The sequence below is a fragment of the Ipomoea nil genome, unplaced genomic scaffold (genome assembly GCF_001879475.1).
Source record: "Ipomoea nil cultivar Tokyo-kokei standard unplaced genomic scaffold, Asagao_1.1 scaffold3043, whole genome shotgun sequence".
NCBI classification, from domain to species: domain Eukaryota; kingdom Viridiplantae; phylum Streptophyta; class Magnoliopsida; order Solanales; family Convolvulaceae; genus Ipomoea; species Ipomoea nil.
The window spans coordinates 1,755,588-1,899,766 of record NW_017619471.1 but is presented as its reverse complement, the minus strand read 5'-3'; the positions used below and the strand labels follow the sequence as shown (position 1 = coordinate 1,899,766).

Genomic DNA, 144,179 nt, shown 5'->3' with positions numbered 1-144,179 from the left:
GACCACACCTAACAACATGGTCACATGTGATCACCCATATATATATATATATATATATATATATATATATATATATATATATATATATATATATATATATATATATATATATAGAGAGAGAGAGAGAGAGAGAGAGAGAGAGAAAGAGAGAGAGAGAGAGAGTGAGTTAGGATAATATGAGAACACCTCTTTAGATGAGAACGTAAGAACAAATCCTATGCATTCAATATTTGATTTCAATGGTTTTGATCAATTTTAAAAGTGGTGCTAGTTTTTAATTGTAGAAGGGTGTATATGTAATTTGTAGTGTTTTCTTATTTATTATTATTGGAAGTTCCATATATTCTCCCTTCCCCATGCTTCTAATATTATTTACTTTCCCTAAATGTTTTTTCTATTTCTCTTACCAACGCAGACACCGTTTTATCTCCCTCTCTATTCGCTCACTGGTTCGCGTGGTGGTCGGTGCCGTCTCTCTGCTGTCGGTTTCTCCCCTCCAGTCACTCACGGTGTTCGAGGGCGTGTAGGGTTTTCGCACAAGGTGGTCGGCGTCGGTTGCTTTCCGGAGGTCTCTCGTGAGTTGCGGCTCCTAGGGTTTATCAGGTTCGCAGCTTGGTTTTAGATTATTTTCGGCATTCAATCGCATTGTTTGTGGGATTTAGCTATGGAGGATTCTCGTGCCAGATGTTCCAAGCGTAGGACGCCATGTTCACGCACTGAAAAATGTATTTTTTTTTTTGTTTGTATTTATGGTGGGTTAGGATTTGAATGACGTATAATTTCTTTTTTGTTTTTTCTAAATGACGTATAAAGAAGTGGTCAGGCTGGGGATTATTGTTAGATGACTGCTATTGTTTCTGTTAAGAATCTTTTTTTTTTTTTAATGAAAATAGAGCTATGAAATATGTTTGTAAATTGTGTGCATATATACAAGCAATGGGGTGTTTGCGTTCAATTTACTAGAGTAATATGCGTTGTTTTGCTTCTTTTTTTTTTTTTTCCAAATATGTATTCGTACTTTATTCTGTGTTTTTTTCCTTTTTTTTTTTTTTTGAAAAATTGTTGTAGTAATATTTATAGCAACATGTGATTACGGTTTTAGTTACTCTTGTCTTTTCAATTTTTTTTTTTTTTTGTAAGCGTTTGCATGCAAGAAATGAGGTGTGTACAATCAGATTAATAGAGTAACATGCATTCTTTTGCTTGGTTTTCACATTAATTCCATCTATGTAAAAGAACGATGATTTCAGTTCACTACTTTCATTGGTTACTTTATTTTCAGGTTTATGTATGTCTTATTTAACTACTGTTGTAGACGGTATGCGTACCAGCTATGAGGTGTTTGCATTCAGTTTACTAGAGTAATATGTCTTGTTTTGCTTGTTGGCCAAATATGCATTCTCACTTTAATTTTTTTTTTTTTTTTTTGTCGTTTTTCTTGTTTTTTGTAATATTTTTTTCTTAAAAAAATGTTTTAGTAATACTATCCAAACATGTCATTAGGATTGTGCAATTCCCCTTTTTTTGTGAGTACAGTAATCTATTTATAAAAAAAAAAAAAAAAAAAAAAAAAAAAAAAAAAAAAAAGATAGATTAAAAATATTATAACATGTCAATATGATTGTGCAACATATGAGGTGTGTGCATTTTGGATTATGCGTTATTTAATGTCTCTAGTTTGTGCCGTCAGCATTAATGTTGATAATGTGTGCACTTATACTGTTATGTTTGTGCGTGTAGGTTCCAAATCTAGGAATGTCGGTCAGAGTAAGACTCGCGAAATTGACTCTTCGAATGATGAAGATTTCGTTTCTCCCCCACCGGTGGGACGTGTGCATTCTTCCACACAGATACAAGGCCCGGGAGATGAAGTGGGTGGTAATGAAGTCCGCTTGTTCCCTAAGATTAGCACTCGTGCATCAGCTTTTAAGTTGGTGGTTCCGATGAAGAAGTATAACGCTCGGCAAAGAAGGGTCGTGGGGGAGTTGGGCTTAGACCAACTCTTCCATTTGTTCCCACTCTAGCTTAATTTCATTACATTTTACGTTTAGACTATTTTTTTTTTTTTTTTTTTTGGAATAACGATTGTCTGGTGTTGAATATTAGTGCTCAGTATCTTTACTTGTTTGCCCTTTTCCACTTACCTCTTATAATATTTAGGGTCTTCTCGTACCTTACATTTTATTCATCAATTTTTAGGAATTAAACGTTTGCACTAACTCCGGCTGTTTGCACATACATAATCATCCGCTTTATGGTTACACACGATTCATAGATCCATCGACTAGTTATTCTTATTTCATTTAACTCGTATTACAGCTTACCTTTGCATTACGCATGCACACGCTAGGTAACGCTTGCAATCACGTTACTTTGACGCCACTTTGTGCATTGAATCTTTGCACACACACCATTTAAGACGTACGCACACACTTTGGCTAGTCCTTCACATTGTTATACCCTCCCTTTATTGCATTCATCTAAACTACCATGTCCATTGCCTTCATCTAAACTATCACGTATGGACGACCATCTTTTCTTGAAGGACGTATGCGCACGCATCACTATCTGTTTGCACACATATTTTTTTGCACACGCATCACTATCTGCAGCTCCAACTGTTTGTCCATACCTAATCATACGATTTATGGTTGCACACTTTTCATATATCTCATCCACTAGTTATTTTTATTTAATTTATATACGGTATTACAACTTGCCTTTGTTATCCAGCTAGTACTTTGTGTTTCCAGGGTAGATTTCCATGTCACATGTTTCGATGTCATTGTTGTATTCAGTCTCACCTGCTACATATCACAACCAATTCTTTTCGTTAGACTCCAATTGAAATGAAATCCAAAACCGAATAAAAACTCATATTTATTCAATAGCCACGATTGCACCAGTGTGCAAATCATTCTCCATTCATACCCCCATCTCAACGTCCCTCTTCATACCATTTATATAATATTGGTTATCTATTCCGATTGCACACGTCATCAAATAGCACATACCATTACCCAAACACACGATCATCATTCTCCAATCATTATATTTCCACACAACTAGTTCTCCCTTGGTTTTTAGGGTTATACCATAGTCCATAACTTTTCGGTTGCACACGTCCTAGCATCACGTCACACACACCACCACCCACCCGCACATCATGCAACAATTCAACTATTTATATAATACTGGTTTTCCTTTTTTTTTTTTTACCATCACCCTAAACCATTACTAATTGGTTGCACACGTCCTATCATCACATAGCACACACTATCATCAAACACACAGGCCATCTTTTCCAATAATTCTATTTCCACACTACTAGTCCTCCTTTATTTTTAGGGTTATACCCTAGCCCATATACCTCCGGTTGCACACATGGACATCATGCAACAATTATACTATTTATATATAACTAGTTCTCCTTCTTTCTTTCTTTTTTTTTTTTTTTTTTTTTTTGTCTTACAACCTAAACCATTACTAACTGGTTGCACACGTCTTATCATCACTTAGCACACACCATCACCAAACACACGGCAATCATACAAAAGTAATACTATTTATACACTACTAGTTCTCCTTTGTTTTTACGATTATACCATATACCATCACCCTCTGGTTGCACATGTCTTTTTATCACGTAGCGCGCACACACACACACACACACACACACACACACACACACACACACACACACACACACACACATATATATATATATATATATATATATATATATATATATATATATGCGTATTCAAATGAGGACAAGTATATTATAGAGGACTATGAGGACAGATGTAGTGTGTGTCATTAGCCGGTATGTCGTGTGCATGGCCGAATATAGTCGTGTGCATGGCCGAATATAGTCGTGTGCCACAATTTGTATCTCGCGTGCTAAATTTGTTAATTTATAGAGCCTGAGTTCGAAACCTGATGTTTACATTATTCTTGTGTGCCATTATGTATTAAGTTGTGTGCCTGTTATTAATTTGTTGTGTGCCCATTATTTGTCCTCACAATCCTCTATATATTGTTGTCCTCATTTGAACTCAACTATATATATATATATATATATATATATATATATATATATATATATATATATATATATATATATATATATATATATATATATATATATATATATATATATATATATATATATATATATATTATGTTCCCATTCTTAGTAATTTCTTATTTTTGTCATTTTATATTTTTCGCTATTATTTAACTTCTATAATTCTCAATTTTTTATTATGTGCTGCATTATTCCGCTATATTCCTAACAAGTTAACTTGACAATTTGATAATTTTAATTTTCTATTCCAACAAGAAAAATACTCATTGATTGATATATTGGGAACGAGTTTAGGGCAAACCATCCCGAGCCAACCTCTAAGGTTTGCCGCACGGCCAACCCTAGCGGTGTCAGCCTCGGGCGCCCAATGATGGCTTTGTGGGCGGCCTCGAGGCTGAGCTTAGCGCTCGGCTCGAGCGGCTAAGGCCGAGCTCCGTGCTCTACCTCGAGAGAAGAGAAGATCAAAGGAAGTAAGAGAAATCTATTTGGATTATGATGTTTGAGTGAGGACAACCTTGCTATTTATAGGGGTAGGAAATCCAAGACATGTGCTGCAAGGAAGCTGAAATAGAGCATCAAGGGCACCTAGTAGTATGCCACCCCATGCCGGATGACTAGCCAAGAGCGGGCAGCTATGCCATTGCTTGGGGATCGTAGTTCACTAACCTGTACTACTCATCGCAACCCAATGAAGTTGGACGACTAAGTGACCTGGGTGGCGGGGGTGGGGTGCTTAGTCACCCTACCCCCTTCCTAATCTTTGCACCATTTGTCCTTCTATCAAAATTAAGCGCTTATCACTACGCGAAAAGCTATAGCTAGTAGTGAACTCACAACTTTATTTCCTTATACTTGCATAACAGTTAGCGTCATGTTTCGATAGCAGGACACTAGACTCCACCCTTCAGGCCTCCATCCAACAATTGTTATGATACCAATTGTTAGGATCAAGCAATTATCACTACACCAAAAGTTATAACTAATAGCAAAAACACAACTTTATTTCCTTATACTTATGTAACAATCAGTGTAACGTTTCGATAGCAGTGTTGAACTCGACCCTCCGAGCCTCCATCCAACACCCCGAACTTTGTTATTCTTCCCCCATCCAAATCTTTGCACCTTCCACCACCCCCACCCACCAAAACTTTGTTATATATTCTTTCAATTTCCCCCACTTCTTATCTTTGCGCCTTCCGCCCTTGAACTTCCTACCTTTGTGTTTGGTACACCATTTCCCAACCTTTTGCAATCTAAACCCAAAATTCTCCAACCAAACATTATAATATATTACTGGAATCTCAACAAAACAAATAGTGTACAATTTCTCAAGAATATGTAATAGAGAATTGAATATGTCAAGGTAATTTAACATAACCTAGAGTAATATAAAATTCCTTGAACAAAACGCTCCTTAAGTGTATTACAAGGATTACAAAATTTACAATCTATGCAAATCTAACACAATTATTCTCGTGGGGCTCAATTTTTTTTTTAATAAAGTTAAATTGTACTTTAATTTTATAATTATAATATGTTATTATATTATACGGAGTATTATATTTTGAGTAAATTAGAGTTGCAAAGGTGTGGAGAAAATTGTGATAAATTGCAAATATGTTAATATGACAATAAGAGTAAGAGTATTTCGATTCAAAACCTCTCCCCTTTTTTTTTTTCCCAACATTCTTCACATAAAATATCATTTAAATTTTTCATCGCATTCAAGATAGTTCAAGATAAAAATGTTCAAGTCTGAGCTTCGAGAGAGTCCATGTTAAGGCATCTAAGTCAAAGTTTGTCGCACTCAAGATACTTTGTTATGAAATTTAGTCCCATGAAACCAAAATTCAACAGAAGGCTCTTTCTTATGTCAAAGTAACATCAAGTATTTAATAATTTAAGGATTTCTGATGATTATCAACTTCTGCAATTCCAATAATTTGATGATAAACCAAATTCCAAACAGTATAGCACAGTATGTAAAAACATGTAATGACAATCATCTTGTCAAGTACTGTAGTTTAATTTGTTTACCCTTTGAAGGGAGATGATACAAGTAGAAGCAACATTTCTCATGCAATCTTTCTCAAGCAAATCATGTTCAGTTCAAAACTACTTGGCATGAGTAAAATTGCTCCATGTCAATCAAGGCTTTTTGGCTCAAGTTAAACCTCTTTTATGTCCAAATTCAAGCCAAGCCTGTTTATTTCATGCAACTTTCAAATTTTTTTTGTCAGACCACGAGGTGTCCTGAGCAAACCTTAACTGTAGGAACCTTTAAGCCCGTACCATACTCAGACTAATTCAATTGAATAAACAAATGTAAAAAAGTTAGACATAGATAAAGACTGCCAAACCAGTGAATTTCCTTGGCTATATGCTTGAATATGAATGACCATCCTGCAGTGGCTGAACCGGCACTGCATATGGCGAATTCCAATCAGCATCAAAGATCTCCTGGAGCTGTGAAACAATGGCGGTACTGTACGTCCCAAAGCTGACGCCTGAATCCGCATAGAAGTAATCCCATAGTAGATTACTCGTTCCTATGTGGGCACGTACATCACTAACTGCGTATTTGCCATGATTTACTCGGGTGTAGCCAGGGTACTTGTTGCCGGTGACAGTGCCGCCATTGCTGATTGCAGGTCCAGTGAGGTTGAATCCAGGAACCATGTAATATTTGATCTCAACTTTACCAGTACAGTTGTTTTTCGCCGAGGAAGAACATAGGCTGTTCGAGTAAAGCAAGGACTTGAGATACTGGTCCGTGTTGTTGATGTTGTGCGCCCAGTATGCAACCAGTAATTTAACGTTTGCATGCTTGGAGAATACAACCTGCACTTCAGAAAGGCTGAATTTCGAACCTCATCATAATAAAAGCCATAGGAGATGGAAACTCCAAATCAATGTATTGTAATTTGTAAATGTGACAATTAAGCAAATAAATCATAAATTACCTCTGAAATAGCGGTTGAAAGTGAAGGCCAGTAGACTGGTTGTTTCGTGTAACCAGACTGACCAAGCCAGTCCATGGTACTAATTCTAACAGTTGCACCATTACCTACAGATTTTATTGTATCCACCCAAGCCTGTTCATCTGTCTGGCATTTGCCAAATAAGAGCTGCCATGAAGAAACATAAGAGTAAATGAACAACCTAGGCGTTAAGTGTTAACTCTATGAGTTTCATAATGATCAGTGTTGTAAAAATCAACCTAGGCGCTAGGCGTCCCTAGGCCGAGGGGATTTCACCCCTAGGAGCCTTTTAGTTAGCCGGCCGACTAGGTGCCCAACTTGGCCAAGTCGGCACCTAACTCGGCCGAGTGTTTTTTTTTTTTTTTTTAGGGTTTAGGGCGGCTACACTTTATTATTATTATTTTACTTGGCTGTCTAGGCGGCGCCTAGGCGCTACTGGGCACCCCGGCTGCCCCCGACTAGCGCCTAGCACCTTCTGCAACCTTGATACTACTGATTAGTTTACAGCAAATATGATTGATAACTCCATTACATACATAGTAAAAAATTACCATGGCAAATACAGAACTTTACAAGGGGCATAATGCGTCCAGGCATTAGCTATTAGCATAATTAATTTAAGAACCTAAAATTCCAACAAGATTGCAATAAGAGTCAGCAGTTATGGTCTGCATTTAGTCAAACAAGTTTAGAACAAATGCAATAAAAAATATAGCCAATGCATGGAATGAAAGTAAAGTGCTCTCCTTTAATGAGTGCATGGATGATGAATAAAGGAGATTTAGGAAAAGAAATGTTCCAGAAGATTAGAGGTATAACTGTATAAGGTATTACTATAATACTATCAGCCCAATTGGTATACAGTGATGCATGAACACCAGATCACATAGTTATATGGGGCCTCGATCAACATTATTCACAAGTATGATGAACGTTTACTTCAAAATCAATGAACATAACAATAATGAGCATTTGATGTTAAGGCTGTGTTTGGAAACCTGGAAAATGATTTCTCCAGTGTTTGGATGCAATTGAAAAATCCAGTCAAAATAGAAAACATTTTCCGTTGACTAGGGAAAATGTACTCATTTGGGCGGAAGTCATTTTCCGCCACACACCAAGACATTGTTTCCGCCGGTTTCTGGCAGAAACCATACTTATGGTTTCCGCCAGAAACCATAGTTGTTTTGGTTTCCTCCGGAAACTAGTTTTTTTTTTTTTTTTGATAAATAATATTATTATAAATATTTGTATATTGTATATACTAAATAAAATATTTAAAATGTTTAATTATACAATTCTACTCATTTTCCAAAAAATAACCAAACACACCAAAACAATTTTCCAGAATGCAACACACTGGAAATGAAAAGGTTTTCTGGCAGAAAACCTTTTCCAGAAGTCATTTTTCTGCTTTTCAAACGGACTCTTAAGATTAAAATATTACATCATAAACATTCATACAAAGGCTCTCACCATCCATGGTAAGCTGGGTGCACATAACTAGCCACTAAAACTAACCTCTGGTGGAGCAAAGGAAAGATAGCTGTGCTCAGGTTGCAAAACTGAAGAATTACATCCAGGTGTCTCGATCGGTATGTGAAACATATAAGGGTCCGAGAGCTCGGGATAGCCAGATACATGAGCAACATCCACATATTTAGGAAGAGGTGACCTGTCATAACACAATCAACTGTTAATAACACCTTAATTCCTAGGCCTGAAGCAACACAGAGTTTTCTGGCAGCTAAATTTGCTTGATAAACAACCACGGAAAAATGTATGTTAAAAATGCACATGAAAACCATATTCTTCAATTTGTTTATGAGTTTAACATTTCTGGTTAGCATACTTGCATCTTTCCTTAGGATGTAGAAAGTGTGACCAACAAGGAACCAGACGATTAATCTGCCACTGCTGATCCCAAATGAACTTGGTATAATCTGAAGCGTTGAGATGAGCAAGTTTCCACAGGTTGTTATAGTAGACCTCAACCTTCTTTGCTATTTTTGAGCAACCAACAAGATACACGCCTAATTCCTTTACCTAAACAAATCATGAATTAAATTGATTTAACCACAAACCATCAAGCCGAAAAGAGAAAAATATCAAGTGTTTCCTTTTCCAAGAAAATTTCGTTATATTACATCATAGGAAATGTGTATTCAATAGCTTGAATTCTTTAGAGATGGGTCTTAAGAGTGGAAGATGATGAAAGTTTTCTCCTTTTTCGGTGGGGTTTCCTTAAAAGAAAACAAAATATTATAAGAAAACCTCTTAGACATCACACTCCATTCTGCAAGAAGTCAAATATATTATTTAAATTAATAATCCCTAGTTCGTTAGTTGCTCTCGTTGGATGAACTACACTTAGCAAAAGTATACCTAGCAAGATTAGAAAACTAGTAATAAAACCTGAGTGAGAGATTTCCAGTCATTGTTTGCCGATCCAATATAAACATCTCGGCGATCTGATATCCAAACTTTAGCATGGACTATGCCAGACTCCCACCAATCACTAAGCAGCAAGGTGACATTCTTTACATTTGGCCTTCCCGAAGCAAGGGCAGATGGTTCTTTAGTGTAATCAGGAAATACCCCCGAGTGCTGTAAAAATCTGAGCTAACACAAATACCAAAAAAAATCAGATATTATCAAATTCTGCATTAAATTTCAAGCTTTGTTTTTAATGGCACATGAGAAGCTTTCAGCTAGAAACAGGTATTATCTCATCGCTAGGAGGACACTGAACAATTGAGGTTTCATGTGTAACATACATGTTCACATGACGGCTAGAAAACACAAATTAGAGAGCTAGTCAAGTTGCTTCTAAATCAACTTTCTGTTAGTAAACAAGTTTTCTAAACAGAAAACAGATAATGAAAACTGAAAAATTAGAAAACAGAAAACAGAGAACAGTTTTCTGTTAGTAAACGGACCCATAGTTTTCTACCTGATTGCAATGTTGCGATTAGCAGCATCTTCTAATGCTCGGTAAACATTCAACCCATCATTAGCACCAAATCTCTGCATGTCATCCTTTGAGTATCCGTAATCACCAGAGAGAGGATTGGAAGGGCTGGCTATCAATTGCCAATATTGGGCAATTATATCAAGACTCTTTGAAGAATTTCCCGCTAACCACTGAAGCACATCAGCTGATAAACATTTCCAGATAAAATTATTTGCATTAAATAAGGAACACAAACCCATAAGCATTTCAGCAGAGAGAGGAGTTGACTATGACATGCAATTGAAAATCTCTACTTTTAATTTTTAAGAGTAACATAATAAAGGACTGATAAGAATCTGATTTTCCAACAACCATTTTTACAAAAACGAAGCTTTCTAACAAGTTATATATGAATTTAGATTGCAAACAACACATAGGAAGTTCAAAGTCACGGTTTAAGCTGAGCAATTGAAGATCAAAAGTCCAAAGATATGGTTGGTGCCTTACAGAGTTACAGGTTTACAGCACATAAAGGCATAAAGCTTAAGATAGCCAAAGTTAAAGACACAACTATTCCTGTTTGGTAAAAGCTTACTTAATCAGAAATCAACTCTCTATGTGTTTGGCAAAGATTATGAAATAATGAGGGAATAACACTTTTAGATTACTTTAGCTAATAACTCAAAAGTAACTTGGACTTGGTTATTCATCTTCCACAATCCATAATCATAAGCTCTACCAATTGAAATTGAATCAATATGCATAAAGAAACTCCTACACTCTGAAAAGTGAAAATAGTCCCTAAAACGCTCTAATGTCTGCATTGCAACTTGCAAGCATCATTATATAAACACATCATAGTTTGTCATCAATCAAAGAGAGCTAAAGATCAAGATAAAATCACAAAATGGCCCAATAACGGTATTCATTCACAAAATAAAATGTTTAATAGCTCAATCTTAACTTTACTACAATATATATATATAAATATCACTATACATATACATACACCGGGGCGCCCTTAAGTAAGCAAGGGAGTTACCGGAGGATAGAACGCCGGCGACGCGAGGGAGAAGCGGCATGTCGGTCGGAATGGATTGAACCAGCCAAGCTTTGCATTGCTCGCCCTTGTGCTTCTTGAAATTCGTCTCTGATGAAAAGTGGGAATGAGAATGAACTGTCACTGCTATTGCGCAGACAAGAACGAAGAGTGTGAGAAAAAGAGCTGAGATTTTCATTTTCATGGCTGACTCATTGGAAGCAGCGTCCCCATAGAAAGGGAGGATTTTTATTGTCAAAATCGTATATTGTGTTGACCAATTTCCTTATTTTGCGCCATTGCGGACTGCGGAGTATATGTTGTGATAATCTCACTTCAGCCCCTGACTGGTGTTAGTATTACACTCAAACCCTATGTGGCTATGTGATAAGTTTTACCACTGAGAAAATTACACTTTTAGTCTTGTGATTATAAAGGTCTTTTTAATTTTAGTACTTAATTTTAAAAATTAATAATTTAGTCCTGTAATTATATAATTTTTAACACATTTGGTCCTCCGGTCAAATTACCCACCAAATGTCGCATTAATTATTGGAATAAGGGTCAAATAGGCCATCGAACTGCACAAGATAATGCAATTAGGCCACTGAACTTAAAAAGTCAACAATCAGGTCCCTAAACTAACCAATTTCAAACAAATCTTTCAATTTGTAGGTTTTCAACAGGTTAACAGGTCATCCTCCCAAATTAATTATTTTTTAAAAAATAAAATTTAAAAATTAATTATTTAAGTAATTAAAAAAAAAAAAAAAACGGCCGGAGACGAAGATTTCTTCGTCTCCGGCCAGTTTCTTCGTCTCCACGGCCGGAGACGACGATTTCTTCGTCTCCGGCCATGGAGACGAAGAGTTTCTTCGTCTCCAGCCATGGGGATGAAGAAACCTTCTTCGTCCCCATGGCCGGAGACGAAGAAACTCTTCGTCTCCGACCGTGGAGACGAAGAAACAGGCCGGAGACGAAGAAGTTTCTTCGTCTCCGGCCGTTTCTGTTTTTTTTTTTTTTTTAATAATTAATTTTTAAATTTTATTTTTTTAAAAATAATTAATTTGGTTGTTGACCTGTTAGAAACCTTCAAATTGGATGAATTGTTAGGAATTGGTTAGTTTAGGGACTCAATTGTTGATTTTTTGGGTTCAGTTGCCTAATTGTATTATTAGGTGCAGTTCGATGGCCTATTTGACCCTTATTCCTTAATTATTTAATCATGAGGACAAATTGATCATTTCAAGCCATTTCTTCTTCTTCCTCTCTCTCACGAACATCACGACCGTCGTCAACCAAGCTTGGGTCTTTGAGAATTTCTGCAACAATGGCTTCCCCCCTCTCTCTCTCTTTCCACCCTTATGAGAAGAACAAGAGCTTCAATCTCCAAGAGTTGAACAAAACCTTCAACTCAAAACAATGATACTGCAATTTCTCTTCATTTCCATGCTTGTAATCTCCATTTTTTTCCCGGCAGAATCCGCCAGCAAGTCTTCACACCCTACATGTCTCCAACAATTCCTTGAAGGGCTATGTCCCGGCGTGACTTTGGTCTAATCCCACCCTGCTTGAAATTAACCTGTCCCAGAATAAGCTCAGCGGTGCCATTGGAGTCCTAAAACCAGTGTTTGTAGTTCATCGATCGCCGTCAGCTGTTTGGAAGGTTAATGTTTCTTTGAACAGGTTTAAGAATCTGGAAAATTATGTTCACCAATCCCCGTCGCCTGTTAGACGTTTCTTATATGTTGTTCTTCTTCATTGGGAAAAAGCTGCACAAGTTTAGCTAGTCCCAAATGGATGCGTTAAGATGTTACAGGTTTAAGAATCTGGAAAATTCTGTTCACCCATCGTCGTCGTCGGTTGGACGTTTCGTATATGTTGTTCTTTTTCATTTAGATAGGGAAAATTAGCTAGTCTCAAATGGCTACGTTAGATGTTGTTCTTCTTCGATCATTTTAAATGGCTGCACAAGTTCAACACGACTTTGGAAGAGAAAACATAGCATGACTAAATTGTTAGTTTTTAAAGTCAAGTACTGAAATTAACAAGACCTCTATAGTCATAGGACCAAAAGTGTAATTTTTTCTTTTACAATATAGAAAATTCATATATACTTAGAGTTAATACCTCTTACACTGCGGTTCGAAGATAAGAACTCTCAGGTCAGGGGCCACAGCTATACCGCTCGATCATAAAGCATTTGGCAGGTAAATTTTACATTATTACAACATATTTTCATTTTTTTTATTGGATATTATTAGTTGTTGAACATTTCTTATTGTTATGTACTTGATTATGCTTTGTTATTGGATATTATTTTCATTGGTTGACATTAGTTGTTATTGTTTTTATGTTATTATTGTAGCAACATGAATAAGGGAAAGGGAATTATCACCTCTAGGCAATTTCGATGGACAAAGCCAATGGAGGAATATTTTTAAAGATATTAGCTGAAGAGGCTAAGAATCCCAATAATCCAAGTAATAATTTTAAAGTCTCTTCATTCAACCGTGATGCATATGCCATTTCTGAACAATTTAATGTTGGATGTGAACACAAACATGTGAAGAATCACTTGAGAACTGTGAAGAACACATAGATGATGATTTGCAAGCTGAAGGAAATGAGTGGCCTTGGATGGGATGATAATTTGAAGATGATTACATGTGATTCACCCGCGTATATGGAGCTTATCTCGGTAATATTTTATTATCATAATTCTAATGTTATTTTTTTTACTATTGCATAAATCTAATATTTTTTTAAAGAAAAGATCTCACTACAAAAAAAAAAATAATAATTGTGAATCGTGACGGAAAAATGCAATATTTCGTCGCGAATCACATTTTGCGACGGATTTTATTCCGTCGTCTATCACTTTGTTGTATTTTGATAGATGGCGGAATAATTCCGTTGCAAATTTTGGCAACGGGATTCGCGACGAAATACTTCCGTCGCCAAATGGTAATGGAGTTACTCCGTCGCCCATTTCGCAATGGAACTGTTCGCGTCGCAAATCAGTTGCCATTTCTGAACCGAATATTCCATCGCCATATTATCTTTTCCGTCGCCCATTTTGCAACGAAAATGTTTTCCGTCATAATTCCGTCGCATCGTTTGCAACAAATATTCCGTCGCAAATCTTATATCCCGTCGCGATTTTGTCGCGTTTTTGAATTATTTTAAAATAAAATTATGATTTTAAACAGTAATGAATATCTTTAAAGTATTAATATAAAAAATACTATTAATTTTAAAATAAAAGATAACATAATTCTAAATTAACTTCAAGTAATAATACATTACCAATCCACATTTCATACATAATATAATCGTCAATTCAATTCTAAACAACATAATAATACATTATCAATCCACACTTAATACATAATAATACTCAATTCAAGTCTAAACAACATTAACAAACAACCATTAAAATCAATTGATTTGAGATGGAGTGATGATGAAGTACCTGCTCTCTCGCCATCAATAACATCAAGTTGTTGTTGCATAAAGAGAATAGTAGCCTTCAAACTCTGAATTTCATGTTGTACATTTGCAGAAGTAGAAGTAGCATTGTCGGGTGGTCGCGATGTTGGTGTCATATTGCCAAAAGTGTTATCATTAGTTGGACCATGAAACAACCATATGAACCAAGTCCATAAACTCTTCTTTTCTTGTCGTGTCCACCAACCACGTTATAGTATAATTGATTATCACCCACCTGCTCCCTATTTTCTGCCAACATCTCACGTTGCGATTCAACTTGTTCCTAAAATATGTAAGAAATTTAGTACAAAATATATGTAAAGACATATATTTTAAAAACTTAAAATAAATTAAACTTACATGAATTTGTTTGGCTTTTTCAGCTACGAATGTTTGCCCATCGTGTTGTTTGGTATGTGTATGCTTGAACAGTTCATAATTCGATGGACAATGACCCAATTTCCCTTGCTACAAATTATATTTAACAAACAAAAGCAATTATTAAAGTAAGAAAAAATTCTGCAGAGTTTCCTTTGTATATAATACTATCTCCCTGTTCAATATATAATACAAGTCAATTATAGTCTCCAACATAAATCAATAAACATAATAAAACACAATCACAATCAACAGAAAGCATAAAAGTTGGGGTCAGGTAAGTTGCAACCCCTATAGCATGTTAGGAAGTAATAGTAGAAATCAGTGGAATACCATTATTAGAAGGATATCAAACAAATAAAGACAAAATGTAGACATGGTCAACTAATAGCCCATTTGCTTCCCTATAAACATATTGAACCAGCCAGAAACCTCCAATCTCATGATATACAACTCACGTCCCTCTAAATCCAAGTATATTATATGAAAATATGAAAGACTGCTTGAGACTGCTTCAATTTATGATTATGAAGTGTGTAGTCTACAGAAGATTTTTCTAATTCAAGCTGTAGAGCTTCTTTGATTGCACTGTTTGACACTACTTGCATTCATAAACATGAATCCTATAATCTGCAGAAGGCTTTTCTCATTCCTTAAGTAGTTAAGTATTGAACAAGAGTGCTAGTTACAAGTCATACATCAAATTTTTCATTTCCAATCACCTCTGTGGAAACATAAATTTAAAGTATTCTGCATAATCCATACTAACTTCAATGCTGAGTTTAATTTGCTGCATTCTTTTTGTCTCCAAATTGATGAAACTCTAGTAAGGCAATTGCACAATACTTTGACAGATGAAATTAACTCCAAAAAAAAAAAGCAATTACAGACCACATAATACAAAACACATAATACTTATAACTTAAACAATTCAAATGAACTTACAAGTTGAGCTGCAACTTTTACGTGAGGTGTTGACCCTGTGGTATGGGTAGATTGAGCAACTCCAGTTAAAAATCCTCCATGCCTATTTCTCTTAGCCAATTCTGTTTTCTTCTTGCCCTTCTCAGAATTCCAAACATCATTCCATTTTGTCCATATTTCTGGTGGGATATAGGAAGGTCTTGGCTTTTTCCTTATTCTGCTTATGTAATCAGCATATCTTCTGGGATCAAAATTTTGTTGTAGCTGTGTTGCAAGTTCTAACTCGAAATTTTGTTGTGGCTGGGATCAAGTTCTTTCAACATCTCTTCATATAAACTGTAAATTTATATAACACTATTATAAACTCACGAATGATTCAACTATCATTAATTAATTGATTGATGTGGAACTTAATGTAAGGTTGCACTTCCTCACAATTAAGCAATATATAAGTATGTGCTGCCAAATACTCTGCATCGGTTAGTCTTCTTGTCTTACATCTTCCATATAAGCGACTAGGATATTTAAATATGGACAGATTTTCTTCGTTTTCCTCATAAACTCCTCCATCATCATTTTGAGGTACATTTCGACTACGTGTATAAACGTGCGGCTCGAAATAATGAGAACAAAATATAGAGGCTTCACGCACTAAGTATGCATTGAAAATTGACCCTTCCACTTTAGCCTTGTTTATTACATCTTTTTTCAACTCATGGAGCAATCTAAAGTGAAAAAAGAATAAAACTTATTCAAATATTAGATACGATTACATCTAACATCATTAATATTTTAAAGAAAAAGTAACTATAGAAGTTATCTTTCAAACCCATACATCTAACGATATTGAACAGACCCAGCAATCTTAGCCTCATATGACAAATGTATTAGCAAATGCTCCATTGAGTCAAAAAATCCCGGAACAAATATGTTCTCCAATTTACAGAGAATTACTGAGATTTCATCTACTAATCATATCATTTCTTCAACTTTAATGACTCTTGCAGTTAAGCTTTTAAAGAAAATGATTAATTCAGTTATTGCTTCCCAAACCTTGGTTGGCAACATCTCGCGAAATGCAATTGGCATTAACCTTTGCATGAAAACATGGCAATCATGACTTTTCATTCCAAATAGCCTGTATTTGCACATATCTGCACACCTTCCCATATTTGACGCATAACCATCCTGGAATTCATAATTTTCACTCATTCACATAGCACTTGTTTCTGCTTATTGTCTAATGAATAACAAGCTTTTGGATATTTACTTGTGGCAATGTTTTTTTCTAACTCTTTTCTGTTACAAAAGAGTTTTACATCTTCTATTGCTTTCACACTGTCTTTTGTTTTACCTTGAATGTTCATTACTGTATTGAAACATTCTCAAAAACATTTTACTCGATGTTCATGACATCAAGATTATGTCGAATGAGACTTGATTCCCAATATGGTAAATTCCCAAAAAATACTTCATTTTCTCCATCCACAACTACGACTGCATTATTTGTTTCACCTCTTCTTTTAATATTCCAAATTCTTTGATTTCCCTTAAAATTTCTATGACATTCTTAATCGGTGGAGGATGACCCATTTCCACATGATTTTTCGTGAATCATCTTTTGTTCAAGCGAAATGGATGATTAAGTGGAAGGAATATCCTATGATTGTCAAACCATGATATTTTTCCACCATTTAGAAGTCGAAATGCTTGTGGATGTTCCCTACGATACTGGCATGCTAATTTTCCTGTTGTTCCCCAACCTGATAACATAACATACGCTGGGAAATCACTAATTGTCCACATCAAAACAGCTCTCATTTGAAAATTTTGTTGCAAAGACACATCATAAGTTAGCATACCTTCTTCCCATAATTGTTTCAATTCAGCAATAACAGGTTGTAGGAAAACATCCCGTTTGTTCTTAGGGTTGTTGGGTCCAGGCACTATTGTAATCAGAAACATATAAGGCTCTTTCATACACATAGATGGAGGCAAATTATATGGTGTAATGATGATAGGCCAACAAGAATATTGTAGTCCTGACTCGCAATATTCGACTTATATACTTATAATAGATAGAAGTAAGAGAAACAACTCTTAAACCTAGATAACAGTAAACAATATTTGGCATATAAGGGTGGTGCATGGAAATGTTGTTGATGAATTTAGCTTTAAACAAAGAATTAAGGATGAAATATAATTCAGTGTTTATTCAGGATGAAATCTAACTCACGGTTTGGACTTTGGAGTTGATAGTTCTGAGGTTTTCGACACGCGCAACCTCTTCACAGTGGATACAAATACACTGCAAACAACATGTTAAGATCCTTGAGAATTCAAAACAAACATCATTATTCTTGGATTATTAAGAGTAGACTTAAAAAAAAAAAAAAAAAAAAAAAAAAAAAAAAAAAAAAAAAAAAAACAGGATAGAAATATTCTGTCTAGGCAGGCATGCCTTTACACATTTAGGATCTGAAATCAGAATAATGCAGAGAATAAAGTAAATAAAAGAGCATTAGATCAGTACTGCCATTGGACATCCTTATAATAGATAGAAGTAAGAGAAACAACTCTTAAACCTAGATAACAGTAAACAATATTTGGCATATAAGGCTGGTGCATGGAAATGTTTTTGATGAATTTAGCTTTAAACAAGAATTAAGGAATGAAATATAATTCAATACATATATAAATTAATCCAGGTAGCTTTATTAAGTATTTAAGTATTGAACAAGAGTGCTAGTTACAAGTCACACATCACATTTTTCATTTCCAAACACCTCTCTGGAAATAGAAATTTAAAGTATTATGCATAATTCAGACTAACTTCAATGCTGAGTTTGCTGCATTCTTTTTTATAAAGATACACATGCAAATACCTCATCGGCTCATCAAGTCATCATATTGAATTCTCAAGAAGTAAATCAACTACACTCAATTCAGCCTTTATCTCAACTCTCAAACAGTATAATCTAATTAAATTGACAACAGATTCTCAATATATACTCCTAATAAAGGTCCAAAAGTCAGACTCCCCTTACCTTAGAGAAAGGCTTCAAAAACTCCAAACATAAAAAAGTGGCAGAACCCTTTGGCAAATATCTTGAGTTCAGGAGGGTTCAACAAATTAGTCAAAGCCAGAGAAATTAGGGTTCAATACACTAGCTATTCATAAGAAATTAGGGTTCAAATTTAACAATTCATCAGGAGGGTTCAACAAATTAAAGAATTACCTGATTTCTGCGAGGAGGAGGCGACGACGAATGATTTTTGTTGCACCATCCGTCGTCGGAGACAGCTGCACGGCGACGGTGATGGCAGTGTTAAACTCTGAGTGGTCAGCGACTGCTTGCAGCGAGCGCTGTGGAAGATGGGAGAAGACACCTAGTGTAGGAGAGTGTTGTGGAGGATGGGAGTCTGAGTTCACTTAGCGTATGTAGGGTTATAATTTTTATTTATTTTAATTTTAATTTGGTATTCAAAACATCATCGTTTAAGGAAAAAAATAAAATAAACTTTAACAAAAATATTGTGACGGAATAAAATTTGGTCGCCTTTTCAGTCGCCATTTTTAGTCTATACACAAAAACTTAATCATTTTAACGACGAAATTGAGACAGTCGCCAATTCGCGACAGAACAAAAATTGGTCACCTTTTCCGTGGCGACATGGATGACGTAAATTAGTTCGGTGGCAAATTTGGTCGTGAATATTTTGCCGCTAAAGTTTCGCGGGCTTTATTTATCTTTGCGCCAAGATTCGCGAAGGAATTTAATTCCGTTGCCTTTTCCATCATCATTTTGCAACGGAATGTATTCGGTCGCAATTTTGGTCGCTAAATGGCGACGGAATATAGTCCGTCGCGATTCCTTTATGTTGTTTCGAACATGTAATTGTGGTTTCAAGTTTTCATATTGTGACAATGGTTTTAGTATTGGAAAGATAGATTGAGAGCAAATGCATTATGATTAAATACAACCAAAATTTATGTTACATGAAATTTGAAATAAAAATTGTTATATTCTACACAAAACAAAAAAATATATATATATTTTTGGGTATATAACAATTAAAATGTTGAAGTATAAAATTCCGTTCATTTTAGAAATTGAACCAAACACAAAAAAAGACATTTTCCATTGTGCAGCCAAACACAGAAAAAGAAACAGTTTTCAGGAAAATGACTTATTTTCCAGAAAACATTTTTCATTAGTCATTTTCCTACTTTTCAAACGGACACTTACTCTTGTTCTTTTTTGAAAATCTCTGTGTTGTAAAAATCGACCAAAAAGGCAGGCGCTCCTAGGTCGAGGGAAAAAGGGGAGTAGACAGTCGCAAGTCGGCCGAGTCGGCCAACTCGGCTCCAAATTCGATCGAGTCGGGTGCAATTTTTTTAAAATTGGGTTTCAACTCAAAACGACGTCGTTTTGTGCGGAAAATATTTTTACAAAAAATTAGACAAACGCACCGTAAAGAAGCGCAGATGGTCTGTCCTCCACCATATGCTATATTGAAATATTTTGTTTTACTATTTTGGTTTTTTTTTTTTATAATTTTTTTTTACCACAATCAAGCCATTGAAATGGTTTGATTGCTTTTTTTTTTTTGTTATTTAATTTTTAAAAATTTTATATGAAATTTAATTTTTAAAATTTAAAATTTAATTAATGGTTGGTATATATAGTATTTAAAATTTGATTTTGAATTTTTATTTTGATATTTATATTTATTTTTCTATTTAAAATTAAAATTATAATGATAAAGTTAATTTTTTTTAATTATAGTAAAGTTAATAAAATAATGTTAAAGATCTTGTGGTGAAATGATATAGTTATAATTCTTTCAAATTGGAGGTCAACAGTTTAAACTCTTGTGGGGGTATTGGCTCTTTATGTTTGCATTTTTTTTTTCAATAAATATGAATTATAACTGATTTATTTACATTTATGATTTCTTTGGGATATGGTATATGATGTAATAAAAAGCATTTAACATTTAGGGGATTTTAATGTTTATATATCTAAAAAAAAAATATTATACGTCTTGTGTAATATTTTAAATAACTTGATATTAATTCCTTTAAGTCCTAATTTTATTGGTTTTTAAATATTATTGTGCAACGCACGAGTGTGATACTAGTTGAATCTAATAATATTATTCCAAATATAACTTAATATTCTTAATTATAACTGAATCTTATAATACAACTATTTTTATTAACACTTCCAAATCATTGGGTCTAGCAATTTGTGGTTGATTCAGAAGTAGTATGACGGGTGATAACTAGGGCTGTTAACAAACCGAACATAAATGAACGGAGGTTATTCGTGTTCGTTTGTTAAGAATTTTGAAGTGTTCGTATTCGTTTGTTAAGGTTTTTGAAAATCCTATTTGTGTTCGTTTGTTAAGCATTCATTAGTATTTGTTTGTTAACATTCGCGAACACGTTCACGAATGTGTTCGTTAACATTAACAAACACGTTCACAAACATGTTCGTTAACAAGCACGTTCACGAAAGGGACGGAGCCAAAGGGGGGGCAGGGGGGCGGCTGCCCCCGCCCCCACCCCATATATAGTCTTTGTATGTATATATGTATATATGGTACAAGTTTTAGTATTAGTATATAAAAACTATAAAATGTTTTTAGGGAGTGAGTTAGATTAGATGGTAAAGCACATATTTGGTAATAGTGATAGTGAAGTCTAGGGTTCAAATCTTGGCATTGATATAGTTTTACAATTCTTTTTACTCATTGCCCTATGACTTCAACATAGTCACGTTTTTAATAGCTTTTTTAAACACACACACGCACACATATATATACCATTCTTTTATATTAATAATGAGATGTGTAATTTATAATGTGTTTTCTATTCAAATTATTTTATCAAATTAATTATGTTTCATATTTTGTTATGAATATTTTTATAAAGTTTCGATGTGTTTTATTTTTTGTCCATGTCCTACAATATTTACAACTATATTTCTTAAGTAATTTATTTATTTATTTTTATATTATCTCTTTTGTTTTAATGCTTCGCCTTTATTGAAAAAATTTTCTGGATCTGTCTGACGTCTGTACTGTTTCGCCTATGGATGGCAATGGGTCGGGTGTGGGTCGGGGAGGGCTACATCCATCTCCCGACCCACCTTATATTTTCTCCACACACCCCCACCTCCAATCCGCATCGGGTGAACTTTTTCAGAACCCACCCCCACCCCCACTGGGTGCGGGTGCCCACTACGGGTACTCACCACTTATCATCATATTATGTTTTTTAAAAAATAATATTTAAATTATTTACACATAATAAAAAATAAAATCCATTAGTGATACTAAAAACATAAATAATGAAAATATTTAAATATATAACAACTAAATTGTTAATTTTTAAAAATAAACTTAGTAGTTTTGATATAAAAAATAGTAAAAAGATACACGAAGTTATATAAACTTTTATAAACAACTACATATATACTAGTACTTATTTTAGTATATATATATATATATATATATATACACATGGTGGGTCGGGTGGGATTCTAGGCGGATCTTGTACATAGAACCCGAATCCAACCCGACCCACCGCGGGTTTGCTTTTTTAAAACCCACCCCCGACCCACCACCCACCATCACCCAAAAAAACCCGATCCATGCGGGGTGGATTCGGGTAGATATCCACGGGTCGGATTGAAATTGCCATCCCTAATTTTGTCCCCCCTCAACCGAATTTCTGGCTCCGTCCCTGTTCACGAACATGCTGGTTTACGTTCATGAACACGTTCGTGAACTTTTAATAACCAAACACCTGCACATGTTCATGATCACAATTCATTCGTGAACAACAAATAATCTACGTTCAAGAAATAATCAACGTTCATAATCACAATATAATATATATATATATATATATATATATATATATATATATATATATATATATATATATATATGTTTATGAACATGTTCGTGAACATTATTAAACGAACACAAAACGAGCTTGTTTACGAACATTATTAAACTAACACAAACAAGCTTGTTCACGAACATTATTAAATGAAGACAAACGAGTTTGTTCACGATCTCTTAGCAAACGAGCATACAACTGTTCAAACTCTGTTCGTTTATCAACCGAGCTCTAAATTTTGTTTGTTAATGGTCCGTTTACCTTAACAAACGAACATAAACGAATGCTTACCGAATACGAACACGAGTAGTTTATCAAAAGCTCTGTTCGCTAACACCACTAGTGTCTAGTGATAACACATGCATAAATTATACCACCCTTCACCACGTTATTATTGATTATTTTATGGTTGCCTTATCTATTTATGTGCTTAAATGATCAAATTGCTTTATATTTTTACTTTGAAAGGTTTTGATCCATTTAAATTTTTATATTTTCACTTCGAAAGGTTTTGATGGATTTAAATTTTTATATTTTCAATTTGAAAGGTTTTGATGCATTAAACAACATGTTTAGACCAATTAGTAGATAGATGAGTCTAAATTTGATGATGAAATGAGTAAACGATGCAAATGGGAAGAGTAAACGATGCAAATGGGATGAAATTTCAACCTACAATAACCTTCCTCGTGAAATGCAACAATGATGTCATCAAATCACAATGTACTTGGTCTCGTGAAATGCAACAATGATGTCATTAAATCACAATGTGCTTGACATGCATAAAAGATAATTCAAAAGTTAAAAATGTCAAGTAGAGAGTCCATTGAAATTGCAACCAATACGAGGATTTAAATAATACCGCGTATCACTCATATTATTTTACCACAAAATATATATAGTTACATCTTTCCAACAAAATGAAATTACAACATGCTAGAAATTTAAGCATCACCAAAAACAATATAATTAGAAGCTAGCCTATTAACGTGCAGTTTCAACTAATTAATTAAATGCATGAATCTATTGATATCGATTAAAATATATAATAAAGAATAATTTTTCCAGCCTAATCAAATACATGAGCTTGTGACTATTGTGGAACTAGCACAACAATTCTGAAGCGGAGCTGGAATCCAAATGACGTGTATCCCCTTCTTTTTGTAGAGAAGCTTGAATCTTACAAGCAAAATTTGAGTGTTCGTTCAAAGAAGGCAACCATTTGTTGAAGAATGTTACACCATCTATGTCGGCATTAAACAAAGCACTGATGGGAGTGACAGTTATCTATAATAAACAAATAAGCGATATGTTAATCATAAGACCCCAACAAATTAAATAGCAATAGAAACATAAATATCAAATAAACAAACATTACTTACATATCCTTCTTGAAGAGAAGAATAATCGGTTCCATGTGTATCTACTTGTTTTGCTCTAACCTGTTAGAATGAAAGGAAACAATTTAGACGATATGTTATGAAAACTGAAGAAAAGTAACGATATAGTGAAAAAAAGAAAGCTAATTAAGGGAAAGTGATCTCACTTCTCTAGTGAATAGAAACTGATCCCCCTGAGTGCTAACAACACTTTGTTGTGCAGTTTGTGTTGGAGTCATGTCCATAGTCATAGTTGATAACATCTTCCCTCCTTCTGCTTCACAATTAACTTGCTTCCACCCAGTTCTGATGAAACTTTTGCCTTGCTTAGTGAGGCGATAACCCTTGTGGTTCACAACATCGGTTGGCACAGTAACATTGAGAAAACAATTAAGGGGATAAGTTTGATTCTTGATATCACCCAATATAGCAGTAATGATGGGTATGAAAGCCTGAGCAGCTAGTGTGAAATCATCAAGATTGCTCTTTCCATGAACCCAGTCATATGATAGAGAGACAGAGGGGACGCCATTGACGAAAGCTTCTCGGGCAGCAGCAACGGTTCCAGAGTAGACAATGTGATAGCCACAGTTGCTGCCCATATTTATACCGCTTATCACCAAATCAGGGACTGAAGAAAACAGAGCTTTTGAGATACCCAGGGAGGCACAATCTGCTGGTGTTCCGGCAACTGCAAACGCGGTGGCTCCGGCAATGTCGTGAACTCTTTTGGCCTGAATTGCGTGACGCCAGGTAATGCTGTGACTAACAGCCGATTTCTCGGAGTCGGGAGCGCAAACGAGAACGTTGAAGCGATTAGTGGAGACGAGGACGCTAACCAGAGTTCTCAACCCAGGAGCGTCCACTCCGTCGTCGTTGGTCACCATCACAGTGGGCAAATTGTGCGTGTAGTAAACGCCGCCGTTGCTTTCCATCGCAATTCGCACCTGGGGATGGAAACGATCTATCTTCAAAGAGCGGGAGTGGGATCGGAGTTGTTGCGTATGTGGACGAAGCAAATTAAAGAGCGGAAATTGAATGGTGGGGCTAATGGCCGCAGCATCAGCCCCGTATTTATCGGCATCATTAGCTGCAGTCTGGGCATCCCTGGTCCTCCTGGTACGCGGAAGAAATTTGTTTCCGGTGGGCGGCTGACCGGAAGAGAAGAATAAAAAATACTTCGTAGAAAGTGAAATGATGGGTATCATACACACGTGAGAATTTGATAAGATGCTGGTCACTGGTCAGAGTGGGGGTATATATATATATATATATATATATATATATATATATATATAATTATAATACCGCTATCAAAGACATTATCTTAAATGATAAAATTGTTTTTTTTTTTTTGGTTAGTATTACGAATTCAATTGCAATATAGTAGTATCTGTTCATATATATTTTTCTAACCTACTAAAAAATACTAAGGCTATCCTTATCCCAAAAATTTCTCTCACTTTCTAAATGTATCCCACTTTCACATCATCAAATTTACAAATTATCTACTATTTATTTTACATCCCTACAATATTCTCTGACTTTCTAAAATGGTCTCACTTTCATATTATATTATAAACATAATAATAAAATAATATAACAAATAAGTAAAGTACACAAATAAAAAAATTAAAAAAGAAAAGGTACACAAAGGCTGCCATGCGGCAGCCTTTGTAAGTGTTAGCAAGCTTTCTAAATAAAAGGCTTGCTAGACACATGACATGAGTTGTTAATAAAAATAATAATTTTTTTTTTGCCACCTCATCTTGCAAGTGGAATCATTTCTAGGATGGGGTTAGCCTAAGAGTCAATGTCTCTGCTAATGGTTGGAACCTACCTTCCATTTAGAAAAATTACAGAGATTTCATTGAGCTACAATGATATCTACAATGACATATTTATTTATATAATTGGATATTATTAATTAGTAATTACTTATTATTATGTAACATGGAATATAGTCCATATATTAGCCTAAATAATGATAAACTATACATAATTGATAACATAAAATGAGCAGGCATTCGACGTGACATAAATCTTCAAGCATCCCTCCTATGAAGATTTTCAATTATACAAACTAAGACAGTGGGGGTATGAGAAGTAAAATTGAACTTTTTTTTGCCGGCGCTGATGGTTGCAATTATGAATCAAGAAAGTTGAAGAGCTATCTGCTGAAGAAGCATGTTCTTTTGAGTTGCACTGATCACGCCTTTACATTCGGCATCCACCAAAACCTCTGTCATGATAGCTGCTGCATGTCCTCTTCGCCCGTCCAACCGTGATGTCCTCCTCAACATAAACACCTACACACCCAACATTGGAATATTACTTTCACCTAAGTGGTCAATCTCAAAAATAAACATTTTGGAAAATTGATTCACAATCATCTTAAATTCAGCCAGCAGCACCTAATACCTGTTTGTGGTGTGTGATCTCTAAGCATCCTGGTTGCTGTATAAATGGTTCCCCATCAATTTGGACTGGGAAAGGACTGGAGATGTGTATCCTTATTGTTCCACCTTGGGCCAGTCTCCTTGCTTGGGAAAGCCCAACCTGGAAATTTAGAAGCATGAGTGTTTCAGATAGTATAGAGGATAATTTTTACTGTATTATTTAAGTAAATTATAACATGGCAGAAGTGCACTTGGTAAAGGCATCTCTAGTGAATATATATTTAACAGAAAAGGCAGACTTTTGGTTATGGAGATGTTAAGCACGTGTCACAGGATTTGAATACTCTAATTCTAGGGTTTTAAAAATAAAAGAATAAAAAATAAATAAAAAAAGAATAATACTGTTAAGATATTTAATTTACAAATATATATATATATATATATATATATATATATATATATATATATATATATATATATATATATATATATATATATATATATATATATATAGACTACTGAATAGTAATGGTTTAACAGACCAATACTTTCCATTAACTCAGCCTCAATTTGAGTTTGAGGTAGAGATTGAACTTTAAATCAATAAGGCATGAAATAAATAAAAGAGTATATATAATTGGCAATCACAAGGAATGGCTATAGAAGTACAAGTTAAAGAGGAAGCACGGAGGAAACTACAAACCTGAAGTTTGCCAAGGTGCCATGCTCCAGAAACACAAACAACTTCAAGCATTTTATCATGCATAGATTGATGCTCAAAGTCATCATCATGCTCTAAATCATTTTGCCAGAGATCAACTCCACCCATATAGCTACCAATATTGAGTACAATCAAGCCCAAGACAATTTATATCGTGGACCAGGATTCACATAGCATTATGGATTATAGATTGAAACAATGAGATACATAATTTATATTCATAAGGTACAAAATTTCATAATACAAATTACAACACAAGATACAAAGCATAGTATTATGGACCCAGGCCAGCTGAATTGAAATGACGAGGTACAAAATTCATGCTCGTAAGATACAAAATTTTATAACACAAAACACATACACATGTTATATATTTATTTATTTTTTAAATATGATTTAGGTGCATAATTTGTGTTCATAACACAAAACACATAAATTCATAACATAAGACACAAACCCATGCAAAAAGTTTACGATGACTTACTGGGATATTAAAGATAGCCGTTGCATCGCGCACATTAAAAGTATCTTTTACACAATCCTCATCCCATCTCAATCCATGCTCATTTAGAAGGGAAGAAACAGACGATGCATTTATCGAAACATGCAAATCAGTTGTCACGTAGGGATTGTCTACACACGGCAACCACAGATCAATGCCTATCAAAGTACTATTGCCATCACCAATACTCCTATAGCATCTCGATTTCATTGCATTCATAGCTTCCAGAATTCCCCGCCATACGAAAGAAAGATTACTCCCGAATTGAAGGTTGTTAGGAATATAGCGGAATAATGCGGAAGCGACGAATCAAAAATTGAGAATTATAGAAGTTGAGTAATAGGGGAAAATATAAATGACACAAAGAAATAGGAATATGGAGAATATATATATTATATATTATCACTCAAAAAGGATTAAAGAAATTAATATAATATATATATGTATGCTACGTGAAGTAGCTAAAAGGAAAAGATAATGAATGAATTGGTGCGTTAATTACAAAGCTAACAAGCTATTTATACATAGAGAAAGAAAGAGATAAATGCGGCATTTAGGATGCAAGGCACCACTTCCGGCGGAGACGTGCAATGAGAAGGCTACTATGCATGCGACGTGGACGGACAACCGTACGTGGTGCATCATGGTGAGTGGAATGGATTTTGAGCCACAGAATTGAATTATTTTCTAACAATCTCCACCTTGGATCAAATCTATTGTGGAAATTAATAACTGGAACAGCCCGACTAAACTCAAGCACTACTTGAACTTAGCAACAGGAAGAGTCTCGGAATAGCAGGATGGAACACCATCAACCTCCTGTGTGACTGAAAGAGCATAAGCAACCAAGTTGGTTTCATCATCACTAGCATACCTAGCAGGTTTCTTAATTGTCCTCCTAGGACGATCCATAGCAATGGAATACTCTCGTTGTGGCTCGACGAGAGGTGCAGTGCTAGTAGATGCATCATCTTTAGTATTACCATCATCAGTAGTAACACTATCAATAGGCCTGAATTCAAACTCCACCTTCTCACCAATACTTTGCGTCTCACCTGTACTGGGAACTTTTCCAGAAGAAAGTAGTGAATTTTCGTCAAAAGTGATATCTGGACTCAGAATGACTTTCCGAGAATCAGGAGACCATAGACGATACCCTTTTGACTCAGAGGCATAACCAAGGAAAATGCATTTGACAGCTCTCGGGTTTAATTTACCCGTACTGGAATGAGCATAAGCAGGACATCCAAAAACTCTTAAGATAGAGTAGTCAACAGGATTACCTGACCAAACTTCCTCTGGAATTTTGAAATCAAGGGATGAATGTGGAGATCTATTTACCAAATAGCATGCAGTAGAAACGGCATCGGCCCAAAAATCACGCCGTTTCCATAACCCAGCATTAGAGAGCATACAACGAGCTCTTTCCAATAGAGTCATGTTCAAACGTTCGGCAACACCATTCTGCTGGGGTTTACCAGGCAAGGTCTTGTGCCTGGCGATTCCATTTGCCGCACAGAAGTCATTGAAATCTGACTCACAGAACTCCAAGCCATTGTCTGTCCTGAGCTTCTTTACTTTTTTACCTGTCTGAGTCTCAACAAGTATTTTCCACGTCTTGAAAATAGAAAATGCCTGATTTTTATGTTTCAGGAAATAGACCCAGACTTTACGAGAAAAGTCATCAATAATAGACATAAAATATCTACAGCCTCCCATAGACTGGAATTTAGTCGGTCCCCATAAATCGGAATGTATATATTCCAATACATCTTTGGTACGGTGTGTAGCAGTAGAGAAACTAACCCTCTTTTGTTTCCCAAAAATACAATGCTCACAAAATTGTAATTTACCCGTACCTGAACCACCAAGGAGGTCTTTCTTGCTCAGGATATGCATGCCTTTCTCACTCATATGCCCCAGACGCATATGCCATAACTGAGTGAGATTCGCATCAGACACCGATGAGGATACCGCTACTGAACCTGTCACAGTACTGCCATGCAAGACGTACACGCTTCCAGAACGAGAAGCTTTCATGAGAACAACAGAGCCTTTTATGACCTTCAAAACTCCACCTTCTGCTATGTACTTGTACCCCAGAGATTCCAAGGTTCCCAACGATATCAGATTGCGTTTCAAATCAGGAATATACCGCACATTGGTAAGAGTCCTGATAACGTTATCACAAGTTTTAATCTGAACACTTCCAATTCCACTAACCTTGCATTGGGTATCATTACCCAACAAGACAACTCCACCATCAACCGGTTCCAGAGAAATGAACCAATCTTTGTGGGGACACATGTGGAATGTACAACCAGAGTCCAAAATCCACTCGGTTTCATTCCGTTTCTCACCGGAGCTAACAGATAACAACACATCACCATCTGAATCACTTTCAACAACACTAGCTTCAGCGGACTTCTTTTCTCTCTCTTGCTTGTTTTTCAGCTTGAAGCATTCAGTCACATCATGACCATGCTTCTTGCAGTACTTACAGGATTTGTTGGACTTGGATCTAGATTTTTTATTGCTACTCTCTGTTTCAAGTGAATGACCCCTTACAGTCAAGCCTTCACCTTTGTCCTCAGACTTAATTTCAAAGTCAAACTTTTCTTTGGACAATAGGTTTGACTTAACATTGTCGAAAGTAAGGGTATCACTACTATTACCATACAGCATAATTTCTTTGAAATGCTTGTATGATTTAGGGAGAGAAACAAGCAATAAAACAGCACGATCCTCATCGTCAATTATGACATCAATATTTTCCAAGTCCAATAAAATAGAATTGAATTCATCTAAGTGAGACTTAATAAAAGTACCTTCCGTCATACGGATTGTGTACAGACGCTCCTTCAGGCGCAGCGTGTTCGCCAGAGTTTTGGCCATGTAAAGCGTATCCAACTTGGACCATAAATCTGACGCAGTCGTCTCACTTACTACCTCACGTAGAACCTCTTTAGACAGGCACAAAAGAATGGTTGAACGTGCCTTGTCATCCAAATCTTCCCAAGCTTCATTTGTCATTGTAGCTGGTTTCTTCTTCTTACCAGCTAGAGCTTTCTTCAAACCGTTCTGGGTTAGAACGGCTTCCATCTGAACCTTCCAGATAGAAAAACTAATTTTCCCGTCGAACTTCTCGATATCGAACTTGGTAACAGTCGACATCTTTGAAAATAACTCTCAATTAAACCTGGCTCTGATACCACTTGTTAGGAATATAGCGGAATAATGCGGAAGCGACGAATCAAAAATTGAGAATTATAGAAGTTGAGTAATAGGGGAAAATATAAATGACACAAAGAAATAGGAATATGGAGAATATATATATTATATATTATCACTCAAAGATGATTAAAGAAATTAATATAATATATATATGTATGCTACGTGAAGTAGCTAAAAGGAAAAGATAATGAATGAATTGGTGCGTTAATTACAAAGCTAACAAGCTATTTATACATAGAGAAAGAAAGAGATAAATGCGGCATTTAGGATGCAAGGCACCACTTCCGGCGGAGACGTGCAATGAGAAGGCTACTATGCATGCGACGTGGACGGACAACAGTACGTGGTGCATCATGGTGAGTGGAATGGATTTTGAGCCACAGAATTGAATTATTTTCTAACAAAGGTGGCCTCAAATAAGGAGCACTTAGGATAGTAACGGCTTTTATACACCTTCGCAACAAGTGATTCAGGTCTCGTAAGTAAGCGCCACACCTGTTTGCTTAAGAGAGACAAATTCATCCCTTGAATGCGTCTGAACCCTAAACCTCCCTTTTCCTTTGGTAAACACATTCCGTTCCAAGATTTCCATCTTAAACCCCTTCCTTCAGTAGCAGAACCGGACCACAAATACCTGTTTAGAACTGACTCAATATCGTTACATATAACCCCACAGCCAGAAAGAAAACCATCATGGCATAACACGTCATCGCTTGGAGTACATTCTTTAAGAACACCTCACGCCCAGCCCGAAGACTTGATTTTTATGTATGTCTTTGTAGTTGACTAGTTGGTTATGTTGGATCCTAATACTTGGTTATATTGGATCCTAAGACTTTATCATGGACTTTAATTTTCAAGACTTAGATTTTGTTGATTCCTTTATGTGGTTTCTAACATGTAATTGTGGTTTCAAGTTTTCATATTGTGACAATGGTTTTAGTACTGGAAAGATAGATTGAGAGCAAAGGCATTATGATTAAATACAACCAAAATTTATGTTGCATGGAATTTGAAATAAAAATTGTTATATTCTACGCAAAACAATAAAAATATATTTTTGAGTATATAACAATTAAAATGTTGAAGTATAAAATTCTATTCATTTTAGAAAATGAACCAAACACAAAAGAAAAAAAAAAAACAGTTTTTCGATGTGCAGCCAAACACAGGAAGGAAAGGAAAATGTTCTTTGGAAAATGAGTCATTTTGCAGAAAACATTTTCCAGAAGTGATTTTCCTACTTTCTAAACGGATCCTTACTCTTGTTCTTTTGTGAAAATTTCAGTGTTGTAAAAATCGACCAAAAAACAGGCGCTCCTAGGCCAAGGGAAAGAGGGGAGTAGGCGGTCGCTAGTCGGCCGATCGTCTAGGCGGCCAAGTCGGCCAACTCGACTCCAAATTCGGTTGAGTTGGCTGCAATTTTTTTAAATTGGGTTTCAGCTCAAAACGACATCGTATTGTGCGAAAAATATTTTTACAAAAAATTAGACACGCACCGTAAAGAAACGCAGATGGTCTGTCATCCCCTCCCCCCACCCCACCCCACCCCACCCCACCCTGCTATATTGAAATGTTTTGTTTTACTATTTTGGTTTTTTTTTTTTTTTTAAACCACAATCAAGCCATTTCAATGGCTTGACTACTACTTTTTTTTTTGTTATTTTATTTTTAAAATTTTTATATGAAAATTAATTTTTAAAATTTTAAATTTAATTAATGGTTGGTATATATAGTATTTTGATATTTATATTTATTTTTTTTATTTAAAATTAAAATTATAATGATAAAGTTAAAATTATTAATTATAGTAAAATTAAAAAAATAATGTCAAAGATCTTGGGGTGATCATGATGCGATATAGTTGCGGCTCTCTCAAATGGGAAGTCATAAGTTCAAACCATAGTGGGGGCATTGGCTCTTTACGTTTGCATTTTTTTTTTCAATAAATATGAATTATAACTAATTTATTTACATTTATAATTTTCTTTTGGGCATGGTATATAATGTAATAAAAAGTATTTAACATTTAGGGGATTTTAATGTTTATATATCCAAAAAAAAAATATTATACATCTTGTGTAATATTTTAAATAACTTGATAATAATTGCTTAAGTTCTAATTTTATTGATTTTTAAATATTGCGGGCTGTGCAAACACACGAGTGTCATACTAGTTGAATCTAATAACATAACTTAATATTCATAATTATAACTGAATCTTATAATACAACTATTTTTATTAACACTTCCAAATCATTGGGTCTAGCAATTTGTGGATGATTCAAAAGTAGTATGACTGGTGATTACACATGCATAAATTACACCACCCTTCACCACGTTATTATTGATTATTTTATGGTTGCCTTATCTATTTATGTGCTTAAATGATCAATTTATATATATATATATATATATATATATATATATATATATATATATATATATATATATTTACTTTGAAAGGTAATGATGCATTTAAATTTTATATTTTCACTTAGAAAGGTTTTGATGGATTTAAATTTTTATATTTTCACTTTGAAAGGTTTTGATGGATTTAAATTTTTATATTTTCACTTTGAAAGGTTTTGATGCATTAAACATGTTTAGACCAATTAGTAGATAGATGAGTCTAAATTTGATGATGAAATGAGTAAACGATGCAAATGTGGGATAATAGAATAGAAAGTTTTAAAGTTATTAGTATGTGACTAGATGTAAAATGGGATGGGATTTCAACCTCCAACCGTCCTTGTGAAATGTAACAATGATGTAAAATGGGATGGGATTTCAACCTCCAACTGTCCTTGTGAAATGTAACAATGATGTAAAATGGGATGGGATTTCAACCTCTAATTTTTGTACTAGTGAAACCACGATGTGCTTGGCATGCAAATAAAAGATAATTCAAAAGTTAAAAATGTAAGTAGCTAGAGGGTCCATTGAAATTGCAACCAATAGGAGGATTTAAATCATACCGTGTATCACTCATATTATTTTACCACAAAATATATATAGTTACATCTTTCCAACAAAATGAAATTACAACATGCTACAAATTTAATCATCACCAAGACCAATATAATTAGAAGCTAATGTATTAACATGCAGTTCCAACTAATTAATTAAATGTATGAATCTATTGATACCGATTAAAATATATATTAAAGAATAATTTTTCCAGCCTAATCAAATACATGAGCTTGTGACTATTGTGGAACTAGCACAACAATTCTGAAGCGGTGCTGGAATCCAAATGATGTGTCTCCCCTTCTTTTTGTAGAGAAGCTTGAAGCTTACAAGCAAAATTTGAGTGTTCGTCCAAAGAAGGCAACCATTTGTTGAAGAATGTTACACCATCTATGTCGACATTGAACAAAGCACTGATGGGAGTGACAGTTATCTATAATAAACAAATAAGCAATATGTTAATCATAAGACCCCAACAAATTAAATAGCAATAGAAACATAAAAATATCAAATAAACAAACATTACTTACATATCCTTCTTGAAGAGAAGAATAATCGGTTCCATGTTTATCTACTTGCTTTGCTCTAACCTGTTATAATGAAAGGAAACAATTTAGACGATATGTTATGAAAACACAAGAAAAGTAACGATATAGTGAAAAAAAAAAAAGAAAGGTAATTAAGGGAAAGTGATCTCACTTCTCTAGTGAATAGAAACTGATCCTCCTGAGTGCTAACAACACTTTGTTGTGCAGTTTGTGTTGGAGTCATGTCCATAGTCATAGTTGATAACATCTTCCCTCCTTCTGCTTCACAAGTAACTTGCTTCCATCCGGTTCTGATGAAACTTTTGCCTTGCTTAGTGAGGCGATAACCCTTGTGGTTCACAACATCGGTTGGCACAGTAACATTGAGAAAACAATTAAGGGGATAAGTTTGATTCTTGATATCACCCAATATAGCAGTAATGATGGGTATGAAAGCCTGAACAGCTAGTGTGAAATCATCAAGATTGCTCTTTCCATGAACCCAGTCATATGATAGAGAGACAGAGGGGACGCCATTGACGAAAGCCTCTCGAGCAGCCGCAACGGTTCCGGAGTAGACAATGTGATAGCCACAGTTGCTGCCCATATTAATACCGCTTATCACCAAATCAGGGACTGAAGAAAACAGAGCTTTTGAGATACCCAGGGAGGCACAATCTGCTGGTGTTCCGGCAACTGCAAACGCGGTGGCTCCGGCAATGTCGTGAACTCTTTTGGCCTGAATTGCGTGACGCCAGGTAATGCTGTGACTAACCGCGGATTTCTCGGACTCGGGAGCGCAAACGAGAACGTTGAAGCGATTAGTGGAGACGAGGACGCTAACCAGAGCTCTCAACCCAGGAGCGTCCACTCCGTCGTCATTGGTCACCATCACTGTGGGCAGATTGTGGGAGTAGTAAACGCCGCCGTTGTTCTCCATCACTGGACAGATTATATATATTATGGATGGAAGTGGGACTTGTTGGGTAGGCGGAAATTGGATAGTGGTGCTAATGGCCGCAGCTTCAGCCCTGTATTTATAGGCGTCATTAGCTGCAGTCTGGGCATTCTGGTCCTGGTAGGCGGAAGAAATTCGTATCCGGTGGGCGGTTGACCGGAAGAGGAGAATAAAAAGTAGTCCGTAGAAAGTGAAATGGTTGTCATCACATTGACATGTGAGAATTTGATAAGGTGGTGGCCACTGGTCAGAGTGGGGATTCTTCTTCTATATATATATATATATATATATATATATATATATATATATATATATATATATATTATGTTGCTGTCAAAGACGTTATCTTAATTGACAATTTTTTTTTTTGGGTATTATTAATTCTATTATAATGTAATATCTGTTAATATAAAGTTGTCACTTGTCATTGAACTAGAAATTACTTGGCATAATTATAATAATACTTTTCTTCAACTAGATCTAGATTGAAGTACAAAGTCATTGTCTTTGAAATCTTCCATTTAAAAGGGCTATAACTTAAATGCGTCAGTGAGCTATAAGCTACTTTAGCATAAATGCATAAGACACATGGCATAGCAATATGGAGTCATCTGAATTGAAAAGACGAGGTACATAAAGAATTCATACTCGTAAGATACAAAATTTCATAACACAAGACACATACACATTGCATGTTATATATTTACTTATTTTTCAAATATGATTTAAGTACATAATTTGTGTTCATAGACACAGAATTTCGCAACACAAGACACAGACATTTATAACATAAGATACAATTACTATTTGTTTCAGGTACAGAATTGCATAATGCAATACACAAAAAGTCATAACACAAAACACAAACACATAAACCAGGGTCCAAAGTGTTGTGTGAACCCTGGTTCATGGTATAACGATTGGATGGTTAGTTTTTGTAAATGATATCATGGACAAGATCCATATTGCATAAGTTGAAAATAATTTAGTTTTTGTAAATTATATCATGGACAAGATCCATCTTGTGATATGATTCCACATCGACTTCACAAGAGATTGTGGAGTGGTACTTAATTAGTTGAGGCTAAACCTCCACTCATGAGCTAACTTTTGTGTTGGAGTTAGGGTCTTGGCTTGAGTACCGTATCATTTGGTGCTCTTGTTGAGAGGTCGGAGTGTGGTGGGAAAGGGCTACCCGGTGCTTGATAAGGTTCAAAGGGAACCGAGAAGAGTCCGGAGTGAAAGCTATCTACAGTGAAGCCGTCCACTCATCCGGTGCCGGAAGCGGAGGGGGTGACCTAGAAAATCGCGACGACTTCTCAAGGGGTAGGCAATGATACGATATCACATTGGCCCGGTGCTTGATAAGGTTCAAAGGTAACCGAGAAAAGTCTGGAGTGAAAGCTATCCAAAGTGAAGCCGCTCGAAGGGGGTGACCTAGAAAATCGCAACGACTTCTCAAGGGGTGGGCAATGATACGATCCCACATTGGCTTCACAAGAGATTGTGGAGTGGTACTTAAGTTGGGGCCAATCCTCCACTCATGAGCTAGCTTTTGTGGTGGAGTTAGGATCTTGGTTTGAGTACCGTATCATCTTTCATAACTTGAAAATAATTTAATAAAAAAATATAAAAAAAAATAGGGATGCATTGGGTTCATATTAGACTAGGACTATATTATTCGTGTTAGACTAGGACTCTATCTAGTATCTATATATTCGCTCTCTGTACTCTCAGACATTATGATTGAATATAACACTTTTACATACATTCTTATCTGGTATCAGCTTCTAGGTTTTCTCTATTGGAAGGTCTAGGTCTCCCTGATGATGGCTCTGTTCGATCTTCTGAACGGACTGTTACCGAGACTTCCCCTATGCCCACCAGGAATAACCTTTCATCGGCTCATCACTTTGTTTCCTTGAAACTGACCTCCCGTAATTATCTTTTTTGGCGGACGCAGATGCTACCGTTTCTAGAAGTTCAAGGTCTTCTCGGCTTCATCGATGGTAGTATACCGTACCCGGTCACAGCGTCGGTCGCTGCCGCAGACGCCGTTGCCTCAACTGTTGACAGTCTAGCGGCGGCGGGCGACCTCGTGGCTCGGCAAGTGGCTTGGAGGAGGCAAGACAAGGCTATCTTATCCCTCTTAATTTCGTCTCTTTCGGAGGAGACGATGCGGTTCGCCGTTGGTCGTTCTACTTCACGGCAACTCTGGCTCACCATCGAACAATCTCTCGCATCTTCCTCGCGTTCTCGGGCGTTGCGGTTATTCAGTGAGTTGCTAGCCCTTCGGCAGGGTGATTCCTCCATCGCAGATTATATTGGTCGTGCACAGCTGTTGATTGATGATTTAGTTCTTGCCGGTCGCGATGTTACGTTAGACGATCAGAACTTATACGTCTTTCGTGGCTTGCGGTCTAAGTTTCGTCCACATATGGCAACCCTGGCTCGGGTTGCTGCAGTCCCGCTTGCAGAGGTGGGGGATTTCTTGGTGTCGCATGAGTGGATTTGTGCTGATGACGGAGTCGGGGTGTACCGCCGGTTTCGATGGCCGCTGGCCGAGGTGGTGCGGCCCCTAGTCACGGTGGCCGTGGCAACATGACACAGCAGCGAGGTTGCGGTCGAGGCTCAGGCGGCGACAGACGTGGTTGTGGTCACGGGCGTGGCTCGGGCACGGGTCCTTGGTGGTAAATCTACAACAAACAAGGACACGAGGCTCTCTCGTGTTGGCATCGTTTCTCATCCCCCCCCCCCCCCCCTCCCGGCTCCTCAGGTGAATGTGGCTGTCTCTGGTGAGAATAGTGACCACAGCGATCCTCATGAGTAGTTCCCGGACACTGGTGCTACGAATCATGCTACCCCTGATTTATCATTGATGACTTCCGCGACAAGTTGTGATGGCCCGGAAACTCTGCGAGTCGACAGTGGTACATGTTTGCCTATTGTTAATGTTGGTTCCGCTTCGTTAGCCACTGATTCTAGGTCGTTTAAGTTGCATGATATTTTGCATGTCCCTGGTCTCTCTTCTTCTTTATTATCTGTTCAGCGTTTTGCGAAAGACAATAATGTTTTCTTTGAGTTTCACCCTCTTTGTTTCTATGTGAAAGACATTTTGACCAAGAAGGTTCTTTTTAAGGGACATGCGTTTGGAGGTCTCTACACATGGCATGCGTCTTCTGCCTCCCCTGATGCGTTTGTTGCTGTGCGATCCTCTTACGTTTGCCACATGCGGTTGGGGCATCCTCATTCTCGAGTCTTGCGTTAGATTCTAGCGTCTTCATTTGTTAGTACATTTAATTATAGTGATATTTCCAATGTATGTTCCTCTTGTCAATTGGAAAAATCTTCTCGTTTTCCTTTATCTCGTGTTGAAACTACTAATACGCATCCTTTGGAATTAGTATATTCAGATATTTGGGGCCCTGCGCCATTACTTTCTGCGACTGGCTTTAAATATTTTGTGTTGTTTGTGGATGATTACACTCGTTATATGTGGTATTATCCAATGCGTGCAAAGTTTGATTTGTATGCTATATTTGATAAGTTTCAGTCACTTGTTGAACGTTCTTTTTCTCGCAAGATTATTTCTTTAAGTCTGATTTAGGGGGAGAATATAAAAAGCTTGGTTCCACTCTTGCTTCGCTGGGTATTCATCACAGGCAATCCTGTGCGTATACTCACGAGCAGAATGGTCGAGTGGAACGCAGACATCGTCATGTTGTTGAAATAGGGCTGTCTTTAATGGCTCAAGCATCTGTCCCGTCTCGTTTTTGGGACTATGCTTTTGAAACTGTTGTGTATCTAATTAATAAAATGCCTACTCGTGTTCTGTCTGATGAGTCTCCTCATTTTTGTTTGCATCGATCTCCCCCGTCCTACTCTTACTTGCGAGTATTTGGTTGTTTGTGCTTTCCTGTCCTTCGTCCATATAATCGCAATAAACTCCAGTTTCGTTCGTCTCTCTGTGTGTTTCTAGGTTGTCCTCTGTCTTATCGTGGCTACCGCTGTTTGGATACTAACACTAACAAGGTTTTTATCTGTCGCCACGTGCGATTCGATGAGACTGTGTTTCCCTTTGTTTCTCCTGTTGCCTCGCAGGTTGCTAGACCATGTTCCGAACCTTGGTCTGCTGCACCGGTTGTGACGTGCCGAGGTAGTGGTGTCTCGGCCACAGCTATTGATGGCACTCGGCAGTCGGATGAGCCCGTGTCGGCTTCTGGCGATGGTGACGATAATGGTCCCGAGCAGTCCGTATCGAGTGAGCGGACTATCACGGACCAGCTGCGCGGCAGGCCGCGCGGACGCCATCGGCGAGCCACTCCTCCTCCTCGGTCGCATGCTATGAACACTCGTAGCTCGGGTCCGCATCAACATGTCGCCTTAACCACTATTTCTACCATAGCACCTGAGCCTACCTGTTACTCTCAGGCGGTTAAGTTTCCTGAGTGGCGTGATGCAATGGACGCAGAGTTCAATGCCTTGGTCCATAATCATACGCGTCGTCTTGTTCCGTTTCAACCAGGTATGAATGTTGTTGGTTGCAAGTGGATTTTCAGAACCAAACGGAAGGTCGATGGTTCAATAGAACGTCACAAAGCTAGGTTGGTAGCCAATGGTTTTTAATCAGGTTGCTGGAGAGGATTTTTTTGAGACCTTTAGTCTTGTGGTTAAGCCCACTACGGTACGCCTTCTCTTATCTTTAGCCGTATCTCTTGGGTGGACTATTCGCCAGTTGGAAATTCACAATGCTTTTTTAAATGGCGAGCTAATTGAGACTGTATACATGCGACAACCACCTAATTATGAGGATAAGTCGTTAACTGATCATGTGTGCTTGCTTAAAAAAACTCTATACGGGCTCAAACAGGCTCCGCGTGTTTGGTTCACAAGGTTACATGATTTTCTTGTCTCTGTGGGCTTCTCGCCTTCAAATACGGATGTGTCTCTCTTTATCTATTCTCGTGATAATATTCATCTTTATTTCTTGGTGTATGTTGATGACATTTTGATTATGGGTTCTGACTCAGATCGTGTTACTGCTCTTATTGATAAATTAGCCCTTGAGTTTAAAGTTCGTGATATGGGTGTGCCTTCTTTCTTTTTGGGTATTGAAACTGTCCCGTTATCTGGTGGTATGCTTTTATCACAACAACGGTACATGAAGGATATTCTCAAACGTGCTGGCATGGTGGACTGCAAGCCAGTAGTCACGCCCGTCTCTTCTGCGAAAATCACCGACGAAGTTGTCGTTCCCTATGCTGATCCTACACAGTACAGGAGTCTTGCAGGTGCTCTCCAGTATCTTACGGTAACTCGTCCTGATTTATCTTATGCTGTTAATCTCTTGTGTCAACACATGCATGCTCCCACTACTACGGACTGGGCCTCTCTAAAAAGAGTCATGCGATATGTCAAGGGCACCCTGAATCTCGGTCTGCGTATTTCTCGGTCTACATCTATGGATATTCACGCCTATGCTGATTCATATTGGAATGATCGCATGTCTACTAGTGGCTTTGCTGTGTTCTTGGGCAATAATCTTATATCTTGGGTTTGTCGGAAGTAACGGACTGTGGCACGTTCCTCAATTGAAGCAGAATACAAGGGACTAACTGATGTATCTGCAGAAATTACATGGCTTGTTTCCCTGTTACATGAAATCGGCATCCCTCCTGCGTCTCCTCCTCGACTATGGTGTGATAATTTGGGAGCTACTTACTTATGTGCCAATCCAGTGTTTCATGCCTGCACGAAGCACATTGAGATTGACTATCATTTTGTCCGCGATAAAGTAGCTAAAAAGGAGTTAGAGGTGCACTTTATTTCAACCAAAGATCAACTAGCGGATATCTTTACAAAGTCTCTTTCGTCTTTGCGTTTTAATTCTCTCCGTGACAAGCTCAATGTTTTGGCTATCCAACCTTGTGCTTGAGGGGAAGTATTAGGACAATATTATTCATATTAGACTAGGACTATATTATTCGTGTTAGACTAGGACTCTATCTAGTATCTATATATTTGCTCTCTGTACTCTCAGACATTATGATTGAATACAACACTTTTACATACATTCTCATCGCTACATGCATTCTGATTTAAGATATAATTATTATTTTTTTGAAAGATTTAAGATATAATTATTGTTAATTAGTTTTATAAAGTACTTATTTGGTAACTGATTTTTAACCAAAAAGAAAAAGTTAATAAATAGGAAAATATAGCATTTTTTTCTCCTGAGTTATATACTTATAGCACTTTTTTTCCCTGAATTATTCAAATGGTTTTTTTTTTTCCTGAAATATTAAATGAACATATTTACCTTTAAAATAAATATTTAAAATAAATATTTCATTTATTTTTCTTCTCCAACAAATTATTACCATAATTTGGTTCAAACCAAACAGACACTATAACAACCGAACCAAAATATTCCAATTACAATTTAGAATCGAAACCCGATATTTAGAGTTTATTAAAATTGCGAACCGGAACGGCCGGTTCATGTTCCGAACTAAAAAATAAAATACATTTATTGTTGAATTTAGACTATTTTAAAATAAAAAATAAAATTTTAAAATAAAGACGATTCAAAATCGCGAACCGGATCCGGAATAAGCGGGTTCACGGTTCAGGATCCAATTTTTTTATTCATAATTTTAATAAATTGAAATCCAAATATTGGGTTCTAGATTTGAATCATAACCGGAGACTTTTAATTTGATTGCTATAGTGTCCGGTTCAGTTTGAACCGAACCGTAGTCATCTCTACATATACGCAATAATTTGTTGGAGAAGTAAATAAATAAAATGTTTACTTTAGGGGTAAAACTTTCAATTTAATATATCATAGAGAAAAACCATCACTTTTAGAATAATTGAGGGACTAATGTGTTTTCATAAATAATTTAGGGAGAAAAAGTGCTATAAGTATATAATTCAGAGGAAAAAAGTGCATTTTTCCCTTAATAAATTTAACCTCGTTAATGTGTTGGCTTATTTAGAATTAGAAAATATAAACCCTAAACTTGTTGCTTAGTTTATTTACGATTAGGATTAGCGTAATTGATAGCTATATGTTATAATGTTATTATTATTATTATTATTGTTAAACCAAGGCTTAATTAGGTTGTTAATTAAATCAAGTAGTGGGTGGCATGTAGTTGATTAGTACATGGAATAATGGCAGTACATGGAGTAGTGCTTATATGCATTCCCTAGTTTTTAGTATTATTACTATCTACATTTACTATAAATAGGCTATGTATTTAATCGTTTTAATCATCAATTGAATTACAAGTATTTCTCTCTCTCTCTCTTTCTCTCAATATATATAAATATAATATATAAATATATTATATTTAATATATCTTATAGATATATTATATTATATTTAATATATATATTATATTAAATATATTACATTTAATATATCTTACATTTGGTATCAGAGCCAGTCAACCTTTCAACCCCGATATTTTCCGTAGTGAAATATGGCTGCAAATTTCAATATTGTATGGTAGGGTCCCAAATTGGACGGGAAACTCGATTACAATTATTGGCAAATTATGATTTCCACACATTTGAAAGCTCAAAATCTTTGGAGCTGTGTTGATCCCGGTCTACCCGAAGGAGCTGATGTAGCCCAAACACGGCGAGATCAGTTGGTCTTGGGACAGATTCACCAAGGTGTTCATTACTCCATTTTTGGGCAATTAGCTCGTGCTCAAACAACAAAGCAAGCTTGGGACATCTTAAAGGTGTCAAACAAAGGAGTCGATCGGGCGCGAAGTCTAAGTTGCAGTCGTTGAGAAGGTTGTATGACAATTGTGAGATGACCTCTACAGAAACTATAGACGCATATTTCACTCGTCTTATTGATATGGTGAATAAGATGAGGTTATACGGAGATACGATTGAAGACGGTTCAGTGGTTGAAAAAGTTCTACGAACTATGCCGATGAAGTATGACCATGTGGTGGCTTCGATCACAGGGTCACACAAAACCGAGCTCTTATCAATTGCAGAGCTGAAAGGTATGGTAGAAAGTCATATTGACAGAATTGTGTCAAAATCGGAACCACTAGCTGAAGAAGCTTTGAAGAGTCAAGTAACCCTAATGTGACTGGCACTAATCAAAGAGGTGGAGGATGTGGTAGAGGTTGTGGAAGAGGAAGAGGAGGTTCTAGTGGAAGAGGTCGTGGTAACTTCAACCAAGGAGGAGGACGTGGTAACTCCAACCAAGGAAGAGGTGGAGGTAATACCAAACAAGGTAAATTTCCATTTCATTCCTACAATTGTGGCAAGTATGGACACAAGATTGCAGATTGCTAGTATAATGAGACAATCGTGGAAATCAAGCAAACATTGCTGAAAATACTATTGAAAAGTCTGGTGAGAGTTCTGAAACCTTACTTTTGGCCAGCGATAGTTTTTTTGCAGATAAAAACATATGGTTCTTGGATACTGGGTGTAGTAACCATACGTGTGGGAAGAAATAATTGTTTTCTGAACTGGATAAATCAGTCCGGTCTGAAGTGATATTTGGCAATAAGTCAAAAGTGCTAATTTTGGGAAAAGGTAAAAGCTCTATTCAGGTGAAGGATGGTACTCACAATTTTATATCTGATGTGTTTTATTTTCCTGAACTACACCAAAATTTGTTGAGTATGGGACAATTGTCAGAAAAAAGGACATAAGATAAATATTACTCAAGGGTGTTGTACAATTGCAGATGCTAAATGAGTTTTGATTGCAAAGATAAATATGTTCCAAAATCGACTATTTCCTTTGAAAATTAAGCATACTCTCCTAACTTGCTTTAATTATGAAGTTTGTGATGATAATTGGTTATGACATATGCGGTTTGGGCATTTTCATTTCTCTGGGTTAAACTATCTTACGAGAAAGGAACTTGTTTTTGATTTACCTGTTGTGAATGTCCCTGATCGTATCTGTGAGATTTGTGTGATTGGGAAGAAGCATAGAGGTCCCTTCCCCGTGGGCAAGTCAAGGAGAGCCACAAAACAGTTGGAGATTGTTCATTCAGACCTGTGTTCGATGGAGGTTCCCTCGCATGGAGGTTGAAAGTACTTTATTAATTTCATTGATGATTTCAGTAGGAAAACATGTGTTTACTTTCTGAAGCAAAAGTCTGAAGCATGTGATGTTTTCAAACAATTTAAGCCTTTTGTTGAAAAGCAAAATGGTTATGAGATTAAAATCTTGAGAATTGATAGAGGTACAGAATATATTGCCTGTGATGATTTTCTGAAGAAGAAGGGTATCCAACACTAGATGACAGCTAGATACACTCCACAACAAAATGGAGTGGCTGAGAGGAAGAATAGGTCTATCATGGATATGGTAAGATGCATGTTGAAATCTAAGAATCTGCCTAAGCCTTTTTAGGCAGAAGCTGTTGCTTGTGCTGTCTATGTGTTGAATAGGTGTCCAACTAAAAGTGTCCGTGATAAGACACCCGAAGAAGCTTGGAGTGGGAGAAAACCCTCTATCAAATATCTCAAGGTTTTCGGATGTTTGGCATACGCACATGTGCCAGATCCATTGAGAAAGAAGTTGGATGATAAAGGTGAGAAGTGCGTATTCATTGGTTATTGTGACGCTTCCAAGGTTTATAAGCTATATAATCCTGAAACTAAAAAGGTTGTTATAAGTCGTGATGACACTTTTGATGAATATGGTGCCTGGGATTAGTTAGCTAAAGATGAAAGTTCAGTTGTTATTCCTGTTGTTGAAAATATTGTTAATGAGCAACCGATTCTAGATAATGTCAAGTCTCCTTCACAGCCGGAGTCGTCAGTTCGACGATCTCAACGCGAGCGCCACTTACCAGCTCACTTACAATATTATGTTTTGGGTCATGATAATGACCTGTCTGATGAAGAGATTGTTCAATTTGCGCTTTTTGCAGATTGTGATCCTTTATCTTTTGAGGAGGCTACTACAGAAACTCATTGGCTTAAGGCGATGGATGAGGAGATACGTGCCATTGAAAAGAATGGTACCTGGGAATTAACAGATTTACCTCCTGAAAAGAAGCTAATTGGAGTAAAGTTGGTTTACAGAACGAAATACAAGTCAAATGGAGAAATTGATCGTTTTAAGGCACGGTTGGTAGCAAAAGGTTACAAGCAGAAACCATGTATTGATTATTTTGAGATTTTTTCTCCTGTAAGTAGACTTGATACAGTTCGAATGGTTATTTTTCTTGCTGCTCAAAATGATTGGAAATTGCATCAAATGGATGTCAAGTCTGCTTTTTTGAATGATTTTCTTGAAGAAGAAATATATGTTGAGCAACCTGCAGGGTTTGTGAAGAAAGGGGAGGAACATAAAGTATACAGGTTGAGAAAAGCCTTGTATGGCTTAAAGCAAACACCTAGGGTGTGGTATGGTTGCATGGACTCATATTTTGTTGAAAGTGGTTTTATGAGATGTCCTCATGAACACACTTTGTATGTCAAATGCACGGATTCTGGTGATATTGTTATAATCTGTCTGTATGTTGATGATCTGGTTTTTACTGGGAACAACTTGAAGCTATTCTCAGAATTCAGGGAGGCACTCATTTAGAGATTTGAAATGACTGATATGGGCCTTATGGCTTACTTCCTTGGCCTTGAGGTTGTTCAAATGGATGGTGGAATCTTTATTTCACAATAGAAGTATGCTGCTGATATTTTGAAAAAGTTCAAAATGGAAAACTCCAAACCAGTTTCAACGCCGTTAGCTTAAAAGTTAAAGGTTTCCAAAGATGAGTGTGGTGAGAATGTGAATGTTACAACTTATAAAAGCTTAATTGGGAGTTTGAGGTATTTGGTCGCAACAAGGCCAGATATTTCTTTTGGAGTTGGAATACTTAGCAGATTCATGGAGGAACCAAAAGAATCACATTGGGCTACAACAAAGCGAATTTTGAGATATGTCAAAGGTACAAGTAATGATTGAATTTTTTACTCTACTAATGAAGTTGTGAAGCTTGATGGGTACACAGATAGTGATTGGACTGTAGATATTGAGACCAGAAAAAGCACATCAGGATATGCCTTCTATCTTGGTTCAGCTATATTTTCTTGGTCGTCAAAGAAGCAGCAGATTGTAGCACTTTCTACCGCAAAAGCAGAATATATTGCAACAGCAAACTGTGCTACTCAAGCAGTTTGGCTGAGGAGAATTTTGGAGTTCTTACCACACGAGCAGGAACCACCTACAACTATTTTTTGTGACAACAAGTCAGCAATTTCGTTGTCCAAAAATCCAGTCTTTCATGGTCGCAGCAAACATATTGATATCAAGTATCACAAAATCAGAGAGTTGGTTGCTGAAAAACAAATCAACATTGAGTATTGTTCAAGTGAATGTCAAGTTGCAGATATCTTTACGAAACCGTTGAAGACAGAGACATTTCTCAAATTGAAGAAAGAAATTGGAATGACCAATAATATATCCAACTTGGTTTAAAAGAGGCAATGTTATAATAATATTATTATATAATTGTTAAACCAAGGCTTAATTAGGTTGTTAATTAAATCAAGTAGTGGGTGGCATGTAGTTGCTTAGTACATGGAATAATGGCAGTACATGGAGTAGTACTTACATGCATTCCCTAGTTTTTAGCATTATTCCTATCTAAATTTATTATAAATAGGCTATGTATTCAATCGTTTTAATCATCAATTGAATTACAAGTATTCATCTCTCTCTCTCTCTCTCTCTCTCTCTCTCTTTCTCTCTCTCTCTCTCTCAATATATATAAATATATTATATTTAATATATCTTATAGATATATTATATTATATTTAATATATATATTATATTAAATATATTATATTTAATATATCTTACACTATAGATTGACGTACATAACGACGTGCATCATATCATGAAACATAAACATTGTTTAACTTCTTTTTCCTTTTTTTTTTTTTTTTTTTTTTTTTTTTTTTTTTGTTGAAAAAAAAAAGTTATCTCAATTTTGCCGAACTAATCTTAAATCTATAGGACCCCGCCCCAAGAGTCACTGCGGAAGTAAATCGCGAGTCTTATTCTTCATGCGTGCACAAGGGATCTAATTCAAACCGCGCAATTAGCTCACCAATCAGACCTAGTCTTCATGTGCACACAAGATTTTCAGTCCAGACCTTCTATCATTCTTGGGCTTTGGGCTGGATTCTAACCCACGAAGTGCCCCAATTATACTGTGGACAGGGGTCCACAACAGTGTCATTTTAACAAAACGACGCCTTCTGAATTTAAAAAAAATTGCCCTCTATATTTACAATTTTTGAACTCTATATTCACAATTACAGAACTCTATATTCACAATTGCATAACTCTATATTCACAATTACAGAACTCTATATTCACAATTATAGAACACAATATTCACAAGTAAATCAACAGTATAACACAATTTTTGAACTCTATATTCACAAGTTTTGAACTCTATAATCACAATTTCATAACTCAATATTCACAATTACAAAACTCAATATTCGTAATTACAGAACACTAAATTGATTCGTCCACAATGTGGTTTTTGTGTTTATTGAGTTGTTTTTTACATGGTTGGTTGCATGGTAGTATGAAGCCTTGGGCACGACGTCTAAATTACGGTGGTGGTGGTTGTTGCATGGTAGCATGTCAGTATACGGGGTGGGAGAAAACCGGGCGTAATGGTGGTTGCATTGTAGGTTGTATCTTTGTGCACTATGCCTAAATTAATTCGACAACAATGTGATATTTGTGTTTATTAAATTGTTAGCTTATGAAGGGACTAAAAAAGGACGTATTGGGGGCGTGTGTTCTGCTATGGTTTAAAAATGCAACTACAAAAAGTTTAGACATACATAATAACGTGGTGAAATTGCTAATCGTTACGCAGGTGAGATAATCATGGAAGAAGGAGAGAAACGCCAACACTGTGTTATGGATGAATCCCAAAACGGTACGAACATTTGGGTTACGGCATGTGACCCATCGATAAAACCAGCTGTCGACCAGGTGTTTTCTACATTGGAAGACGACTTCGCGTACTACAAAACATATACATCCGTGACTGGGTTTGATGTGTGCAAAAGTTCCGACATAAAAAACAAGTACGGGATCATCCTGAAAAAGAAACTAGTGTGTAATCGTGAAGGGTTTAAAGATGCAAAACCGAACAACCCATCAGAACAGAATACCACCACACAAACAAAACGACGGCGCCCGTCTAACAGAGTTGGGTGCATGGCCAAAATAGTTTTCAGAAGAGACAGCGCGGGAAGGTACGTGGTCAAGAAGTTTGAAGAGGGGCACACTCACTGCTTGTGCAAGGAGAGCTACAAACCTTTCTTGAAGTTGAACAAGAAACTAGATATTGGCCACCAACAATTCATCGGGACTGCTCAAAAGTCAATATTGGGGCTAGTAAAAGTCATGACCTGTACGCCGAGATGGTGGGTGGAGTTGAAAACGTGGGAGCGACACAACAAGACTTCAAGAACTATAGAAGGGAGATTTTGGTGTACATGCAAGGAGGAGATGCACAAATGCTGATATCCAAGTACCTCGATCTGAAATCTGACTATGACGATATGTATTTCGAATACGAGGCAAACGAGAATGACCAGTTGGCGTGTGTTTTCTGGGCAGATGGTATGGCAAGAAAGCAATATAGTGTTTTTCGGGATGTTGTGTCATTTGATGCCACGTACAAAACTAACAGGTACGCTCCTCAATTACGGAATGCAAAACTCCCTTACATATACACCCCTATGTTAATGTTGTTACATGCGTATAACTGTAACGTTGGTGCGTGTACGTGTTGCTAAACGTACTGGAGTGCGTATAAGGTCAGTAGCCTGTGCATGGCGTTGATCTGGATACGAATGGTTCAGATGAATTGTTACCGTAATATGCTAAAAAATTTATGGAAATTTGATTTCATTGTATGTAAGCCTGGCTTTTATAGTTGCTATACATAATATGTAACCCTGATCATTATATGGTGTAAAACATACTGTGCATTATATGCGTAGTAGTTAACAAATTTCCTCATGCAACAGGTACAGCCTCGTGTTTGTCCCATTCACCGGGATAGACCACCATAAAAAATGCGTAACATTCGCAGCAGCACTAATTGCTCGAGAGGATGTTGACTCGTACTGTTGGATACTAAGGAACTTCAAAAACGTAATGGGAAGCACACCACCACTCACAGTAACCGATCAAGACCCGGCGATGAAGGTTGCAATTGCGAGAGAATTCCCAGAAACTAGCCACCGTTACTGTATGTGGCATATAATGGCGAAGGTTGGTGATAAAGTGAGTCCTGAATTAGCCAAAAATGAAGCATTCCGACGAGAGCTGAATGATGTTGTTTGGAACGACAGCTTGACTACCGCCAAATTTGAAGTTGCATGGAAAGGAGTTATACAAAAATTTGGCTTAATGGAAAATCCATGGTTGAACCGTATGTATGACGAGCGCGCATCGTGGATCCCTGCATGTTTTGAAGGCGTTTTTATGGGTGGGCTAGTGCGTACAACCTCACGCTCTGAAGCAGAGAACCGGATTTTCAGAAGCAACACTAACAAACATCTTTGTGTTTCGGAATTTTTTAACAGGATAGAGAGTACAATTAGAAAGAAACGCCTAACACAGACCGAGCTAAGCGGTGCCAGCATTGCACAAACACCCCCTACAAGACCCAACTGCGCATCGAGCGAGCGGCAGCATCACTGTATACATTAACTGTGTTTTATGATGTGCAGAAGGAGATATGTGCCGGATGTTTTGAATGCCGGGTGCGTGCTGTCGCACACGGTGAGGCCGGGAACACATATGAGGTCGAGGATGAGCACGAGATACGATACACGGTGTTTGTTGAAAATGGGACAAGGACGACAACCTGCGAATGCCGAATGTACAATCGAATTGGACTATTGTGCAGCCATGCGTTTGCAGTGCTAATATATGACAGGAACGGGGATATACCCCGCAACATATCACCCCCCCGCTGGACACGAACCGCACTAACGAATTCACCAATCAAAACTTGCAATGATACGCTTCAGCGTGGCAACCATACAGCACGAGGCAACAAAGAAGAAAGTAACGTGCTTAACACATTGTACAGGTGTATAGCCATGGCGCAAGGGGATGTCACAAAGTTAGAACAAATCAGCAATGCGCTAAAGGAGATCGAGTCCACATGGTGCACCAACGGTGAAGACGGGGGGGTTGTAGATAAAGGGAAACGATCCATCAAAGAGACATTCTGTGGTGCCCCGACACCTGATTCAATCACCGTGCATCCCCCCGCAGTATCAAGTACCAAAGGTTCGGGAAAGCGAATGAGGACGGCTAAAGAATCGCAATGAAGGAGAAAAATAAGAAGAAACGAACATGTAAAACATGTGGACTCGCAACCGGCCACAACAGTCGAAGCTGCCCTAACAAATAGAAATAGTATAATAATTCTAAATGTTAGTTTGTGCACAACTGTTTTGACGTTATTATGGAATAACGAGTTAATAAACATTTTCATTAAATATAACTGGCAGACCTGGTCCACGAATTTCCAGTAACAATCAAACATAAAAAATACAAGGACCGTGCGTGAACGGCAGGCATGGAGTGAGCGTATAGCCGCATGTGTATAGCTACTGTACGCAATCATCCATTAACATTTATGGAGTCTAGAATAGTTAATACTTTATTGAGAAAAAGAGTTTAACACCATGGTGGTTCGATGATGGATAAATGGATGTGGGAGTACTTTTTGCGAAATGCCACACACAGATTTCTAAAATAAAAATTGTTTTTAACAAAAAAAAAAAAATACATGTGCGTGATTGTAAACTAAGCATGTGCGTAGACAATGAGTTTTTCAAACCAGAAACAGATTTGGGTGTTGTTGTAGGACACATCCGAAAACCGAATAAAGTTACCGTGAAGTCCCATAAAACAAATCCAATTAAAAATTTATAAATTCAGAAATAGATGGATTAATAATTATAATCTGAATGGAAAGCGTCGGGTTACGTTGATGAACTAATGAAAAAATGGATGGTGGATTAGTATTTGTGTAATGCCACCATTTAAAAAAAAAAAACATAAAAGCCTGTGCGTGATCTTATTGTAGGCATGTGCATGGATAGTGAGATTTGTACACCCGCAAGTAAAATACATGGAACATGAAGGAACATCATTATTACGAAAATGTTTACGTGGAAATCCAAAAAATACCACCAACAACTGGGAAAGGGGAGCAGGCGTCTAACAACACATTATTAGAAGATTCGAAATAATGTAAAAAAAAATTAAAATAAATGAACGTCCTTCAACGACCAGCAGCATACGAGCTCTTAACACGGGCGACATTCGCGGTCCTATGCGTGTTGCGTTGGAACAACAAAATATCAAACATGTACCGAACGCGTAATTCAAGTAAGGCACGCGCATCACCCCTACGGAGCCCACAATCCCATGAAGAATACGCTTGGCCAACATAACACTCCATGTGACGCATGGCAAACACGTCGCAATCCACTTTGTTCTTTGCATCCCGCCATGGTAACCGAACTCTACGAGGAACCAATTTTGCAGCCTTCAGATACACTGCGATCACCCCCACATCCTCAAAGAAAACGGTCAGCAAATCATGCTACAGAAACCCCCGAAACATTTAAAACGCAAACAACAGAAACATAAATTACTGGGGGAAACCTAGAAAAATGAAGGAATATAACAAATAAAAAGAACATGCATCGACTGCACATACCAACACCCTAAGGGTATGACCATATTTGTTGAGCGACGGATCATCCGCGGACGAATTATCAATAACGTCAAAACACATACGCCTGAAATCCACTAACACGATGTAGTAGTGCTGCGTCTGAAGTATAGGGAAAAACAACTGCAGCACAAAGAAATGCAACAAAACTCATTTTAAAAAATATAGGATGGCAGATGCGCAGTCTCCGAATGAACACAAAGTTCACAAACCATGTCTATATCATGCCACAAATTATAAGGAGACAACTTCAACTCGTCCTGCATGCTATCTGTAAACCACTGTAAGCGACTACCACGAGGAGCCGAAACATCAACCACAGTGTACAACTACAATGTTAAAAAATAACCCAAAATCTAAACACCGGACCATGGAAAATCAAGAGATAAAAAATTACAACTAGAGACAAACTGTAGTAAATGTGGAGACGAAGAGTCTGGACGGTTCACCAGCAACCTTTGACCTTTCCCTAAAAGATAACACACAAGTCCACGCATTTAATATGCCAACTAGCACTTCATTACCTTCCAACAGAGACATAAACTCAGCCTGGCGTGCTGACCGACCACACCAAAGAAACAGCTCCTCATCACTGTTTACAAAACCCCAAAAGAATGAGGATCATCATATCGCGCATAAAGATTGGGAAAAAAAATCAAGTTATCTCAACGGTAATACATGTCAGCACGCCCAGATCTAGCAATCCAATCGTAAACGTCTTGCGCAACAGGACCCTACGCATGTTGAATGTGTACAGCACGTGAGCGTGTCCGATGTTCGTATGAATTCAAGTCAAGAGTTCTCAACGCGCGAACATTATCGAACGGCTGCCGGGACTACTTTGATGGTGCACGGCAACGTTCTGAATCAGTTATGGTGCTATCGGGCTGCATCCCTGGACGAATACGCTGCACAGCAAAAAGATCCCAACTACCACCATGAGTAACAAAATAATAATTCCACATAGAATAACAGATATTGGAGAAATGGTAACGACATTGCACAACATACCTCACCAGGAGTGAAGAGGGTGACAGCACCAACATTAACACCCTCTGGACGAAGACGTTTAGTTACACCTCGACCGCGAACATCATTGCCAAGTGAACCAGTAACACGAGCACCAGACAAAAGAGTGCCGGGTGCACAGACCTACAACCAGAAATGAAATGATAAATGACGCTGGTTAAACCCCATAAGCATACGCACAGACCAATAAGTCTGTACGTCCAACGAAAACCGCACGAGTAGCACCAATATTAATTATATTTAAAAACGATCGGAACGTATCCAACCATACTTACTGCATCACATGGGGCCGAAAACCACCCCCGAGGCATTACATTCGTTGAATGTGCGTTATATTCACGAACAATTGCATCCACCACGTCCCCACATTGGGAAGGCAAATCCTGCGACAATCCATCACCCACAGACGAAAAATCCTGAAACAACCTAAGACTGAACGAGGGGCGGAATGCATCATCCTAATAAATGAAAAAAACAGTCATACAAACTCCCCAACATATAGAAACATACAATTTCTACTTGAACACTGACGGAAAAAGCGCAATAATGAAAACTTGTAAATAGACAACATCACATATACGCATAGCACCAAAACATCCTGCACCTGCATAAACACCGTGCAGTACCAAAAATATACAAAGTTACCAACATCTCAAAGATACAACCACATCCCATTCATGCCATCAAAACACATCAACCCACCCCAACACCTACTAGCAAAATAAATCAAAAAAAAAAAAAATACATACTAGAACAACCACATCAAATCTAATAACGCCTTTTTTTCCTACGCCGGCGAACAACCTTACTTACAGCATTGGGCCTACCCCCTCTAGCCCCCGCCTCACGCGGAGCATCACCGGCAACCTCAACGCACTGACCCGCACCACCTACCGCATCTGCCTGCTGCACAATGGGATCCTGCTGGTCCAACCCCGCACCAGATGGTGGAACTTCCTCGACTATAGACTTCTGTTGAACGACACTAACAACCGCATCGACCGTCTGCAAGTTCTCCGGGTTGTCCCAGATATCATCATCGCTGAGCACACCAGCCCCTCCCGGACTAGCAGACGGAGCCGCACTAGTGGACCCAACTTGATCAGCCAGCAAAATTATCTTCCGAGCACCTACAACAACCCTATGAAAGCCATCCGTCGGGCCTGGGTGGTCATCATGGTGTTCCAAAAAGTGGACCATGTCCTCCAGAGCTGCAGCTACTGCATCGGTCTTTTCAGCATAAATCTCAGCCACCGTCTGCATCAACACACAAATTGCGATTATGCGACAATGCATCCACCACTATACCCCCCCACGCACACAGCATGCTACCACCCAACAATAGGTAAAGGCACACATGTTTATACTATAATGCATTCACCTCCCCCCCCCCCCCCCCCCCCCCGGTATGCACATACGTATTTGTCCAAGAATAAAACAAAAACCAAACAACATTACCTGCAACAAACCAAGCTCATTAAAAAAAAAAAAAACCATTACGGAACAAAGACACGCCCGAACCAGATAAGCACATCAATAGCATGACCACCAACCACACAAACCCAACCCCCCACCCCACAGAATAGCAATACGCACAAAATAATGGCTATAAACGCACAAACCCATACTAATCATAGAAACACCACGGTTATACTGTACTGCACTCACCTTCTGCCCCATGCGCATATAGCATACTTGTAAAAACAAACTGTATTACCACACAACCCATAAACACGGACACATGCCAACCTCATTACAAAAAAAAAAAAAAAAAAAAAAGAAGCCCATTACGGAACAAAAACACACCCGAACCAGTTAAGCACATCAATAGCATGACCACCACCCACAACCCCCCCCCCCCCCCCCACACACACACACACGGAATAGTAAAACGCACAAATTATGGGCTATAAACGCACAAACTCATACTAATCATAGAAACAAATTCGGTTATATTGTACTGCACTCACCTTCTGCCCCCATGCGCATATAACATACTTGTAAAAACAAACAGTATTACCACACACCCAAAACCCCCAGACCCGTGCCAACAAAACTAATAGTACGCACTAATTGAAGACTTTATACGCATAAACGCACAGTACGTAAAGCTACAAAACAATATAGTATACTGCATTCCCCGCCGAATCAGTTACGCGCATAGCATACTTGGAAGAAATAATTAAACCACATCACCAGCAAAAAATCCACCCCCTTGCCAAAATTATCCATTACAAAACAAACACAAACACAACACCAATAGCATGACCACCACAACACCCCACACACCCCCCCCCCCCCCCCCCCACAAAAAAATAGTATGCACTAAGTAACAGCTCTGTACGCACAAACTGGCACGCAAACACATACGAACCACACTACACACCCCCCAAATTCACTGTACACACGCTCAACCAAAAATAAAACCCCCTTCCAGAAAATGACAAATTACCTTTTCAGGAGCAGCAACGTCAGGTGGATTGAGACCCCCTTCTTCTTCGTGACCCTACCCCCAACACAAAGATAAAACACGCATATAAGGACAAACGAATACTTAACAAGACACATAAACAACAAAAAGTATCTGAACTAATAATACCTGCGAACTGAATGGTCCAACCACCTGACCCCGTCCAAACCCACCACACCTGAACTCGGCTAGTTCTCGATCCTTTAAAAGCCTAGTGGACCACCCTCGACATGTTGGCATCGCACGGAGCACAACCCTCTCTGTGTGTACAAGTCTATCCACATACAGCAGCTGCAAAAACGGAAAAGAATCATTGACACGCACCAAAAACAAATAAAACCCAAACCAATATTTTCATGAATTAAAACATACCAACAAGAAAACAGTAGGGCCAGAGAAAGGCTGATTGGGATCCTTGAACCAATTCCATGTCGATGAACCAAACACTCAATGACGAACCTGCACCAATTGAGATTCTTAATCTCATCCACGTCCTCAAAGTGGTGATACACGCGCTGATTGGCATATCCATTCATCATGGGAGAAGCCAACACACTGATTGCCAGCATCGCGAAGTTTCTCTTGAACCAGACATCGCCCTCAAGTTGGCTCTTGAGCTTAGTGGCAATCATAGGCAGTGTAACAGAATGATTGACTTTCTCGAACTTCCATCGCCATTCCTTAAGGGAGTCACTGATATCATCTTTAGCCCTTTTGAAAATAACAATCTCGCCGGCGGGCAGACCTAAAACCAAATGCACATCTGCCTCCGACACTCGAATAACGGACCCATTCTCCATACGCAAACACATATCAATCGGATCGAAGTTTGAAAGCAACCACCTAGCTAGCGGTTTGGGAATGTCATGCACATCAAGGTTGAACAGCGCCCCCAAACCCAGCTCGTAAACGGCTTTCCGTTGGCAAGCACTGAACCGCTTCATCGGTTTCACAAGATGCTTGGGCGAAGCACGGATCTTCAATGGTGGAAATAAAGCTTGGTCGACTTCGTCGGGCTGGATATCCGAAACATCTGAACCCGGGGGTTGTTGTGCCGGCTCAGAGGGTATTTCAACCGCAGCAGTCTCGGGCAAATCTGTCACCACATCTGCCGCAACCACGGGTGCACTAGCGACGTCGAAAGGCACTGGATAAAAGACCACACACGACCAAAAAAAAAAATAAAACCATAGTGCAATCAAATAGTGACGCACAAATAAAACTATAACCCGGTAGCACACAACTAGAAATAACCACAATATCCCCCAGTATTCTATGGATTCCACCCCCATGCACCCACCAACCTGCAGATGCACATACCGAAACGACATAAACCCCCAACGACATAATCACACAAAGAACCCTAAAACCTGGTAGCACACAACAAGGAACAACCACAATCCCCACCAATATTCTACGGATTTCACCCCATGCACCCACCAATCTGCAGATGCACATACCGAAAATACTAACAGACCAATCCAGCTACTAACCCTTCACCTAAAAAAAAAAAAAAAAAAAAAAAAAAAAAAAAACCAAACCCAACAGCATTGCGCCTCCACAACACGCAACAGCACATACACAAAAACACAAAAATGAACACAAACCACCACCACCACCAAAACCGAAAAGAGCCATTCAACAGTAATGCCAAGTTCCAAATAAAAAGAATATGCACATGGTTACAAACCAAAATGCACACACCATGAAACCCACCGCCCTCCTCCTTACATACATCACCACATATGACACCCACGAAGACAACAAAACACACAGACAAAAAAACACTTTCCAATCCCCCACAAAATAAAAAATAATAATAAATAACAACCGCCCTACCATAGCTCTGGCCAAAAACAACAAGAACCCCGCAATCCCCGTCCCCCCGCCATGAGCATCAACAATCCGCCCCCCTCCCACGCCCCCCATAGATTGGTGGACTGAACCCCCAACAAATCACACACACACACACACACACCCATACACCCCAGAGAGACACCAGTCCCCCCCTCCCCGCCCCCCTCCCGCCAACCCAAAACCCCCCAACATACAACCAAATACACACTGACCACCCTCCCCGGCACATGCAAAGACCCAGCCACCCCCCTATAGATTGGTAGACTGAACCCCAACAAATCACACACACACACCCCCCCATACACCCCAGAGAGACACCAGTCGCCCCCCCCCCCCCCCCCCCCCACCACGAATTCCCTCAACCCCCTCCATACTGGCAGATAACCCATCAAACAAGAACCCCATACATCACCCAAAAGAGAAACCCACGAAACCCACAGCAGAAATTACACAAAAATAAAAACAAAAATCAAGAACCCGTAACCCCAACCCGGAACCCCAACAAACCGACCCAAATCAGTGACCCAACACCCCCATACCAGACACGATACTACTACATAGCCCAGAAACACAAGAAGATAAGTGCGAAACGAATAAAAACCATACGATCATATGAAAAAATAGGTTTAAAAGCTTAAAACCTGGAATAGGAACGGGCGCGACCCCTCTACGGCACTTAGAACTCCTCGACCTCGACCCTGCCATGAACAACACCGGTACAAGCACTGCACAAACGCCGCGAATGAAGATGAACCTGCGAGAAAAGCCCTTGTCTACGCGAATGAAAACAAACCTTCACAATGAAGCTAACCCTTTCAAACGACGGCAAAGTGAGAGAAACGGACAAGACTCCTAATTTAACTCGTGACATGACACCATAACGCGCGAATCAAGGACTTGACATAAAGGGACCCGGCGCAAAAGACAACACTACCCCCCAACTTAATAAAAAAGACAAACACAAGGCTAAATAATGAATATCATCCGCGCCGTTAAAAGATGATAACGAAGGACCAAGATTAAAGCTCACAAACACATCTAAATAGGGGGGTGCACCGGATTCAAAATCTATATATATATATATATATATATATATATATATATATATATATATATATATATATATATATATATATATATATATATATATCATTAGCTGAGGAAACGGTGCCACTAATGACAGCGTTATTCCAGATGTGCAAAGCTGCGTCATTTTGGACTTGGGTCCAACTTAGCTTGCAAGGTGGACCCGGGTCCATGTCATAACAATTGGTGCCCGGACAATTGTTATACCATGGACAAGAGTTCATATTGCATTGTGAACCCTGATATAAAAATTATGTACTTTCAGTGAACACATTCTATACATATAGTTAACAGTTTATAGTGAACTATAAATACAGAATATGAATGTTATTTTTAGACTAGAGTCTACAATGAAAGGTAGACCCTAGTCCGTGGTATAATTTGTCGTGCCCTGGGGCAACATTATTTAACTTTTCAAGTCGCATAATCATACAAAACAATTAGAAAGGTATAAGAAATGTGTTTAAAGGCAAGCCATCTCAAGTAGTCCTCAACCTTATATTAGTCATTAACCATTTCTATTGCTATTTAAGTGGGGAATCGCATAGTCCCTAAACAATCGTCCAATCATAAATTATTGTTGTAATCTCTATCCCAATACCCTCCAAGACCATCTATATAATGCATTGCTCAACTCCATTTCCCTCAAACAAACATCGAGGAAACATTATCTAGCTTGGAAGGGCACAGTACAGTCTTTAATAAAATAAACACACAATAATATAATTATTGTACCCTTTCTTCCCAACATGGATTCTTTAACCAATGTTATGGTTTCCCTTGTGATTGGCAGTCTTTTATGTTTCCTGACGATGGGTTCACCATCCACAGCCTCTCCTTTAAACGTCACGCTAATCCAAAAAGCCTGCAACAATACCGCCGACCACGAGTTCTGCCTCGACCACCTCTCCAAAAACCCCTTAGTCGTGTCGGCATCTCAAGAGCCATTGGCGATTGCCGCTGCGATCGCCCAGTCGGGATTGGACAACGCGGAGCGGACGCGCAAGTACGCGATGAACAAGGTCGCGAGGATCCCCGCCGTGAAGACGGCCTACGCCGACTGCGCAACGCTCTTGGGCAGCACGGCCTTGCAACTCAGTGTGGCCGCCAGCATCCTTAAAAACCCCGCCTCTTTGACCGAGGTGGGCTCCAGCGAAGTCGCTAGTGAATGTCTTCTGACCTCCATTGACGGTGTCGCCGGGTGTATGGCAAAGCTTGGAACCCTCAAAGTTGAGGACCAATATGTTATGGTATCGTGTAAGCAGGTGGAGGTTTACAGCGTCGCGGCCGACTCCATTTTGACCGACTTGATGAAGGTCAATATGAACAACTCATTCGATCATATGGATTGAGCGAGGTTGCTACATTCTTGTAATCCATGTACATAATGTGCTGTGGACTGTGGTTCGGTATTATTAAATTATGAATGGAAATTAATTTGCTCCTAAATTAAATGAGGATCAAGTTCTGTGAAATTGTAAATGTGTTTATACCCTTTAAAAACTGAACCGACCCAAATATATGTCATTTTAAAAACTGAAACCGAACCGAATCGAACACAATTTGGTCTTTTAATAATAATAATAATAATAATAGTAAACATTGGCCATAAAATAATAATATGGAAAATTGAATTTTTGGTCCTTGAGATATACCCAAGTTTTGACTTGGTCCTTGAATTATGATTGTATCCATATTTAGTCCCACGAAGTGGTGCATTTGGTCCCCAACCCGTTAACGGACAAATTAAAAAATATTTAAAATTTGAAGTTAAAGTACGAAATTCACATTTTGTTCTCAAAATCACTTTTACAACATTATTTTTTACTTCTTAACCTCTTATTTCAAGATTGTTCAATTCTAAAAGCATTTCAATATCACCAATTTTTAAAGTATTCGTATTTTGGTCAAAATTTTCGTAATTGGAATTCGGGATGTAACCGATTTTGCTCACCTGTCTCTCTTGAATCTGAATCTGCAATCAAAGTATTTTTTATAAGGTGGAAGCGCTTTTTTTTCCTTAAATTAGTGAGGGATAAAGTGAGGGGAGGTTATGTGTAGGTTTCACAATCTCACCGCGCGTCCTAAGATTCCCGAGTCCGGTCTCTCTGCTTTTGTTTCCGCATAAACTAAGAAACATGATCATTGTTAGACGTGTGAAACACATTATCCTATAAATTTTCAATTTTATTTACTAAGCAATAAAGGTAATCAAACCTGTGTTAGATTTAATATAGTCGTATTTATCTCCAGCCATAGTTGATACCTTTTTGTTGTGTTACCTCTTGAACAGTGAACAGTAGACCTGTTAGTCGTGAGTAGTATGCGTACCCTAACTTTAGATGATGAATCCCATCAATACATGCTTTATATAGGCATAATGGTGGAATATAGACTAAACCTAAATGTCCAGTCCAACTAATTATTTAATGGGCATAGCCCACTTGCACCACATAATTAAGGTCCATAATATATAATATATATTATATGTGAAAGTCTTACAGTCTCACACGTGGTGTAAGTACTTAGCACAACTCTCATATGAACAAACCCAACGTTAATTCTTGGTACCTTAATGAATGTTTCTCAAAATAAAATATATATGCGCAACTAAAAAGAGAAAATCATCCAAATTGTACAAAAGAGTACACTGTATGATATCTAAGATCTTTAAAAGCTTGCCTTAAGTAGAGATCTCTTAATAATTTCAGCATAATTCTAACTATATTCCATGACTTGTTTATAACTTAATTTCAACATTACCTCTAACGGCTAAGAGCTTGGAGTTGACACGTCTGTCACTCCCACTCATCAAAATAGCGAAAAGATAGTTTAGTCATATATAGAAGCATTCAAACAACTTAGACAACAGATCAAAACTCTAAGTCCATAAATTTGGAATGTTAGACATACACCATTGTTGGTTTTAGGGTTTTTGGGCTCAGGGAGGTCCAACACAACCGTGGTTGGTGGATTCACCTTTCAAAATAAGACTAAGTGGTCTGCAAAGAGATGACTAAAATTGCTATTGTATCTCTAGTTTTTCTGTGGTCCTTCCCCTCCGGAAAGCTTGCCCTTACACTTTGATAGGGAGCCCTTTTTTATAGTGGGCTATCGCTTTGTTTAAATGCATACATAAAGGCCCATAAATAGGCTCATTAACTACTTTGGGACCGTTGGGCTGCCGTTACTGGGATTTCCAATGGCTCGTTTGACCGAGCTTTAAAGAGGCCTCTTAAATGCTAACGGCTACCCGCTCGGTTGACCCCCACTCGTGCCGACTGGAGGCTCGCGCCGACCTGAGACTCACGAAGACTCCTTTGCCATGCTCACGCCCATCTTTTGGGCTTTTCCCCTCTTGGGCCTATCTCTCTTTCCTTCCTTCTCTTCTTGGGCCGTGGGCCTTCGTGGGTCTATATCCCATCAACTAGTCCCTCACTTTACAGTTTGAGCTCATTTTTCTTGAATAGTGGACAGTATCCGCATTCTCTATGCAAATTGTTTCAATCCTCCTCAATCTTCATTTTTAAATGACCAGATTATGGCCGGATTATCCGCGATCCACCTGATACTTCTTTTAATTCTCGATATGCTCTCAACCTATAAATGGCGCCCCCCATTTCCTTTGCCTTTCATTCCATCTCCTCCTTTCCCTTCATGGGTCGCCATCTTGTTCTCCGACGCCTAAGAGGTCAAAGTCGGAAAAGAGAAGGAAGAGGGCTCGCGAGATCGCCGCTCGTAAGCGCTCTTCGAGCTCTACCTCCGCTGGTTCCCGAATGACGGAGGAGGTCCCACCTCCCGCCGTCGATCCCCCTCGTCCGACCGATCCATCCCAGTAAACCACCGCTCGAGTTACCGTCGAGGATGGGATCTTTGTGGAGGTGGCCGTCCCCGAGCAGCTGGCCGTCCAAATGACGTTTACGATCCCACTACATGATTCTTCCGAGCCGAACCGCGAGCTGCTGTCGGACGCTGATTATGCTCGCTTCCTGGAGTCATATGCGGGAGGTGAGGCACCGGTAGCCCCGCCTTTAATGCCGGCCTTTTGGGACGCAGTCTGCCCGTCCCCTGCGAGTTCTGGCTCGCCCGACGATATGGCCTTCCTGGACGAGCCATCATCTCCCGAGAAGTAGACCTGGCTGACTATGAGGGTCGAGCGGCTAAGGACGGTTGCCGAGCGAAAGGACTTCCGTGGCGGATGAAGATTTAGGGAAAGTACCTCGAGATTTATTTTAAATAAAGCTTTCCCCGTCTTTTCTATGTACCAAGGTTCTCCTTTGAAATAAAATATGTTTTTCTCTGGCTTTTCAAGATTTTCTCTTTCCCGTGTCCATGCTCACTGCCCATGGTATGTCGACTTGATGATCCGCCCTTTCCACGGCTTTCTAGGCCTATCACTTAACTTTTGCCTTGTCATTTTTCCGTATCTAGGAGAGATTAGCTCTTCTGATCCTAGCGGGAATCTCGCCTCATCTGGACAGGATTGATGGGATCTTCCACTGACGCATATTCCTGACTTCCCGGCTAATCCCTGCATTTCTGTCAAAAGATGGTAGTTTTTATTCCCCTCCCGTGATTGACTCCTGGGAACTTGCGGGGCCCAGCTATAAATAGGACCTTTGCACTGCTTCCTTCGTAATGTTCCCTGTGTGTTCCCTTTGCATTTGCTTGTGTTTTCTTTCTCATCCTTTACACTATATGAGCCGCAGGGACGGTGACCGACGTTCCTCCATCCGCCTGAAGGATCAGGCTCGACTGGAGGCGTTGAGGCAATGAAGGCTAGCCCATGGCGGTCATCTAGTGGGAGATTCTCGCTCTGACCCAATCCCGATTTCCCCGGACACTCTGGATATGGTATCCTTGACCCCCGTTGATGGTCAGGTGGACTAGGCGACGGACGAGCCGCCGCTGGGCGGAGACGAAGTGTGGGAGGTTCCTCCTCTATTCGGCATGGCTATGTCCCCCAATGCCCCTGAGGTTCCTCTTCAAATGATTGATGACGGGGTGCCACCAGTTTTCCTGACAGACTCACCGAGCCTACCGGCGGCCCCGACTCCTACTCCTTCTCGGTCGCTGCTCCCCTTGGAGGGTCCACCACCGTCCGCTGCCGAGTCTCCCTCCTACCCGACAGGGAAGAAGGCAGGTCCTTGATCTTGTTTATTTTTATGCATTTACTTTGAAGTTATTTTCGCATTATGTATGCTCGTTGTTGGTCTCTAATAAAATGTTGTTTTCTTTCGTCTTCTTGCGCCTTTTATTCCTTCCTCCGAATTGGAGGGGCTTCCGTCTCTTCGTAAGGCCCAACGATCCTTCGAAGTGTCATGGTACTCGGGGCCGGTTAGCCCACCATTTGAACGGCCAAGCCCATCTTAGTCCAACGACAAGGGTCGGTCGCAAAATGGACTGGGCATAGGGCCCCAAACTCGACGTAAGGAAAGGTCAGCCCACTTATCCGAGCGGGTGACCTTTCTGGGCAGATTGTCAAAGTTGGCTACATAGAATTATAATTGAACTAATTTTATAAATTCTAAGAAATTGTAATAAAATTATTATCTAGTGGGTTGAGGGATTTATTGACATAAAACTTGCCTGTGGGCTAAAGTTTTAATTCTATTAAATCCAGCTGAACCCTTATGATAATATTTTATCTCAATTACTAAATAAACAGAAGAATCTAGTGACATAAAACTTGCATGTAGGCTAAAGTTTTACTCAATAAGATTCATTACAACTATTATGATAAAACCTTAAGAAATCATGTTCTTTTCCTTAATCACTATGGGTAAATTAAGAAATATGATTTAAAAATTTACATCACAAAATTAAACTTTTTGAAAGAGATGAGAATTATTTACAAATAACCATAAAGTAAATAAAATTGATTTATTTCTATCATCACTGATAGAACTACTAAACTACATTCCGATACATAATTTCCTGTGGGTTAAATTATGATCGTAGTCCAGTATTTCATCCTGATTAACTATACAAATATAACGAAATTGTCTGTGGGCTAAATTCCATCATATTACATACAATTAATCACAAATGATATGTCCAAAACTGTATGTAAACTGCTTAATATATAATTTTAATTGCTTAAGGATGCTGTGGCTACTCCCCAACTCATTAAAATTATAAGATGACTAGACAATTATCATTGTCATCTTTATGTAATTTAAACCATAGACAATTTTAGTAAATTAAAGATGCTGGATGTGGCTATTCTTTAATTAATCTAAAATTGTAATCACTTGGCAAAAGGGGGATTTAAAGCCTAACAAACAAATTAAACCAACACATGATAGACAGTTATTAGGTATGCTCCTAGGAAAGTTGGTAGAGACGAAGCTCGGTTAAATACCAACTCCTTAGACAGAGTAGTGTCCCAAGGGGACTAGTAGCAACAAGGCTTTTAAGCCAGGGCCATAGAACTAGTATTCCTCCCCAAGAAACTTCCCTAAGTCATGCGTTTTCATGTTTGAAGTAAAATCGTTTGGAAGATCTAAAGATTGTAGATTCACATATGGATAAGGCTTTACATTGATGAACTAAATTGACGGATTATACGTGCTTAAATTCAGGCACTACCGCAACTAAAGTTTATGCATTAGTCCAACTTTATAAGGAACTAATATAATTCCATCCTAGATTTATGCAATTGCTAAAGACATAATAAAAAAAATGCATAATTTAAAACAGAATATTATGCTTAGGACAAATATGCATAAAAATTAAACATTAAACTCATATATTCCAAACAAATTGCATAACTTAAAGCAATTTACAATATGATATTTCGAAGTATAATTTAATATTCAAACACTAATGAGTCCAAATTAAACCAAAAGGGACCCAACATTTTGAATAATAATGCAATAAATGTATACTTTGAAATTTTTAAACTGTAAGTCCATGACAAAATGTTTTAATGTATAAAGATCAAATCTATGAGAAATAGATTGAATTCACAAATTATAACAATATCAAGCCAAAAATGATATGTTGTCATTTGTAAATCAAAATCTCACAAACCCTAATTGAATAATTAAACTTAATATTATGCACTTAATTAGGGATGGCAACGGGGCGAGGCGGGGGCGGGGAGTATACTCCCCGTCCCCGTCCCCGAAACCCTGACCCCATCCCCGTCCCCGTCTCCATCCCCGGCGGGAAATTGAAACTAACCCCCATCCCCGTCCCCGCAGGGAATTAGGCGGGGATGGGGATTTCCCAGTCCCCGTTTCAATTCTTAATCAAAATTTTAAATTAGTGTAATTTTTAATTTTAAAAATTAAAATTTTAAATCTTAATTAATTTTATATATATACATACATACATATATATATATATATATATATATATATATATATATATATATATATATATATATATATATATATATAATGCAACTGTAATGCCCCCGGTCCCCGTTTCAATTCTTAATCAAAATTTTAAATTAGTGTAATTTTTAATTTTAAAAATTAAAATTTTAAATCTTAATTAATTAATTATATATATATATATATATATATATATATATATATATATATATATTATTTATTTATTTATTATTATTAATTATTCGGGGACGGGGCGGGGCGGGGAGGGGTATCCCCGTCCCCGTCCCCGTCTCCGACGGGGAATTATAAACATTCCCCGTCCCCGTCCCCGTTCCCCAAAAATTTACAACATCCCCGTCCCCGTCGGGGCGAGGATCGGGGATCCCCAACGAGGACGGGGCATATTGCCATCCCTACACTTAATATGATCAAATGCATAAAACAACAGTCCAAAGAGTATGAATCATACATAACCAGATATGGGCAATAACATTAATCATAATTCAAAGACTAAATGAATTATGGAATAAATGTACAGTAATGACAATAGTTACTTGCCTAAAAAAATTTCTTATCTGAAGTATTGCCACATAAACATAATTGGAAACAATTTAGGATTCATAAATAAACCATAATAATAATGTTATCATTAAAATATTAATGGTAATAAATAACCTTATAATCACCATTAATATTTGGTAATAACAACCAAAGTATGATAATATACCTTCTTTAATATTTTCATTTTTCTTAAGGGGAATAAAATGTGGCAATTTCAAAATTATAGCAATCAAACTATAACTATGACACTAATTACCAATAAATAATGATAAAAACTTAATGACTAGCCTTAATGATGCAAACCGCATCTCCCATAGTGCTAAAATTCTCCCATCTTCACTGTCAGTAACCAACTATGTAATATTTCCAAACACAACAGATTACCAAGAAATAATAATTACTATGAAATGTAATAAACGAGATTAGCCCCTAAACTTAATAACATTAATTAACAATGCCAAATTTAACTTAATAAATGGCAAACCTATAATTAAGGGGATACTGAATGCCAATCTCATATTACCACATAATAATTAATCAAAACTATAATGTCTTTTAGGGAGACTGAAATTATGATAATAATCAAATTACCATTGTAAAGGCAATATACCAACTATATTGCTTACTATTGATAGATTAAAATATATATAATCAACTTAAACAATAGTTGTAATTCTTAATGGCCAAAATAACAATTATAATCCTTAAATTCTTAATGGCTCATAAATAGACCCAAGAAAATAATTATAGCACTTAATCACTCAAATTAGACTCATAAACTCAATGGTCCAAGTGAGTTATGACATGGATATAAAATGGTCTAGTACTGAAATATATCCAAACTTAATAATTAATATTATTACCAACCAGGAATACCATTAACATAATATGGTAGTCAGTAATAATTAAGAATTAGTGAACATGTTATGCATAATAATCAATATTATTACCATAATAAACATGTTATAAGTCAAAATAAAATAGCTATAATTATTATTAAAATATCAATCAATAATGGTGGGATCCAAACTTAATGACCCGAGATAGGTCCCAAATAACTTGTTCAAAAATAGGTTTTAAAGCCCTAAGTCAGAAATAGGACTAAAATATGCTCAGAATTAAATGAGAAACCAAACAAGCTGTCTTAATAGACCATAATGTCAAATATTGGCCTAAGGATCCTAAAAATTGAATGACATTTAATAGTGGATTCCATTTTTGGTCCTACCGTTATAGGGGTGTTTCCAATTTCAGTCCACGTTAATTTTTTTTGCCACTTCACAACCACTGTTATTGAATGTGTTCCACTTTTAGTCCACCGTTAATATTTCCGTCAAGAGGCCATATAATCAAAGGGTATTTTGGTCTTTTTATGTTTGTCTCTTCTCTTTTAATCCAGGCGCTTCGTCCTCCTCCCCGATATTCGAAGATGTCTCTTCGAACAACGAGAATGGGAAGCCAAAGCTACATCGTTTCGTTCGTTCCAACATGGGCCGGCGAGGTTTCTTAGGTTTTAGGTTTAATGTTCTCATTTCTTTAGTCAAATATAGTCTTGGATGAGAAGAAAGGTCAAAATACCCCTAGATTACACGGCCTCTTGATGGAAATACTAACGGTGGGACTAAAAGTGGAACACATTCAATAATAATAGTGGTTGTAAAGTGGCAAAAAAAATTAAGGTGAACTAAAATTATAAACGCCCCTATAACAGTATGACCAAAAATGGAATTCACTCGACATTTAATATAGAGACTATGAGTTAATAATATGTTAATACAACTTTAATGCATGATTTTATGAATGTATAATTATAATAAAATAATTTATGAATAGACATAGCATGCTTGGATTTTTACATATTAATATATATTAACCCATAAATCCTAAATAAATTGCAATACGTTAGGCAATTTAATATGCATCTCAATATTAAATTAAAATTCGCATAGCAAACTTAAATCTTAATATTTGTCCATAATTGAATGATAATTTAATTATGAATTCTTTACAATGGCCATAAAACTAATATGCCTCTCCGATTCATATATACTTAATGTATAACTATTTGGGGGTATGAACCTAAAACTGTATGGTTCACCTATGATTAAAGCTTAAGTAGTGAACTAAATTAACGGACTAAACGTGCTTAAATTCAGGCACTACCGCAACTAAAAGTTTATGCATAAGTCCAACTTAATAGGAACTAATATAATTCCATTCCAAAGTATGCATTGCTAAAGGCATAATAAAATTGCACAATTTAAAACAAAATATTATGCTTAAGACAAGTATGCATAAAATTAAACATTAAACTCATATATTCTAAATAAATTGCATATATAACTTAAAACAATTTAAATAAGAGATTTATTTCAAAATATAAAAAATAATATTCAAAGTATTAATATGAGCCCAAACCAAAAGGACCCAACATTGAATAATGAAATAATGGATAAATATTTTGAAAGATTCTGATTGTAAGCCCATGAAAAAATGTTTGGGATAAGGGTCAAATAGACCCTTGAACTATTGATGAAAGTGCAATTAGCCCCCTTAACTACAAAAAGCTTCAATTAGGCACTTGAACTTGATAAAAAGAAGCAATTAAACATTTTTACATGTTACTATCAAGTAATGAGTTGAAATTAATTAATTTGGCATCCACATATATATCCTAAATGATGATGTGTAATATATTTAAATAATTAAATAATTTTTTTGTTTAACTTTTGGCTGCCATAGCAGCCAATGGAGAATCTTTTCAAAAAAAATAGATCTGCCAAAACTCAATTCGTCGACTCTTCTTCCTCCAACCTTAAGCTTTGCACTAGGTTGAGTCTTCTTTCTTCACTCTCGTTCTAGAGGCATTGTGTCTAGCAGCATGGGATCAACCTGCTTCTCCTCTACACTTCTTTTTCTCCGTGCCCATTCCGCATGCGCTTCGCGACCTACACGAATAGCGGTGTCTTCTTCCAGTTTGGAAGAAGACGCATCGCCTTCTTCCGGACTAGAAGAAGACGGTTGAGCTGCTAATGGCTGCCATGGTAGCGTGTATTTAAAAAAAAAATTGTCTTCTTCCAGACGCCATTAATGGCTGCCTAGCAGTCTGGAAGAAGACAAAATTTGCTTGTATAGTTGTATATATAAGTGTGTGTATATAGTATTCATAATGTCATACTATGCTATCAACTTTCTCCCAACTAGAGAGCAGTATTCTTCAAACAATCAAACCCAATATCCTTTGACGTTTGACAGATCAGAGTTCATGGTCGATGATAAGAGTCTAGCGGTGGTGATCGGTGGGGAGGACACCGCGCCCAAAACCACCCTCTTTGGCGACAGTGGTTTTTTTTTTATATATATTTTAATTTGTCTTCTTCTAGACGCCATTAATGGCTGCTTGGAAGAAGACAACGTTGCCACGGTAGCTAATAATTTAAAAAAAATTTATTTAATTATTTAAATTTATGCCAAGTCAATTAATTTTAACCTATTACCTGATGGGTAACCTGTAAAAAGGTTTAATTGCTTCTTTTTATCAAGTTCAAGTACCTAATTGAAGCTTTTTGTAGTTAAGGGGGCTAATTGCACTTTCATCACTAGTTCAAGGGTCTATTTGACCCTTATCCCCAAAATGTTTTAATGCATAAAATCAAACTTGTGAGAAATAGATTGAGTTTACAAATTCAAACAATATCAAGCCAAAAGTATAATTGTCATTTGTAAATTAAAGTCTCACAAATCTTAATTGCATAATTAAACTTAATAGTATGCACTTAATGTGATTGAATGTATAAAACTATCTAAAGTGTATAAACCAACTAAAGAGCATGAATTTATAACAAATATTCAATTATTCATACTTAACCAAATATGGGCAATAAGAACTAAAATCATAATTCAAAGAACTAAATGAATTATGGAATTAATGGCAATAGTCAATTGCCTAGAAAATATGTTTTTTCAAAAAATTGATTCGAAATCACTCTGATCTCCATAACCCAGTTAATAATATTATTATTATTAATGGCAAAGTTGCAAATAATCAAAATAGCAATAAATAGCCATAATAATATTATCACATTAAGTATGAGACTAAATATGGAAAAACAATGGTTAAACTCGCTAACATTTATAAACGTTTTCGGGTATAATTTTGAGAACTTAATAAAATTTGAAGTTCGAAAAACTTTAATGTCACATAAATTTAGAGCAAATTACACTTTTGGTCCTGTGACTATTAGGGGTGTGTTAATTTGGGTACGTGACTTTTAAAATTAACAATTTAGTCCTTTAACTATCATTTTTTTAGCAGATTTGGTCCTCCTGGCCAAATTGACGGTGGAATTTGGCCGGAAAGACATTCGAATTTTTAAATCAAATATTAGTGGGGGTAATTCGGTCTTTTTAATTGTAAAAAAAATAACGTTTGATTTAAAAATTCGAACGTCTTTCCGGCCAAATTCCACCGACAATTTGGCCTGGAGGACCAAATCTGCTAAAAAAATGATAGTTAAAGGACTAAATTGTCAGTTTTAAAAGTCACGTACTCAAATTAACACACCCCCAATAGTCACAGGACCAAAAGTGTAATTTGCTCCATAAATTTATTTGGAAGCAGTTCAAGATGCATAACTGAATACCATAACAGTATTAATGTCATCATTAATTAATTAATTAATTATTAATAGTAGGAAGTCACATTATAATCCCTATTAACATTAATAATAACGACAAAACAAAGTATAATAATGCACCTTTTAATGTTTCCATTTTTCTAAAGATAAAATATGTGACTAACTCAAATTAGCGGTTAACTGGAACTGTAGCACTAATTATCAATAATAACCATAAAAGATAATTAATGACTAACCTTAATGATGCAAACCGCATCTTTCCATTGCGCTAACAACGATGATGATCCACAAGAAAAGAAAAACTCTAGAATTCTCCCATCTTCACTATTGGTGTCAATAAACTCGATGCAGCGTCCAATGGTACGTTTAAGAAATTTATTGGTAAGACTTAGTTACCAACATTAATAGTCATGTAGAATGAAGTGGTAATCATACCAATGTATCAAATATAGTAGATTACCATGAAATAATTATTATTATGAAAGGTAATAAAATGATATTAGCCGCCAAACTTAATAACAGTAATTAATAATTCCAATTCATAATAATTACAATAAAGGCAAAACTGTAATTAAGGGATGCCAAATACTAATCTCAATTTACCACATAATAATTAACCATCACTATTATGATACTTAGGGAGACTGAAATTAGGTTACCATTATACAGACAATATACCAACTATATTTCTTTGCATAAAATTAAAGACTTAATATTATTATTAAGGCCGTGAAAACTATTGATAGATTAAAAAACATAATCAACTTAAACAATAGTTTGTAATTCTTAATCGCCAATGACACTTTTTCCCCCTCAATTATTTAGGTAAGCACATTAGCCCCCTCAATTATTTAAAAAGTGGTGTTTTTTTCCCCTGATATATTAAATTGACATTTCTACCCTTAAAGTAAACATTTTATTTATTTTACTTCTCCAACAAATTATTGCGTATACTTCTCCAATTTTTCTCTCTGACCACGGTTCGGTTTGAACTGAAACGGACACTAAAGCAATCAAATTAAAAGTTTCCAGTTATGATTCAGATCTAGAACCCAATATTTAGATGTCAATTTATTAAAATTATGTATCAAAAAAATTGAATCTTGAACCGTGAACCGGCGGTTCCGGATCCGGTTTGTGATTTTGAACTGTCTTTATTTTAAAATTTTATTTTTTATTTTAAAATAGTCAAAATTCAACAATAAATGTATTTTATTTTTTCAGTTCGGAACATGAACCATCCGTTCTGGTTCACGATTTTAATAAACTCTAAATATTGGGTTTCGATTCTAAATTGTAATTGGAATATTTAAGTTTGGTTGCTATAGTGTTTGTTTGGTTTGAACCAAATTATGGTCATAATTTGTTGGAGAAAAAAAATAAATGAAATATTTATTTTAAGGGTAAATATGTCCATTTAACATTTCAGGGGGGAAAACAGCCACTTCAATAATTCAGGGGAAAAAAAATGCTATAGGTATATAACTCAGGGAGAAAAAGTGTCATTTTCCCTGAATTATAACATGGATGATAAATGGTCTAGTACTGAAATAGACCCAAAACTTTATTTTATTACCAACGTTGAATACCATTAACAAAATATGGTAGTTAGTAATAATTAAAGCTTAATAAACATGTTATAAACCCAAATGGAGATATAATTACTATTTAAAATATCAACCAAAATAGTGGGATCCATACTTTAATGACCCAACATAGGTCCCAAATAGCTTGTCCAAAATAAGTTCTAAAGTCCCAAGTGAAATATAGGACCAAAATATGCTCAAAATTAAATGAGAAACCAAGCAAACTGCCTTAGTAGGCTATAATGTCCAAAATTAGCCTAAGGATCCAAAATTGAATGATATTTAATATAAAGACAATGAGTTAATAACATGCTATATTCAACCTTAATAAATGCTTTTCAAAATGTACAATTATAATAAAATAATTTATGAATATACAAAGCATGCTTGGATTTTTGCATATTAATATATTATTAACTCATAAATCTTAAATAAATTGCAATAATTTAGGCAATTTAATATGCACATCAATACTAAATTAAAATTCAAGTAGCAAATTTAAAACTTAATATTTGCTCAAAAATGAATAATAATTTAATTATGACAAGAATTATTGTAAGGACAATAATTCAATCACAAATAATGTCACAATTAATCTCAATTTAAAATTTTAATGCCAAAATTTAAAGAAAAAAAACTAAAGCGCATTATTATCTCACACAAGCAATTATCATGTAATTTACCATTTGCCAAAAAATAATATATAATATTAATTAAGGTGTTGGTCCCGAAAGGGTGGTGAGAAGTCTAGGGGGGGCGGGGGCGGGGGCGGGGGGGAGGGGGGTGAATAGACTTCTCTAACTTTTCAAACTTCTTTTGCAAACAACACTTTGGTAACTTCAACTCTAAGTAACAAGCATAAACAAGTGTAACAACTTAGAGTGTGCACAGCGGAAAAGTAACGCCAAAGTGTTATGCTTTAATTGTGTAGTGCTCAAAGAGAGATTCTATACATGCATCACCTTAGAAACACTTGATATAGATTAAGGATGATGTATGTAAAATTTCACTTGCATGCAAACGAGGGAACTATCAAACCCGGACAGATAAAGATACGCGATAAATCGTAACGGGTTAGTTCACAGTTGATATAAGCATGCACGAAATATAATTGAGCAGTAAGTAAATAGAGAGAGAGATTTATAGTGGTTCAGAGATTGTGTAATTCTCCTAGTCCACTCTTCTCTTTTCACTTCAAGGAGGAAATTCACTATTCTTCGATCACCCAGATACAATAGTGAATAAGTGTCCAGCGACACTTCTCCGAGTGCTTCGCACAAAGCTACACTCCACCAAGGTTTTTCGCAAGCTCCTCTTATTACTCTGCCTTCCCGAGTACTTCGCACCAAGCTGTACTCCTACACCACGAGAACTACGCACAAAGCTACGCTCTCACCGAGTTTTCACAAGCTCCCCTTGTTACTCTACCCTTTACAATCGAGTGCTACGCACAAAGCTACACTCCAACTGGGTTTTTCACTCTCTCCAGTTACTCTACCCCTTTTCTACACTCAGTAGAAGATTTACAATAGAGATAAAATTTTTCTCTCACTCAGACTTGAATTTAATCGTGTATCGCTCAATATATTGCTTCTTGGCTGATTTGAATATTGCTTGCTTTTCTCTTGCTTGTATATCTTAATTTTTCAGTCGTGCTTGTCTTCAAGTCTGCTTGGGAATTTTATAGCCAATGAAAGCTATTTGCCCGTGGATCAACTTTCGATCTTGATCGTCCATTTTGAAATGTAGTTGATCAAATAATTTTGCCAACTTGATCTGCAAAGTCATTTCGCCGTCTGTCAGATGATTTGAATAATTTTGCTGTTGCTCTCCTTTAATCTGACAAAGCTTTTCCTTGGAATGGGTAGCCTCCAAATTTGAATTTCTCTGGCATGATTTTTGTTGAATTATTGATCTGATGTGTCAAGTTGATCAAATAATTTATCTGCTGATTCTTGCTTGAGTATTTAAAAGATTTCCTCCGTGTATCAGCTTCTTTGACTCCTTCGACTTCCTTCGTAAAAACAGAGCTTCAAAAGAAACATTCTGTCTAACTATTTTATCATGATGATGTCATAGCTCCTTTGATGATGTCATGTCCCAATAGTATATCATGTCCACCTTATATCATGAACTAGTATCATGTTAGGCTACTATCATGATCTTGATATCATCTCTTTGCAAAAATTAGTTCTAGTGGGAGTCAAACCACATATCCTTTGGTTTCCTTTACAAAGCTTCTTCCATCTCAACTAGTTAACATTTGATACATCTTAAGACTTCAATTCTTTTGTCTTCATTTCTTCACGTGGGTTTCACAAGCCATACCACACTGTGATGTCATCATCCGATAGTTGTGACATCGTGACATCATCATCCGATATCTCATAATATCATGTTATAAAAAATGTTCCTTCATGATATTCTTCTTTGTGATATTACTTCCCGATATCACTACTTCATGATAGCACTTCACTTTAGAACAAAATGCTCTCACTAAGAATTGAACTATGGATCACTTAGTATTAAATGTGCGTCAACAAATCTTCTTCCATCTCATCCATTTCATCCTTTAATGATTTAATGCTTCATAAATGTGTTAAGATATGATCCCGCTGTCATTTATTCTTCCTTCAAGCCAGCTTTCACGTAGACTTCATGGTAGTGGTGCACCATACTTTGTGAACCAGAACTTACTCAAATAAAATAAAATTGGGGTCTACAAAATACATTTGGCTCATCAAAACTTATACAATATATTCCTAACAATTTCCCCCTTTTTGATGATGCCGAAACTTATACCCAAGTCATTTGTCTATGTCAAATTTTGAAAAAAATAATCTTTTTTGTCCAATTTTATTGCGACTAGCCATTTGACGGGTTTAACACATTTAAGACTTAGAGATTTTAATTTTGGACGTTCCTAAACGTATATTGAGACTAAAACGCGGGGTTGCGTATTGATTTTTATCTTTTAATTTTTCTTCCCCCTTTCAATTTTATTTTCTCAATTATACGCTTCACATGCAATTACTGAGTCCAATTAAAATCTTGAGACTTTAAAGCAATTAAACAAACTAGATAAATTAAAGAGATAAGCCGTAAGCTAGCAATTTTATATTTTGTACCAAAAATATAATTCGAACAAGCTAACTAGGATTATGTTCACCAAAAAAAATTTTGAGACTTCAATTTTTACCTCTTGGCGATTAAGGCATTCACATGTGCCCTTAGTTTCTTGAAATCATGTTCACCTTCATTGGGTTGATATGGTGCGGTGACTTGCTCGGTCACATAGTTTCCATATGCTTCTTGAATATTGTCACCCCGCAATGCTCCGGCTTGGTACCAAGCAACGCATTCTTCAAATGATCTCCCATCTACCATCTCGTTGCTTGAGTGCCCGAAGAAGGTCTCCAACTCAGGTACAAGCTTCATCTTGTTCTCATCATAGATTGATCTTGAAGGTGATGACATTGGGCATTCTTGTTGACTTGGAAAATCCGAACTTTGCGCGGTTACAAGATAATCCATAATCCTTCCTCTTCCTCGGCTTTGCACCTTTGGTATAGGTGTGACTCCTCTTGGTGCTCCTGGAGGTCGAACAAGCTCAACTAGTGGCCGTTGTGAAAACGGTCCAATTAAGTGATTCACCAAATGGCTTGGAGCTCCTCGTGCCCTTTCCCCCTTTTCGGCAGCATCAACATAACTTTGAAAACTCGCCGAAGCTTCCTTTTGGCTCTTTTGGACTCCAACTAGTAAATCATTATTCACGCCGGTTTGGTGTAGTAGAACTTTCAATTGATTTTCCACCAACCGTAGCCTTGATTCACAATCGGTTCCTTTCTTTCCCAACTCAAGGAACATCTTCAAGACTTCCCAGTTGTGCTCTTCTTGTTTGGTGGTCATCATGGCCATTTCACCTTGCATTGATCCTTGTCCAAGTAACAAGGATTCGGCCATTTCATATACTCCCTTATGAAAATAATCTAATTTGGTATCAACATTACCAAATCGATGGTGAACTTTCTGAAATTCTTGAGAAACTTCTCCTCTCATCTCTTGGATTTCCCTACGTACATCTCCAACAATATTTTCTCTTAAAGCATCAATATCAATGGAGTTGAAATGTACCTCCTTATGTGGCTCATGTGACGGTCTCGGCATTGTAGAGTTAGCCAGCTCCGGTGCTTCCACATGTGGTGTGTTCTCAAGAGATAAAGGCTCACCAAAAGTAGGCTCAATTGGTTCGGCCCTATTGATCGGCTTGGCACAACTCAAAGGTAATGGTGACAATTCAATTTGCAACACATTTTCTTGTGCATCCATTCGACTTTCATGCTCATTTAAATCACCAATATTTTCTTCAATCACCAAAGTTGTAGGATTAGTTGTGACTTGAACATTCTCCAAATTTTCATTCACCGAATTTGTCACATCCGTAGCCGTGTGTGGTGAGATAGTATCAAAACTAAGTTTGTCTTCTCATATATTCGAAGGAAATGCATCCAAATCTTGTAGACTTCCACCTTCGGTTTCCTTCAAATGTGATGCTTCCCCGGGTGTACCGTGAACTTCTTCTCTCGAAATAACCATGCTTCGGGCAATATCATCACGAGCAAATCCATCAATTGTCTCAACGGCATCCTCGGGAACCTCTTGCGCTACCTTCTTACCCCGACTATTGATAGCTTTCTTGATGAAACACTCATTTATTACCGATAGCCTCGTCGCGGTAGCAAGATTTCGTGTGCCTAACCATGTTAGAGAAAATTCCTCTAACTCAAGAGTGTTCGGTCCTATGCTGTAGCAACCGAATTGTGATCACCCAATCTCCAGTTTCTCCAAAATTTAACTCTTTCAAACTCCTTCAACAACTCAATATCCGCCCCATACGTAGGAATATCATCTACACTCCCCACCTTGCTTAGAACTCTTACTTCCTCTTCATTCGGGTTTGGGGGGTTGATTGTGGGTACGGGTAAGGTAACAAAAGGATGGCTATACGCATCATCACTTGCTCTCCCGTGAGTGTTTGACTCCCCATGCCTAGTTTCTCGGATAGAGAGGGATTTCTTGGTTAAGGATAAGTTTGACGGGTTTGCCAGTTTTCGTTTTCGGGTATTTGCTTGTGAGGGATCAACCGGGTTTGGGGTTCTAAATAGGTAGTTTTGGTTTTGTATGGGTCTTGACTTAGATAGGTTCACACCTTTGGCTTTCAACATCTCTCCAACAACAAAACCATACCCAATATCATTTGGAAACCATCCATTCACCAACGGTTTTGCAAGCTCAATTTGATCAACCATTCAGCCAAAGATAAACATACCCCAACCTACGGCAACATTATTCACAATAGCACGCATCAATCCCAAATTTTTCTTAGTGAAATAATTTCTACTAGCATATTTGCACTCAATGGTTTTATGCACAATATCTAGCAACATTCCAAATTCATGCTTCAACATTACTTTATATCCATTATTGCAAGCCCTGACCGGTGCGGTTTCGTGACTTATTTCACTCCAAAAATCATTTAAATCAAAACCATGATTTTCTACTCTCAAAATTTTCTCCTCCAAACCAAATTTGGTTCGCACATCATCTAACCCAATTGACAAAACAACTCCTCCAACAGTAGATTTTATAACATCATTTTGGACATATGCATGTTATAAAAATCTACTACTTCATTCAAGTAAAAACCATCATACTTGTACGAGCAAAAATTCAATAACCCACTAGATTCAAGAGAGGTTAAGATTTTTACCCCCAAGTCTTTGGTTTGAACGTACTTGTTGAAATCTTCAATGTCCAAGATCATCCCGCGAATTACCCGTGTAATTTTCCTCGATCCTTCGGCTTCAATTTGATTGAGAGCTCCTTCCATCTTGATTAGAACACAATTAGGGAAAATTTTGAGGTGGGTTTTTCGGGTAGGATTTCCGCAGTCCGAAAAAGAGGTTGAAGGGAATGGGTTTTTGGTTGTGAGAAGTTTTAAGATTAATGGTGAGGGTGGGTAATGGGTATTTGTGTGTAGAAGGGATTTTTGTGGGAGATTTGGGATGGGTTGGGTAGATTTAAGAAATTTTCAAGCTTCTTCCTCCTCTTGCATGTGGCCGGCGGTGAGAATGAGGGAGAAGGAGGTTGATATTCTTTCTTCCTCTTCTCTTGTTGGAGGCAAAATAAATGCCTAGCAAAATTACCATCTTGCCCTTTTGTGGATAGAGAGAGGTTGTAGAACAATTGAGGGCAACTTCGAACTTTCACTGATTTAAATTTGCCAACTCAGATTTTAATACTCCATTTGTGGGTACATGGCGCCAAAAATTAAGCTTCAATTAGCTGCCACCTGTAGATGTTCATGGAGCAAAATTTTCTTCGACACATAATTGTTAGTGCAATAAATATATTCACGCTAACAATTTAATTTCAAGATCCGATAAATCTCAGAACAAAATTGAGCGACTGATAAATTCAATTAGACAGATAAGACCAAAATTGATGCCATATACATTTCTAATTTTAAGAGAAATTACATCAATTTGACTTAAGCAGGTGAAAATTAAATTAAAGCTGATGATCATACAGTCTGTCATTACAACTTGCATGCACTGTTATCAGTTTTCAAAAAGTAGCATAGCTTAGAATCAGTACATTCCCCCTAAAGTATGTAATCCCTTTAATCCACTATCATGATGCATTCCCCCTAACTTATATATCCCTTACATAGATTAAGAACATTTAATCAATTTCTACGTACCTAAGTTCGTAAGATAAAATTACTAACATGTACACAAATAAATTGTAACACATTAATTAAATCAAATCACGTAGAACACATAGGTAACAAATTTCATGCAATTTCATGCAAAGCACGTACACAATTTCGAATTAAAAGTTTCGAAATACTTAGCTCATTTCGATCAATCCCATTTCGTGCCTTAGAGTTGCAAAACGAGATGTGCACAACGGTTTTGTGAGAATATCGACAATTTGATTTTCTGAGGGAACATGATCGATCTTCAAATCTTTCTTCTTGACGTGGTCTCGTATGAAGTGATATTGGACGTCGATGTGTTTGGTTCGCGAGTGAAGCACTGGATTTTGGGTTATTGCAATTGCGCTAGTATTATCACATAAAATACTGACATTTTCGCATTTAATCCCATAGTCCAACAACTGTTGCTTCATCCACAAGATTTGTGCACAACAACTCCCAGCTACAATATATTCGGCCTCGGCGGTGCTCGTAGCTATGGACTTTTGTTTCTTGCTGAACCAAGAGACCAATCTTCCCCCTAAGAACTGGCATGTCCCTGAGGTACTTTTTCGGTCTTTTTTACACCTGCAAAATCTGCATCTGAATAACCAGTTAGTGTAAAATCTCCTTCTTTGGGATACCATAATCCCACATTAATTGTTCCCTTTAAGTATCGAATTATCTTCTTCGTTGCAATCAGATGACTCTCTTTAGGCTTCGATTGAAATCTCGCGCATACTCCGACTGAGTAGGATATGTCCGGTCTACTCGCGGTTAGATATAGTAGCGATGCAATCATTCCTCGATACATCGTTTGATCAACGTCTTTGCCTTCATCATCTTTGTCCAATTTTTGAGAAGTACTCATGGGAATTTTGACTGGGGATTTTCCATCTAGCCCAAATTTCTTTATAAGATCTTTTGTATATTTGGCTTGATTCATGAAAATTCATTCTTTGAGCTGTTTGACTTGTAGTCCCAAAAAGTAGTTCAATTCTCCCATCATGCTCATTTCGAATCTGTTCTGCATAAGCTTGGAGAATTTCTCACACAAAGAAATATTAGTGCTTCCAAAAATAATATCATCAACATAAATTTGCACTAATAAAATATGACCATTTTCTTGAATTCTAAAGAGGGTTTTATCGACTAGGCCCTTGGTGAATCCACAACCAATTAAGAACATCGACAAGGTATCGTACCAAGCTCGCGGAGCTTGTTTCAACCCATACAATGCCTTCTTGAGTTTGTAGACTTGATCACCAGTGCCTTTTACCTCAAATCCGGTTGGTTGTTCAACGTAAACTTCTTCTTCAAGTAAGCCATTAAGAAATGCGCTCTTTACGTCCATTTGATATACTGTGAAGTTTTTGTAGGCTGCAAATGCTAGGAAAATTCTTATTGCTTCGAGTCGTGCGACGGGGGCGAATGTCTCATTAAAATCTATGCCTTCTTCTTGTGAGTACCCCTTTGCGACTAATCTTGCTTTATTCCTAACAATGACGCCATCTTCGTTTGCTTTGTTCCTAAAGACCCATTTGGTGCCGATTACATTTTGATGCGTTGGTCTTGGAACAAGTTCCCATACATCGTTGCGCTTGAATTGATCCAATTCTTCTTGCATTGCATTTATCCAAGTTGGATCGGCTAGAGCTTCATCGATTTCTTTTGGTTCCAATTGCGATAGAAAGCATGAGAACATTGCATCTTGTTGGTCACTTGTAGATGATCGTGTTCTAACTCCGTCTCTCGGGTTTCCAATGACTAAGTCATGTGGGTGACTTCTTAGCCATTTTCGATTTGGTTGAAAACTCATTGGATTCTCAGAGTTTCCTTCTTGTTGAAATACCATTTGTTGAATTTCATCTTGTGGTAAATTGTTGACGGGTATTTCTTCGGATTCATCTACTGGGTTTTCTTGAATTTCGAGTGCAACTTCGGGTGCGATCACGGTTGGTACTTCACGTGCCACAGTGGGCATTGACTCAAATTGATGAGTACCCGTGTCATTTGTTTCTTCGAAGTCCTGTAACATATTTTCCTCAAAGATATTGTTAGAATAATTTAATTTAGAATTACTTCCCTTATCTTTGTCTTCGTTGCTTTCGTCGAACACAACATGAATCGATTCTTCTACCACCATTGTTGATTTGTTGAATATTCTGTACGCCTTGCTGGTGGATGAATTTCCCAAGAATATTCCTCCGTTCGCACGTTCGTCAAAAGTCTTTAAATAAGACTTTCCATTAACAAGTACAAAACATTTACACCCAAATGTATGAAAATATGTGAGGTTGGGTTTCCTCCCTTTCCATAATTTGTATGGTGTTTTGTTATATGACTTGTGGATTAGACTGCGATTTTGAGTATAGCACGCCGTGTTGATAGCTTCTGCCCAAAATCTCTTTGGTAAATCGGCGGCTGATATCATGACGCGTCCTGCTTCTTTTAGAGTCCTGTTTCTTCTTTCAACTACTCTATTTTGTTGCGGCGTTCATGCGGCAGATAGTTGGTGTAGAATCCCTTGTGAACTGCAAAAGGATTGAATCACGCCATTTACAAATTCGGTTCCTCGATCGGTTCGAATTGTTGCAATCTTCATATCTTTTTCAACTTGTAGTTGCTTTAGCAGCTCTGGCAACTTTGATTCAACTTCACTCTTTTTCTTTATGAATAACGTCCATGTGTACCTGGAAAAATCATCAACAACAACCAAAATGTATTTCTTACCACTTATACTTACTGGATCTACTGGACCAAATAAATCCATGTGCAGTAGACTTAGAGGTCTTGACGTTGACTCTTGAGCTTTGGATTTGAATGATGTTTTGATTTGTTTTCCCTTCTGGAATGCATCGCAAATTTGATCCTTCTTGAATGCAATGTTGGGCAATCCATCGACTAGCTTATTTTGTGCAAGCTTATTGATGGTTTTGAAATTTAGATGATTTAGCCTCCTGTGTCATTCCCAACTTGCTTCATTTGAATTGCTTGCCATCAAACACACAGAGTTCTTCGTTGTACTCCAATCAACAACATACATATTTTTCTTTCTCGATCCGGCTAATACAACTTCCTTTGTAGATTCGTCTTTGACTTGACATTTATCTTTGAAAAATTCTACGAGGTAGCCTTTGTCGCAGAATTGGCTTGTGCTAAACAAATTGAATTTTAATCCTTCAACAAATGAAACATCTTCAATTCGTAGGCCATTCTTCACAATTGTTCTGGTGCCTTTTGTTGTTCCATATCGATCGTTTCCTCCAAAAACTACTTTTGGTCCTTCGATGCTTTTGAACTCAACTAGACTAGCTTTATTGCCAGTCATGTGTTGAGAGCATCCGCTATCGAAATACCAAACTTCCTGCAATTAAATTAATTTTTTCTTAGGTACCCATACTTGTTTGGGTCCTTTTGTGTTAGTAATTTTTGGCATCCAAATCCACCTAGATCCCACTGATCCAAGATTAGGTGATTTGTAACCATTAAAAACTTTATAATCATAACGCACTTTCGAATAATGATTCGGTGCGGGTCGGGAAGCTGATAGTTGCTTGATTCTATGAAATAGAGCAAATCTGGACTTGGTCCATGGTTTGTCTTCAAGCGACCAATCTTCTTCTGAGGGATATAATCTCCCAGCCCCAATTCTCGGAATTCTTCCCATATTCCTATGAGGTTTTATTGCACTTGACTCGTTGGTTCTCCTTTGAGATACAAATTTTTGCCTTTTAAAATTTTGTGGTCTTGCCGAGATATCACTATGTTGATTCGGCCTTCCAATAAATTTCTGGGCATTAATTTTGTTTCCAACTCCTTGTCTCATTGTGCTATGTTGAATTTTCACAAACTTTACCACTGGAACTTTATTAATTAAAGTAGTAGTAGAATTAGTCAACTTTTGAGGGGTTTTAGAACATGATGGATCGTAGCCTAGTCCGGCTTTATCTCCAGCGGGTTTTTGCATACTTACCATTTTATCCATTATTTTGGATGAATGCGTAAATGATGCGATAACTTCCCGAAGGTTATGTTCTCTAACCTCTCTAGCTTTGCACTCTTCTTGAAGTCGAATATTTTCGGCTTTCAAGTTACTCATTTCGTTTAGAGCATTTTGCAATTTTTGTGCCATTTCTTCCTTTTCAAGGATTAACGTATTATTGCGCTCTTTGATTTGAGTATGAGTGGCCATGACCTTTTGACAATCTTCCATAAGACTTTGAAATGATTCTTGAGTCTCGAAAGAGGTGTCAACGGAACTAAAGGAACTAGAAGATACCTCTTCGTCGATTTCGCACGCCATTAAACATTCCTCATGTTCGGTTGTCTTGCCGACTAAGCATAGAAGCGCCATATCTTCTTGTGATGAATCACTCTCGTCACTGGATGATTCTTCGGATTCGCTTGCTTCTAGCGGATCACTTATCAAAGCTTTTCGTTTATCCTTCTTGAATCTCTTTTCCTTCGACTTGTATTCTTCCTGTGAAGGGTTAGTAGTATTCGAATTTTTGCTTACCTTGGGGTGTGGACATTCTGCCATAAAGTGTCCAGGCTTTCTACAATTATAACACACATTTGTGTTATCTTCGACCGGTTCTTTCTTTGGTCTTCTAAATGAGCTTCCTTGTGGTGAATTCTTGAACTTGTTCTTTCGCATGAACTTTTTGAATTTCCTAACGAATAAGGAGAATTGTTCGTCAGATACAAAATCATTATTTCCTACTGACCTTGATGTAGACGGTTGATCGGCCATTAGTGCGGATGTTCGTTCATCGCGTTCTTCTTCAATTCGTGTCTTCATCTCGAACTCATACGCCTTGAGATCACTAAAGAGTTTATCCGTAGATAATGTCCTTAGATCTCTATGATCTCGCATCGCGGTTACTTTCATATCCCAATTAGAAGGTAGTCCACGCAATGCTTTGAGTGATATTTCCTTCTGGGAGATGGTTTTGCCAAGATCACTTATTTCACCAAGAATCTTGACTAAGCGTGCTTCCATATCGGTAATACTTTCGTTAGAAAGCATTTTGAAATCTTCGAATCTTTTCATGGCGATGGTTAGCTTGTTGTCCTTTTCTTGTTCGTCGCCTTCACCGATGCTTATGAGAGTATCCCATATTTCTTTTGCCGTGGTGCACTTTCGAATCTTTGGAAAGATGGTGTCATCGACCGCTTTGAACAAAATGTCATTGGCAATATTGTTCAAGTTGTTTCGCCCTCTATCTTCACTTGTCCACTCCATTTTTGGCTTTAGAACATATTGTAGAGCATTTGGATCTCGTGGGGTAGCGGTATTAACTTCCATGATCTTGATAGGACCAGTGGTGATGACTTCCCACATTTCATCATTTAAAGCAGATAAGTGCACCTGCATACGTATTTTCCAATCATCAAATTTATCAAGTGAGAAAAGCAAATTTTGAGCAAGAACCATATCTCTCTTCATCTTGAAGTTTTGAGATCTGCCTAGCAGTCAAGAAATGACTCAAATAGACAACTGCTCTGATACCACTTGTTGGTCCCGAAAGGGTGGCGAGAAGTCTAGAGGGGGGGGGGGGGGGTGAATAGACTTCTCTAACTTTTCAAACTTCTTTTGCAAACAACACTTTGGTAACTTCAACTCTAAGTAACAAGCATAAACAAGTGTAACAACTTAGAGTGTGCACAGCAGAAATGTAACGGCAAAGTGTTATGCTTTAATTATGTAGTGCTCAAAGAGAGATTCTATACATGCATCACGTTAGAAACACTTGATATAGATTAAGGATGATGTATGTAAAATTTCACTTGCATGCAAACGAGGGAACTATCAAACCCAGACAGATAAAGATATGCGATAAATCGTAACGGGTTAGTTCACAGTTGATATAAGCATGCACGAAATATAATTGAGCAGTAAGTAAATAGAGAGAGAGATTTATAGTGGTTCAGAGATGGTGTAATTCTCCTAGTCCACTCTTCTCCTTTCACTTCAAGGAGGAAATTCACTATTCTTCGATCACCCAGATACAATAGTGAATAAGTGTCCAGCGACACTTCTCCGAGTGCTTCGCACAAAGCTACACTCCACCAAGGTTTTTCGCAAGCTCCTCTTGTTACTCCGCCTTCCCGAGTACTTCGCACCAAGCTGTACTCCTACACCACGAGAACTACGCACAAAGCTACGCTATCACCGGGTTTTCACAAGCTCCCCATGTTACTCTACCCTTTACAATCGAGTGCTACGCACAAAGCTACACTCCAACTGGGTTTTTCACTATCTCCAATTACTCTACCCCTTTTCTACACTCAGTAGAAGATTTACAGTAGAGATAAAATTTTTCTCTCACTCAGACTTGAATTTAATCGTGCATCGCTCAATATATTGCTTCTTGGCTGATTTGAATATTGCTTGCTTTTCTCTTGCTTGTATATCTTAATTTTTCAGCCGTGCTTGTCTTCAAGTCTGCTTGGGCATTTTATAGCCAATGAAAGCTATTTGCCCGTTAATCAACTTTCGATCTTGATCGTCCATTTTGAAATGTAGTTGATCAAATAATTTTGCCAACTTGATCTGCAAAGTCATTTCGCCGTCTGTCAGATGATTTGAATAATTTTGCCGTTGCTCTCCTTTAATCTGACAAAGCTTTTCCTTGGAATGGGTAGCCTCCAAATTTGAATTTCTCTGGCATGATTTTTGTTGAATTATTGATCTGATGTGTCAAGTTGATCAAATAATTTATCTGCTGATTCTTGCTTGAGTATTTAAAAGATTTCATCCGTGTATCGGCTTCTTTGACTCCTTCGACTTCCTTCGTAAAAACATAGCATCAAAAGAAACATTCTGTCTAACTATTTTATCATGATGATGTCATAGCTCCTTTGATGATGACATGTCCCAATAGTATATCATGAACTAGTATCATGTTAGGCTACTATCATGATCTTGATATCATCTCTTTGCAAAAATTACATTGGGTAGGAGTCGAACCACCTATCCTTTAGTTTCCTTTACAAAGCTTCTTCCATCTCAGCTAGTTAACCATTTGATACATCTCAAGACTTAAATTCTTTTTTCTTCATTTCTTCACGTTGGTTTCACAAGCCATACCACACTGTGATGTCATCATCCGATATCATGTTATAAAAAATGTTCCTTCATGATATCACCATGATAACACTTCACTTCAGAACAAAATTCTCTCACTAAGAATTGAACTACAAATCAATTGGTATTAAGTGTGCTTCAACAAGTCTTCTTCCATCTTGTCCATTTCATCCTTTAATGATTTGATGCTTCATAAATGTGTTAAGCTATGATCCCGCTGTCATTTATTCTTCCTTCAAGCCAGCTTTCACGTAGACTTCATGGTAGTGGTGCATCATACTTTGTGAACCAGAACTGACTCAAATAAAATAAAATTGGGGTCTACAAAATACATTTGGCTCATCAAAACTTATACAATATATTCCTAACATAAGGTAATATGACAATTTTAAAACAAATAATCACCATACCAAAATTAATATATAATTATGAAATAAGGCAAATAAATAAATATAGCAAATAAATGTAATTGCATTGGAATGGAAAACTAACAGCGTACCATCCAGTCGTCTTCTTCCAATGAACCGCCGGAAAAGCAGCAAAGCGGAGATGAAGCAGCGGCAATCATCCAGTCGTCCGTCTTCTTCACATGAGGAGCAACAGCAGGTTACTGTGGTTTTCTTCATCGCGACGCCACCACCGCCGATCGCCTGAAGGAGAGGATGGGCAGCGACGTCACCAGAAATCTAGCCCGACTCCGCCATCTCTCCTCGCCGCAGCGTCAAATCAATGGCAGCAACAAAAATGCAGCTCGTTCGTCCATGGATCATGAAGCGTCAATCACAACCCATAGTGCCCCATGGCACCGTCGCTACGTCATAGCCTGTAGAGACTGCTCCGTCTCGTATAAGCGACGAAACTGATTTCTTTTCATAATAAAGCCGTCATTTCCTTTGCCAATAGCCATCGCCAGAAAACGCAAATCGGAGACCAAACTGGAGAATAAATCGCGTTCCAATTTTTCTCTCCGACCAAAATCCGGTCATTTAAGTTCCAACAATCAAGATAAATAATTTCATAATCCAAAAGAAATTAAAATCATGCTCATTAATGTTGAAAAATAAAAATAAAAATTTCACAGCCCAAATATAATCCTTTACAAAATATACACAAATTATTATATCAAAAAAACCAAATAGATATATGCATATTTTGAAGAATTAATATACAAAATATATACCAAGAACTCGTATATAAAACAAATTAATTGTTGATTTTAGGCACAACAATCAACCGGGCAGAGATTATTAAGACTCTGATACCAAATGTTAGAATATAAATAATTTAACTATACTGAATAATAATACGAGAGATTTGACTTCGTATAAGCGGAAGCGATAATCGTGTTGATCTCCAGCCACAGTTGATATACTAGTTGTGTTTCCTTTTGAACAGTAGACCGTCAGCCATATTTGTCTCATGCTTGACTCAGAACCCTAGATGACGTATTGGTGTCTATTGAGTAGTATGAGTACCGTAACTGAATGTGCTATATATTGAATATCCTGAAGCCCATCGATCCAGGTTTATATTAGACACAAAGTCTGGTTGAATAACAACTCCTAGTTATTCAGTCCATCCAGACCACTTAATAAGTCTAGTCAACTTGCACCACTTAATTAAGGCCCTAATATATAATATACAATATATATTATTAGGAAAATTCTTACATAAGGTACCGAATTACATAACGCAAGACACAAAAAGTAATAATACAAAGCACAAACAGATGAACCAGCAATCATTATTGTGTGGACCATGGTCCATACAAGTTGTGTGGACCATATTTTGTATACTATAAAATAATGTACATTCAATACAAAAATAATGTACATTCAACACAAAAATAATGTACATTGTATTCAGGGGATGTACATTATTTTTGTACTGAGTGTACATTATATTGTATAATGTACATTCAATACAAAAATAATATACATTTAGTATAGAGTTTATAGAGTTACTGAATGATTTGGTCCCCCAATTATTAGCGAACTGTCAATGTAGTTCCTCAATTGCTTATTCATCGATTTGGTCCCCGAAAATAATTATTTTTAGTCGATTTAGTCCCTCAGGCCGTCTTCCGTCGACGGCCGGAGGGACTAAATCGACTAGAAATAATTATTTTCGGGGACCATATCGACGGTCAGAGAGACTAAATCGACTAAAAATAATTATTTTCGGGGACCAAATCGATGAGTAAGCAATTAAGGGATAACATTGACAGTTCGCTACTAATTGAGGGACCAAATCAGTTGATTAACTCTTTAGTATATTAAAAATGTACTTTTTGTTGTAGTCCACATAACACTGTGTGGACCATAGTCCACACAATAATTTACCCATGAACCAGGGTCCATAGTGCAGTATGAACCTTGGTCCGATCCATGGTATAACGATTGGATGGTTAGTTTTTGTCAATTATATCATGGACAAGATCCATCTTGCATAAGTTGAAAATAATTTAATAAAAAGAATAGGGACGCATTGGGTTTATACTGTTAATTAGTTTTATGAAGTACTTATTTGGTAACTGATTTTTAACCCAAAAAATTTAATAAATTTAACCGCGTGAATGTCTTGACTTATTTAGGAATAGAAAATATAAACCCTAAACTTGTTGCTTAGCTTATTTAGGATTAGGATTAGAGTTAGTAGCCTTACATCTCCAGGTCCGCAAATTATGCCGTGGAAACGTAGTTCACTATGCTTTGTGAACACGTTCCAAAACGGCATCGTTTTTACGGAAGAAAAAAAATTAGTTAATGTGCTGTTAACGGCGTTTTGCATTCTATGTTCAGATTATGAATTTACATTTATTAAATTATGAATTTTCTGTTATGAGATTATGAATTTACAGTTATGTAATTATGAATTTTCAATAAATTCATAATCTCATAACAGAGAATTCATAATCTCATACCAGAAAATTCATAATTTCATAACAGAAAATTCATAATCTCATAAAAGAAAAACATTTATTAAATTACGAATTTTCTGTTATGAGATTATGAATTTACAGTTATGTAATTACGAATTTTCTGTACATTCATAATCTCATAACAAAAAATTCATAATCTCATAACAGAAAATTCATAATTTCATAGCAGAAAATTTATAATCTTGGTAGGATATATCCCGACCGACCTAGCTTGTTCTCCACACCATTCAGTACAGTTCCTTTGCCCGAGCGCTGCAGCGAGAAGGTGGTCGGTACCGGTCGTCCGTATAACCTTGTGTTGACCCTTTTACTTAGAGGCGTTCGAGTTCGCCCAGTTGATTCACCTCCCGACCGGTGTTCTGCTCGACTGCCATACCTTTATACCCTATGGAAGCGGTATCGCTAGAGAGGGGCACGTGGCAGCACCAGACGTCAACAGCGAGTGACCACCAGGTTTCGGCACGTGGATGTTGCGTGGAGTATATGCCGATAGGCCAGAGGCTGTTCCTGGCAATGGGCTATAAATATCCACGGCGGATAAGGCGAAGGGGACTTTTGGAACAATCAAGAGGCTACTTACAGAGCAGCCCGACCGCAGTCAGTTGGCCCTCGGAGTAGTCATTAGATTGTATTAGGTCACCCGTGTATTTACACTATCATTTTGGCGCCGTCTGTGGGGATCGGTACAATTAGTCACGAACGACGAAGTGCCTACATCCCAAAAACATGTATCCATATATGCAAGATATACAGGAGGATGCGGACAGCTCTTCCGACCATCACGCGCAGTATGGTCCAACCGTCGACCTGAACCTCAACCTCTCACCCCCTCACTCGGTGGCTCCTAACACGGTCAATTATGTCCAACCGATGTATCCGCCACCTGGTCAGCAATTCCCGTACCCGGGATACTTTCCACATCCAGCACCACCCGCTTCGTATGGTTACTGGCCCGGGACCCCAATGTACTATCCGCCGAGCAACTATCAACCTTATAGTCCTGCGTACACGGCTCCAGCTTCTGCTCCCCCGAATCAACCAGCCATGCAGACCGAGTCTGAGCTTCATCCCGGTCCCCGGACTAGGCGCTCGTCTCGCTCGAGGTTGGGATCGCAGGGGGCGGGGGCATCGGAGGAACCGCGGCAGGAAGCTAACGTTCATGCGGCAGATGAGCCTTAGCCACAAGACAATCGCACGAGCGCGTTTGAGCGTCTTCGACCGGGAATGCATCAACGATTGGGACCGCAGGACCCGGATAGGCAGTCGGTTGACTTGCCTATGCGCGCGGCCAGTCAGGCGGAATCATCAGGAAACAGTGGACCTCACGTACACTGTGACACCCCAAAATCCAAATTCAATTAAGGGATTAATTGAGTAATTAATCCTATTTCAATTGGTGAATTAATTCCTAAAATCCTGAAAATTCAATAGTTGGGGACTAGTAATTGACTAGTCAACCCCAAAGTCAAAGTTGTACCTTGAGCTTTGTAAGGAGTTCCCTTGTTCCTTACACTTCCTTATATTAGTAAGGGTATTCTTGACCTTTCACTTGGTGTTAGTATTGTAACCTAACCTAGTAGACCACCTTCATTCTTTCCTTACACTTTCTAAAAATCTAGCTCCACCTTCTCTCTAAAAAGGTAGATAGCTTTTCTTCCAAGACAAGTTGGAGCCTTGCCAAAACTTCAAGAGTTGTTTCCAAGATTCAGCATTTCATATATTTGGGCATCTAGGAGGGTAAGATCTAAGTTCATCTTGTATTTTTGGTTTTATCTTAGGTGTCTTTTCTTAAAGATAGGATCTTTATGATCTTTTGGTATGTTCTTGAAGTGGGTTTGGAAGGTGAGCCTTGAGAGGAGCTTGTTGAGGTGTAAAGTGAAGTCTTTAGTCTACAAGAGGTAAACCATGCTCTACAAAATCTATTTTGCTTACCTATGTAAATATTTCTTGGAATCTACATGTGTTTTGCTATGAAATGTGAGTGTTTATGCATTGTCTTGTGAAAATGCATATCTAGAGCTTGTGTTTAGGGTTCTTGTATGCCATTGCTTGGCTATTCCTTTGATTCAAGTCATTTTGTTGTATTTGGTGAGATTTGGCATGTTTTGGACTTGAATTTGAGTTTGGAGATGAAAATCCGCGAAGGGATTTATTGTGGTACAGGAGTGTACCCGCGGGCGGAACGGCGGGTAGGGGTCCAACCCGCCGCCCACCCGCGGGGTACACATTTCAGGTGGACTGTACCCGCGGGCGGAACCGCAGGTAGAGGCCTATCCGGGGGCCTACCCGCGGGTACGTGTTGTGATGTTGATGGGGATTTGTTCCCCGTGATTCTTTTGACTCAGTATTTGGTCATTGGACTTCCCGATGTTCTTTTGTGGAACTATTTGAGTGTCTTCTTGATGTTTCGTATGTCTATAACTATATGGTAGGAATCCATGTAGGTTTTGGTGTCTTGAATCGTGCTAAGTGTTCAACATTGTGTTTCGTTGAACCGTGATGAGTCTTATGTGTTCTTCGGAACTACGTTTGGTTTACCCGTTTGATAAGAATGCTAGTTCGATATTTAAATGCTAGCATGTGTGTTGTTTGTACCTTCCTATTGGTTGATGATAACTTGTGTTATTCATTGTTGTTGTTGTTGGACTGTGATCCATTCCTTGATTAAGTATGGTTTCATATCTTCGTTGCGATCCGTTGATTGATTCCTGTTGTGGTGTGATGTGTGAGTGGCTTTACCTGGATTGCACGATTAGTGGTATGGGACACTAGTCACCAAGGTATTGCAGTGGTCCTCGTGGTGGCCATGACGCGATTATGGAGTTTGTGACCTTTGTGTAAGGTTCACGTATTTCTTGGGTGGCATGTGTTGCCGTGTGTGTGATTGGTACCCTCGTGTACTATGAAATCGGTGGTTCTGTTGGAGATCTGTTGGAGAGGGGACGATGGTCCTCGGAGGGAAAAGGTTGGACTTGGTGTACAGGGGTCCTGGAGGTAAAGGTTGGAACTAGATATAAGGTTGGGGGTAGCCATAAGATTGGAACTGGGCATAAGGAAGGCATATCAACTCGTGATGGGTGATGTCACGAGGGCTTGTGTAGCCGTGGTCATGTGTTCTCTTCTTGTGACGTGTGTAGTCACAAAGGCAAGTGTTGCCTTGGCATGTGTTGTCGTGGGTGAGTCTCATTCCTTTGCGTTATGCATGTCGGGTTTTGATCTATTGTGTGATGATAGATCATGCCTTGAGCCGTTCTTGTGAGTCGTGTTGTTCCTTATGGTCTTGGGATGTGTTCCCGTGTTGTTGTTGAGAGTGGTGAGTCTTGTGTTGACTATTACTCTTGGTTTTGTACTTATATATATGTATTCCATTTCGAAAATGGCTTTACAACTTATATCTTATCTATGTATGATATTTCACATGTATTAGTGGGTTACCAGCATTATTCGCTGACCGGGCATCGTCCCATGTTTTATTGTGTTCTTCTAGGTGATGTCTAGACGAGTGCGCGGTCTAGTACTTGCTAGTATAGCTTCTCCCTTACGTTTTGTGGCCTGTGTGCCAGTTTAGATGTAGAACTTTGTGACAATGGATTTAGATGTAAACATTGCAGATGTTGCCTGTGCGTTAATCCTTTTGGTGAACGTGGCATAGCACCCCGTGTTTCAGATTATATCTATCTATCTATCTTTCAGTCTTCCGCTGTGTTTGTTGTTTAGTTCAGTTATCTGCATGTTTAAGACTTTTAAATAGCATGTTTTTAGGGGGTGTTACATACACCGTCGCCGTCGAACCCGCAAGCAAACCCGGACGGCCGAGCAAGATGACACCCTGGGAATGGTGAACGAGCTGCGTGCGGAATTCACTAGGTGGCAGCACAAGCATGCTTCCGGACCTCCGGATCACACCGCGTCATTATTGCGAACCCCTTTCACAGCAGAGATCGTGGCTCAGCCACACCCGCTCGACTTGCGCATTCCCGGTAATAAGGACTACGATGGACGAACGGACCTAGAGGTCCACATTAATACCTATTACGGGAACATGCTAATGATGGGTGTAAGTGATGCTGTGATGTGTCGAGTGGACGTTATCTGGACGAGCAGCCGAGTGGTTTAAAACGCTGGACCCAGGATCTATCTCTTGTTTTGCTAAGCTGGCGACTAAGTTCACTCGAAAGTTTGTAACCTCGAAAATCATCCGGAAGCCTTACATGTACCTGGAGAAAGCTAAGCAGTTGGAAGGGGAAACTTTGACCGACTTTTTGGTTAAATGGAAAGCGGCCGTAGGCGAGGTCGGGCCCATGGATGACTTGACGGCGATCCATATGTTGCACATTTCTTTGAAAGCAGGGCATTTATATCAAGACTTCATACTTCATTCGCCGACGACGTATGGAGAAGCCCTTCACCGAGTGACTGACTACGCCAATGCTGTTAAGTGGTCTCAGAAAGTTAGGTCATCCTGGCAGCCCCCCGGACAATCGGATAATCGGTCGGCAGAACACCCCCGATCGCGAACTCGCCCGGATGACTTCACGGCTTTGAACCGCTCGGCCACGGAAGCCCTGCAGTACGCACAATCATGTAATCTCATTCGGTTATCGCGTCCTGGACAGGAAGGGAAAGACAAGTCAAAGCATTGCGCTTACCACCGATGCAATGGGCATGACACTGAAGAGTGTATAACTTTGAGACAGTTGTTAGAAGACATACTTCAAGCTGGTAAGCTGGACAAGTGCGTGGGAAAAAGAGAAGAGAACAAGAGATCAACTGGGAAAAGAGACCAACGACGTTCCGATCGGCCTGAACGGTCGGACCATGACCAGAGCGATCCCGATCCCAACTCTGATAATCGCCACACGTCTAAGCCGACCATCCACATCATATTTGGGGGTTTGGAAGATGCATCCCAAGCCCGAGAGCCCTACTCGGTCGCGATTGTGGAGTCTCGCGAGACCGGTAAGAGGCAGAAGATGGAACCGATCACTTTTGCGTTGGAGGATTAGCCAGAAACCGGGGATACGGAGATGGAGGCTTTGGTAGTTACCATTGATATCATGGGAGTGGATGTACAGAGGGTGATGGTCGATACCGGAAGCAGCGTGAATGTCCTCTACCTGGACGTTTTTGAGAAGTTAAAGCTCGATCGTCGGGAGTTGACTTCGGTCGGAGCACCTTTGTCTGGATTTACTAGGGACACTATTCACCCCGAAGGGAAAATTATCATCCCGGTTGAGTTGGGGAGTCCTCCTAAGTCGGTTAGGACACAAATGGAGTTTATCGTGGTCAACCTTCGTTGCGTCCATAATGATATCCTGGGCCGCCCGGCAATTATGAGGGTCGGGGGAATTATATCCATGCCCCATCTCTGCATGAAGTTCCCCACCTCGGCCGGAGTCGAAGTGTTGCACGGCGATGCCCAGTCAGCCAGAAAGTGTTATTCCCGAGCGGTAACCGGCGAGACGCAGGCTCTTCAGGAGTGAATACCATCACAAAAGATGCCGCAAAAGACCGAAAGGAGCAGCCCGAGCCCTCTGAAGAAATAGAAGAGGTCGCCTTGTCAGAAGACCGACCTGAACGGAAGGTCAAGATCGGTCGAGCTCTGACCCCCGAGCTTCAATTAGAGGTCTTGGCCATCCTTCGGGAATTCGCTGATATATTCGCGTGGGGCCCAGAGGACATGCCCGGAATTGACCGCACTGTGATATGCCACCGATTGGCCGTGGATCCTGCCGAGAAGCCGATCAAGTAGAAGACCAGGCACTTGTCCTCGGACCGCAGGGAGTTCGTACGGGAGGAAGTGAAAAGATGGCCGCAATCGGGCATATTCGCCCGGTCACTTATCCCAAATGGGTGGCCAACATAGTACTGGTTCCCAAGCCACCATCTTGGAGGATGTGTATCGATTTCACTGACTTAAATAAAGCGTGCCCTCTGGACCCCTATCCGTTACCGAGCATTCATCAGATGGTGGATGAGACGGCCGCGGCGGAATTGATGAGCTTTATAGATGCCTTTAAAGGCTACCACCAGATCATTGATGAGTCATGAGGATGAGAGTGAAACATCATTCGCCACGCCCGATGGTTTGTATTGTTACCGAGTTATGCCGTTCGGTCTGCGAAATGCAGGGGCCACATACCAACGAATGATCAACATGCTGTTTGAAGACCTGTTGGGAAGAACTATGGAGGCGTACATTGACGATATGCTTGTTAAGAGTCGGGACCGAGCGGATCATACTCGGGATCTCCGACAGTGTTTTCAGATCATGCGGACGTACAGTTACGTCTAAACCCTACTAAGTGTATATTTGCAGTTCAAACGGGAAAGTTTTTGGGCTATATGATGACTAATCGAGGGATTGAGCCCAATCCGGCCAAAGTAAAAGCAATCCTTGACATGTAGCCGCCCATGACCGTCCGAGAAGTGTAGCAGTTAACCGGTAGGTTAGCAGCTTTGAGCAGATTCCTCTCCAAACTGGCGGAACGGGCTCTGCCTTTCTTCAAGGTGTTGCGAAAGGTCAATGAGTTTACTTGGGACGATGAGTGTCGATCGGCTTTCACGGACTTGAAAAATTACTTGATGTCCCCGATCGTGTTATCCAAACCCGAACCAGGGAAAGAATTGGATGTTTATCGGGGCGTGTCCGATCGGGCGGTTAGCGCTGTATTATGCCGAACAGATTACGAAGGCACTCAACGACCCGTGTACTATGTGAGTCATGCGCTGCATGGTCCGGAACTCCGTTATTCCCGGTTGGAGAAGGTCGTTTATGCCTTGTACACAGCTGCCAAAAAGCTCGCTCCTTATTTCCAGGGACGGGTCATCCGCGTCTTGACCGACCAACCAATCGGGGCTGTCCTTCGCACCGCTTCTTCCTCCAGACGCCTAGTGAAATGGGCGTTGATGTTGACCCAGTTCGCCATGGAATACCAACCGCGCCCAGCTATCAAAGGTCAAGCCTTGGCAGATTTCCTCGTAGAATGCACCGCTCGGGACACCCAACCTCAAGATTTGGAAAACCCCGAAGCAGCCTGGTGAACATTGGCCACTGACAGATCGAGCAGCAAGAAGGGAGCGGGCGGAGGAGTGGTAGTCATAAGCCCGGAAGGCTTTAAAGTTTATTACCCCCTGATGTACCAGTTCACCCCCACCAATAACGAGGCAGAATATGAAGCGTTCATCAACGGGTTACAATGCGCTTGGGACCTGGGGGCTGACTACATCCGAGCGCAAACAGATTTCGCCCTGGTGGTCGGACAAGTACTCAGGGAATATGAGGTTAACGGTGAGCGAATCCAAGCTTATCGGGATCTAGTAATGGAAAAACATAACCTATTCCGAGCGTATGCTGTTCGGCACGTTCCCCATTTAGATAACGCTGATGCAGATATCTTGTCAAAGTTGGCACAAGATGCCCCCGAGCACATGTCCAAGATTGCTCGGATCTTAATGATTCCAAGGCACAACATCCATCGGCTGCCGGTCATCCCTGTTCAACCGGTCGAAGAGACTTGGGTTACTGATTTGATGGAATATTTGCAACACATCCGTCTCCCGGACAACCCACAGCGCGCTGGGAAAGCCAAATAACGAGCACCAAGGTTCCAGGTGCAAGAAGGCCATTTATACCGATGATCGTATGGCGGTCCCTTGATTCGGTGCCTCAATTCTTTCGAAGCGGAGTTGGTTATGAACGAGCTACATTCGGGTCTCTGTTCATCACATCAAGGAGGGCGGTCGCTGGCTCGTTGCATAATGGTGATCGGATATTACTGGCCGTCTATACAATTAGAATGTGAGAAGCTCGCTAAAGGCTGTGAGACGTGCCAGCTCTATGCCCGGATACCCAGTCGTCCTGCAACATTCTACCAGCCGGTCACGACTGCAATTCCATTCGCTCGGTGGGGGGTGGATATTTTAGGGCCCTTCCCGCAGTTATCTGGACGTCGGCGTTTTGTCATCGTCGCTATAGATTACTTTTCCATGTGGATCGAGGCTGAGCCCTTGGCCACGATCACATCCCAACAGTGCGCTCGTTTCATATGGCGAAATGTCGTTTCTCGATTCGGCGTCCCTGTACAACTGATAAGTGATAACGGCCGGTAATTTGTGGGTCGGTATTTCCAAAACTTCTTGGCAATTTGTGGGTCGGTATGGTTAAGTGGAGAATGCCAATCGAACCATCCTAGAGGGATTAAAGAAAAAATTACATTCAGCCGGTCGTAGTTGGGCCGAAGAGCTCCCGTTTGTACTTTGGACCTATCGTACAACGCCAAAGAGGCAACAAGAGAAACTTCTTTTGCATTAGTTTATGGCACTGAGGCTCGGTTGCCAATCGAAGCTTGGATCCCGACGGTCAGGGAGCGGTCTTACGATGGAATGGAGAACGAGCACTCTCTAGCCGTGGACCTAGATAGCGTGGAAGAAAAAAGGGAGATCGCTGCTACGAATGGCCAAGTATCAACAGAGAATCAAGGGCACCAAGGATATCCAGGTCCAACCATGCTACTTCCAGGTCGGGGATTATGTGTTACGACGACGGGAAGCAAGCCAACCCCTTGAAGGAGGCAAGTTGGCCCAAAATTGGAAAGGACCGTATGTAATCACAGCGATCGTTCGCCCGGGCACTTACCGTCTTAAAACAACTACTGGGAGGTCGATCCACGGAACGTGGAACTCGGAAAATTTAGTGTTGTTTCACCACTAACGTTGATGTTTTGTTCAGATGGGGTGGTGCTTAACCTGCGAGTTGGTACGCCCATCTTTTTTCATGTACAAGTGAATGTTTAAGTGTTCAAACCGTCTGCGTACGGGACTCAGTTATGTATAATCGATCGTTGAGTGCTTGCTCGTCTGCGCACAGGGGCGCGGTTGATTACCGTGATATGTACATAGTGTGTTGGTTGTCAAATCGATTCCAAAGTTCGATCATCAGCGTGATTCAAAATACTTGCAACTCTCAAGACTCGGCAACAACGATCGAAGCGGGCGAATGCCAACGACCACAATGTCGCTAAAACTTGCCCGATAAAACCGGGATCCATTATCTGGTTATAACCGATGAGGGTAAAGGCCCCGTTCGGCACCGACCGATAGGGGTTAAAACCCAACGACTTTAAAAGTCACTCACATTTCCCCCGAGCAGTTCACAATACTCGACAGATAAGTCTCATGTTTGGCGAACAGTCGTACTACGACGTCGATCGGATAAGAAATGTCAAGCGGTATGAACCCGATCGATCCTAATGCTAACTAACCTTTTAACCACTGTCGCACTCACTCGTCCCTCGTATGTCCGGCAGTGTGGGGGCTAGGGGTAAGGATCAAGTCTGAACACGCGTAATGAATAAGCATATAATATTAAGTTTGAACACGCGTAACGAGCAAGCATAAAATGCTAAGTTTAAACAAGCATAGCGAACAAGTATAAAATGTCAAAACGAGACAAAAGCGTAAAAATGTGAAAAATAGAAGAGCGATATGCAATGAACAATCGGTAGATCCATTAAAAAATTAAAAGTTGCCCGGTACAAACGGGACCGGGCTCTCGATCGAGTTAAGATTACAAGAATTAAAAAAAGAAGCAAGGCCCTAGGGTCGGTCGGTCGTCAATCACACAGCCTTCCCTCCAGCTTGTTCTCCCGCAGCTGGCTCAACTTCAGATCCTGACGCCGATGACTCGGGGATCTCATCCGGAAGAGTGGTCAACACCGCCTTCAGATCCTCACCCTCAAAGACCTCCTCCATTATAGTTCGGGTCTCGTCCCGCATCGCCTGTTGACCGGACGCGTAGGCCCAATGGCCGAAGGTCCAGACCTTTTCTTCCCCGAGCTTGTTCTTCATGAGGGCTCTGAAGAACTTGTCAGCTGAGGGCTCGTCACGGCATAAGAACTTGGCCAGGCCATCCAGGTTGCCCAGTCGGGTCTTCAGCTTGCCCACTTCTGTTCGGGCGATACGCGCCTCCTTCTCGACTGGAGCTTGAGCCTCCTTAGCGGTTTTTAGTTCCTTCTGAAGGTCCGCGATTTCCTTGCCACGGCGCTCGGCGACTCGCTTCAAGGCCTCGGCTTCATTGGCCAGCAACGCCCGATATTGAAGGCCGAGAGTGCTCGCGAGGCCTGCAAGAAAATGATGTTAAGCTAATCGATCGGCTCGAAAATGGTCGAAAGTTAAAAGATAGTCTTAACAAACCTCAACTAAGTCTCGTGCCCCTTTTTCAGCCATCTGGGTCGGCGTCCAGCCAGTCATGTCCTCCCCGATCGGTTGGAGATTGTTGATCCTCGTGAGGAGGGACAACTCCCCGCCCGTCTGTCCGTCGCTCGGGACGACTTCGGTCGGGGGGCTTTGCCTTCGACGACGTTTAAGAGAGCCCGCCTCTTCTGCGCCCTTCCCAGACGCTTTCTCTTTTCCCTTCCGTCCGGGAGCTCGGGGGGCCAACGGGTCGGCCGCGGCGTCTGCGAGCAAAACCCCCTCGGAGGTGGTCGTGGAAGCGGCCAAGGGACGCGCAACCGGGACGGAGGCTTCACCGACCTCTTGACCGGCCGGTGGAGTAGTGGCAGTTGCCTTTCCCCAAAGCGTCAGTTTGGCTCGTGGAGCTCGAGGAGCGCTGGCGGTCAAAAAACCACGAGCTGGATCCATTCCTGCAACAAAAAATAACACACAACATTAGTTCATGGTTAGTCGGTGTAAAAAGGCCGAGGAAGTGTAACGGGAGGTAGACCTTCGACGGTCGGCTCGGCTTGAGGGGCCGCTACGGCGATCGACACCGAAAGCGGTCGTGGCGTGTACTTCAGTTCTAATTCATATCGGGGAGGCGGAAATCGGGCGTTCTCGTACGCCTCTCTCGATCGAAAGATCTTGTACTCGTGAAACTCGCATGAAATGCGGAAGGTTTCTTCTCGAAGGGCTCGGGTGGCTGGTGATTGTACGTGTTTCCTGTAATGTGTCCCCCACGTTTGGTCGACCGGCAGGATCCAAGGGTCGTATTCGACCGAAAAGATTCTGTTCTTCCATCCTCGGTTGTTTCCGGGAAGGTTGGCGATCGAGCATAGGTGGTCCCGGGATTGAATCATCAGGTATCCACCACCGTATAGGGCTGGCAATGGTTTAACTATGTAAATATAGTTGAAGAGCTCCATCGTACACATGGTATTGTGCCGAGCACATATATGCGGGAAGCATGCCAGTATCCGATGGGCGTTTGGGCAGATCTGGGTCGGCAGCACCCTGTAGTAGCCCAAGAACTCGGTCAAGAGGGGGGAAAAGGGGAAGGTGATCGGGGCTCTTAAGGAGTCGAAGTGCATCCCGATCCATTTCCCCTGGTGCCGTTCTTTAATTCCCCTGAGGCTCCTGCAGGTATCGAACCTCACCCTACCGTTTAGTGTGGTCGAGATTTCCGCCGCCTCGTGGGCCGACAGTAAGCATTCTTGCTGCTCAACGCTTTCACTATTGAGGAAGACGAATTCGATCTCTTCAGGCGCCGAGTGGGATGGCCCTTCGTCGGCCGTATCGTGCGAAGCTTCTTGAATGCGGGGCGATGCGTGAGATTCAGAACCTGACCCGATCGTCCGAGTGGGTGTTTCCCGATCGTGATCGGGCGAGAACTCACGGTCGCTGGTAGATGCGCTGTCGCTGTCGTCGCTGCTGCTGCTCGAGCTCGACGAGCCTTCCGAGCTCGAAGAGTTGTCTTCTGGCTCGGGAACCGCGCTTGGTCGTTGAGCGTCGTTAGTAACCTCGAGCGGAGACTCTTCTACCATTGTTTCTTCGCCACCGCTCTCGATCGTGATGTCGTAGTCCGCCCCCGAGATGTTTTGACTATCTGAGCCTGGCATATCCTCTTCATAAAGGAGACGGTCGGTTCAGCAGAAGGGGTCGGGGTATAGTAAACCGAGGTTATCGGGTCGACGGGGACGAGCGTTATACAGGAAATAAAAGAAACTTAAACGAAGGAAGGAAGAAAGGACTTACCGATGGATAAAACTGGGGAAACGGTTGGGGAGATGCAGAGTCCGATTGATCTACAGTGTTGATGGCTCGGGAAACTCCGACTAATTTCCACGGTGTGGTAAAAGTAGAAATGAACTTTGCAATGGCCTATTTATAGGAACCCTTTTGGCAGTAAAATCAGCCACTTGCGCGAGGTGACCGTTCCGAATCTCAAGATGCCTGCGGAGCGACACGTGTCTTGGGCGAGGGCAGCTGGGAGGTCGGGGCCAGATGCCCGAATGACAAGGCCTTTCCATCCCGTACAGATTTCTCCCGGACGGCTCGAAATGGCCCGGGCTGGGAGGCTCTTGGTAGGATATATCCCGACTGACCTAGCTTGTTCTCCGCACCATTCAGTACAGTTCCTTTGCCCGAGCGCTACAGCGCGAAGGAGGTCGGTACCGGTCGTCCATATAACCTTGTGTTGACCGTTTTACTTAGAGGCATTCGAGTTCGCCTGGTTGATTCACCTCCCGACCGGTGTTCTACTCGACCGCCATACCTTTATTCCCCATGGAAGCGGTATTGCTAGAGAGGGGCACGTGGCAGCACCAGGCGTTGACAGCGAGTGACCACCAGGTTTCGGCACATGGATGTTGCGTGGAGTACTTGCCGATAGGCCGGAGGCTGTTCCCGACAATGGGCTATAAATATCCACGACGGATAAGGCGAGAGCACTTTTGGAACGATCAAGAGGCTACTTACAGAGCAGCCCGACCGCAGTCAGTCCGACCCTCGGAGTAGTCATTAGATTGTATTAGGTCACCCGTGTATTTACACTATCAAATCTCATAAAAGAAAATTCATAATTTCATAACTGCACATTCATAAATCCATGCCTGCACATTCATAATTTATGAGTGTTGAAGAAACTTGCGTGAAGAGGAAGTGAAACCGCAAAATGTGAATATGAAGAAGAAAAGTCGCGCTGTTAATTAAAAAAAAAAAAGATTGGTGGAAGATAACGGTGGCCGTAGGCACCGTTACCGTTTGGGACCGTGTTCACCATGGATGGTGAACACAGTTCCATGGCATAATGATTGCTCTAGGTCACCTGTCCCACCCAAAAGAGGTACCTACAATTTAGGGAGGGGATTAATCACTGTGTCTGACGGTGAAAACTCTGGGTACACTCAAAAAAAATAAAAAATTAAAGTGATTGATAGCTATAGATTGACGTGCATTATATCATGAAAACATAAACATTGTATAACTTCTTCTTTTTTTATTTTTTGTTTTTTAAAGTGATCCCAGTTTTGTCGAACTAATCTAAAATCCACAGGACCCCGCCCCTAAAGTCACTGTAGAGGTAAATCCCGAGTCTTATTCTTCATTTGCACACAAGGAATCCAATCCCGAACGCGTAATCAGCCCACCAGGCCAGTCAGATCCTACTTTTCATGTGCACAGTGCACACAAGGGTTCCAATCTAAACCTTTTATCATCTGTGGGCTTTGGGCTGAATTTGAACCCATACACCGCCCCTGGGGCAACATTATTTAACTTTTCAATTGTTATTGCCTGGACCATGGTCCAGCCAAGTTGGGTGGACCATGGCCCAAAACGCGCCGTCTCTCCACTTAAGGAGAGACGGCGCCGTTAGATGCGCGAAAAACGTCGCGCATCTTTTTTTTTTTTTAATATAAAATCTGCTTCTCTCACCTCTCGGACGCTATCTTTTCCTCTCCGAACACCTATCTCCGCTACTGCAAACACAGAGGAAGACGATGGTCAGACTTCATTGCTGCACAATACAGGAGCTTCTTGAAGGTAAACATCTCATTCTAAACATACATTGCGATTAGGAATTCAAACAACACTGATAAAGTATATTTTCAACTATACGCTATTTTGATATATATTGTGTTTTTTATATATTGTAGGAGATGTTAATGCTTTGATTGATGTTGAATTGAGTTCTCCCATTGATGTTGAATCAATTTCAGGTTTGTCTTTTGCAATACTTTGATCTATTGTGTCTATGGTTTGTTTAATTGGTTGGATACGGATAAATTATTTCTGTTCAGTAGGTACATTATTTATATGCATTACGTACATTATTTTAATCCATAGGGCACATTATTTTAATGCATGATTTATGTGTACTTTCTGATATGAATATTGTGTTTCTGATTGTGATACATTCTTTATGTTCGGTAGGTACATTATTTTAATACATACGGTACATTATTTTAATGTATCATTTCTGTGTGCATTCTGATTTAAAAGTTGTGTTTCTGATTAAGGTACATTATTTATGTGCATTAGGTACATTATTTTAATCCATAGGGTACATTATGTTTATGCATGATTTATCTGTACATTTTGTTGTGCGGAAATTTAAAAATATTGTTCATTGTTTATATGTTGTTTTAGAGCAGGTTATTAGTAAATTATTCAAGCAGAGATTTAGGGATTATTACTCGTTTCTCTAAAGCCTTAGCACATTCGGGACGAGAAAGTGAAGGTTTGCTCTGGATATGCTTTTAGTATTGTAATATGTATGTTATTCCATAGAAGCATGTTGAAGAATGACCTTATGTATATATGTATGTATACTTTTTGTGTTATATATACATAAGTATCTGATTGTGTTTTCTTTGTTGCCGATGTTTGGCTTATGATTAACAAGATTTTCAATTTCATTTGATTCATTTAATTTGGATTTCAGGTTCTTCAGTCGGTGGTTCCAATTAAAGATGAAGAGGTTGTGATTGGACAATAAGAAGGTTATAGGGATGATCTCACAATTCCTAACAACTCAAATACTCCAAAATTTGCAACAGTGGTTCTACGTGTGCACAAAGTACATAATTTTTGTTCATAGGGTACATAATTTTTGTTCATATAGTACATTATTTGTGTGCATAAAGATTAGGTGTATATAGTACATTATCTATCTGCATCATAAGTAAACAAATACAGGATTGAATGATTGGAAGGAAAACTTGATGGTGGTAATTGACTGTTTTTTGTGTCAATTTGATAGTGGTAATAATTGAAGTATGTGCTCCATCTCAACTAAAAGCCTAAGCTGATAATTGGATTGCACATTAATGGCTATATGCTCACACGCCCCCTCACGTGTGCGGTGGGTTCCAAGCAACACGTGGAACGGTAAACCGGTAAACCGTAGTCGCTTATGAGTGGCGCTGAGATTCGAACCCAGGCTCTGATACCAAATTGAAGCATGTGCGCCATCTCAACTAAAAGCCTAAGCTAATAGTTGGATTGCACGTTAATGACTATATGCTCACACGCCCCCTCACGTGTACGATGGGTTCCAAGCAACACGTGGACCGATAAACCGTAGTCGCTTATGAGTGGCGTTGAGATTTGAACCCATGACCTTTGGTCTGGCTCTAATACCAAATTGAAGTATGTGCTCCATCTCAACTAAAAGCCTAAGCTGATAATTGGATTGCACATTAATGGCTATATGCTCACAGTAATTGACTATTAGGAAGAACAGTTGATATTGATATGTCTTAACCTATTTTGTAAATATTTTATTTTGTTATAAAAAGTTTATGTTATAATATTCAAATTACATTATTTCATAAATATTATCCCTACTGTACATTGTTATAGCATAAGGTACATTATTATAACCCTCAAATTATATTACCAAATCAAGTGTCGGGTCGTTCATGAATACATGTGAAATTAACAAGAATACGTTTATTAACTCATATGGTACATTATTTTAGAGCATAATGTACATTATTCTAACCCACATAGTACATTACCAAATCAAGTAATTGTATGGGATGCCGTATCCCCAATGAGGACGAGATGGGGAAAATTTTTGGAAATGGGGACAAAGAAGGGAAAACCCCTCCCCTTATTCACCGCCGGGACGGGGACGAGGTTGGTGTTTCGGGGATGGGGATGATGGTCAATTCATGAACATGTGACCTTAACTAAGATACATTTTGATAACTCATAGGGTACATTATTTTAAAGTATAAAGTACATTATTCTAACCCATAGAGTACATTACCAAAATCAAGTGATAGTCGGTTTATGAACACATGTGACCTTAGGAAGCATCCATTTTATTAACTCATAGGGTACATTGTTTTAGAGCATAAGGTACATTATGTTAACCCACAGAGTACACTACCAAATCAAGTGATGGTAAGTTCATAAACACATGTGACCGTAATAAGGATACATTTTGTTAACTCATAGGATACATTATTTTAGAGCATAAGGTACATTATTCTAACCCACCGAGTACATTACCAAATCAAGTGATGGTCAGCTCATGAATACATTTGACCTTAACAATGGAACATTTTATTAATGCATAAAACAAAAAAATATGTTCATAATCGATCAAGTGCAAATACTTTTTGTAATAACTCACAAAGCAAAAAACAAGTTCATAATATGTCGAGTGCATATATAAATAAACAAAATTAGTGCAACTTCTTCTAATTATCATTTGACTTGTTTTGAGACTTAGACCTAAAACAAACCAATTATGAACTAATATTGCCACTAGGATGAATTAGATACCCACTACCAACAATATCATAAACAATTTACTGCACAGAAATTATATTGGACTATAGCCTGTGTTAAATTCAACTGTCTTTACATGATTCTTCCGGCTTCTTGCTTGGTTATACCTTTTTTGTACTGCACTAATTAGCCCTGGATTACGGTCGCCTTTCGCACCACTTCGTAAAGGACTTTGTATACCACCACTTTCCAAGGATCTTTCAAAGTCATCAAAACAAATAGGACCAACCTCACCTTCAATCTTTCTTCTATCACCTTCAATCTTTCTTCTAGTGAATATCAGATTTCTAAGTAGATGGGGGTGTGGTGCACTTAATAAATCCAGTCATACTCTACAAAGAAATAAGATATCCACTAAAAGAATGATCTGAATACACAATAGAAAGTATACATAAATGATGCATTAAAATAATGTACCATATGGATTAAAATAATGTTCCTAATGCATATAAATAATGTACCTCAGTCAGAAACACAATATGTACAGCAGAATGTACACATAAATGATGCATTAAAATAATGTATCTTATGTATTAAAATAATGTACCTCAATCAAAAATACAATATTAACTTGAAATGTAATGAATGATCTACATACTATATCAGATCATAGCTTAGCAGAAAGACTGAGTTAGTTGGAAAATTAATTAGTATTCATCTTAGCTTCTACATAGAAAAAGCTCAAATGCATATTGTGTTGAATTTGCAGGTGAGGGAAAATAAGTAAATTAAAATGACCATGCATATTGTGTTTATAGAGAGATAAAAGAACTGGAAACTTGTTGGTAATCAGGTTATGGAAACGATGGAGATGCACGAAGAAGATGTCGAAGACGATGTCGAAGATGCGCGAAGAAGACGTTCCGAATTTATTTTTTTAAAGATGTGCGACGTGTGTCGCGCATCTAACTTTAACTTTTCAAGTCAGATCTTAGTTTTCATGTGCACACAAGGGTTCCAATCTAAACTTTTTATCATCCTTGGGCTTTGGGCTGGATTCGAACCCATACACCGCCCTAGGGCAACATTATTTAACTTTGGAATAAGGTTCAAATTGGCCACTGAACGTAACCTGAAAATGCAATTAGGCCACTGAACGAAAAAAAGATGCATAATCATATGAAACAATTAGAACGGTATAAGATATGTGTTTAAAGGCAAGGCAGCTCAAGCAGTCCTCAACCTTATATTAGCCATTAACCATTTAATCATTTCTATTGCTATTTAAGCGGGGAATGGCACATAGTCCCTAAACGAAAGTGCAACCATAAATTATTGTTGTAATCTCTATCCCAATACCCTCCAAGACCATCTATATAATGCATTGCTCAACTCCATTTCCCTCAAGCCAACATCGAGGAAACATTATATTGTCTAGCTTGGAAGGGCACAGTACAGTCTTTAATAAAATAAACACACAATAATATAATTATTGTACCCTTTCTTCCCAACATGGATTCTTTAACCAATGTTATGGTTTCCCTTGTGATTGGCAGTCTTTTATGTTTCCTGACGATGGGTTCACCATCCACAGCCTCTCCTTTAAACGTCACGCTAATCCAAAAAGCCTGCAACAATACCGCCGACCACGAGTTCTGCCTCGACCACCTCTCCAAAAACCCCTTAGTCGTGTCGGCATCTCAAGAGCCATTGGCGATTGCCGCTGCGATCGCCCAGTCGGGATTGGACAACGCGGAGCGGACGCGCAAGTACGCGATGAACAAGGTCGCGAGGATCCCCGCCGTGAAGACGGCCTACGCCGACTGCGCAACGCTCTTGGGCAGCACGGCCTTGCAACTCAGTGTGGCCGCCAGCATCCTTAAAAACCCCGCCTCTTTGACCGAGGTGGGCTCCAGCGAAGTCGCTAGTGAATGTCTTCTGACCTCCATTGACGGTGTCGCCGGGTGTATGGCAAAGCTTGGAACCCTCAAAGTTGAGGACCAATATGTTATGGTATCGTGTAAGCAGGTGGAGGTTTACAGCGTCGCGGCCGACTCCATTTTGACCGACTTGATGAAGGTCAATATGAACAACTCATTCGATCATATGGATTGAGCGACGTTGCTACATTCTTGTAATCCATGTACATAATGTGCTGTGGTTCGGTATTATTAAATTATGAATGGAAATTAATTTGCTCCTAATTTAATGGGCAAATTATTGTGTGGACCATGGTACACACAATGTTATGCTGACCATAACAAAAAGTACATTTTTAATATACTAAATGTACATTATTTTTGTACTAAATGTATATTACACAATATAATGTACACTCAGAACAAAAATAATGTACATCTCCTAAATACAATGTACATTATTTTTGTACTGAATGTACATTATTTTACAGTAGATAAAAAATGTTCCACACAAGTTGTGTGGACCATGGTCCATACAATAATGATTGAAATTAATGAGGATCAAGTTCAGTGAAATTGTAAATGTGTTTATATGTCCCTTTAAAAACGAACCTAACTGAATTTATGTCACTTTAAAAACTGAACCGAATCGAATCGAATAAGAGTTTGGAGTTGACACGTCTGTCACTCCCACTCATTAAAATAGTGAAAATTAGTCATAGAAGCATTCCAACAACTTAGAGAACAGACCAAAACTCTTAAGTTCATAAATTTGAAATGTTAGACATACATCATTAGAGTCCATAAATTTGAAATGTTAGACATACATCATAACTTCTCAGGTCCATCTCAAAATGAACTGAACATTATGAGTCCAATCGTTATACCCTACACCACGGCGCACATAGCACTGTGCGTCGCGCGCCTCCCAAATCGACGTCGTTTTGGGGTCGTTTTGGGAGGCGCGGTAGGAAGTTGCTGGGATTATGTGTATTTGTTCACACAGTTATGTGTATTTGTTCACACAGTTATGTGTATTTGTTCACACAGTTATGTGTATTGGTTCATACAGTTTTGTACATTTTTTATATAATTATGTAGATTCTTTTTATACAATTATGTACATCCGAATCAGAAAATTTGTGTGTATTATGTTAATAGTTGATGTGTATTATGTTAAAAGTTTATGTTTATTATGTATTATGTTAGATTATGTGTATTTTCTTTTAAAAAGAGTATGTATATTTTGTTATATAATTATGTACATTCATGTATACAATTATGTGTATTCTAGTATAACATTATGTACATTCTTGAACATCGGGTTTTTTTTTAAAGAGAAAACTACTGCCATTCACTGGGGCGGGAAATTTCAAAAAAAAAAAATTAAAACGACGTCGTTTTGCATCTGGGCGCATAGTGCAACGCGCGCCGTGGTGTAGGATATAAATTGCCTTATGTTTACTTTTATGTCTCGCAAAATTGTCATGAGCCTTACAAACCAAAATGGCCCACGATCAATTTTGAAGAAACTAAAGATTCTATTAAATATTAAAGAATTTATTTAAATAACGGTGCACCACAAGTTAAATGTTTTTTTTTTTTGTTCTAATAAACTCTTTAATATTGTTACAACATTTTCATAGATATGTTGCACAACAATAATGTTTAATAATTTGAACTTATATGAATTTATATGAACAAATACAAGATTAAGATATTTTTTGGCGGAAGTTAATGATATATATGTGTGTGTGTGTGTGTGTGTGCGCGCGCGCGCTCTCATAATTGATTTGACCAACTAAATAATGAAGATATAATTCCTCACCATTAGTTGGGCATACTAAATAATCAATATTTGGTTCCAATTATAGTCTAACTAAAATAATAAAATACAACTTTTAAAACCAAGTTAGAATTTGGCACAAAAGATACACTTAATCCTTGGAATCCAAAGAGGTATATCATATTACATAACTTAATACTATAGTTGGTCCAAATAACCAAGTAAGTTTCGTGAAACAATTAATAAAGGTGGTAAATTTTGGAAAGGTGGTAAATTTTGGGAAGGTGGTAAACTTGCATTTGGGCTAAAATTTTAATTCTATTAAATCCAATTAAATCCTTATGATAAAATTTTATCTCAATTACTAAATGGACAAAAGAATCTAGTGACATAAAACTCATTTAGATCCAACTGAAATTTTATGATGAAACAATTATCAAATGAGTTGAAGTATCACGTGACATAAAACTTGTCTGTACGCTAAAGTTTTATTCAATAAGATTCATTTCAACTATTATGATAAAACTTTAAAATATCATGTTCCTTTTCTTAATCCATGTAGGCAAATTAAGAAATATAATCTAAAGTTTACATCATAAAATTAAACTTTATGATAGAGATGGAAATTATTTACAAAGAACCATAAAGTAAATAAAATTGATTTCTTTCTATCATCACTGATAAAATTACTAAACTATATTCCGATACATAATTGCATGTGGGCTAAATTATGACCATAGTTTAGTATTTCATCATAATTAATCATACAAATATAACAAAATTGCCTAGGGATAAATTCCATCATATTACATACAATTAATCACAACTTATATGTCTAAAACTTTATGTGATCAATATAAACTGCTTAATATATAATTTTAACTGATTAAGGATGATGTGGCTACTCCCCAACCAAATTAAAATAATAATGATAATGATAATGATAATGATAATGATAATGATAATGATAATGATAATAATAATAATAATAATAATAATAATAATAATAATAATAATAATAATAATAATAATAATAATAATAATAGGGAAAATTGAATTTTTGGTCCACCGAGTTATGTTGATCCCGGTAGGGTCGAAAGAGAGTCTAGAGGGGAGGGGGGTTGAATAGACTCTAATCAATTTTTCAGATATAACTCCTTTCGGGGTTATGCGCAGCGGAAATTGTATCGATCTACGTTTTGGAATGAACTTTACACGATTTCTTTCCGAAAGATTAGGTTATGACCAGTATGCATGCAATCACAGATAGATAGTTATGCGAAAGTAAAGGGAGATAGAGAGAGAGATTTTTATAGTGGTTCCGCTATTAACAAAGTCTACTCCACTCTTCTTTCACAACTCCTGAAAGGGTTTGCACTATCACTCCTAGTATAAACTACTCAAGCTAGTTTCTTTGATCACTAAGTCGGACAGCTACTTGGAAGGTTTTTCAACTCTTAGAGTTTACTCCACTTCTATCAACTTCTTCTTCAGAGTTGAGTGTTGGAGATGAGATAAGCGTTCAATATTCAATTCAAACTGGAATGACAGGAATACAATACAAAAGGCTAAAAAACTCTCGTAAGAGTCTCCTATCTAATAGGATGACTAAAGACTTAATCACCTGTTACATTATTGACTAACATATTACAATAATAAGAATAATAATAATATATATATAACTAACACTCCCCCTCAAACACAAAGTTGGTGAGACACCACATTGAGCTTGTCACGTAGAGCAGTAAACCGTGGACCTGACAAGGGTTTGGTGAAGATGTCTGCTAGCTGATTCTTTGTTGATACGAAGTTAACAACCAAGTCCCCCTGACGCAACCTTGTCTCGAACGAAATGAAAGTCAATTTCCACATGCTTGGTTCTGGCGTGAAACACAGGATTATTGCAAAGGTAGGTAGCGCCCAGATTATCACACTAGAGAGTGGACGCTTCTCCAGTGTGTAGACCAAGTTCTCGAAGTAACGAGACAACCCATGTGACTTCAGCGGAGACAACGGCTAGGGCCTTGTATTCGGCCTCGGTGGACGAGCGTGCAAAAGTGCGCTGTTTTCGAGATAGCCAAGAGACGAGATTGGACCCCAAGAAGACAGCATACCCACTCGTGTTTTTCCTATCTAGCGGACAACCAGCCCAATCGGAGTCAGAGAAAGCGTGAATAGCTGAGGAAGCAGAGACTGTGATTTGCAGACCGTACTCCAGTGTACCCTTGATATACCGAACGACTCGTTTCAGGAGACCCCAATGATCAACTGTCGGTGAGTGCATGAACTGACAGAGCCGATTCACAGCATAAGAGAGATCCGGGCTGGTGATAGTGAGGTACTGTAGAGCGCCCACAATGCGCCTGTATTGAGTCGGATTATCATGTGGCTGATCCGATGGGGAAACTGATTGCGTGACAGCAGCTGGAGTTGCCAAAGGTTTGCAGTCAGTCATACCGGCACGATTTAGGATATCCTTCATATAATGCCGCTGAGACAGCATAATCCCAGCTTCAACCTGTAGTATTTCAATCCCGAGAAAGAACCCAGAGGGAGCCTAGGTCATGGATCTTGAACGCGGTAGAAAGCCGATGCCATAGAGTAGAAATAAGAGGCGGGTCATTCCCCATCATGATAATGTCGTCAACGTACAAAAGTAAGTAAACCTTAGACGAACCGGCAGAGTAGTGGAATAGGCTGACATCGGTCTTGGACGGCATAAAACCTGGAGATAGTAAGAAATCATGTACTCTCTTGAACCAAGCCTATGGAGCTTGTTTGAGACCGTATAGAGACCGCTGCAGATGGCACACGTGATCTGGATGTACCGGATCCTCATAGTCGGGTGGTTGTTTCATGTACACTGTTTCGGCCAATTGCCCATTGAGAAAGGCATTGTGGACATCTAACTGCCGCATCGTCCAACTATGGGACACATCCAGAGAAAAGAGAAGTTGTACTGTAGTCGGCTTGACTATAGGGCTAAAAGTGTCAAAGAAGTCTTCGCCCGCTACCTGGTTGAACCCTTTCGCGACAAGCCGAGCCTTATAGCGCTCAACTGAACCATCAGCTTGGCGTTTGGTGCGGAACACCCACTTGCAGCCAATCACATTCATGTGTGGTTCAGCAGGTACCAAAACCCGTGTGCTATTATGCAAGAGTGCATTAAACTCCTGGTCCATGGCTTCATGCCACTGTGGATGCCTAGGTCGGGTCAGTTACAGCACTTAGAGCATGAAATTGCTCGTCCGTGCCCCATGTCATGTGCCGTAACCGCATACCATGATCTCGTTCCTGGGGTGCGGTGCGAGTGGCTCGTTTTCATTTGGGCCCTTCTAAGGCCAATGGCGATATGTCCCGGGCAAGTGGTACCAGGCTAGCCGGGCTCACCGGGTGTATAGGCCCGGATGACGCCACAGCGGGCGCAACATGCAACTGCTCGGTCAACACCGGGCTAGTAGCCCATGGTAGTGCAGGTGGCACTTGTGGAACACTTCTTTGACCACCTACGTCTGAAAAAGGGTAAACAATTTCATCAAAGCGCACATGACGACAGATGTAGATCTTTCCATTAGTTAGGTTCATGCATCTATACCCCCTAATGGACGATGGGTAACTTAAGAAAACACAGGGTGCCGACCGGTACTCTATCTTGTGGCGATTATAAGGCCTCATATAAAGGTAACAGCGACACCCAAAGACACGGAGAAAAGTGTATGGTGGTGAGTGTTTATGTAGGCAGCTGTACGGGCTTTCAAACTGTAAGGTAGGTGTTGGAAAATAGTTAATTAGGCAAGTAGCCGTTTCAAAAGCATAGTCCCAATATTGTAGTTGGACAGAGTCTTCGGCCAAGAGTGCCAACCCGGTTTCAACAATAAGCCTGTTCTTCCGTTCAACTCTACCGTTTTGTTCATGTGTATACGCACAGGATTGACGGTGAATAATGCCGAGCCTCCTAAAAGTGTAGTGAAGCTAGCGATATTCACCGCCTAGATCCGACTGAATAGACTTGATTGAACACGAAAATTGGCGTTCTACCATGACACGAAACGACTCAAAACATTTATATATATCAGATTTTACCCGTAAGGGATAAAACCAACAGAAACGTGAGTAATCATCTACAAATAGTAGGAAATACCTAAATCAACTAGTAGAGATTACAGGAGACGGACCCCAGATATCGGTAAAAACTAAATCCAATACATTTTGACTAGGATGAAAAACCCTATCTATAGGAAGTTTGGAAAATTTGCCGAGGTGACAAGGCGCACACGACCCCAATTTATTGGCTTTATCAGGCGCAGCCGGACAGGACTGCAGAACTTTATTTTGAATGTGTGCATGCGGGTGGCCCAATCTACGGTGCCAAACTACAGGAGTTGCCCGGGAAGTCAGAAACGCAAACTGAGAGTGGGGAACTAGAAGCTAGTACAGACCACCGGATGTTGGACCTTTAAGCAGAATCGCTCGGGTTATGGAATCCTTCAAAACAAAGTAGTTTTTGTGAAACTCAAAAAATACGTTATTGTCGTTAGTGAAGCGATTAACAGACAATAAGGGAACAGGTAAATCCGGGACACACAAAACATTAGATAAACGCAACATTTTTTAACTAGATGGGATCGATGCATGACCAACATGGGAAATTTTCAAACCTGCGCCGTTACCAACACGAAGAACATCCCCGCCGGTGTACTCGTCTGCCTGAGACATCATGGACGCGTCGGGGGTTGCATGAGCCGACGCGCCTATGTCGGGAACCCAGCCCGAAGCCGAGGACGGAGGAGCAGATTCATCACCGGCAACCAGCCCGAAGCCGAGGACGGAGGAGCAGATTCATCGCCGGCGGTCACCATATTCACCTGGGCGGGAGGCTGTGTAGTATATCTTTTGAAACAGTAGACTACGGTATGGCCCTGGGCTCTGCATATTTGGCATCGTAGTGCACTGTTTCTGCCGCTGCGGCCTCGGTTCTGACCGCCTCGGCCACCACGGCCTCGGTTCTGGCCGTGTCTACCACCATCTCTAGTGCTTCGCCCGCCATTATTACGACCTCCGCGGCCCACGTACATTGCAGACGGAGCAGCAGTAAATCCACCGTCTGAACCAGCCGGGTAATCCTCGGCATGGATAAATTCATGGGCTTGAAGATAATCTGAAATTTGCGAGATTGTAACGGGAATACCTGCCGCCGTGAGAGACAAGGCCAAAGAGAGGTACTCCGGCCGGAGACCACGGAACACGAACAAATTCTGTTCGTCGAGGGAGATGGGCCTGCCGACGAGAGCTAGCTGTTCCACCAGTAGCTGAGCACGCCCGAGGTACTTGACCGCACTTCCGTTGCCTTGCCGTAGGGAGTGGAACTGTCCAAGAAAGCTGAGACATCGGGCCCGTGTGGTGCTCCCCAACGCCGCCATGATCGACTCCCAGACCTCCCTGGATGTGGCCTTGCCGACGGCGAGATGCATCACTTCATCCGAAAGGGATGAAATGATGAATGACAAGATAGATTGATCTTGTTTGATCCATGCTTTGTATGCAGGATTGGGCACCGGAACACCAGTGGTAGCGGCGGAATTTGACTCATCGGAGGCCGGTGTCGCCTCGATCGCGGACGGTGGGCAAGGTGTATCTCCATCGACAAAGCCAAGCAATTCTTGGCCATGGAGAAATTGAACCAACTGGGTTCTCCAGAACAGAAAGTTGCGGTAGGTAAGTTTGATAGAGACATGGTGATGCGCACCAGCAAGTGGATTCTGGGCAGTCGCCGATGGAGTTGTAGCGCCGGCAGCCACGGTCCTTTCAGAGGAGTTGGTGGACATGGTGGAAGGATGGGTGGTTGCCGGCGTTTGGGTGCGATAGAGAGGGAAGGTGATCGAAGGTGGTGGAAGAGAGAGAGAACCTGACTTATCTAATACCAAATGAGATAAGCGTTCAATATTCAATTCAAACTGAATGACAGGAATACAATACAAAAGGCTAAACAACTCTCGTAAGTGTCCTATCTAATAGGATGACTAAAGACTTAATCACCTATTACATTATTGACTAACATATTACAATAAAAAGAATAATAATATATATAACTAACATTGGATGATGTAAATCAATTTCTCCAACTGCTTGAAGTCTTGACTTGAATGATCAGATGAATCTTCTTATAAAGATGCAAGACTTCCTTAATGATTGTGAAGGATGAATTTGGATGAGCTTCTTGAAAACTTCACAATCACAAACAGTGGTTATGAAAAGCTTTTGGTATGATCTTTGTTTGAAGGGCTTTTCTAAAATGAAATCAGTTGAACAACTAGCACCTTCTTAAGTGGAGAAGAGAGGTATTTATAGGAGAGGAAAAATTCATCCGTTGGAGGGAGATGAAATTTCGAACCTATTAACCAGTGTGTATTGACCATTGGTCATGGAGCATTTATTGCGATTGTACTGTGTATCCGTTGGAGTCCAAAAAGCATTGTGGCTTTGTCATTTTCTTCTGACAACAAGTACAAATCATTTAATACTCCTTGATTTTGTGAATATCATTCCTAGGAATTCTTTTGTCTAGGCTGATTGCCCTCCGAGAAACATAGACAACATTCCCTTTGTTCATGTATTAACTTTGTCTTTTTAAGCCTGACTTAGACTTAATTGTCTCAGAGGTGTCACACGAAAGATTGTCTTTATTTTTCGTTGGCTTGAATGATAATAGGACTTTCCTTATCATTTTACACGAGAGCTAGACCCTTCCATCTTTCGGTCTGTGCTGTTTTCTCGGTCTTCTCTTCTTCTTCACTTCTTCTCGTAGACCTAAACTAGTGGTCACAACTCAGATTCGTGTATATATGCTACTTAACCGAATCACATGGTGAGTTGCTAAATCTTTCGTCTAACAAGAAATATCAAAGACAAAGAAAATAAAATAGGAATCTACGATCCTAGCAAGGTTGGTATCATCAAAATCTAAATACACTTGTTCCTAACAAGTTATACCCAAGTTTCGATTCGGTCCCTGAATTATTACAGTATCCATTTTTAGTCCTTTAGTTATAAACGAAATGGCGCATTTGGTCCGTGACCGTTAAAAGTTAAAGCTGACGAAAAAATTAAAAAATATTTAAAATTTGAGGGGTAAAGTACAAAATTCAGATTTTATTCTCAAAACCACCTTCACAACATTATTTTTCACTTCTTAACCTCTTATTTCAAGATTGTTCAATTCTAAAAGTATTTCAATAGCTTTAGTATGACTTGTTAGGAACCTGACTCTCGTATAACAAACTTAAAGACTTACCATAAACAAACAAACTTAAGACTAAGCATAAACAAACAAACTTAAGACTTAGCATAAACAAATAAACATTTGATCATTGTCTTCAAACGTGTGAAAAACACTATCCTATAAATTTTCAATTTTCTTTACTAAGCAACAAAGGTAATCAAACTATAACTTTTGAGATACAAATGATTTCAAATTTCTCAGGTTTCTTTCATGAAAAATTCACCAACGGAGTAACTTGAGATTTTTAGTATGTAAATTTTTTTTCTTAAGTTTAGTCAATAATCGTTTTCAGAAGTTACACATTTTTTTAGAATTTTCATAACTAAGTCTTAGTTTCATCATTCATTATTATGCTTTTTAATAAGATAGAGGAGGTGATATATATATATATATATATATATATATATATATATATATATATATATATATATATATATAATTGAAAGTACATTTTATATAATGTAGATGTACATGAAAAAATATAGGGCGACAAAATAGGGGCCCAATTTTTTTAAAATATATTTTATATGTGATCTATTATTTTTGTACTTGATAATTATTTTTTAGAATTCAGTTGACTTTTAATTGTAATTCAAAATAAAATTTTGGAAGGAATTGTAATAGAAATTTTAGTTAATAATTTTGTATTTAAATATGCACTAAAAATGTCACTTTTAAATTAAATTTTGAATTATATTTTTCTTTGTTAAATTTTTATTTTTTGGAGAAATTTCTTTGTTAAATTTTTATGCATTATATTTGGGCACAATTACCTTTATAAATAGGTATCTCTATGTATCATTATAAAGAAATCTAATTATTACAAAAAAAAATATCTCTCTTCTCATATCTATTATTGCAGTTTTACTGTATTATCAAAATGACGAAGGTACTATTAGATCAGGGCCCCAATTTTTATATTAAATGGTTGTGTTTTTTTTTTTTTTTTTTTTTTTTTTGAATGTGCTATTGGCTCCATTACAATGTAGTGTGTAGTGTCTGTTCATACACTTTTTCAACCTACTAAAACACACAAAACCAATTACGCCTTCACTGAGGCTTAAACTTACAACCTTCCAAATGAAAGTCAAACCCAAGTACCATTAGGCCACATAGTCTTGGTATTAAATGGTTGTTTTAAATTGTATTTTTGACACAAAGCTGCTGTGCTCATGTCCTACCACCTTGCTCATGGTGCTTTTAATGCGGTTGGTCATAGTTTTAGTGATCACTTTATACGTAACATTGCACAGGCTTATGGTTGGGGCGAAGTTGGTTCACCCTGCAAGGGTCATTGACCTTGGGTATAAGTGTAACCACGGTGTCATTAACATCAGCAGGCATCACCCCTGTCTTCAAGGGGAAAAAGACTGAAATATGACAAATATGGTTCTCATTTTCCAAAATAGGACGGTGATTTGTGGTGGACAATTTTATGAAAAGTTCGTTTGGGACATGCCTAAAAGGCATGTCCCAGTTCTTTTATTTTTTTCTAACCGTTTCCTCATACGCAAATGCCATTTGCGTCTGAGGTATCGTATATGTCAAACACATTACGTAAATGCGTTTGACGTATACTTTTAATATACGGTTAAACGGATGTAAGAGATGCGTTTGGAGTATTATACGTCAAACGCATCTCCTACATGCGTTTTACTCGCCGGTCAGTCGCCGGAGACTGACAATGGCAACCCGCGTGTGGAAAATGCGTTCCAAGTGAATCGCATGAGCCACATGCATTTTAGACGTAATATTGCGTTCAGCACCATGAACAAATACAAAGGGATACTATGCTCATCTAAGTAATACATTTAGCCTATTTGGTAAATTTGATGACAATGAAACTACTATTTACCTTGAAGACTCGTGTTCAAATCTCACTCTGTGTTAGTTCGAAGTGAATCGCATGAGCCACATTGAAGACCCGTGTTCAAATCCCACTCTGTGTTAATTCGAAGTGAATCGCATGAGCCACATGCGTTTTAAACGTAATATTGCGTCCAACATCATGAACAAATACAACGGGATACTATGCTTATCTAAGTAATACATTTAGCCTATTTGGTAAACTTTATGACAATAAAACTTCTATTTACCTTGAAGACATGTGTTCGAATCCCACTCTGTGCTATTTGTTTGAAACAAACCATATCGTACTGAAATTAATTTTTTTTAAAAAAAATTTGTTTTTTTATTTTTATGTTTAATTTCGAAATGTCTCAATAGCTGGAGTGAAATTACTGCTTATTAGTTTGTATGTATGTTTGAAGCACTCTAAAGTAGTGAAATGAATATTTGTTTTACCAAACTGAAAAAATTAGTGAAATTTCGATTGATATGATATTTGGTGATAAAGTAGTCAAACTGAAATCGTGATATAAATGTATACAAATACATTTAAATCAATCGCAAATTACACAACTTAGATATACATCATAAACTACATAAATTACAAAAGAAATTGCGTTGAATTGTCATTAAATTTGCGGCTGCTGGAAGTCATTGACACAGTTATGAAATGTGACTTCTCTTGCATCAATGTCATCTTCCGAATCATAGGCCTTTTGGACCTTTGAACGTTTAGTAACCTTATTTTTGTCATTGACTCCTTGCAGAAGTCATTTAATAAGGCGCAGCCTATAACCTGAAATTCGTAAATAAACAAAAAATAAAAAACAAAAAATTACACAAATTGGATATACATCATATATTCGTATAAAAGATGTGTTGTACGAGCTAACCAATACGAAGTCTGTAGGCTAACATGAACGAACCTGTTAATAGAACTAGTATTCGCGAAATTTAGTTAAAATTCATTGAATTTCGGATTCACAGAAAAAATATGGTAGCATGAAATACTGGGGAAATACTGGGCATGAGAAAGTTGTAAAAAAAAAAAACCAAACAAACAAACTTCCCATAGAGAATAAAAAAATTAGCTAAATCGTTTAAGTAAAAAATGTAATGTTTGAATGTAAAACGGCAAAAATGTAATGTTTGAATGTAAAACGGCACCAGTGGGCTATTTATATGCGAGGTAGAACGCAAGTATTTAAAGAAGCTAACGCAAGTGGGATTTGCGATTTTGCTTTTTGTCACGGAGATGTGATGTCTCGGCTAACCAACCAGGTGGTTGGCACAGGTAACAAAAAAAGCGGAGATGTGATGTCTCGGCTGACCACGGCAGAGATGTGATGTCTCTGCTGACCAAGGAAAAAAAGCTGGTCAAAACGCGAGTGGGAGTTGCGGTCGATGGCAGACCGCAATTCTCACTTGCGATCTTGCTTTTTGTCAGTCGAGATGTGATATGATGCATCTGAGGCACAACTTTGGTAAGGTCGTCAAAATGCGAGTAGGACATGCGGTCCACAGGAAACCGCAAGTCCCACTTGCGTTCTTTCTTTTTAATGTCTCAGGTGAGCTGACAGTACAGGTTAATTTTTATTTTGCTATGTATTTACAAAAAATATGTGCGGGTTTTAGTGGTTCGATGTAGAACACTTTGTTTTAAAAACTACTGCACATATATGTAGAAATAAATGTTTGAATAGCTTGGTGGACTAGGCATTTACTTAGTACTGGATGTTCTAGGGTTCAAACCTCATGGTTTTCACTCATGTAAATTTTTAATGTTGTTTTTTTTAATGTTTTAATTTTTAAATTTAATTATTTAATTTAAATTTATTAAAATAATATTTCTAATTTTAATACCTTTTTTTTTTTTTTGAAAACTCTAATTTAAATACCTAATTTTTTGTGTAATTAAATTACATTTGACTATGGTGGTGTAAATAGTCATATTTACACCCTAATTTCTACTTACACCACCTATAAAATTGTTGAAAATTTTCACCTTTTTAGAATTGCAAGGTTATTTACCCCCAGGGGTGGTACCAATAGCAACACCCAAAATTAATACACCTATGAAAGAGTGGTGTAAATAACAATGTAATTAGCCAAGACCTTGTGGTCTAATGGCATCAAGGTTGGACTCCCATATAGGAGGTTGTGGGTTTGAACCTCAGTGGAGGCAGCATTGACTCTTTATGCTTCAGTAGGTTGAGAACAAATACTCCACTTGGTTGCGACGAAAAAAATGAGCACTTGCTAAACGCCGTCGTTTTTAATGGGCGGGAAAGTCACAAATTTTTATTTACCAATATTGTAAAAAATGGTCTAAGGGGATTTTAGGTCTCAGGCAAACGTAGTGTATTATGGGCATCACTTAATCTAAGTTTGAAGTTCTCAAAGAATCAGTGAATGAGTTGAAACTCTTAGCAAAAGAGTTATGCAGACTTGCCGATGACCTAAAGCAATGTATTCTAAAAACTCCTCAATGACCACACCTCAAAAATTGATATCCACACTCCATTTGGAAGTCAACAAACAAATGACAATGCTACTTCACTCACCGTGGATAATCATCATTCACAATCATTGTCGATCACCCACATGTGGAGATAGCGTTGATGCAAGCCAATGTTTCAACTAAACAACCTAAGATTGATTCAACACAAAAGGCTATTGATTTTACAAAATTGAGATTGTGCCCTTTCCAAAAAATATCCAATGTGTGGGAGTGTTATTTCACCACTCTATAGCCCCATCTATTTTAAGGTTATGTCCTATGGTATTGGTCAGACTTCATTTTTGGAGTCTCACTCATCATTCGACATAGTGATTCCAACTAACTCGCTCAACGGATGTCAAATTAAAGATTGGGGTCCACTTCACCATTGTTTGCTCATAAGTTGATCTGTAGAATACCAATTGTGGCTTTACCATTTACAATACTTTTGGTGAGGCTATTTGATTGTGAGAAGTATGGGTTGCATGATGCATGAGGTTCTCAAGCTTATAGACAAGCTTGGTGTCTTGGAGTAGTGTAATGATACATGTTGGACCATGATTATTTAAGAAGTTTTATTTTATTACTATTATATTACATTATTTAGATATTAAGAAACTACTTAATAGTTATTAAACTTATTAAAAATATTTTTCTTGTATTATTGAACAAATTTGAGGCAATTCAAAAAGAGTATGAATCCCAAAAGGCTAAGAATCAACAGTTGCAAACTAACAACTCTCACTTGATAAAAATAAAAATAAAAATCGACTACTTATATAAAATAGACGAGAAGTTGTCACAACTCCAGATGGAAAATCTTAGACTTAATTATGGAGGAATGCATATTAAAGAAAGAAAGAGAGAATAAGCTGATAATGCTCGTTGGTTTGTATGCAAGCAACTCCAAAACAATGGACAAAATGCTGGCCATACAAAAACCAAATGGAAATAAAGTCGGGCTTGGTTCTGATTCTCAAAAATCTCTTAATCCTCTCATCGGTACGCTGATGTTTGTCAAAGAAACAAATCAGCAGAAGGTTATACTATAATAGAGGAACATGCCTATGTACTAGCTCAGCTGAAACATATAAGCAATATAATGATAGAAGAGGCCTAGCTAGGTTTTACTAGCAAACCAAAGAATAATCAAGTCACTGGGAAAGATAAAAATCAAGGAGTTCAATGGAAAAGGTGGAAACCGTTCGGTAACAAATGTACACAGCACAAATTAGCTGAACGATATCAGCAAAAATGGGTTTCAAAGAACTCAGCTCTGCTAATTCACAAAGCCAAAAGATCAACTGTGTTTGTCAACAACGGGTATTATTGTGCGCACCTTAAGAGTAAGGGAAGAACTCCAAGGATGGGTGTTGGCAAACTATATCCATCATATCATGATTGGGCTATGACTTATCACATGTCAAGATAAAGGCAAAGTCATAGGAGGTGCCCTAGACCTCATTATACTTCCCGGATGCACCAAAATTTTCAAAAACCCTCAAATAATTTCTAAAATGGTGCACCCAAAAAGTTTTATGAATTTTCATTTGATTATGATCTTAAACGAGAAAGAAGAATGCCTCAAGCACCTCATAATGGACTAGGGCTATTCTATAAACCCAACAAAACCTACTACTGAATAGTTATTAAACTTATTAATCTTAGCATTTCAATTAGTTTACGTAGATTAATTATTTAGAAACTTACCAAATAATTATTAATCATTCTTAATTTAGGAACCGTTGTAATCAACCCTATAATAATTAATGTCATAATCATAGTAATGACTAAATATGTAAGTAGATAATGGTGACAATGTGGTTGTAGTGATATATAGCTAAATAGATTATAATAATTATGTTTTCTATTTAGAAAACAATATTTAAAAGTTTTTTAGTTTCTATAAAGATGTTTTCAATTTTTAAAATGAAAAATTGTGATATTAACATGTTTTCTATTTTCTGTTCTTCAATTCTCTAATTTTTTAGAAAACTAGAGAAACTCTCTCATTAGTATACGGGCCTAGAATTCTACTATCTTGCAACTGGTTAAATCTAATGTCCTGACCCAAATCTCTCACATCAGTGACAACAACCTCCATGTTAGGCAATCTCTCCTCCAATCCTTGAACTTATCCGATCGATTCCTCAACAGTCTGCTACAATCTGGAAATATCCTTTAGCAGAATCCTCAGAAGAAGTTTTCCTCATGATAAGTTCGCATTTGACCGCATTTTTTCCCATACTTAAATCCAATTTTATGCCCAAAATGTAACTATGATGTTCAAAATAAGTCTTATTTTTTTTGTTTGTACATTTACACACAATTTCTTTTGCTCAAAGCAAAAAAAGGATAATTTTCATGCATTTTGGAGGATGTTAGAATCAATTGTGGATAAGGTCCGTCGATAGCATAGTCTGCCAACTATAAAGCTCCAACAACAAGGTCTGCCCCCGATTGAGATCTTTCAACTACAAGGCCTAGCAAATACTAAGTCCTGATTTTAGTCTATGCTCTACATCCTTAAAAATATATCAGTTAACATCATCGAGATCTATCAAAGATAATTTCTAGGGGGCGTTTGGTTCACGGAATCTTGGATTACCCCAGGTAATAGGATTACCTCCAAGACGGTAATGTGAGATGTAGGGAATGTAAGATTACCTTGTGTGTTTGGTTTGGATGGTGTAATATAATATTACCTTGTTTGGTTCAAGGTTATATTTTAGATTATATGGATCAATTTACAATAATGTCCTCAATAATATATATATATATATATATATATAATGTGTGTATTTATTTATATGTATGAATGTATATCAATGCTTAAATATTAAAAAAACTAAATATATAAATATACATATGTATATTTGATTATATAAACATATATTAATTTCATTATTATTATTATCATTATTATTATTATATAAGGATTAGTTAACAAGGGCAAAGTTGGAATAATTCAAGGTAATCTAAGATTACCTAAAAAAATGGGGGTAATCACATTAACTTGAAACATTACCGCCACATCAGCTTTCAGGTAATGTAACATTACCAGGTAATCTTATAACTTGAACCAAACAAGATAATATAACATTACCAAACTCAGATTACCTACGTAATCTAAGATGACCTGAACCAAACGCCCCCCTAACACTTTTCAATGTGGGTGCCAATTTATTGTTTCTTAGAAGAGTTTAAGAAGTATAAGTTTGAAAAATATATCACAACTTATTTTTTAAACTCGTGACAAATAAAACTATACTAGATAAAATGAAATGAATGGGGTAACTTAACTAATAAATATAAAACATGAAAATATGAAAAAAATAAAATAAAATAAAATTGAACAAAGTTGGTTTTAAAAAAAAAAAAAAGAAAAAAAAAAACTAATTAAATTAATTATTTATGAAAATTTTGTTTAAAGACGAGAGACCTCAACCATAAATGTCCAATTAGCTATTAGCCACTAATCATCATATTCCATTGCTGTTCCAGCGGGGGTTAGAGATAATCCCTATAATGTCGTCCCATCATTAAATTTTTGCAACCTAACTTCTATCCCTATCCCTCGACTATCTATATAATGCATTGCTCATCTCCACATTCCACATAATCCAAAGTTGGGGAAACAATAGCTTGGAAGGGCACTATTTAAATAATACACAATAATATTTATACCCTTTCTTGCAAAACCATTTCCTTTTAACTCCCCAACATGGATTCCTTAACCAATGTTTCTATTATCATTACCATTTCATCACTTTTATGTCTCCATACAATGGTTTCACCAACCACAGCCGGTCCCTTATCACGCCCGAGCCCGAACGTCAAGCTGATTCAGAAAGCTTGCAAATACACCGTCGACCACAAGTTGTGCCTTGACTATCTCTCCAAAACCCCTCGAGTCATGTCGGCAGCCGGGAAGTCCCCATTGGCGTTTGCCGGCGCGATTGCCGAGACGGGATTGAACTATGCGCAGCGGATGCGCGGCTACGCCTCGAAGAAGGGCGCGAGGAGCCCCGCGGTGAAGTCAGCCTACGGCGAGTGCGCGAAGCTCCTTGGCAGCACGACCCTGCAGCTCGAGTTGGTAGTCAACGTCCTTAGACGCCCCGGCGCGTTGGCTGAGGAGGGCGCCGGCGAGGACGCTAGCTACTCGCTTATGGTCTCCACGGATGGGCTCAGAGGGTGTAGCGAGAAGCTTGCTGCCCTTAGGGTTGAGGATCATTATATGAAGGCATCGGCGAAGCGCGTGAAGATTTGCAGCATTGTTGCGAACAGCATTTTGACCGACCTGACGCCGTGAATTAAAGAACATCTAAACTGTCGAATTCGAAGAAGGTATTTATTGGAGTTGGACGTTGGAATCTTGTACATGTGCGATGGTTCAATTCGGTGCTAAATGTTATTAATGCAAATTAATTTGCTCCTAAATTAATGCGCCTGTTCTTGAAATAACAACTTTATTTTATTTCTGAGAACTCAAAAATTGCCTAACTAATATCAGAGAGCCTGAAATCTCTATTCCCTTACAACAAAGGGATAATTCATTCTCGAAAACAATATTTCCAGAACAAAAATATTACCAAACAACAACGGAATAGACTTGATATTTCAGGTCTATTTCGTTTTGGATCTGAAAGGAAGGGTGACCAAAAATGATCATGCCATAATAATACTATGACAAAGTATAGATGTTCTGATAAAAAAGACTAAAAGTGGACTGTCACCTATAAATCTAGAACCAAAAATGAAATTAACGTTCCTTACACAAAATATTAGAATTATGCGAAAGTTTCAATGGTTTGGGAATTATGCCACCTAATCTAATATTGATTGAATAACATATTATATGGACAAATTGAACTCAGTGAAATTGGTTTGATCAGCGCAAATAACAGCTTACATCTAAAAGTAACGATTAATCAGCATAATAAAAATAGAGAATAAAGTGACTCTTTGTCATTGAATTGGGTCATGTGCTTTGCATAGTATAAAGAGCGACGACAGAGCGTTTAAATTCTCCAACCATATATATAAAGTATATTCGTTTCACCATTACGTTTAATACTGTAAAGTATCCTCATCAATGCAATACATGCATGGTTCAAACTTCAAAGTACGATACAGATTTTGATTGGTATATAGTAATGTTTATCACTTTCTTATTGATAATCAACCTGTTAAATTATAGTTAACAATTATTAGTTGTTAAAATTAGATAAAAATATTCAATACTTATTTAATTGGGATGACAAAGAGCTAGGGGCTCGGGGTATAAACCCCAGCTGGTTGACTTAATATTATAATATTTAAGTAAAAATTCAAATACTTAAATCTTATCAATTCTCAATAACAATTGAAATCTCAAATATAATATTCAAAATGTTTTCACAATTAAGGAAGTCGCTAAGATAAAGAGAAGGTTGGAGAAGGTAAACCAAGGGGTTTGTGCTGCTCATGAGGGTTTATGCTACTGGATTATTGCATAAATTTTGATTGGAAAGACACTAGGCAAGCAATGTTATTCTACATGAAATTGCACCGTGACACTTGAAAAACAAAAGTAATGTCGTTTAAGCAAGTGTAAATAATCACTACAAGAAAAATCACGAATCGCGACGGAATTTTTCCGTCGCGAATCACGTTTTGCGACGGAATCTATTCCGTCGTCTATCGCCTTGTCGTATTTTGATAGACGACGGAATAGTTCCATCGCAAAATATGGCGACGGAATTCGCGACGGAAAAAGGCGTCGCAAAATTGCAACGGAAATATTTCCGTCGCAATTCCGTCGCCATATCTAAAACAAACATTCCATCGCCATATCACTTTTCCGTCATATAAAAGAACAACGGAATTGTTTTCCGTCGCGATTCCGTCGCATTTTTTGAATTATTTTTTTAAAATTATATATAAATTATTATTTTTAAATAGTAATGAATGTTTTTACAATAATAATATTAATATAAAACTACAATAATATAAAAAACACTATTAATTCTAAAATAAAATACCACATAATTCTAAAATATTAAAAATGCACATTAATTTGAAATAATAATACATTATCAATTTAAAATATTATCAATCCACATAAAATTTAAGTAATACGTAGTAATACATTATCAATCCGGCTGCAACATGCAGAGGTGTCAAACCTGAAGGACCTAGTATATTAAGTCTAAACAAAAATCCACCACCCAGAGCCTCCTCATATTCCAGCCTCAGCGCATCTGCTACTCTATTTGGACTATATCTCAATAGTAGCTCCACCAAAGGCCTTGAATTTCTCCTAACAGCTTTGTGATGTAATCTTTCTGACTCAACTCTATCTCATTCTCTAGTGTTCAAATTTCGGAGCAAACATCCTCTTCAGCAACTATTAAAGGAAAGAAACTGCTATTAAAACCATCATAATCTTCGAACCTGTATAAATAAAGGTGATAGAGTGAGCATGGAACCTGCCTTGCCAATCACCTCTCTGAATAAGATCTTCTAATGCCATTTTCTAGGACACGGGATGAATAGCTGATCACAAAATAAGAAGATTAAAAAAATTATTCACCTCTATGAAGCCTCTACCAGCTGCTTCAGGAAAAGAACATGTAAAATTTACAGATTGGATTTCATGATGCTCCTCAAGCTCATTACTATGATTCCTCCTCTATACTGGCTTCTGGAACAAGATAGTTCCCTTCTAATGCACAGTTGTAGCCTGGCAAAAGGAATTCGAGAAAAAATAGCTCACTTAATAGAAAATAGAAAAATAAATCCATCTCAGATTAGGAATTAATAAATAAATCAAAGGAAAAACAATTTTTTTTCCTACTCCTTTGCAGGGAATGGGGTGAACTATCCAATGAACATTTAATGTGAACAAATCACTGCACAATAATGCTATTTGGTTCTGCACCCTAACATAAATACATTCATTTCTCCATTAGATTTCATGCTTAGTTAACAGTTATCATATATCAAAATAAGCTAATTGTTACTAACTTTTGAATTTTCAACTTTAACCTAGCTTATAAGTTAAGTATGCTAAACAGAACCTCAGTTGCAACCTAAGAGGATTTATCATTCACTATTTTCTTTTAAATATTACACAAGAAAGTTGACAGGATGAGCAATTACAATTTACACAAGCAAGAAACTTAATATACCCATCCCATTCTGTATAAATAGGGGGCACTTGTTACAAAGGCTCTTCAATTCACACTTCACAGCCAGCAAAATAAACCCAATAAGCTAACATCACAACACAAAAAGTATAATTTAAAAAAAAAAAATCAGAACAAAAAACAAACAAATAAATTAAAAAACCCTTTTTAGATACAACAAATTAAAAATAAAAATGATAAAAATAACAAGTACCCCCTATTCAATGGGGAAAAGATTACCATACAGCTGACTTGCTGCTAAAGACTGCAGTCCCATACACTTGCAAACTGTAGAAATACTTGACACTATTATGATGAAAATGACAGAAGGAATGTAAGAGAGATTTACTTAATAACCAAAAAAAAAAAAAAAGAACCTGAACATATGTATTTGCTGCAGTTATAATTTATGCATTCCTTGCCCCCGTAAAAGCTGAATTCCACATCAATAAATTCATCAGTTGCCAGGTTGAATATGCTACTAATTAAGATCATATGACCAAAAGAAGTCCTCAAAAATATTACTATTACCAGTTAGACCCCATGGACCGAAGAATATTGTAAAGAAAAGTATTAAAACACCACATGTCAATGCAATAAAAAGCAAAGTGGATATTTGGTGTTGAACTTCACTTTTATCCTGCATCACAGCCAAAATAACCTATATGGACTTCCTCTAGATGTGTAATATACTATTATGTAGAAAATGACAGTATGTATATATTCTGTACTCATACTGCAATATAATGCAATAATATTGCCTTACATATATACAGTGGACTATTTAAGCCTTAAGTAATTAATGCTTTTTTTTTAAGGCAGATATGAGCATACAAAACGGCTTTTTAGCCAAGCTAAGTCACATCTCACCCTTAGGAGCCCCACTACTTACTCATCTAAAGGATTAAGGATTAATTAGGATCCTGCAGGCATCATTAGCATGCTTTTAATTTAGTTAACATGAAAGATAAACATCACCTCTTACACAGTTTTAAGCACAAGAACAAGAATAATTGGAGAATTTACACAGTTTTAATTTACACAAGCACAATTACAAGCACAAGCACAGTTTTAATTTACACAGTTTTGTCATTTGCATATACATTAACTAATATAAATACAAGTTAGTGGGTAACTCCCTCCACATTCCCTTTCTCTAATCACCCTACACAAAAAGGCTAAATCACTTTCTATTTCCATCATATGATATCAGTAACTTTTAAACAATCGTCAAAATTCCTGTATCACTATTGCTATGGCTGTTGTTAATAAAGAGCCTTCTCTGGTAATGTAATTCATTGAAATTTGTCCATTCACAAAAGAAGCTTTATTTACTCTCAGAGCCACAACAGAAAATTTTCTTTTAATTCTACATGTCAGAAGGCAAGCCTGATATACTTATTTGCAGAACTTATTTCATCACGGAGCCACCTGATATACTGTATTGTAATATTGAATAAGTAGTATTCATTCTATAGTGCATCTTAGAACTACATTTCACGTTTTCTTTCCTGGATAGGGCATAAAAACGTACTGGTATACAAGGGAACTTTTAAACAACTCAGTCATTCAGATTCCAAACAAAACAAAATATCCAAGTGCATAAATTAAAAATTACAGTTTTAATTTTCCATCAGAAATCAGAAAACCAGAAAACATTCTCGCAATGTAATTTGAACTGAAAAAGAAAAAAAAAAAAGCTAGAGAAATACCAGTCACAAATTAATGGAGGAGGAGGCTGCACGGCTACGGAGGAGGAGGGCTGCACGGCGATGGTGTTCTGCGATGGTCAGCGTGGAGGAGTTCAGCGAGATGGAGTGTTCTAATTCTGAGAGATGTTTGCACGCACTTAGGGTTACAAACTTTTATATTATTTTAATTTTAATTTTAATTTCATACTCAAAATGCCAGCGTTTATGTTAAAGAAAAATAAATTTTAATAAAACTATTTTGCGACGGAATCTAAGTGGTCGCAATTTCCGTCGCCATATTTAGTCCATAATCTAAAAATTAATTCATTTAAGGACGGAATCAAGTCGGTCGCAAATTCCGTCGCCATTTCGCGGCGGAACACAAATCGGTCGTCTTTTCCGTCGCAACATAGACGACGTAAATTACTTCCATCGCAAATTCGGTCGTGAAAATTTGCCGCCAATATTTCGCGGGCTTTATTTTATCTTTGCGCCAAGATTCGCGACGGAATTTAATTCCGTCACCTATTCCGTCGCCATTTCGCAACGGAATGTATTCGGTCGCTAAATGGCGATGGAATATAGTCCGTCGCGATTTTCCGTCGCGATTCGTGATTTTTCTTGTAGTGAATAACTGCAGATCAGAAAGCATAAAGTAATTTAAAAACACAAAGAAATTGTTACGCAGTTCGGAGCTCCTTCTCCTACGTCTGCGGGGCAACACACGTCTGCCCAATCCACTATAGATGTTCACCAAAAGGAGTATTACAAGAGGTAAATATAGATGGCCTCCAGCCTTTACCACTACCACTCTTTCTAACACCTATCCAGGACTGACACACGAATACCCGAACAATCTTCACAAGATACTTCAGCAGTACCACGTACTAGTCATGTAGTACAGATTAAATATTCTTAAAGATTAAAAATGGAACATAATAAAATATGAAGCTTTGTAAATCAGATGTGTGCTCAGAATCTTAATCTTCAAAAATCAGCAATGTCTTCTTTCGAACAGCACCCTTTTATGAGCCTTGTTTGTGATCCTTAATCATAGCCTTTACTTGGTTCGAATAATTCGTAGCCACACATTTTTGTCTCTTTGAAACCTTCATGCGCTGACTTCATATACCATTGCATACTGTCCACTCACTTTGACATCACATGGTCCAAAACAATTCTAACAAATCTAATTAACTATTTAATTAAAACTAATAAAATCACTTACAAAATAAAATAGCCAATAAGGTTTTACCGTGTAAATAATTTTACACTTACAATCTCCCCCTTTGGCATTTTATTTGGTAAAACTTGAGTATCAAATACTTTGGGCAAGAATCAATTTAATTTTATTTATAGCCCTTAGTATAGGTACTGAACAAGACACAAAGGTATAATAACAAAATATAACAACTTAAGTTCTTTTTGGACCATTTGTGAATAGTGTACCTGATTAGAATTCTTCAAGCCTTGGATTCCACACAGTAGAATTGAATTCATAGCGAATTTCATAGCATACTACATCATAAATCAACTTGTTCATGTGAGTAGAGCATAAAACGAAACATCCATTCAACTTGTTAGGTGCACCAAACAAAACTACTACTCCCCCTAACAAATATAGTCCAATTATTTCCATAATGATTTAACAGAAAAACATCCAAAAATATAACCACTGCCAAATACTTCATCATAGTCCTATGACTTCCATAATAATCCAACACTTCCAAAAGATCCAAAAGTATCCAAAAATACTCCCCCTTACTCCAAAACTCCCCCTTTTTGCCAAATAAATGACAAAGGAAGGTGAACATCATAATAGTGGATTAGTTTTACCGTGCAGACGGGGTGCCCGAAACTGAGCCGCCAGCAGCATCATCAGTATCAGATATCATACACCAAGAAGATAAAGCCTTATAAGCAATCCCATCCAAAATATTCCTCTTAAATAATCTCATCAAGTAGATAATCCAAGAAGAATCCAAATAAGGTGATGATTATAAAATGAGACCCCAGAGATTATGATGAGCCAAATAAAACGATAACCCAACAAGATAATCCAAAAAATTGATAGAGTCCAGTAAGAGGATTCATATATACCCAAGAAAACCAATATAACCGAAAATACCCAATAAATACACAAATGGAATTTGTTCATAAGAGATTAAGAAGAACTCCCCCTCAAAATGTACATCATGATTGTTTCCTTTGCCCAAAAATTTTACATTAGCTTGAAGCTGTAATTGGGACTCCATAATAAGTTATTTGCTTTGTTTGAACCTGCAGAAGATTTTTTTTTTTTTTTTTTTTTTTAAAACGAGAGCCCTAGAGCCCATGCACACGCAACTTGCAAACAACTCAGCAAAACACATAAGAAAAAGATCACGAAGTTTCAATTTTCAATTCGAGTCAAACAGACTAGCAAATAAAATAGTAAGCACATTCATGTAAAGCAAGCCAAAGATTCAAAATAAATCAAATTCAGACATAGACACATATAAACCAAATTTAGGCACAGATTTAGATCATATATCACGGAAAACACACAAATAAACAATTGAGGCACAGATAGCGCGGGAAACACATGAATAAACACAAATACGGTCATGATCGGACCAAACAAACCACAATCACATAAACATAAAGTAACACAAGAGAATAAACACATTAATCAAATTGCACCAAATTAAACGAACAAAAAGGAACACTTTAATTCATGCAAATTAAATGAGCACTTTAAAGAGTAACCCAGGCAAATTAAATGAACACTTTAAAGATAAAAATTAAACAAAGAAGTAAAGAGAACGAATCCAGAATGATCAAATGTACCTGATGTGTGAATAGATTCAGAGATACACACATATAGAAGATGGAATGGATAATTCATGTTCAATTTTAAAGCCACTCACTTAAAATAAAAGACAAAATTCATCTTAGGCACATTTAAAAAACAGAAAAAAAAATATAAATGGCAAACGAAGACTGCGAAAGAAAATTGCCAGTAAAAAAAAATGTAACACATTAGGATTCTCAAACACGGGTATTGAGGTAATACCAATTAAAGGAGAAGAGTTAGAGTGTGTACCAACTTCTTGAGTGTTTGAAGCCTTCAAAGTACTGAGGAATTGTTCTTCGTTAAAGTCTTCTTCCTTTGTAAGTTTGCGGGACCCCTTTGATTTTGAGCCGGATGGAACTGGTACAGTTGGTGATTCAGTGAGGGCTCGTGACCGAGTGAGTCTGGGTGGAAGAGTGGAACCCCTCCTTTGATGCTTACGGTCAGATTGAGTTTCCACATCATCTAAATGAGACACCTTCCTCTTTTCTGCAGTACCTGAAACAGACAGTTTCTCCTTTCCCTTTCGGGAAGTTTTAGACAAAGGTACAGTGATAATGGGAACCGAGTCTTGGGTAGGTGAAACAGAAATGGGCGCATGTTCAGACTGAGTTTTAGAAGCAGAAATAGTAACGGAGATTGAAAAGGCCTAACAAGACACGGGTAGAACAGAATCAGAGAAATGCTGGGCAATATTGCGAATAGCAAAGGTAAAAGGCAAGGAATTCACCAAATCAGACAAAGTTACTAAATTTTCAGTACTTCTATGTAAATTGTGAGTTAAAGGATCGTATGGATCACCAGGTAAAGGTAGATTTTGTACGCCAAAATTATCATGAGATACGGTAGACACAAATTGATCAGGCAAAGAAACACTAAAATCAATTTTTCTAGAGGAAGATAGATAGGGCACAGAGTCTAAAGAAGCAGAAGAGACGAGAAATACCACACTGTGAGAAGATGCGAGAGACACAGGTTCGGGTAGAGGAGAAACCGGAGCAGCGGCTATCACAGGTGGGATTGTCCAGGGTGTAGCGGTGATGTACCGAGCCAGTGCAAGCATTTCTCTATGTTCTTTGGCTGTGAGCCCTTCAAGGAGAAATGCATCCGATTTGATAGTGGATAGAATCCTATCCGTAGCTTCAGGAGATAAGGGAGAAACGACATCAATTATCTTGCGAAAAAGAGTTGCCCTTTCGGATTGAGATACGATGGAGAGAAAAGGATTTTCCATTTGAGAAGCTTTAGGGAATAACAATGGTGGAAGATGACGGGTTGGAGAGGATGATGGTGATGATCTCGGCTTAGTGAAGACAAAGTAATAAATGTGTGATGTGATGTTTCCTTTGAAAAGGCGTGTGGATTTGATGGCTACAAGACATAGATGTGAATATTAAAAGGTAGGTAGTTGAGTGTAAGTAGGAGAAGATGTTGGTGTTTGACTTGAATGGGTCTTCTAAGAGTAACATGAAACGTGAAATAAGATAAGCTTATAAGAGAGAACAAAACGGTCAATTAAGTTCGAAGGTTATGCCAACAACAGTTTTGTCCCTGCAAGACATACTTACGTAACACAAAAAATAAACTGTTAGATTACAAAAAAGAAAATTAAAAAAAATACCTGCTTGAGGGAATTAGACAGTAAGAGTGCCTACGCCAGTCACCTGACCTTTGACACCGTCACCAAAGGTAACTTCACATTTACTGGTATTTACGTAGTTCAGGAATTTGACATTTCCTGTCATGTGACGGGAACACCCGCTGTCAAAATACCATTTCTCTTCTCTTCCTGCACTTTTAGAGTGAAACGAGACAAACGATATATAATCAGTCTTTTTAACCCAAATTTGTTTTGTGAAAGGTTGTATGCTCTTGTGCCTGAACTTTTCGATTCTTTGATCCTTGTAGAAATAGTAGCATTCAGGTCTTGTATGACTGCGTAACCTGCAATAGTAGCAAACAGGATTATATAGTTTATAATGCATCTTATTTGTGCTTACTTTACCATAGGGGTGTTTCATAGTGCTGGATTCTAGGATGTCCTCTGGATCAGGTCCAGATGCTTTGACAAATACTGTCTTATCTTTGGAGTTACTTCCAGTGAAGCCCAAACCAAATTTTGCAGAAGATTTCCTGCCGGAATCAAGAATCTTATCAAGTGTTGAAGTGGTATCCATCATTTGGATTTGTCGTTTGTAGGTGCTGAGCTCCTGTTTCAATGTCTGTACTTCTTGCTGGAGTTTTTCTTCTCGGTCGGCTGCCTCCTTCAGTAGTACATTGCCAGTTTGTACTTTATTTTGTAGTTTTTCTTCTCGGTCAACTGCTTCTTTAAGTAGAACATTCATATCTGCTACTTGAGTTTGATATACTTTACTAGCATTGGTTACAATCTCTATCGCACTAGCTAATTTGCAGTTTACTTTTCGTAGGGCTTCCCATTTGGATACAACTTATTAAACTCAGCTTCAAAGATAAAGTATTTAGTTCCAAGTCTTCTGCGGAGACATATTCACCACCCTTTGAGTCAGCTTCTTCAACGGATTCTGAACAGCCAATAACACGTGCCGTAAATGCAACAAAGTTACCCGAGATTTGTTCAACATCCGATCCAGTTGTTTCAATGCCAGGCTCGTCATCACTCCAGGTAATGGCGGACATAGATTTTTTGCGTCGAAGGTAGGTAGCACACTCAGCTTGTACATGTCCAAAGCCCTCGCACTCATAACACTTGATTCCTTTATTGTTGGATCTTTCTTTGGACTGTCCTGGACGCGAGACAGACTGTTTGAAGTTTGATACCCCTGTTCTAGGCGCAGTTTTGAACGACGTTGCTCCCTTTTGTGAATTTCTGTTGTGTGTGTTTTTGGATACCTGTTTCAAAATTTTGGAAAACTGTTTAGTCAAGAACGCAACTGTATCATCACTAGTTTCATCTGAATCGGATACAACATTATTTTCTTCAGCGGCAAAAGCTATATTTTTTTGTTTTTTCGTTTTTGTGTGATCAGTTAAAATTTCCATTTCATAGGTTCTAAGATTTCTCATTAATTGAGTAACAGTTTTGTTCTCCCAGCCGTCGTGTTCCTGAATAGCCGTGACTTTCATTCTGAACCTCGGGGGTAAGGATCTCAGTATTTTCTTAACAAGCTTTGCTTGCGAGAATGGTTCACCAAGGACCATTGCACGATTCGCCAGTTCCTGTACGCGTGTGTGAAAGTCGATGACTGTCTCATCCTCATTCATGCGAAGTTCTTCGAATTATGACTAGACCAGTTGCAGCTTTGACAGTTTTACCGATGTAGTTCCTTCGTAAGTAGACTCAAGAGCCTCCCACGCACCTTTAGCCGAAGGAATACCTGCAACAATTGAAAATTGACTTTCATGCATAAGAGAATAAATTGTATCTAAAGCCTTATCATATTGTTTCCAGCATTGGTCATCTCTGTTTGAATCCACTCAGTCTCAGGCTTAGCTACTTCTGTTCCATCAGTGCTTGAACTGGGTTTATTGGGATGTGTCCAACCTGACACCACAGACCGCCATACGGCTTCACCTTGAGCTTTTAGATGCGTACAGGTGCGAGCCTTCTAATATGCGTAGTTGTCGTCGGTCAACTGGGGAATGGCTTTAGTTCGATCCATTCTGCAACACTTAACTCCCCGTGAGATCAAACAAATAAGCAATAAACATGGAAAAAAAAAAGAGCCGCTGAAGAGATAAGTTCAAGAGGCACGGATTCGCCAGATCGATAGACTAATAGATTTAGTCTACAGGCTCTGATACCAATTGAAATTGCACCGTGACACTTGAAAAACAAAAGCAATGTGTTTTTACTCATTAATTAAGTTATGCACCAGTTTCGTTAATTAATTAAACTCGTTTAAGCAAGTGCAAATAATAACTGCAGAAAGCATAAAGTAATTTAAAACACAAAGAAATTGTTACGCAGTTCGGAGCTCCTTCTCCTACGTCTGCGGGGCAACCCACGTCTGCCCAATCTACTATAGATGTTCACCAAAAGGAGTATTACAAGAGGTGAATATAGATGGCCTCCAGCCTTTACCACTACCACTCTTTCTAACACCTATCCAGGACTGACACACGAATACCCGAACAATCTTCACAAGATACTTCAGCAGTACCACGTACTAGTCATGTAGTACAGATTAAATATTCTTAAAGATTAAAAATGGAACATATAAAAATATGAAGCTTTGTAAATAAGATGTGTGCTCAGAATCTTAATCTTCAAAAATCAGCCATGTCTTCTTTCGAACATCACCCTTTTATAGCAGATGTTGAGCCTTGTTTGTGATCCTTAATCATAGCCTTTACTTGGTTCGAATAATTCATAGCCACACATTTTTGTCTCTTTGAAAGCTTCATGCGCTAACTTCATATACCATTGCATACTATCCACTCACTTTGACATCACATGGTCCAAAACAATTCTAACAAATCTAATTAACTATTTAATTAAAACTAATAAAATCACTTACAAAATAAAATAGCAAATAAGGTTTTACCATGTAAATAATTTTTACATTTACACTACACGCTAGTGATAACCTCAATTCTCTTTGCATGCTGTCGAATAGACATATTGGACACTCTTCCTATCACGCCCGGCCGTTTAGTTCAAGTTTTGTATAATGGTAATTGACTACTTCACGAAGTGGGTCGAAGCCGAGTCCTAGTAATCATTATTAAGTTCTAGTGCTGGAGATTTTTTTAGAAAATTGTGGCCTACTAATTTGGATTACATGAGCACTTGATTACTGATAATACTAATTACATTTGTATTAAAGAGTTGTGAGTTTTACTAAACGATTTGACTTGAACACAGAGGATTGTGTTGGCCTGGTCCCAAATGTAATGGATAGAGATGAAAGTCTAGAAGAGGAGTGGGGGGTGGGGGTTGAATAGACTTTCACTAAAAAAAAAAAAACTTAATAGCTAGCTTTTTTTTTTTTAATAATAATAAAGATAGAGTGTAATTATCAGTTGTTTAGCTGACAAATGCGTTACGGAATAATTTATTGTATGTAGCAAGGTTTTCGGGACATAGACGTTTTGAAGTGAGTTGAGTGTCATCAGTTGATTTTGTGAGAAAGTGAGTTGTATAAAAGCGATAAATGAACTGTAAAGTAAACTTAAGAAATAAAGTAAGTTCAAGAGAGAGAATTTTTAAGTTGTTCAGCAACCCCGCCTACATCCACTCTTCTCCTTAAACTCCAAGGAGGTTTCACTATGTACTTTTATCGCTAAAATACAAAGTGATCCAAGCACAGATTATCCACTAAGTACTATGATTGCAAGTAATGTTCCTTCGATTCGGCTATGCCCACCAAATCTTCAACACTTGATCTCACTCTAAGGATTGTCCACCAAGTCTCCTCGAGCAAGATCTCCACCACGACAATAAGATTGCAATGGAGGTAGTTTGTTTTCAGATGTTGGACTGGAAGCTTCAGAGATATTGGATATTGCTATGATGCTCATGTTCTTCCTTCAAACTTTTAAGCACAATAGCTTGAACGCTTTTTCACCTTTCTTAGATTTCCTTGCACCTTGCTTTTCACTTCATGCCTCTATTTTTCGTATCTTATCTTCTCTGAGCTTCGAAGCCCTCTATTTATAGGATAGAGGTGGGGGCAAGTTAGTAAAATAACCTTGATTGGAATATGTGCATTGCGGCCTATTTTGACAGGTGTCCATGCTGCCAAAAACTCCATGATTGTACATTTATACGTCATTGTCTTGTTGGTAACAACCTAGGCATTTTCTCAAGTGTTGTGCCAATTCAAATTTGGATATGCTGCTCTTTGTCTTGATCTGACCATGTTTCTCTTCGTCTTGATTTTGGAATCTTCCTCTATTTCTATATTGGTATGTAGCTTCTTTACTGCTAGGTCTCGACTGATTATCTTCTTTCATGTTTGTTGCTTAGATCTCGACTGATTATCTGCCTTCAAGTCTGTCGCTTCGCTACATTCAGTTGATCTGCCTTCCTTTAGTTGATCTTCCTTCTTCAAGTCCTTCCTTACTTAGATTCTTTTAGTTGGAGCTATGTCTTGGCTCCTTCAGATCAGTTGTTCTTCTCCCTTCTGATATGTTGCTTCATTCTTCTTACTTCATCTGCTGATCTTTACTACAGCTGGTTTATGTATTGGCTAGTCTACCGCTTCAACTGTTACAATCATAGTCCTGATACAGTACTTCTAAGTCCTAGTGACATCATCAAAATCTAAATACATTTATTCCTAACAATTTTCCATTTTTTGATGATGTCAAACCTATATGTTATCAAGACTGAGATTTCAAATGAATATCTTTTATAAATATTTGAATAATATTTAACAGTTGATTACAAAAGTTGAATCCTCAATTGATTTACATTCTTTTATCAACTGTTTTACAGTAGACCTATATTAAGACCTATTCTAAGTCTTTAGTCTTCAGCTGCTTCCGACTCTACTTCTTCTTAAAACCTTCCAGCTACTACAACTTAGCTACAGGCCGGTAAGCTTCCTTTTCTCGCTAGTTTTACTTCGCTTGCACGGCTGCAAAGCTAGAAATCTTATCCCTTATTTTCTGCTTCTACATTACATTAAAAAGTTGTTGCTGCCGTTACTAAGGTGAGGACGAAATATGTTTAGCATTATAGCACCCTCCAGTGGCTTAACACCTCTTCTTCTAACTTCTCCCAGACATCTTCCTTGGATTCTAGCCATATCTTCACCTTTTCCCCCTTTTTGCTGTCATCATGGAGATGGACTAGCAAGGTTGATGTCCCTCCTTAGCTTATAGCTCCCAAGCTGTTGATTTTGCTGCTTGTTTAGCTTCAACATATCCCTTTTCTGACCCATTCTGTACATTATCAAGTAACATCTCACTGACGATGCACGTAGGGTGGTGCAACAGGTGCGAAGTTAGAAGGTGCAGCTATGTTCCGCGATCCTTCTACTTGTAACATCAGCCCCAAAGGTAATTGGCTGTTAGAGAGCTTTGTTCATTGTGAATCATGTTTCCAACAGCTTCACCATTTAAGCACATGAGTTCCTCTCACGCCATTATTCAGTTGGCTCGGTAAAAGACTCATGTAAGGGCTGTCAGAGGAAGTTTCCTACTTTGAACCCTTTCCTCTGTTTCACGCTACCTATAGTGTGGCATAATTTAGATGTTAGACAACTTGGCTTCTCCTTACGAAGATCTCCTTCTTTCTTCTGGCAGGGAGGCTATGCATGCATTTTAGATTGCTAGCCTTCTAGTTTATGACATAACTGGCAGAGAGCCTTAGGTACTCCGTCCTTTCCTACAAAAATTCCTTTTTGCACAACCAAGACAGTGGCTCATTAGCCTTGGGATATTAGAAACCTTCTAGGGTGAGTCAGTCTGGTTTTCCAGTGGATGGACCTTGCTGTCTTTCTCCGTGGGTTTCTTGATCTTCTTCGTCATTATGTCGTCATTCACCACTTTTGGAGTAACGGTGAACTCCTCTTTGTGAATTCGTCGTCGCTCACCGTCCAACAGTGAGCTCTTCATTTACTATCATTGCACGATAATGAACTCCTTAAGATTCTTCTAGTGTTTTTCTGAAACAGAGAAAATGAAGAGCAAGACTGAACTTGCAATAGAGAAATGTTTGTATTCTAAGATCCTCAATGGGGTTCCTTAAATAGGAAGAAGAGGAAATAATTACCTAGAGAGAGAAACTCGTTAATGCAAGTTGTCGTTTTGAGCTTTTCGAGACAGTTTCACCATTTCAATTACTGTATTTTCGCACGATTGATTTGATCGTCCTTAAGTTTTGCCTCTTCGGTTACTGTCATGTTATTTCCCAAAGGATTTGGACAGACGTGCATTGATGTCTTTTTACGAACCGTCAGCCCACGATCTCTGCAAAAAGATTTCACTTACGGATCTGTCGACACGTGGATGGTTTGGATATTTTCTTATTCCAGGGTTGAAACGTCGTTGTCTCTTCTTCAGGTGATTCAACTACTTCATCAAACTTTTATCTTTCGTTGATTTTTCCAATCGCTTGGATTGTCCAACATCATCAAAGTTTCATGTTTTACTGGTGAAATTTCTTTCTTTTCTAATTTATTTCTTCTGACAATCTTATGACTGCTATTTTTCTTGAAGACTTCAGCAGTTATCATTTAGCTTAGTTGAAGAGCATAGGGAAACCTCTTTAATTCGCAAAAAAAAAAAAAATGTTGATTCAAAGCCTTCCCAATATGTAAAGGTACCTTCCAAAGAGTGGTTGAAGTCTCCAAGACTGTCTGGAACGTTTCTTGAACCCTAGAGTCAAAAAGTCCCTCAAAAGGGTTAAAAATGCTACTTAAATAGATTCTAGAAAACTATCATGTGTGATGATTTCTTCCCATGTTTTTTTTTTTTTTTTTTTCATGTTTTGGGCGGAATATTTGAAAACTTTGAATACAAAAGTCATAGAGGACTCTTTTACTTTTCCATGCACACTTAATTAAACCACCTCAATTGAACTTCATATATGAAAGAGATATGTCCAAAATACTATTAGTATGTCACTAGGTTAGCATCAAAATGTATTGACCATTTTAACCATGATTTGTCTCGAATCTTTTAAAACTCTTAACATGAAAGTTTTAAATGATTTTCATAACTTTCCATGGACACTTGAATCATCTCAATTATATTTTTATGAAAGAGACATGGCAAATGTACTCCATGTCACAAATTACATATCATGTCATATTTGCTAAGGAATTCGTCAAAATCAAATATTAATGAATTGAACACCATATTCCACCAAACTAAATGAGATACAAGCAAAATCATTATAAATATGATATTAGAAATAGTTGAAATTAAGCAATTATCAAATATTCAAAACCTTTGAAAATAAAAGTTGTAAAGGGTTGTCTTAGCTTTTTTGGGGACACTTGAGTCGCTTATATTAGGCTTCATATGAAAGAGCTATAGGCCCTGTTTGGTAAAATAGTTAGGGAAAATTATTGTGTGGACTATGGTTCACACAATGTTATGTGAACCATAATAAACAGTACATTTTTAATATACTAAATGTACATTATTTTTGTACTGAATGTACATTATACAATAAAATGTACACGCAAAACAAAAATAATGTACATCCCCTGAATACAATGTACATTATTTTTGTACTGAATGTACATTAGTTTACAGTAGACAAAATATGATCCACACAATAATGATTGCTAGCTTATAGGCCAATTTTGTTTTTTTTTTTGTTTTTTTTTGTTTTTTTTTTTTTTTTTTTTTTTTTTTTTTTTTTTTTTACAAAGGAAGGGGATACCCTATACAATCTAGGCCTACAACGAGGCTTAAACCTTAGACCTCCCACATAAGGGAGCAACCGGATACCAGTGGACTACAAGCCACTCGGTATTATTTAACCACTATTAGTTGTTTGAATTAGTTTAAAAATCAATATAAGTGTTTGGTTAATTAGCTTTTTATACTCCAAAATGCTAAAATTCTAAAAGCTACTTAAAACAACTTTTTTAATTAGCTTTTTGAGAAAATAAATTATACCAAATAGTTATCAGCTAACAGCTAATTTACCAAACACATTTCTACAATCAGCTAATGTTATCAACTAGTTAAACCATCTAATTAACCCAATCAACTAAACAACTAACAGCTATCAGCTAACAACCATTTACCAAACAGGGCCATAACTAAAATATTATCAGCATGTTGCAGGACTGTGTCCCTGAATGCATCAAAATTTATCCTCATTTTTTGTTTTTTTTTTTTTTGTTTTGTTTTTTAACCTTGGTTTGTCCAAAATCTCTAAAAACTCCAAACATAAAATTTGTAGAGGATTGTCATAGGTTTCGATGAAAACTTGAATCACTTCAATTGGATTATATATGAGAGAGATATGATAAAAGTGCTCTTCACATATCGCAAGGTCGTGTTCCTGCCGTGTTAGATTCTTCTCAATTTTCTGGTGTTGATTTGTCTAAAATTTTTGAAAACTTGGAACATGAAAGTTGTAAAGGATCCTCTTAGCTTTACAATGACACTTGAATTGCCTCAATTAAACTTCGTATGAAAGAGATATGAGAAATTAAAATTACTCTCTACATGTAACAAATTGCATATTATATCATAATTGCTAAGAAATTCCTAAAATCAAATATTAGAAATAAGTGCAATTAAGCCCTTGTCATTTAATTTCCAGCGATAACTAGGGGTGTTCAATTGGTTAACCGAACTGTTTTAATCGAACCGAATTAATCGAAATTTTTTTCCTTTAACCGTTAACCGAACCGAAGTTTGCTCTACCGAATTCGCCGAACTGAAATTTTTTTCGGTTAATCGGTCGGTTAACCGATTAACCGAACTTTTTAAAGCTAAAATTTAAAATTCTAAAAATAACACCTAAAATAATAAATCTAATTAAAATAAAATACATATCATAATAAATTCATAACAAAATATACAAAAACATTAATTAGAAACTCCAAACATCCATAACTTCAAATTAGTATTTATATTTATATTATTATTTATATATATATTAAAAACTTCGATTAGCCGTTCGGTTAATTCGGTTAACCGACTTTTCGAACCGAATTTACCGTTAACTGAAGTTTTAAAATTCCTTTAACCATTAACCGAACCGAAAAAATTCGGTTCGAAAACGGTTAACCGAACTTTGCCGGTTCGGTCGGTTAACCGAAAATTATCCGAAGTTTGCACACCCCTAGCAATAACAACGTCTGCTAGGGAACCAAGAAGAAGGCGCAACGCATGTGATTTATTTTAGACTTAGGCTGTGTTTAGAAACCCGGAAAATGATTTCTGGAATGATTGTGTTGATCAATCGATGACTAGAAAAGGCCGAAAACCAATAGATTGGGTCATTGATATACTCGCCGCTGATCAACCCACCTTTGAGGCTTTGACCCATATGTGCTTATCCCTAGCAGATAGGATTAATCTAGAATTCGTCAAATATATAGTGTGTGGTTGTTTAATTCATACATATAACCAAAACTGCAATTAACATATTGATTAAAATAGCC

General features: G+C 38.1%; 9 protein-coding genes and 2 long non-coding RNA genes across 16 annotated transcripts; 4 read left to right on the top strand and 7 right to left on the bottom strand.

Annotated features, from left to right (window-relative positions):
* Positions 1-6,129: 6,129 nt before the first annotated feature.
* On the bottom strand, positions 6,130-11,352 carry LOC109163757 (phospholipase D Z-like). Its single transcript, XM_019312465.1, has 7 exons — positions 11,067-11,352; positions 10,025-10,229; positions 9,487-9,688; positions 8,924-9,117; positions 8,593-8,746; positions 7,054-7,218; positions 6,130-6,931 (listed from the first exon to the last, which is right to left on the bottom strand). The coding sequence occupies exons 1-7, from the start codon at positions 11,266-11,268 to the stop codon at positions 6,467-6,469; spliced, it is 1,587 nt and encodes a 528-aa protein (XP_019168010.1). The 5' UTR covers positions 11,269-11,352; the 3' UTR covers positions 6,130-6,466.
* Positions 11,353-14,805: 3,453 nt separating this feature from the next.
* On the bottom strand, positions 14,806-18,104 carry LOC109163812. Its single transcript, XR_002051330.1, has 3 exons — positions 18,094-18,104; positions 14,916-15,023; positions 14,806-14,838 (listed from the first exon to the last, which is right to left on the bottom strand). It is a non-coding gene; the product is annotated as an uncharacterized LOC109163812 (long non-coding RNA).
* A 5,683-nt stretch (positions 18,105-23,787) lies between these two features.
* LOC109163745 (5'-nucleotidase SurE-like) lies at positions 23,788-25,143 on the bottom strand. Its single transcript, XM_019312453.1, has 3 exons — positions 24,320-25,143; positions 24,156-24,215; positions 23,788-24,060 (listed from the first exon to the last, which is right to left on the bottom strand). The coding sequence occupies exons 1-3, from the start codon at positions 25,085-25,087 to the stop codon at positions 23,878-23,880; spliced, it is 1,011 nt and encodes a 336-aa protein (XP_019167998.1). The 5' UTR covers positions 25,088-25,143; the 3' UTR covers positions 23,788-23,877.
* Positions 25,144-26,294: 1,151 nt separating this feature from the next.
* Positions 26,295-27,405, bottom strand: LOC109163746 (diacylglycerol kinase 2-like). Its single transcript, XM_019312454.1, has 3 exons — positions 27,255-27,405; positions 26,574-26,711; positions 26,295-26,461 (listed from the first exon to the last, which is right to left on the bottom strand). Exons 1-3 carry the CDS (start codon positions 27,378-27,380, stop codon positions 26,306-26,308), a joined length of 420 nt encoding a protein of 139 aa, XP_019167999.1. The 5' UTR covers positions 27,381-27,405; the 3' UTR covers positions 26,295-26,305.
* Positions 27,406-34,178: 6,773 nt separating this feature from the next.
* On the bottom strand, positions 34,179-35,460 carry LOC109163744 (5'-nucleotidase SurE-like). The gene is made up of 3 exons (XM_019312452.1): positions 34,678-35,460; positions 34,509-34,568; positions 34,179-34,411 (listed from the first exon to the last, which is right to left on the bottom strand). The coding sequence occupies exons 1-3, from the start codon at positions 35,443-35,445 to the stop codon at positions 34,229-34,231; spliced, it is 1,011 nt and encodes a 336-aa protein (XP_019167997.1). The 5' UTR covers positions 35,446-35,460; the 3' UTR covers positions 34,179-34,228.
* A 604-nt stretch (positions 35,461-36,064) lies between these two features.
* Positions 36,065-38,068, top strand: LOC109163798. The gene is made up of 2 exons (XM_019312501.1): positions 36,065-36,092; positions 37,251-38,068. Exons 1-2 carry the CDS (start codon positions 36,065-36,067, stop codon positions 38,066-38,068), a joined length of 846 nt encoding a protein of 281 aa, XP_019168046.1.
* A 10,313-nt stretch (positions 38,069-48,381) lies between these two features.
* On the top strand, positions 48,382-50,852 carry LOC109163797 (protein FAR1-RELATED SEQUENCE 5-like). Its single transcript, XM_019312500.1, has 4 exons — positions 48,382-48,755; positions 48,845-49,195; positions 49,536-50,007; positions 50,244-50,852. Exons 1-4 carry the CDS (start codon positions 48,382-48,384, stop codon positions 50,850-50,852), a joined length of 1,806 nt encoding a protein of 601 aa, XP_019168045.1.
* Positions 50,853-59,375: 8,523 nt separating this feature from the next.
* LOC109163765 lies at positions 59,376-108,300 on the top strand. Its single transcript, XM_019312472.1, has 2 exons — positions 59,376-59,563; positions 107,685-108,300. The coding sequence occupies exons 1-2, from the start codon at positions 59,462-59,464 to the stop codon at positions 108,204-108,206; spliced, it is 624 nt and encodes a 207-aa protein (XP_019168017.1). The 5' UTR covers positions 59,376-59,461; the 3' UTR covers positions 108,207-108,300.
* Positions 103,289-104,366, top strand: LOC109163766. Its single transcript, XR_002051326.1, has 4 exons — positions 103,289-103,391; positions 103,505-103,567; positions 104,003-104,088; positions 104,293-104,366. It is a non-coding gene; the product is annotated as an uncharacterized LOC109163766 (long non-coding RNA).
* A 6,247-nt stretch (positions 108,301-114,547) lies between the features above and the next one.
* Positions 114,548-115,621, bottom strand: LOC109163796. Its single transcript, XM_019312499.1, has one exon. It carries the CDS (start codon positions 115,619-115,621, stop codon positions 114,548-114,550), a length of 1,074 nt encoding a protein of 357 aa, XP_019168044.1.
* An 11,855-nt stretch (positions 115,622-127,476) lies between these two features.
* On the bottom strand, positions 127,477-130,443 carry LOC109163805. 6 transcript variants are annotated; one of them, XR_002051327.1, is made up of 5 exons: positions 130,305-130,443; positions 128,970-129,025; positions 128,833-128,880; positions 127,998-128,147; positions 127,477-127,858 (listed from the first exon to the last, which is right to left on the bottom strand). XR_002051327.1 is itself a non-coding variant. In XM_019312513.1 (5 exons), exons 1-5 carry the CDS (start codon positions 129,177-129,179, stop codon positions 127,906-127,908), a joined length of 309 nt encoding a protein of 102 aa, XP_019168058.1. In that variant the 5' UTR covers positions 129,180-129,244; the 3' UTR covers positions 127,477-127,905. The 6 variants fall into 6 exon arrangements, 3 of the variants coding, with proteins under 3 accessions (XP_019168058.1, XP_019168057.1, XP_019168056.1); XM_019312513.1 differs by lacking the exon at positions 130,305-130,443 and adding an exon at positions 129,124-129,244 and having other exon boundaries at positions 127,477-127,960; positions 128,049-128,147; positions 128,838-128,880; XM_019312512.1 differs by lacking the exon at positions 130,305-130,443 and adding an exon at positions 127,898-127,960 and having other exon boundaries at positions 127,477-127,811; positions 128,049-128,147; positions 128,838-128,880; positions 128,970-129,116.
* Between the last annotated feature and the right edge of the window lie 13,736 nt (positions 130,444-144,179).

Bases quoted from the DNA above. Each gene is read 5' to 3' on its own strand.
- LOC109163757 (XM_019312465.1), bottom strand. From the start codon at position 11,268: ATGAAAATGAAAATCTCAGCTCTTTTTCTCACACTCTTCGTTCTTGTC. The intron at 10,230-11,066 runs GTAACTCCCTTG...AATGTTTATCAG, and splicing joins CGCCGGCGTTCTATCCTCCG to CTGATGTGCTTCAGTGGTTA. The intron at 9,689-10,024 runs GTAGAAAACTAT...GTGTTAGCTCAG, and splicing joins AATCGCAACATTGCAATCAG to ATTTTTACAGCACTCGGGGG.
- LOC109163744 (XM_019312452.1), bottom strand. From the start codon at position 35,445: ATGGAGAACAACGGCGGCGTTTACTACTCCCACAATCTGCCCACAGTG. The intron at 34,569-34,677 runs GTGAGATCACTT...TCATTATAACAG, and splicing joins AGTTTCTATTCACTAGAGAA to GTTAGAGCAAAGCAAGTAGA. The intron at 34,412-34,508 runs GTAAGTAATGTT...TGTTTATTATAG, and splicing joins CTTCTCTTCAAGAAGGATAT to ATAACTGTCACTCCCATCAG.
- LOC109163805 (XM_019312511.1), bottom strand. From the start codon at position 129,087: ATGATCTTAATTAGTAGCATATTCAACCTGGCAACTGATGAATTTATT. The intron at 128,881-128,969 runs GTTCTTTTTTTT...GTATTTCTACAG, and splicing joins CAGCAAATACATATGTTCAG to TTTGCAAGTGTATGGGACTG. The intron at 127,961-128,048 runs GTAAATTTTACA...TTTTGTGATCAG, and splicing joins AGCATCATGAAATCCAATCT to CTATTCATCCCGTGTCCTAG.
- LOC109163796 (XM_019312499.1), bottom strand. From the start codon at position 115,621: ATGTCCACCAACTCCTCTGAAAGGACCGTGGCTGCCGGCGCTACAACT.
- LOC109163765 (XM_019312472.1), top strand. From the start codon at position 59,462: ATGGATTCTTTAACCAATGTTATGGTTTCCCTTGTGATTGGCAGTCTT. The intron at 59,564-107,684 runs CTAATCCAAAAA...TCACCATCCACA, and splicing joins CCTCTCCTTTAAACGTCACG to GCCTCTCCTTTAAACGTCAC.
- LOC109163746 (XM_019312454.1), bottom strand. From the start codon at position 27,380: ATGGGTGGAGTTGATCTCTGGCAAAATGATTTAGAGCATGATGATGAC. The intron at 26,712-27,254 runs GTTTGTAGTTTC...CTAAATTTCCAG, and splicing joins GGCACCTTGGCAAACTTCAG to GTTGGGCTTTCCCAAGCAAG. The intron at 26,462-26,573 runs GTATTAGGTGCT...TTGGGTGTGTAG, and splicing joins AGATCACACACCACAAACAG to GTGTTTATGTTGAGGAGGAC.
- LOC109163797 (XM_019312500.1), top strand. From the start codon at position 48,382: ATGGAAGAAGGAGAGAAACGCCAACACTGTGTTATGGATGAATCCCAA. The intron at 49,196-49,535 runs GTACGCTCCTCA...CTCATGCAACAG, and splicing joins GCCACGTACAAAACTAACAG to GTACAGCCTCGTGTTTGTCC. The intron at 50,008-50,243 runs GTGCGTACAACC...TATGATGTGCAG, and splicing joins GCGTTTTTATGGGTGGGCTA to AAGGAGATATGTGCCGGATG.
- LOC109163798 (XM_019312501.1), top strand. From the start codon at position 36,065: ATGGAGTCATCTGAATTGAAAAGACGAG. The intron at 36,093-37,250 runs GTACATAAAGAA...ATCTGGTATCAG, and splicing joins ATCTGAATTGAAAAGACGAG to CTTCTAGGTTTTCTCTATTG.
- LOC109163745 (XM_019312453.1), bottom strand. From the start codon at position 25,087: ATGGAAAGCAACGGCGGCGTTTACTACACGCACAATTTGCCCACTGTG. The intron at 24,216-24,319 runs GTGAGATCACTT...TCATTCTAACAG, and splicing joins AGTTTCTATTCACTAGAGAA to GTTAGAGCAAAACAAGTAGA. The intron at 24,061-24,155 runs GTAAGTAATGTT...TGTTTATTATAG, and splicing joins CTTCTCTTCAAGAAGGATAT to ATAACTGTCACTCCCATCAG.